At 39.7% G+C, this 120,067-nt stretch overlaps 13 protein-coding genes and 1 long non-coding RNA gene across 25 annotated transcripts; 6 read left to right on the forward strand and 8 right to left on the reverse strand.

The window, feature by feature from the left end:
• Positions 1-618: 618 nt before the first annotated feature.
• On the reverse strand, positions 619-21,663 carry LOC108888542 (calcium-independent phospholipase A2-gamma). 2 transcript variants are annotated; one of them, XM_051073235.1, is made up of 11 exons: positions 21,474-21,663; positions 21,064-21,167; positions 19,875-20,963; positions 18,502-18,651; positions 17,131-17,282; positions 16,698-16,792; positions 15,507-15,678; positions 14,792-14,849; positions 14,260-14,454; positions 4,635-4,830; positions 619-2,010 (listed from the first exon to the last, which is right to left on the reverse strand). In XM_051073235.1, exons 2-11 carry the CDS (start codon positions 21,097-21,099, stop codon positions 1,733-1,735), a joined length of 2,421 nt encoding a protein of 806 aa, XP_050929192.1. In that variant the 5' UTR covers positions 21,100-21,167; positions 21,474-21,663; the 3' UTR covers positions 619-1,732. The 2 variants fall into 2 exon arrangements, with proteins under 2 accessions (XP_050929192.1, XP_050929193.1); XM_051073236.1 differs by lacking the exon at positions 21,064-21,167 and having other exon boundaries at positions 19,875-20,994; positions 21,474-21,662.
• Positions 21,664-22,584: 921 nt separating this feature from the next.
• Positions 22,585-26,275, forward strand: dnajb9a (DnaJ heat shock protein family (Hsp40) member B9a). The gene is made up of 3 exons (XM_018684562.2): positions 22,585-22,786; positions 23,644-23,874; positions 24,092-26,275. The coding sequence occupies exons 2-3, from the start codon at positions 23,658-23,660 to the stop codon at positions 24,526-24,528; spliced, it is 654 nt and encodes a 217-aa protein (XP_018540078.1). The 5' UTR covers positions 22,585-22,786; positions 23,644-23,657; the 3' UTR covers positions 24,529-26,275.
• A 568-nt stretch (positions 26,276-26,843) lies between these two features.
• Positions 26,844-37,406, forward strand: dnm1l (dynamin 1-like). 4 transcript variants are annotated; one of them, XM_018684555.2, is made up of 20 exons: positions 26,844-27,087; positions 28,942-29,086; positions 29,922-29,951; positions 30,571-30,617; positions 31,101-31,172; positions 31,345-31,431; positions 31,876-32,038; positions 32,180-32,300; positions 32,439-32,570; positions 32,768-32,974; positions 33,093-33,213; positions 33,299-33,454; positions 33,570-33,659; positions 33,758-33,850; positions 34,027-34,080; positions 34,310-34,381; positions 35,230-35,406; positions 35,908-36,017; positions 36,137-36,296; positions 37,051-37,406. In XM_018684555.2, exons 1-20 carry the CDS (start codon positions 26,986-26,988, stop codon positions 37,105-37,107), a joined length of 2,196 nt encoding a protein of 731 aa, XP_018540071.1. In that variant the 5' UTR covers positions 26,844-26,985; the 3' UTR covers positions 37,108-37,406. The 4 variants fall into 4 exon arrangements, with proteins under 4 accessions (XP_018540071.1, XP_018540073.1, XP_018540072.1 ...); XM_018684557.2 differs by lacking the exon at positions 34,310-34,381; XM_018684556.2 differs by lacking the exon at positions 29,922-29,951.
• A 429-nt stretch (positions 37,407-37,835) lies between these two features.
• tnnt2d (troponin T2d, cardiac) lies at positions 37,836-40,719 on the reverse strand. The gene is made up of 12 exons (XM_018684559.2): positions 40,665-40,719; positions 40,521-40,531; positions 40,416-40,433; positions 40,245-40,266; positions 40,102-40,159; positions 39,895-40,011; positions 39,731-39,808; positions 39,535-39,645; positions 39,214-39,326; positions 39,009-39,099; positions 38,687-38,724; positions 37,836-38,017 (listed from the first exon to the last, which is right to left on the reverse strand). Exons 1-12 carry the CDS (start codon positions 40,700-40,702, stop codon positions 37,972-37,974), a joined length of 741 nt encoding a protein of 246 aa, XP_018540075.2. The 5' UTR covers positions 40,703-40,719; the 3' UTR covers positions 37,836-37,971.
• A 1,237-nt stretch (positions 40,720-41,956) lies between these two features.
• On the reverse strand, positions 41,957-67,595 carry cald1b (caldesmon 1b). 5 transcript variants are annotated; one of them, XR_007813958.1, is made up of 18 exons: positions 57,749-57,909; positions 57,355-57,458; positions 53,859-53,984; positions 53,124-53,463; positions 53,008-53,049; positions 52,216-52,914; positions 51,791-51,826; positions 51,613-51,680; positions 50,906-51,152; positions 50,636-50,761; positions 49,787-49,830; positions 49,614-49,692; positions 48,860-48,991; positions 48,650-48,781; positions 47,058-47,129; positions 46,928-46,952; positions 45,969-46,005; positions 41,957-43,815 (listed from the first exon to the last, which is right to left on the reverse strand). XR_007813958.1 is itself a non-coding variant. In XM_051073238.1 (17 exons), the coding sequence occupies exons 2-17, from the start codon at positions 57,426-57,428 to the stop codon at positions 43,802-43,804; spliced, it is 2,271 nt and encodes a 756-aa protein (XP_050929195.1). In that variant the 5' UTR covers positions 57,429-57,458; positions 67,493-67,595; the 3' UTR covers positions 41,957-43,801. The 5 variants fall into 5 exon arrangements, 3 of the variants coding, with proteins under 3 accessions (XP_050929195.1, XP_050929196.1, XP_050929194.1); XR_007813957.1 differs by having other exon boundaries at positions 41,957-43,818; XM_051073238.1 differs by lacking the exons at positions 46,928-46,952; positions 57,749-57,909 and adding an exon at positions 67,493-67,595 and having other exon boundaries at positions 41,957-43,818.
• A 1,032-nt stretch (positions 67,596-68,627) lies between these two features.
• bpgm (2,3-bisphosphoglycerate mutase) lies at positions 68,628-71,964 on the reverse strand. 2 transcript variants are annotated; one of them, XM_018684617.2, is made up of 3 exons: positions 71,828-71,964; positions 70,707-71,329; positions 68,628-70,182 (listed from the first exon to the last, which is right to left on the reverse strand). In XM_018684617.2, the coding sequence occupies exons 2-3, from the start codon at positions 71,305-71,307 to the stop codon at positions 70,007-70,009; spliced, it is 777 nt and encodes a 258-aa protein (XP_018540133.1). In that variant the 5' UTR covers positions 71,308-71,329; positions 71,828-71,964; the 3' UTR covers positions 68,628-70,006. The 2 variants fall into 2 exon arrangements, with proteins under 2 accessions (XP_018540133.1, XP_018540134.1); XM_018684618.2 differs by lacking the exon at positions 71,828-71,964 and adding an exon at positions 71,424-71,501.
• A 56-nt stretch (positions 71,965-72,020) lies between these two features.
• Positions 72,021-86,955, forward strand: LOC108888537 (uncharacterized). Its single transcript, XR_001961840.2, has 4 exons — positions 72,021-72,094; positions 74,496-74,589; positions 84,669-84,840; positions 86,554-86,955. It is a non-coding gene; the product is annotated as an uncharacterized LOC108888537 (long non-coding RNA).
• LOC108888531 (troponin I, slow skeletal muscle) lies at positions 73,023-75,852 on the reverse strand. The gene is made up of 5 exons (XM_018684551.2): positions 75,744-75,852; positions 75,447-75,578; positions 74,776-74,865; positions 74,473-74,646; positions 73,023-73,777 (listed from the first exon to the last, which is right to left on the reverse strand). Exons 2-5 carry the CDS (start codon positions 75,555-75,557, stop codon positions 73,691-73,693), a joined length of 462 nt encoding a protein of 153 aa, XP_018540067.2. The 5' UTR covers positions 75,558-75,578; positions 75,744-75,852; the 3' UTR covers positions 73,023-73,690.
• Positions 77,425-80,412, reverse strand: LOC108888533 (troponin I, slow skeletal muscle). The gene is made up of 5 exons (XM_018684552.2): positions 80,313-80,412; positions 79,959-80,090; positions 79,761-79,850; positions 78,197-78,370; positions 77,425-78,097 (listed from the first exon to the last, which is right to left on the reverse strand). The coding sequence occupies exons 2-5, from the start codon at positions 80,061-80,063 to the stop codon at positions 78,008-78,010; spliced, it is 459 nt and encodes a 152-aa protein (XP_018540068.2). The 5' UTR covers positions 80,064-80,090; positions 80,313-80,412; the 3' UTR covers positions 77,425-78,007.
• tnni4b.2 (troponin I4b, tandem duplicate 2) lies at positions 84,174-86,654 on the reverse strand. Its single transcript, XM_051073240.1, has 7 exons — positions 86,537-86,654; positions 85,997-86,028; positions 85,748-85,789; positions 85,510-85,641; positions 84,986-85,075; positions 84,646-84,819; positions 84,174-84,465 (listed from the first exon to the last, which is right to left on the reverse strand). The coding sequence occupies exons 4-7, from the start codon at positions 85,612-85,614 to the stop codon at positions 84,379-84,381; spliced, it is 456 nt and encodes a 151-aa protein (XP_050929197.1). The 5' UTR covers positions 85,615-85,641; positions 85,748-85,789; positions 85,997-86,028; positions 86,537-86,654; the 3' UTR covers positions 84,174-84,378.
• Positions 86,883-88,326, reverse strand: LOC108888535 (troponin I, slow skeletal muscle). Its single transcript, XM_018684554.2, has 5 exons — positions 88,169-88,326; positions 87,929-88,060; positions 87,762-87,851; positions 87,499-87,666; positions 86,883-87,410 (listed from the first exon to the last, which is right to left on the reverse strand). The coding sequence occupies exons 2-5, from the start codon at positions 88,031-88,033 to the stop codon at positions 87,324-87,326; spliced, it is 450 nt and encodes a 149-aa protein (XP_018540070.2). The 5' UTR covers positions 88,034-88,060; positions 88,169-88,326; the 3' UTR covers positions 86,883-87,323.
• Positions 87,585-97,201, forward strand: LOC108888530 (interleukin-17 receptor A). 2 transcript variants are annotated; one of them, XM_018684549.2, is made up of 12 exons: positions 87,585-87,721; positions 91,839-91,902; positions 92,030-92,051; positions 92,868-93,005; positions 93,194-93,312; positions 93,401-93,524; positions 94,171-94,218; positions 94,313-94,470; positions 94,631-94,705; positions 94,809-94,878; positions 95,210-95,305; positions 95,391-97,201. In XM_018684549.2, the coding sequence occupies exons 4-12, from the start codon at positions 92,888-92,890 to the stop codon at positions 96,311-96,313; spliced, it is 1,731 nt and encodes a 576-aa protein (XP_018540065.1). In that variant the 5' UTR covers positions 87,585-87,721; positions 91,839-91,902; positions 92,030-92,051; positions 92,868-92,887; the 3' UTR covers positions 96,314-97,201. The 2 variants fall into 2 exon arrangements, with proteins under 2 accessions (XP_018540065.1, XP_018540063.1); XM_018684547.2 differs by lacking the exon at positions 87,585-87,721 and having other exon boundaries at positions 89,982-91,902.
• A 106-nt stretch (positions 97,202-97,307) lies between these two features.
• On the forward strand, positions 97,308-103,407 carry zgc:136858 (uncharacterized protein LOC678543 homolog). 2 transcript variants are annotated; one of them, XM_018684544.2, is made up of 19 exons: positions 97,308-97,518; positions 98,116-98,218; positions 98,329-98,443; positions 98,546-98,720; positions 99,067-99,178; positions 99,389-99,495; positions 99,687-99,813; positions 100,005-100,125; positions 100,311-100,396; positions 100,595-100,731; positions 100,814-100,873; positions 100,978-101,041; positions 101,136-101,230; positions 101,318-101,446; positions 101,844-101,958; positions 102,053-102,190; positions 102,373-102,539; positions 102,636-102,718; positions 102,890-103,407. In XM_018684544.2, exons 1-19 carry the CDS (start codon positions 97,420-97,422, stop codon positions 103,083-103,085), a joined length of 2,229 nt encoding a protein of 742 aa, XP_018540060.1. In that variant the 5' UTR covers positions 97,308-97,419; the 3' UTR covers positions 103,086-103,407. The 2 variants fall into 2 exon arrangements, with proteins under 2 accessions (XP_018540060.1, XP_018540061.1); XM_018684545.2 differs by having other exon boundaries at positions 100,050-100,125.
• A 698-nt stretch (positions 103,408-104,105) lies between these two features.
• Positions 104,106-114,110, forward strand: cnot4a (CCR4-NOT transcription complex, subunit 4a). Its single transcript, XM_018684543.2, has 13 exons — positions 104,106-104,353; positions 106,256-106,478; positions 106,793-106,990; positions 107,332-107,418; positions 107,608-107,709; positions 107,955-108,080; positions 108,166-108,290; positions 108,399-108,602; positions 108,719-108,773; positions 108,885-109,140; positions 110,103-110,600; positions 110,853-111,077; positions 112,133-114,110. The coding sequence occupies exons 2-13, from the start codon at positions 106,305-106,307 to the stop codon at positions 112,459-112,461; spliced, it is 2,379 nt and encodes a 792-aa protein (XP_018540059.1). The 5' UTR covers positions 104,106-104,353; positions 106,256-106,304; the 3' UTR covers positions 112,462-114,110.
• The last annotated feature ends 5,957 nt before the right edge of the window (positions 114,111-120,067 follow it).

Consider the following 120,067-nt stretch of genomic DNA (forward strand, 5'->3'; position numbering starts at 1 on the left):
ATAAAACATATATATGAGTGGCCTACATCCTGTATTACTTTCTCCTCACACCACTGTTGATGCCATTTGTTGTGTCCTCTGCCTTCTGCAGCCCTCTCTGTGTTTTCATGCGTGTAAGCAGTTGGTGGAGAGCTGTGTCAGTGCAAGGTGTTTATGCTGGAGGGGAATGCGATCCATCACTGGCTGGGGCTGTTACCCAGGTGTCTGAGTACAGCCTTGCACAGTCATCTCATCTCACCTTCCTCTCTTTTATGACAGACAGCTCAGGGATGGGCCTTCAAATCACCTTCCGCGGAAAAACACACCCTTACCTTTACACGCTCAGGGGAAAAAGACAACCACATATATTTGAGTTAGAGGGAAGAGAGACACTGGCAGATTCAGATATGCCTGCAGTTGTAATTTTATAGATCAGTATTTGTTGCTAATCAAGTCAAGCACCTTGGAAATTGAGGTGAGGGTGTGTATCAGATCTCTGTTGGAATGATTAAGCAGTTGTGAGTACAAGTTACCAATTTAATATCCGCACGTTGCCTCTTCCTGAGACGATCCACAGCAGCTTTCCGCAGATCACAATCGGCTAATCTTCATATAATTAGGAGGCAAGATGCAGCGAGGTTGAGTGATGGGTTTTAATTACATACACTCTCAAACAGTCTTTACACAGGTCCAACAGGAGAACAGTGGAATTACATCAATCTGGCTAATATCTGTGTCCACTTTACTTCAGGTCCTCTGGGGACTGGTTATACAGTACTTGACCAGGTTGGGCATGGAAATGAGCATCTGCAGTGCATTTTATTTAAAGCACAAGACACAGCAACACAGGATCATTTTCAACCATGACAAATCAATAAGCAGCAATCTCTTTAAAGTCAGTCTTTCGGCTAAAACCTGCATGATTGCAACAAACATTAGCGCAGCACAGCAGAGTGGGGACTGAAACACAGCACTTCAAGGTAGAAAGGGGAAAAGAGGCTTTAGAGAAGAGGCATCAAAGGGAAAGAGGGCACACTGAAGACAGAGCAAAAAACATGTGCATAGCCTGTGGGGAATCCATAGAACCAAACAATCAAGCACACAATGATAAAAGTGTTTGAAACAACTGAACTAAAATACTTTGAGGATAAAATAATACATAAAAGCACATCCTTATGACAGTGAGGCCCCATATTTATTACAAATTATATATCTGCTATTCATATTTATTCATTATCATGAATCATTATATGTGTATTAGAATTAAATATTGCAGGAAATCTTTGCATCTTACACTTTTTTGTAGTTTTTTTTTTTCTAGATAGTGACTTGTTTTTGTGTGTAACATCTAAATATAACATGCATTTACATACAACATATGATACAGCAGAGCTTGAAGTGGGCCTTCGTGTACCGATGTTGTTGATATCAATAGCTGATGAGTCGCTGCTTTGTTAAATGTGCAATTTTTAGTCATTACAGCTGAGAAATGTCTGATTGACCTCGGTTAGACTGTTTACAAAAATAGGATATTTTTTTCTCCTTGCTCTACAGTGTTATATGTTGGCAGCTTAGCTTAACAAATACTTACATTTTTTCAATACCACATATTTTCCATTTACATATTTTTTCTGTGAAAGTACAGGCCAAGAAGTCAACAACTATGACACTAATCATGGTAACATGACATATTCTAGGCAATTTAGAATAAGGGAAGAGTTTCCATGTGAGGTAAAGGTGGCTTGTGTTGGACCTACAGCTTAGAGGAGTAAAAAGAAAGACCATTATACATGTCGGCCTTGAGCCTGGCCCACTCTGCCATCCTCTGGACGGAGCTTTTCTCTCGGATGAGGATGCGAGTGACCTTTTTCAGCTTCTCCTCGTTCCTTTCCAGGTAGCGGATGCCCTCAGCCTGCAGCAGGTTGAGCTTCTCTTGTCGGTTTTCATCCATGGAGATGTCTTCGCTCATGTAGGGGTTGAAGCGGAAATATGTGCCAGGAGGGAGGAAGGCGTCGAGCATGGCGTGAACCTCTGAAGGAAGCAGGAAGAGGTGAGAGTGAGGGAGAGAGGCCACAAAGGAAACAAAATCATAAACACACAATTAACTTCCTTGAATGTACAAACATTCTGATATTGTGCTAAGGGTGAAGAGGGTATGTGAAGTCAAAGCTTGTCTGTCAACACTGTGACAGCATTACATGTGTTCCAGAGTAAGCGCTTAGGGCTTAAAGTATGAGGTTATACCAAGTGAAAATGTCTGGCTTGTCTGTCATGGCTGTTTTCATTCGCTTCGCCTGAGAGGTTTAAAATCAACAACCTACAAATGCAAACAAACAGGCAGCTGGTAACAATAACGAGGAAACTATGCCCGAAGGATCCAAAAAGGTGGCTGTGATTTTTTTCTGTATGTGTTCCCACAGTAGTTCAGCAGTGTAGTAGCAGTAGTGGAGTCCAAACATGGATTCTTTTACAACTACCTGCCTTTGGGGCTGTGAAAAAACTCTACAAGGAGTAATTTATTTCAATGTTTTTCTATCCAAATATAATTAATTCTGTTTCCAACATTAACTACAGTCAACCACAGACAGTTTGTTCCTTAATACCCAGCACTGTGCTGCTAAAGACATACCAGCTGAACAAGTTGGGTGATAAGTTTGGGTGTTTGTTATTGGGAAGCTGGAGACAGCAGCAATCAGTTTTTCCTCCATTTTGTTTAATGTTAAAAAAGTTTGAAGTTCCTTCACATAGTGGAGTGGAATAATTCTGTGCTTCTGATTCCACTGGAATCAAGAATACTGTGGACTGACTCTCGCCTGACTGTCACTTGCACTCCCTCAGAGGATTTGGCATAGAGTTGAGCCTTTCTCAACTTTCCACTGTAGCTGGGTGCTTTTTGAGTCTGTTGAGGCTCAGCGGGGTGCAAACAGCTGCAAAGCCGGGTCTCATGCACAATGAATTGCAGCAGTTGCTTGTCCAAGATGTCTGATCTATATGTGATATGTATGTCACAAGAAAATTGCAACAGTTCTTTGCCTGTAGGTGGGGACATAAACACATCTACATTTGCAAGTGTACACTGCTGCTGCTGTTACTTTCCTTTTCTATAGGTGGTGGTCTGACAACCACTGAACTGGTCTGACAAACCCAAACAGCTCCACCCTATGGAGAATCTAATTTCTGGTCTGCTAAACATGACTGAGTGAGTTACAAACTAGTTCCATAAGAAGCTTTGTTTACATCTAAAACACCGATTAGATCTTCCTTATCTGTGCACAACAAACAAGGTCTACTGATACACCTAAGACAAAGTAGGGGGCTGGGATAGCAGGGGAGCTTTTGAAAAAGAGAAAATCTGTGATAAACACTCTTGCTAATCTGCTGTTTCTAAATAACAAAGCCAGTTGGAAAGCTGGGGAAAGCTTAATCCCAAATACAGAAACAGCAAGTGCAGAGAAGCATCTAGGTCACACGCTGCACCACAGCAGCAGCAACAGGGAGGGGACAGAGCCAAATTTAGGCACAGCAGAGTTGCCCATGTCCAGAGGTGATAAGGAGACGGACGAGGTTGCCACTACAGAGAGCCACAATGGGACGTATCCAGAACAAAGTCAAGCTGCAGTGCAGTATTTTCTGCACCGATGGCGTCAAAACCCAGTTCATTCCGTTAGAAGTGATGCAGAAACGGGCAGCGTAATTTATCCAAGTCTTTGCATGTTCTAATTATAATCATAGTGTGCAATGATTTAATCCTCAGGAGCAGACAAAATAAAATAAACATTACCTACAACACCAATGGGTCACAATAGGTTCCATAACATCTATTTACAGCCATTTCATCCATCAGCTCCCTGTTGCCAAATTTCATCTTTTGACCAGGTTTCCTCTTTGTTGATGCAGCTTGTCTGTGTTTGGCATGTGATGTCATGATTTTTGGGACTGTTTCCCTTGACATAATAAATAATGTTTTTTGACCAATTTCAACAAAAAATAATAAGATGTTTTTGACACTGTGCCGGTGGCCTTGTGATGCTTTGAAGGCTGACCTGCCAACCTTACATAACCCATTTCTGCACACCTGCTTCTAATTATGATTAAAAGGGCACACCATTTATTAAGCATTGCATTTCTACTATAACGTTACAAGACACCAATCATAAAAAGATCAAAGGTCAAAACTGAAATAGCAGAGGTTGAGATTTTCTGACTGTTAGTCACTAGTATGAGTCAAGCTCTAAACAATGATGAATCCTACATGTCCTATAATGCAGAAAACTGCATTTTTGTCCCTGCCTGGTAAACACCCACACCATTCAAACCTCACGAGTTCAGTTTGTAACAAAGGCATTCTACTATAAATTTGTAGTTTTCGAGCTCAGGCCAAGGTAACCTTGATGAAATGTTCAAGGTTATTTTCTTGAATGTTAGAAAGCTCTCCTCAGAGCCACAGAAGATATTATACAACTGTTTTCACTGGCTGGTTAATATTACTTGTGACAAGTATACTGATACTCATACATTATGTGTTTTCAGAGAGGCAGACAATTAAGAGTCAACCAAGATAGAATTAGGTCAAATTCATGATGGATGTTTACAGCCTGACAAATGTGTGAAACTCTAATTACATAACACACCTTTAAGATTTTGCTGTCACTTACCCTCAGTATCGGTGGCGCTGCTGATGACATTGGTGAGTTTGGTTTTGAGACTTGTGTAGGTGGTGCTGTTCTTTCCAGGGTTTTCAAAGCGGCCTGTACCGAGCGAGACCACACACTCCAAGGGCGTGTTAGGCCACAAACACTTACACTCGTGGACAGCCAGCGCTGTGGGGTTGTTAATCAGCAGACCTCCATCCTGTGCACACAACAGAAGAAATGCCATGTTAGAGACCTCATTTCCATGCTTTGAATGGTGTTTTAAGCCAAGACCACAGTTTTGGCAAAACCAATTAATTGGCATTTGAGACCTAAAAACCTTCATGATTTAACAGTCAATAATGAAATTTGAAAAACATCTGATGAAACAAAAAGAACAGATCAATGTACAGTTCCACAGCTGCTTGTAAGTCCACAAAGCACAGAGCTAAATTGTTTTTTTTCCTTCCCTCACAGTTTCAGTCAGACTGGCTTTGATATCGAACAACCGCCAAGGAGTGCTTTTGCTTTGGATCTATAGTCTACCCAAGGCAATGGGGGAGCAAATGGAGAGGCTGTGGGGATTGTTGAATAGGCATGAGGCTGAGGGGCCGCAGGGCTGCAGGCTGGCAGCAGGATCAAACACACAGGGGCCAGTCCTCATTAAAGAGGCCAGGCTGGGGGGTGGGAGCTGCAGGGCCCCAAGGGTCTAGGGACACTCTCGGGGGGAAGAGTGCTTGCTTATGTGACTGAATGTATGTGCACGTTTGATCGAAAGCTCATGCCTACTTAGAGTCAATGCATATAATAATGTGGGTATGTGTTTCTGGCAGCGTATGTCACATGGATTCATACACACAGAGGCTTGAAAAGGAGAGGGGAGGGAACATCCCATCTCATCAGTGCACTCCAGCAGTGTTGCAGCCTAACAACAATTCTGCTCAAATCTGTGAGAGCACACAGTGTGAAGAAGAATATGAGGGCTGCCTACAAAGCCATAGGTCTGCTAATCATCTGGGGAGATGGACTGTAAAATTGTATCATCAATTCATAGACCAGGAAAATAAAATTGCAAAGGGAATTTGCTATTGTAGTTAGGCTGGGGGCACTGCATCAAGTAACAGGTCCAATGATAGCAGGTGTTTTGTGAATGACTTGCCACTTTTAAAATGGTAGTTCTCTAGGAAAACTGTGGGTGACATTGTGGAAATTCAGCAAAGCAGGCCGCTAACGAGACATAATTCAGCAGTGGATGATAAAACTGACTTTGGCACAGCAATGCTTTGAGCAAAATGCTAGCAATAAGCAAGCTAACATGCTCATAATATGCTCAGAATAATATGCTTATGTTTAGCAGGTATGTTTACTTCTTATGCATCTTATATCGACACAAAGTTTAGTTGGAGCTGATGGAAATGTCATTAGCTTTTCAAATTTTCAAAACATTTAATAAACAAATGATTTCGAGAAAATCATTGACAGATTGATCAATAATGTAAATAAGTGTTGGACGCAGATTCTGGAACTAGGCAACTAGATAAAAAGTTAAAAGATCACAAAAGTCATTACAATTCATCCTGAGGGGGAAATGGTTGTCTCTGTTACTGAATGAGAAAAAACTGTGACCTACTGTTGGTGCTAGAGAAGAAGTAAGAGGGTCACAAAAGTCATTAGAATTCCCTCTCTGGGGACAATGAATGTCTGTATAAATTTTCACAGCAATCAATTCAATAGTCGCTGAGATATTTCAGTCTGGACCAAAGTGATGAATTGACTGACAGCCTGACAATGTCTGCTGGAATGGCTAAAAGTGAAGAAAAGAATGTGAAAAATTACAAATGTGAATGTCTCCAGTCCCTCTGAACCAAACTGTCTGATGGAGGAACTTTCTTTGATTTGTAGGAAGCAATCTGTTATGCTAATGTAATGTATGAATCATTTAAAATCGTACATTTAGTTATTAAAGAGAATCTCATGTGAGAGCCAGAGCCTCAGAGAGCACCCATCTCAGTAGCTGAGATGGAAGTCACACAAAGATTTCACTCTGCCACAAAGCATGGAAGAACTGCTGAGGTAGCCGTTTGTCCAAAGCACGTCATTATGCACCAGTAGGGTGTCTGGCAGACCAAGAAATGAATCACAGAAAAGGGAGAACATTTCTGGATTGGAATTGCTCATAATGGAGACTTAGAGGGGACTTGCACTGCAGAGAGCACCAGACGAACCCAGCTGGAAACAAAACAACTAAGCCGTTTTCTTATCGCTCACACCACTGTGAGTGGCTCTATTTTCTGAACTCAGTGGAAATTATGGCAACAGTCAGGGTCCAGTTATGGGTTCTTTGTGCCGATAGCTGGGGGCAAGTTTCACATGCACAGTGGCTGGCCTCGCACTCAGAGCCAAAGCATGTAACATTAGACGCCAACAGCACAATGCTCCTGTGAGCTGGGAGTTGAATGCTATAACTTGTCTCCATTTCAGTGCACCTGCTTGAGCAATTCAGAGCTGGTGAACATAGTCGTGGAGGCCTGGGAGGAAAGTCTGGTTTTTGGCAGTGAGGAAGGTTTGTGACCCCACTGGAAGACTGGTAGGATTTCTTTGTGTCTGGGGCTCAGAACTTTATGAAGAATCTATTTAGAAGATCATTTGCATCATCAAGCCTCCTTGACAGAGATGGTACCAAACTGAAAATACAGTGAGAAGTGAGAACAGTTTGGCAGAGGTTGAAGCTGCACTGGTAAAGCCTAGGCTCTTTAAAGCAACTTTTCAGTGAGATATCCATTCTTGGTCCACTGCCACGTTCTCACACAAGGGTTTCTTGAGGCCGGGGCATATTTGGATAAGGAGTTAAGTTAGAAACAATGATCTACTTAGGACAAACTGCAAATGAGCTTTGCATACAAAATGGCCAAACTCAAGCTGTCTGTCACACACTCAGTATGACGCAAGGCAAAGGTCACTTCCATTTATAAGGATTTAGAGCTGTAATGCTGGCTGTATTTACCATGACTCAATCTCACTCACAGTGAAAAGAAGTGCCGTCTGTCAACATATAAATGTCCTCAGAGGGTGCACCCCTGTCAGCCATAACCAGCTGACAGAAGTTTAACCCCAGAGTCTGAGAAGAAACAGAATTTTGAAATGCCAAGTTCAAATTCTGGCCTCCTGAAAGGCTTAATGATTTCCTCTGACAGCATTTCTTGATTCTGATGGAACCCATTTGTTGATAACCCAGAGGATCAGAGCACGTCTGGCCTCACCTTTGCCCTTCAGGGTCTAATGGCTGATTCACATACCAGCTCATCATTTTCCTATACACAAACAAAGCAAGTTCTTTGCTAATTAGGTCTCCTGCACCTACATGTTTGACTTGATGGCCAATTAGACTTAAATATGACTTTAAAATAAAACAAGTTATTACAGTGTATTCTGAAGTAAACCTAATCAGATGATATGAGCCGTGATAAATAAACAAAATTAAGACATGCACGACCTTTATAGGTCCCTTGCATTCCTGTTTGAAATGTCTCCACTGTCATTAACTTTTGGGAGCTTATCTTCATTGTGCCAGTTAAAGCTGTCTTAGAGGGGGAGTGCTGATTTGAATAGGAAAGAGGTGCTATCGTCAGGATCAGTAAAAGTCATTTCACGCCCCACTGTGTGTCAGCTCCCATTAGCTGGGACAGCAAACTTCATCCTCTTCATTCAGCCTGTGTGCCTCTGTGTTTCTCTCCCCCTCTAACCCACTGGGTGAACCTCAGTGCTGCCTTGTGAGAGGGTCATTATGAAAGGCCACAACACAGAGAACAGAGCGCTTGCTTAAATCTAAATGAGGTGAGTCTTCGACATACATCTGGTGTAGCTCTCAAATCACAGCCCCAGTGAGCAGCTGTAGTCATTACAGTTTCTTCTTTGGCATCTTTGACAAGGCTGGACTGAGGGGCACTGAGCTCTGTCATGATTTATTATGAGGCTCTGCCGATGAGAGTCCCTTCTCTCAAATGATTAATTAGGGAAGCGTTACATAAATCATAGACATCTGATTATGCCTGTCACAATAGCCACTCTGTTTTCCAGACATGGTCATTCAATCGATAAAGTAGATAATTAGGCTGCTATAAAAACTTTTGTGTACTCTCAATACTTAAATACTTAAATAAATTTTCAAAATCAATTCATGCTGTTTGCACATAAAAGCAAGCTTCTCAAGCGTCTCTCTCTATGCAATCAGGTACATACATCTGCTCATTGAGTAAAATTAATTGCCTAAATAATAGCACCCAATCCACATAAAGGCCACAATTGTCATCAGCAAGGATAAGACTGACAACACTGTTAGTGTGGTGAGTGTCGGTCTTAAGTGGTGGCCAGGTCAAGTCAGAGGTCTTCATGCCATATTATGCGATTACGTCGACCAGTTCTCCTCTTTGCCTTTTTTTTCTTTATAGGCCCCAAAGGTCTCATTGAGGTTCAAGCCATCTTCCCAGGCTGTCAATAGATGAGGGACCCATCTGTGCAAGTGCCAACTTTGCCCCCAGGCAGGCAAACCAATTGAGATCTATTGCACACAGTTACCTTTTCCCACATATTTGGTGAATACACGACCACACATACCCTGTACCCTGTATTGAAACAATGAATCATCCCCTGCCGGCTGTAGCCAGTCAGGTTAAACTGTGACAATTCTTGCAGTGATATAAATGGATGCAGAATCCCCCTTGCTCATGTTTACTCAGTCTAGATTCTCCTGAGGCTTTCTGTACATATTTGACAACTCCATATTAGAAAACATAATTCTGTCCATCATAATAAGTTGTTCCAATGGACAATTTAAAGCTAATTTCCCTACTGTACTGTTCAGGAGAGGTGACTGGACACACACTTGCATACCAATACATTGTAGTGCAAGGTTTAAAGCAGAGACTCGTTCCAAGTAATCTCATCTGAAGCCACTGCAGTGAGATGCCTGCTAAGTGACGTGCACTGTGAGAGGGAAAAGAGGTTAGAGACAGAGAAAGATTCATGGAAGCTTTCATACAGCAGCCGGTCAACATAATCAGTGGACCGGCCTAATCCCCAAACAAGAGTGCCAGTGCAATCAAGTGTTTGTGCATTTGTGAAAACATATCTGTACAAAAGAACAAAGAACACAGTCAATTGAGGAAACAGAGGTAATGTGACAATGACAGGATCTGTGTGTGTGAGTTTATACGCAAGGGACAAAGATCCAGAGTCTGTCTGGGAAGAGGAAGCAGTCTACAGCAGGGCTCATAAGTCTAAGCTCCATCCTCCAACAGCTTCTGGGCCGAGCTCTCAGGGCTTAACACAGGAGGAGAGAGCTGGGATGAGGAAGTGGCTAAAAGCTCAGATTTATCTTCTCTGTCGCCTCCCTGAATCCACCACCTCTCACCTCTCTGCTGTGGTGCTGAGCATGTAATTGATGACCAATAACCTCACCTGCAGTGGCCTTTACAAGGGAAAAAGGAGAAGAAAAAAAGGAGATCCAAAAGGCTATGATTTCTTGAACTACACGTTTTTTGAATGGCATTTAAGTTTGTGAAACCCTTGGCCTCTTTCCTCACAGATTCAAACAGTCTTTTGAGTTTTCTTCAGCCAAATCTGCCACACTTAATGACTCCTTAGACTCATTTATGACTCACTCCCTGTCACTCATTAGTGACCAAAAAAGCAAGGGACTGCTGATGTGACCTACTCCCTTTCTGGCTGTGTGAAGTCTTTCTGCTGAGGGTGATGCCTTGTTGGGGCTCTCAAGAGCTCGCACTGGGGGTGGTGGCCCACTGATCCCATGCCTCCCATCAAATGCTGGCAGAGGTGGGCACAAAACATGCTCCCATTCCTCCCCATCGCCTCAGGAGACGCCATGGCAACTAGGCAGAAAAATTGGGCCCTCCTCGCCATTCCACGCATGCCCTGGCATCTATTGTGAAACGTCTGAAGTCTTCTACTTCTGTGTTCTTTAGAGCCGAGATAACTGAGAGGAGCTTTAATGTGGAACATGCGCCTCCTCCCTCCCTTCATCTCCTCTATTTTTTCGCTCTTTTCCCCTTGTTCCCCTCTCGCTACGGTATCCCCTCCATGGCTGTGGTGGCAAGTGTGAGGCTTTGATAATACCATGGCTGCTCTGCTTCAAAGGTCTTGCTCTAAGTTACAATTTCCCCAATGTACTCAGTCTGAATCTAAAGTTCTGGCTCCATCAGATTTTCTGTTCCAGCCTGAAGAATCACAGACACATCAGCGAACAATCACAACTTTCTTGAAACACTGCTTGAGAATTCGGGCATTCGTTCAGCACATGGCGTGGCAACTGTCTTGCGCTCACCGTACAAAAGGATGATTGTCTGGAGCTTGAATTAAGTGGAAAACTCTGTGGGCGTTTGTGGAAAAGAGCGAGATGACTGTCTCTCTAGGGAATCCTGACATCACACAGACAGCATGTTATGCTCATGACCGGTTTCAAATAGCCGGTGAATAAAGTCACCAGGCTGGGTGGCACTCAGAATCTGGCCAGAGGTTCACAAGGAAAGTGAAGTACTTAAAAGCTGCATGATGCTGTATATTAAAAGGAACTCTTTATAAATACTGTTCTTTGACTTTATCCTAGATGTCATTGTTCAATCACATTCAACAGTCAAACTCTTGACACATTATTACTATTAAAGACATAGTGGATGCTTCTGTAGCTTTGATTAAATTAAATGCTACAGTTTTGTCAATTCTTCAGTCGTCTTCGCCTTTCACATTTCTGTTGATGGTTTTGATTGAGTGTTGGGAAATGTTTTTCTCTAAAGATAAACATGAACTCCAAGATGTTTAATATTTTTGAGCTATTACCCAACAGAAGCAGGATTTGAATAAGTCATTAAGCCAATTCAAAGATGCCAATCCAAACATAAGTTGCCCTCTTCTGACTCTCAAATTCATGCATTGCATGCAATATAAAACAGCAAGTTTGTACCCTGATATTAGTGCTCTGATCTTCTAAAGTCACATACTAGTGGAATATTTTCAGACACGATGAATTCAAGAAAAAATGTCCCAAAAATAAGAAGGGTAGAGTGTAGAACAAATGAGCTAAGAAATGCGAGTCAAGGCTAAAACACAACCTTAAAATATTCTCTTAAGATTTATTACCCTGAAAAGAAGAGAGCAGAGTGAAAAAAAATACATCTTACTAAGTGAGGACTGAAGATCTCCTTTTCTATTCATTGGGCTTTTTATTTGAAAGTTTCTTTTTAAAGAAAAGAAATGAAAATAAAACACTTTACTGTAACTGATTTCACGTCAAATGTGTTAAATATATTAAACTACTGATGGCATCTCATCTTCTCACAGTATGAGTTTTCCTGCTGGCAGCTGACTAACAGCGGTTGGAATAGCAGTTCCATAATTAGATTGTCTGCCTTTTCTTCTAACGAGGCAGATGTAGCAGTCAAACAGTTGTGTGTGATGAGAGAAGCACTGGATCGGGATAATTTATGCATCCCAGAGTAGGGTGAGACCTGCTAGACGGCAAGCTGGGGAAATCTCCCACCACAGGTGGGTTTTCATCAACTAGTCTCTTTCATTCTCTCCTCCTGCACTTCTCTATTCACCTACACAACTAACACAGCTTGCAATTAAGAATGTGGGAGCTAGTTGACACAGGATATTGCCTTTGATGTAAACACATGCTCATTCACATGTGTGTCACACTAGGTCTATGTTGAGTTTGTCAGTCTGTACGTCACATCTGTGTTTTGAATGTCAATTCAAGGAGATATTGACATCTGGCATCGACAGGTCAAAGACAGGCTACACCAACAGAATACTCAAACAGGAGTGGAACATAATGACTTGTTGTGCAGGCATCTACAGTACGTTACCTTGTGTGTGTTAAATCATCTTTTTGAAAGCACATTGCAGCTGCTGTTTTGAGGTAAATAACATCCAGATGCTTGTTGTCGATATCCGTTACTCATGTGGTTTCTTATTTCTTCTTCTGTTTTCTGACTAAGTCCTTACTTAAAAGGTAAAGAGTAGACATACATATTGATCGGTAAAATGGGAGAGAGTGGACTGGTGGTTTGTTATGTTACTGATGACTAATGCATACCTGTTTAGTGGAGATGGATTTAAGTATGTCTCGCTGCGACTTTACCCCTTACTCTCCTGACAAAATGTAACTGACTGGAAATAAACACTGACAGGCAGGAAATGGAGATCTTCCCTCCCGCTTGCTGTGCAAAGGATTTTTCTCATTAGGCTTCTCAAAATCCTTCAGATTCTCCACCGTCAACACAGAGAGCATAGCATTTAAATCCAACAGACCAACAGTAAGCCCTGCATTACTCTAGCCGAGGACTGCAGTGAAATTGTCACAAGGCGTGTAAATATAATGTGTGAATGTGAAGCAGGGTGTGAAAGAGAGAATGAGTAAAAAATAAGCCTTCACAGGAACAATAAACAAATATCAGGGAGCCATTCCAGTGGCCAAGCAAAGGTTTTCAAACAGGGCAAATTGCACACACTGATGACTTGTTTGTGTATTTATCCATGTACTGTAGGAAAACAGTCTGAAGTATTAAACTGTTACTGAACATAAATAATTATAGGGTGAAAACTCGAACAGCTTTGTGAGAGAAAATGTGTTTTCTACAGAACTGAAGACAATCTCTGAATTAACTGCCTGAAACTAAAAAGACTATATTAATTGGACTCATGTTGAGCCATAGAACCCAGGGGAAGATACTTGTTGATAGGTGATATGATTCAAGAGTTATGGGTCAAAAAGTGATTTCACCTTTGGCCTGCAGTGTTGCTGAAATTGGTATTTTAGGGACTTGACTATTTACGAAAGTAATGTTTTTCGTGATGAGGTGAATCAGTGCAGAAATACAGCTCACATCCTGACTCTATGTCTTAGACATCAAATCCATATCTGTATCATGGTGTGGAGAGTCAGATGTCTGTTTAATCAACATTATAAAGACATCCCCCAGACACACCAGACACATCTTCTGCATATGAAATTCATTCAGTCAACTTAGCAAGAAAAGAAGACGCTAAATAATGTGTATTTAACAAAAAGTGAAATGGCCTCCAAAGGTATTGACAGAAATTCACCAAACTGCAATTACAACTATTCTTCTTCACCCAAGGAATTCAACAGAGTTGACGTTTTTGACTTATTGTGGCACTGAAGGGGTTTTTGTTTGTGTGTTTGCATTGTTTGGACACATTTCAAGGACTGACATTTACTAATGTGCCAGTTTTTGTAAAAACAGAATCCATCAGTTCTGGGGGCTGCTAGAGCTTCTAAGAGCCTCTAAAGCTACATTCGATTTGTTATATTCTGAGAGTCTGACATACGTTCTCTTTGTTTGTAAGAGTGGTACGAATTTAAGCTTAAGTAACAGCTTTGCTCATGACAACCATTCTCAATAAAAGCATCAGCTAAAAACTTAATATGTATAATGTAATAATAATGTAGAATGTAAATCCACTTCTGTAGGTTATATCACATTACCTTTTCTGTAACAAATACTGGCAGGACATATTTTAGATTTAAACTGTATGATTTAATCATCAAGCCTATCATGATCAGAGCAGCCCCTATCACTACCCTGTTACTGTTGTGAATGGGACTGACCTGGTGGAGATCATTCCCCAAGGTGAACTCCTGGAAATACCCAGGGGCTGCTGACGTGGCTCGGATGGCCTGCCAGAGTTGGTGCTGGCAGCCCCCCAGGTAGTGTGAGCGAACCCCAGGCAGCAGGTTGTAGTTTCTGAACACATAGGCCTTCAGAGGAGTGCCTCGGTTCACAATGGTGCTCACCGCTGCCACCTAGAGATAAAGGAAATGACATACACTGTGACTGTCTTTTTCAGTATGAGGCAGCATTTTACATCTAAACAGATGTAAAATACAGGCACATTATCTGAACTGACATGCTGACAGACCATTTTAATATCCAGAGGAGTCTGCTGACCTATACATTTCTTTAGACACACGGTCTTAGAATGTATTTTCCTCACTCGTCTTGCAGAAAAATGCAAGACTGAGCTAGAGAAAGTAGCTTTCTGTGCAATATCCCAGTAAACAAGGTGAGGCGAAGGCTCACTGGTCAGTGCCACAACAGAACAAGATGGAAGAATGAGTCACACCATCTTCTAAAGCTCACCTTGGGGCATTCAGGGTTTCTTGAAGTCTCCACCAGGAGGTGAGAACCCATTTTCTCTCTGAGGAAGGGAAAGATGATGTTATTTTCTGGCTTATTGAATTTTGGATGTTACTATGACTTGTTACAGAAATATTTCTGCAAGCTTCACAGAGTCCTATTGCATATCAGTTAATGGAACCTGAAATCATTTTTGTGATCAGTGTCATTTTTATTAACCATTCTACTGAACTGAAGGTTTTTAGGGACATTTACAACAATGTCTATATACTTTATATAACTGCTGTGCTGCCCATATTTAAGCACAAGGTGGTGGTTTTTATTCTTCTACACATTCTTCCAAATTTTCCAACCAGCCTGCATTATAATGATTAACAATCCATATCATGTGAAATTCTAAATTTGTTTGAGTGAGTTTATCCATCACAGTGAATATCATATCTGATCTTATGGTTATCCAATATGAATGGTACGTTATGGCTGCCTGGCAAGACAGTGCAGACAAAAATCTTCACTTTAAAATGCATTATCACAAAGGATGCTGCCTGGGAAGAAGGAGAATGGTATTCAAAAATAACAAGAGTTAGAACTCTAGAACTCTTTTACCGCGTCTTTTACCGCGTCTTTTACCGCATCGCTATCACAACATTTTAACATTACTCTAATTAATTTAGGCACAACCTCCTACTCTGTCATCAACAATAACAGTGGAACTGACTTGAGGATGTTCTCCCAGGCTTCACTATCATAGAAAGCGTGGCTCCAGCCCATCTTCACAGTGCCAACAATGACATTCTGCTTGAAAACATCTGAGCCCAGCTTCCGGTAAATGTCATCACACTCGTCCAGTGGCATTTGGAAGACACCTAACATGAACCCTATGATAGCACCTGAGGAAAACACACAAACATTCAAAGAGGGAAAGAGAAGTACTGGTAAACCAATCAAACAAAGGCATATTTTTGTAAACATGTAGTTGTAGTGTTTCAGTCGCTCCTTCAGAAAGTTAACAGGGTAATCTCGGTAACAAATGGGCAAACAGGTAATGTAAAGCTCATTGTTTCATTACTCTAAAGGTGCAGGGCTGATGTGAGGTTAACTGCCTAAAGGGTTATCAGTTAGGAGTAACATTACCCATGTATAAGCCATTCATAAGCAGTACATGGGATTAACATGACCATAACACTGTAAGCAAATACTTCTCAACTACGTCTCTCCATGATTAAGGATCCCTGGCAGGATTAACAAGACACGACAGTGTTCAGTGCTGTGAGGGCAGAGCTGGGGTGTACCTGAATAATGTGGGTGATCAAAGCAGCCAGATGTGGCCCAGATGGGTTTTAAATGCATGAACATCATTTGATCTAGCAAGGTGATTACATTATGCTTTGACAACATTCGCTAAATCTGAAAACGAAGTACCTCCAACTGTTGGAGATTAAGACTCAGAGAACTGATAGGAAATGAGGACAACAGAACTTCTGGTGGTGATTAAAGTTCAATGTGTTCTGCAAATAAAATGCAGTTTTTCAATGTGCTGTGAGAAGAAAACAGAACAGTGGCAGATGAACAGGACAGTGGTCCACAGCGCCCCCATGTGGTGAATTTGTATACAGGGAAAAAGCATGAATCTACTTACTGACAATTCCTGAAACCAAATATAGATACATTAGTATCAATATTGTAATTTCATTAATTTTCATAGCATCTTAACAATTTGAAACAGATTTACCCTGGACTAAATTGACTGTATAGCATCAAGGTTGACATTAGAGTGGGTAGGCTGGTGGAATTGGGATCAAAAAAAGTGCAGAGCAACAAATGGGTCAGTGTGTCATCAGTGCTGTCAGTCTACTCTGATAATCCACACAAACGCATACACATACAGAAGTAGGGCAGGAGGACGTACCTGTGCTGACACCACAGATATAATCAAACATTTTGTAAATGGGTTTGCCGGTCAATGCTTCCAGCTTGTGTAAAGTCTGAAGTGCAAGAAGTCCCCTGAAAGTACAAAGTCAGACATACACAGACAACCATTAACTAATAAGGTGACAACCACAGCCCACAAATTGGCCACAAAGAGTGACAGCTGATTGATTTTCAACTAGAATAACAAAGACAAATAGGACGTAAATCCTTATCTATTTGCAGTTACTGTTTCTCTAGCATGCATTTACTTCACTAATTGAAACTGCTGACAGAAGCAGTGAATTGCTTTTCAGAATACTGTGACATGGCCTTGCCTGCAGTATATGCTATTCAGTTCCACTTTGAAAAGACTTCAAATAAACGACTTATATCTTATGGTAAAGAAAAGAAAAAAAGAGCTGAACTTGTACCTCAAACCTCCTCCATCTATGGAAAGGATGCGTATGCCACGGCCTTTTACAGGTTTGTGGTAGCCCACCAGAGCAAGGGCTTCTCTAACTGCTGCCCTCAGCCCTGGGTCACTGGCCTGCTTCAGACGCAGGAGACAAGGGATAACCTTCTCCTAAGGAACACATAAACATACCATGGCAGTCAAGAGTGGAAATGAAAAACACTGTCAATCTACCATGGTGGGGTCAGACAAACTTACTGCACAATATGGGAATGTGGAGATGGGATAGGAAACAATGACTGTGTGGTCTCAGGTATAAGATTATAGGGCTAGTTTAGTTAATATTGTTGTTTCTCAAGTTGAAATTTATGCATTTTACATGCTGTTGTCTTGGCTCTTACCCCCTGTATTTGCCCTGATAGTCAGTAACAGAGCAACCATCCTATTCTGCCAGTTTTCATTTCAGCTAAACAAACAAGGACACAAACAGTCAATGCTCATTCTGAATGAGATGTCGATTCCACTGCCTCTCTAAATAATGACTTGTGACACAGCAAAATTTGCCAATGTCCAGCCAATTTTAATCATTATTTGAATTCAGTGAAGCAAACACAGCGTGACCAATGTGTCATGGGGAATGAATGCACTTTACCATCATCACATGTGGTGAATATTTATGTGACTGCAACATATAGGTGATTTCAGTCTGAACAGACCTTTTAAACCATTGTGTTGTAAATACAACACGATACTTAAAGGCGCTACTACCAACAGACTGAACAACGTGACAGGAATAAACGTGTGAGAAGTCTTTTCTCACATCATGACTGCATTAAGACTGAAATTCAGGTCAGTCACTCATCACAATGATGTCCTTTATTTCTCCTGCCATTTGCAAATCTATCAAAATTATCCTTATAATGACACTCTATGTTGAGTATAACACTGGCCTTGCTTTGAAATAGATTATTATTGAATGAGTTCCTGACACCAATAGAGATAATGTTGAGACATAAATAAATGCAACAGTATGCGGTCTGCATGTAGTTGCCTAGCTCTGACAATAAACAGAGAGAAGCCTGCAACCTGTTGCCACAGCTGACAAACTGACATTTTGCCTGGTATGGGAAAATTCCCACACACAAGCAGAAGGGCCATTATCTACATCATTCACATTCTACAGCTGTTCAACAATTCAGGCCAGATACATCATGATAATGTATGCATAAAAATTGTGCTGCAGTGAACACCGTCTTTACACCACGAGCTAGTGCCAAACAAAAGAGCTGATGCTTTTGACATGGTAAACAGCATGAGACATTTTGCTGTCATTTTGCTTTTTGCCCCCAACAGTCTGGGGGAAAAAAACAAACCTGTTCAGATTTCTCACCTTGACAGCAACACCACGGGTCTCTGGAAACTCCAGGAGATGGTAGCTGAGGTCCTCCACCCTGTTGATGTAGACCCTTACATCTGACGCCCTGTGTAGAGCCTGGACCAGTCCCCGAGTTCGATTATCCACACTCACCCTGGCAATGATCTAGGAGACGAGAAATATGCAACCAGTGAGATCTCATCATTAAACATTAGCTGGGATCTGAATGGAATTAAAATTTGACAGGTTCTGTGGCTAATTTTAAAAAAAAATCCTCATTTTGATTTACAATATGACACAGTAACTGATGTGTATGTGTTGGCATTATTACTTAATTTCTTTCTTTACAAATAAATGTCTACTACATAAATACTCAGAGTACTGTAATGTGCCTCACTAGCATTGACATGAAGTTGTTGCTTGCTTGTTTCATTTGGTTCGTGGGTCAGACGCCAAAAAGTTTTTAGCACCTCCACCATAAGGTGGAACAAGATTTTTGTACACCAGCACTTTCGTGGCAAATTTGTTGCTCCCATGTAAAAGTAAACTGGATTATAATAATTAATCACATTTGAATTAATAATATTAATCATGGCCTGCAAATTTAACCTATATATGTGCTTGCATAAGTAACATAATTAACATAATTTAATGTGGAGAGTGGCTAAATCAACAGATAAATGACTCAATGATTATTATTCCAAAATACCAACAACAAAAAAAAAATCAACAGACATACACCTTTTCAGCACCATTAAGTAGTTGTTATCTGAATAGCACAGATTTCTTGTCAGACCCTTACTAAATGTAAATGACCCACCTCTGCATCACATTATTCTACTGTATATCATCAGCTAAAGGACACAAGTCATGTAGTGTTTCAAAATACTTGATCCAGTCGGACCATAAACTGAATGTCAGGTGTGTTTATATCTCTACAACATAAACGCCGGGCTTGGCCTACAATGTACACAGCCTCTATGGTGCGCTATCTCCCTCCACAAGTGGGTTATTTTTGAAAACAGATTCCAGGAACTCAGGGAGCACATCAGTACACTACACTACCATTAGACATATAGTGTAGCAAGGGCTCCGGTCAATGTGTGGACAGCGGGCACTCTGCTGTAATACAACCAGCTACTCATAACTATCTGATGAGGGCATCATGTTTCCCTCAAACACAGACAGAGATAATACCTCACAGAGTCAATCTGTGTCAGCACTACAAAGAAAAAATGTTAACATAAAGCACTATGAAACTTAAAAACCATATGGCACAGCCATGTTATACTGAAGGACCTTGTTGCTAAAAATTATAAGCTTACTGTCACATTCATACTTCTACAGAAGGAAAGATTTCTGAATTAAATATTGCTGTGTAGACCTACCTTTTCCCTTTGGAGTAGAAGTTTCTTGGCTTTCTCCTCTGCAGCCTTCTGCTCCTTACTAATTGTGGCATCAACCTGTTTAACTGCTGCATCCTGAGGCTTCTTCTCCTCTACTGTAACTGTCTTGGACTCACCTGTTCTGAACCTGGGGACCAGGGGAGCAATATAGCTCCCAACAAAGGCTTGCACAGTGGGAGCTGAGTAGGACAGGTAGTGTCCAAAACCCTTCTTAGAGGAAGAAGGAGTAGCTGGTGAAGCAGGGTCTCTTTTATCAGATACTGGCATGAGCTCACTAGTTTGTTGACCCTGAGAGGAAGCAGAGGAATTGTCATCATTGTTCACTTTATTGTCCTGAGTCTTTGTACTGCTGCCAAAGTATGAGTTGATGTGATGGGCCAGGTAGTTGTAAGTCTCATCCAAGTTGACTGAAAAGGTGCTGGGATGGAAAAGTGCTGTGGTTTGTTTGGAAGTTGTGCTTTTATTCTCAGTGTCACTTGATGAAGGGTTAAGCTCCTCTTCCTTCCTGGGAAAACTGGCTTTGACAGCAGGAACAACACGACGAAGTCTTTTCTCCTTAAGTTCCCGCACAGTCAGAACTGTGGCAGCGACAGATGCTTGCGTGGAATTGTGAGAACAAGTGGAGGTAGTAGCACTTGTATCAAATGCAGTAGCAGAAGCAGGAACGGTGGGACTGGCAGAAGATGAGTTAGGTTTGGGTGTAGTGGATGTTGAAGGAGAAGCACCATTAGCCTGAGCAGGAGTAGCTGTAAAAGCACTCTCCTCAGCTTTTGGTGTTGATTCAACACTGACCTCAGCCTTATTCAAAGCCTTAGGTTTGAGTTTGGCAATCTTGGAGAGAAGTTCTGTATGTGTCCCACTCACAGCTTTAGAAACTGTGTCCAGTGTGTTCCTGACTCGTGACATGTGTTGGCTCAGACCAGTGGACCAACGTGAGGTTGAAGTATTCAAATACAGGGTGCTGGTGTGGAGTCCAAGCCTTTGTCTAGCTACCTGGTTAGCTTTAAAGAGCCATCCTTTACGGCCCCTGTTCCTCGGGTGGAAGATGTTCCTCCAGCTGAGACAGCCAACCTTGTAAGAAACAAGATATTGTACATGAACCCTACAGTGAGAGGTACCAGACAAGGGAAGTGATGTTAATGACTTAAGAGTGAAGAAATGCTCTGCTTACTTTCACCCAGGTATTTGGTGCCCATCTATGACTCATTCTTTCAGGTCATAAGAGTTTATGCCATCCAAAGAAATATTTGGTCTATGCTCTCCCTTTTTATTAACCTGGTAATGAACAACAAAAAAGTGACATGAGAGAAGGAAAACATAAAGCAAATGATGGATATGACATGTGAGATAAAACCGCTACCACTGCTCCTAAAGCTGTCTTCCAGGTATCGTTCAGTTCTTCACACGTAAAACCTCTTTGGTAACTGATCCAAACCGAGAAGAAAACCAGATAGCTAGCTTCTACTCAAAATAACACACTTCAACATCAGCAACTAGCTACTAGCTCCGTTAACACGGAGTACCGCAGCTAGCTAGCTCACTAGCATTCATACAAGCCACACGAAACATAATAAACCATACCACTCTCTTTATGTCGTCGTTTCATGAAATCCAGAAATCCTTTAACTCTCTCGTTAAGTCGTCATTCTTCGTTAAAGTTAACAAGGACGTGTAAAAGTATAGAAACACACTGGGTCACTCGACCTGACACTTAATTTCCAGAATGACGTGACGGCATCAGTCAAAAGAAAAACAATGGTCACGTGACTCACCATGTGCTCTGCAATTGGCTGGCTAACACTTGGCCCCTTACATAGACTCTCTTGATTGGTTCGGGAAATTCTCCCCACTGGTAACGGTAGCTGAGGGTCAGCTTTTATTAGTGGTCAGCGTATGCCGACGTACATCCGTGCAGGCGGTGTCAGCATCCAATATTGATCCACCCTCCTCCCTATGACGCGGGACTCAGAAAGAAACAAATGGAGCACCGTGTAGGCTCTTGGAAATGTAATGACATACTCTTTACTCAAAAACAACTCTATACTCAACTCTCATAAACTCTATAATTCCACAATATGTGTAGAATAATATTCAAAATAAAACTTGATGTTTACGAAAAAACAATTGCATAGTTATAGAACTTTTTAAAAAATGTAGTAGAAATGTGTGTAGGAGAACTCTGTCTTTTCATCTTCCCACTCCAATTAAACAGCTCAGATTTATCTTGTGACCCTTTGGAAAGACATGACCTCTAGATTGAGAACTACCAAACAAGTTAAAACTATAGGTTAAAATGTTCAGTTTATGTTGACATTGTTTTGGAGAGATGTTGATTCATCTTCATTTTAGAGGCTGCAGTTTGTGATGCTGTTGAATTGTGTTGTATAATACGGAAAGGTGTTTGTATCATTTTGTCCACCCCATTTATATCAATGAGGGTAGACTAAATGACGGTACAATGCAATACAGTCCAACAGCGAACTACATCCTCCAAAATGATGATACAGTCGAATCAACACCTCCCTTAAACAATTTAACTTCAAACAGAATATTATAACCCTCATGAAGGTAGGATTCTTTGCAGGACCGTAAACCAGGTGTACCTTATACACTGCCGAGTGTATAAGTGTATAAGATACCAGGGTTATTATCGGTCAGTTGAGGATGGAATATTGCCTGTACTGACCGACAGAGGGCAGAAGCGCATCAACGTACAATGTCTACTTACACTGATACGGCGAAAGAATCGAAGAGGAGATGGAGACGATGTTGCTGCTAACAACTGCCCTTTGATAACACTCACAACTTACCACTGTCTTGTTTAACATTGGTTAAACAGTTCACAGGCAGTGTGAGTGCAACATATCCAGCTCTCCTGTCAAACTTATAAAAAGGTAGGTGATGGGAACCTAAAAGAAATGAGAATAACGTATCGGGAAGTAGGTTGTGTTAGCCACCGTCAGCTAACGTTAGTAAGAGTGATGTCTGTGATGACAGAGCGTTAGCATCGACCTGCATGAGATCTGGGGAGTAGACCACGCTTAATACTAGATAGATACAAATCACTGTACCCACGCTTGTCAAATCAACCCAGATTTACCTAGATTATTCCAGAGACGTTTAAAACACAGTCTGAAGGGGAAGAGGTCTCTAACTGCTTTTGTATGCTTTACGAAGACCACATCAGACCAGTTAAAGCTTAGAAAAACACTACACGTGGACTTGTCAAATCTGGACTAGATTAACCAGGCGAAACTAAAGACTGTTTACAACACAGTTTACGATTCGTGAAAACACAAGAAAGTCAGTTTTAAAGCAGTACAGTTGCCACTTTTGTCTGTTTTCATAATCGTGGCTATTTGTTAATTATGTCCAGGTTTGATAAATACAAATGTAACTTTAGTTTAAACTAGATGTAGTCTGTTGTCTGAATGGAGAAACAGCAGTGAAATTACTATTTTTGCTTTCACAAATAAGATCTTGAACTGGATTTCATGCAGCATTGAGGCTTTAACTAGATTGTCTAACACCTTTCACAACTATAAGTGGTGCAAAAAGTTGAGAATTGGTCGTCCAGAATTGTAACATAAGTTTCCCTTAACTTCCCACATCTGTCAAATCATATGCTAAATACAGAATTGTACTAACTAAAAGGCATCGTTGTTCTCCAGATGTTTTAGCACCAGTGAACACACGCTAGGTTTGTTGCATTTACAAACCAAACAAACAAATTTTCTCTCTTTAATCCTAGGGACATCAGAGGCCATGGCCACAGCACAGTCTGCTGTAACATTTGCAGTGTGCATCCTCATGATAACAGAGCTGATACTTGCCAAGAAGGACTACTATGATATTCTGGGAGTGCCTAAAGATGCCTCTGAGCGACAGATAAAAAAGGCTTTCCACAAGCTTGCAATGAAATATCACCCTGATAAGAACAAGAGTCCAGACGCTGAAGCGAGATTCAGGGAAATTGCTGAGGGTAGGTCTGATTTTTTTCCTTTTTTTTCTGTAAAGATTCATTGTTACCTGACACACCGCTAATATTAAACTATTGTTTAGCCTGTTTCAGTGTCATTTCTCGAACTCAGTATGTGGCCAAAGTTAGATTTCATTATAGCCAAACCTTTCTAAAATGCTAATGAGATACAACACTACACATCTGCAGCCTCGATCAAATCTCTCTTTGTCATATGCAGCTTATGAAACTTTATCGGATGAAACCAGAAGAAGAGAATATGACCAGTTTGGTGACACTGCTGCATACTTCACCAGGGAGACTCAAGGCAGACATAGACAGGGTGCCCACCAACCTTTCAGCTTCAATTTTGATGACATATTCAAGGACTTTGACATCTACAGCCAGAACAGGCACGCCCGTCACCGAAGACACTTCGATGAACAATCCAGGTCCCACAAGGAGTCCCACAGCAGACACAAGAGACACTTTCAAGGAGGTCTTGGAGCAGGTATCTTTGACGACATGTTTGAAGACATAGAGAGAATGTTTACTTTTGACAGACACACCAAACAGACTGACAACGGGTTTCATGGTGCATCAAAACAGCACTGTAGAACAGTGACACAGCGCCGAGGAAATATGGTAACCACATACACAGACTGCACTGCACCTTGAGATGCAATGTAAAATGACTTAGAATTGCCTTGAGGGGATACAATACTGTTGTATTGATTAGTTAACTGAAAACAACTTGGTTCAAATGCTGTGAAATTTGAACTGTGACATTGAGAACTGACATTCAGGCACAAAATGACAAGCACTGACTACACAGTTTACTTAGCTTAGGTCTAAATTCAAATAAGCTATGTTTTGTTCAACCTATTCCCTGTGTGTGCTCATGGGCTTCTAAATGATTGTAGTTGTTTTTTGCTCCTTGTTGAAGTAAGCTGATTGAGAGTATTTTGTCAGTATTTTTTCAAGCACCTTCTTTTGATAGTCAAATTTGAAAACATTGTTAACTTTTACCGCTTTGAGAAATAAAGTCCCGGCACACAAATGCATCTGTTGGTTCACCACTAGTTCACCTAAAACTCTGTTTCTGTACAGTTTTTAGTTTTTTTTTCTTTTGTATAGAATTTGCTATTGTAAGTCTCCAGTCACAGCTAAAGACAGAGACAATAGCATCCAGTGGAGTTTTGTTTGGTTGTCAAATGGGGAGCAATGTCAACAAAAGCCCAGGACCTGACATACATTGGAGTGTCCAGCGTGTATTTTTGGGTTTGTACTACATCTTGTTGGAAAATGTGTACTCTAAAAAGCCAGTCTTACTGTTGAACGCCATATATTTCAGTGTTTGTGGTTAAATCTAAAGCAGTAATTGTTAAAGAATGTAAACACCCCTAAATGATAAAATATAATTAGGGAAGAGGTACAAATGAATATGGAAATGCTTATGACTCAGATTTTATTGGACGTGACCTGGACAGACCTGCACTATATTCAACCAAGTGTGAAACTTATAATATTGTATTTTGCTGAGAGTTTTGTAATGTATTTTGAGGCCATACTTTGTTGCGTTGGATTGGATTACACTGACAAAGTATCGGCTTCATGTTACAATATAACAAAAAGAATAACAAACACTGCAAACTCTAAAATAATAAGAGTTAAATCAACACTTCTGAAAACTAAGCAAGTTGCACACTAATATTGCAGGGTTATTACTACTGTTTGATTGCATTATATTTTGCAGTTGTGTTATTGTGTTCAACCCTCATATTTTTCAAGGCCATTCTCTTTGATATGACAAGAGGGTTTTGTTGTTTTATTGAAGTATAGGTTATTAATGGATCTTCTGTTAAGCTCTGTTGTCTTACATTGTTTTTACAACTTGCACATCACAATGCTCATTGTCAGACCTTTTTCACTTCAGTGTCCTAAGGCCACCTTCAATACAATGAAAAGTCACAAGTTTAATTTCTACATTTATTCAAACCTGCTCTTTGCTTTTTAAATGTTGGATATGTGATAAGGCCTTACAGTTTCACTACATAAAACCACAATTCCTGAAATATAGGTGTTGAAAAAAGTTGACTGATGTGTAATTTAACTGGCAGTGGACCACTTGAACTGTAAGCTATAGTATGTACTACTAAGCATGCACATAACTAGTGGATGAAACACTGAGCACATAGTGTAGAAGATGAAACCTTTCCTAACATCTCATGTGTTACCTCATTCCTGTAAATTAGGTACAAAGACAGGCTCCTTTCCTCCTTGTTGTGCTGTGCAATATTTATTTTATATATTGGTATTGTTGTTGTAAAATATTCAATAGCACTTTCAATTTTGTCTACATTTCCAAATATGTGTTTTGTTTTTAAAGAATGTGTTTGAAAAAAATAAAACGTAGAGACCTTTATTGAGATTCCCTTTGCTTGTTTATTTTTATGTTCCAGAAGACTGAGAATGTTGTGTTCATTTTACACTTTGAATTGGCAAAAATGCTTAAAGTGTCAGTCAGATTTTTAGACAGTGAGACAGTCTTTGTCCCCAAAATCTAGCACATTCCATGATTAGAGAACATTTTGTAGTATTATAGTCTGTTGTTTTGCTTGAAGTGCGTATGTGGTGATGCTAAAGTTACTTGTCAGTCAAACTCAGCCGGGACACAGTAACCTAGTAGCAAGTCCCCCAAAATATTTTGTTAAACTTACAGTAAAGTCAATTTATTTTCCAAAAGCTAAGAGACGACTCACAAATTATGCGATTTCATCAGAAATGTATGCATTTCATTCTTGGGTTTGTGTCATATATAAATATTTTGGTACTCACCCTAGTTACTGTTGAAAAAATACTTAGCTTTCCTTTCATTGGTTCAACACGAGTATGATGTCATCTGTAGGAAATGTAGTTCTGAAAAAGTGAAATCCCGAACACTGAGCTATTGAGCGGGACGCTAGCGAACACAAACTCCCATGATGCAACTCTGAACAACTGTTTGCGCAGTTGTTCGGAGATCCAGAGAGACGCCAGTAGCTTTAGCTCAGGGACATTGAATGACTTTGTACCCGTTTGCAGCAGCGTAAAGAAAGTTGTCTTTTTGACAGGTCGGGATCAGTATCGGAGCCAATGGAGGCCCTCATACCTGTCATAAACAAACTTCAAGATGTATTTAACACGGTCGGCGCAGATATAATTCAACTGCCGCAGATAGTTGTTGTGGGAACTCAGGTGAGAGACGTCACTTTGCTTGAAGGCTAGCAACTTAGTTAGCCTGCGTCAACTTATTGTTTTGGCTACTTCTCCTGCCTTTATCGCGGTTTCTCTTTCAGTTTCGTGCAGGTGCAATAGACATTAATGTGAACAATGACTTTACATGAATTTCGCCTTTTACCCTCATCTAAGTTAACTAGTTAACTAGCAGCAAAGTTAGCATTAGCTACATGTGATCTCACATATAATTCACTCTTTGGACTGACAGTTGGGGGACAAGCAAGAATAGCTTTCAGATCACTATCTCAAAAATTATTATTTGATTTCCTTTAACTTCATTAGGTTTAGTTTGTTACACTTAAAGAAGGCTGCTGCAAAGATCTTCAAAATCGGGTAATCTGGTGATCGTTTCTTCGATCAGTTAATCGTTAGGCTATGAAACATAAATAGGTTGTCAAAACACTTTACCGACTTGAAGGTGATTTCTTCCAGTTTATTGGTCACATCTAATTAGAGCTGCTGCAGTTAGTAGATGAATCCATTAACTGATTGATTAGCAACTATTTTGCTAGTTGAACAACTGATATAGTTAGTTCTGATGCAAACATTTACAGCTGTTTGCTGTTTTTCCTTGTTATACATGTTAGTAAAGTAATTATCTCTGGATTTTGGACTGTTGGTCATAAAAAATATTGTTTTAATTAATCAGCAGTTTAAATGATAATAAAAAAAAATGTTAAATGCAGCATCTACATCTAACTAATACCATTGTAATGGAATAGAATTGAACAGCCCTGCATTAAATCCTTCTGTAGCATAGGCTAAAATATTCTGGTGGTGCCATTTTAGAGAGGTTTTAATATGTTAAGTGATATTTAGTCTAGCTTTGACCTCTCGGTATAACAGAACACAATTCAATAGCACCACAAAGTACTGATGACCATAAATCTGAATCAACATCTCTCTTCTCTAATACAGTTTCAGCCTGACCATCTAACTACCTTGTGTACACATTAGAGCCTAATTGGTTTAAAGTGGCAGGTTTTGTCTAACACGTTTACTTTCACTGGTTGCCTAATAGGATGTGACTGTCTCAGACCTTTTGGCAGTCGTGTGATGAGGGCATTACAGTGAGACAAAACAAGCCAAAGGATGTTTTAAATGCCTCATTTGTTATGTTTGTCCTCAGATCTGCAAAGACTTCCTCTCAGGACAGCTGAAACTGATACTAGGTGCCAAGTACTAACAATTGGTTATTCCTGTCGTGTCTGTAATTAGGTCCACCTATAGCAGTCAAAACAACAGCTACAGAGGAAGTAACAGATCACATTTTTAGCCCTCCTGAGGAAATCAGGCCCAGTTCATTAAAGAGGAATCTGTTAGCCAAGTAAGCTAGGTGAGGTATTTCAGTTCACCAGATCTCATTAGGGGTTACTCTGACACACATGTCACTGAACAAGAAATTCCCCAGCTATTGGCATCCAGTGTGGATGAATACTGTACACAAGTTGAAACAGCCACAAGGTTTGTGTTCGACCAGTAGCTCAGCACTGCCAGCATTGCCCCTGATAGTTCTTGGGCCTTTCTAAAGTACTACCGCCTTAGCAGGGAGCTAAATTTGGACTCTGGTTCCTCCAGTCAAATGCAGTTAACGTTCCTGAGCTCCTGGAAAAGTTTGTGCAGTGATAACAGGCAAGTAGCTTTGCAGTAGCACACCAAAAATTGTCAGTTGTAGTCAGTCTCAGTACAGTGTTTTTTGCCTGTATTTCCATGACAGGAGGACTAATTTCCCCGCTCAGTGAGTCACACACACACACACACTTCAACCTCTACTTTTGTTTTTTATGATGTTATTATTGTTATTGTCCACAGAGCAGTGGGAAGAGTTCTGTTTTAGAGAGCCTGGTTGGTCGGGACATCCTGCCACGTGGCACTGGCATCGTCACACGCCGACCTCTCATCCTGCAGCTAGTGCACATCGATCAAGAGGACCGCAGGAAAACCAGTGAAGAGAATGGTAACATCACTCTGACCTCTGCTTCTTCTATATCTTTGGTGATGTTTGTTATGCAGTATATTCTATATGCACTTTGCACAGGTGTTTTAATTTCTTCTCTCATCAGGAAATGTAGCAAGTGCGTGCATATGGATGTGGCAGTAAGGATGTTATTCAGAAAAGCAGCTGAAAAGAATCACGTAAATTCAGCAGAATTTGATCTCAGCAGTATGCTTCACCTTAACACTAAGCATACAAGGAAAAGTCATGTATTAGCATAAGTATACTTTAAATTACAAAAAATAAACGTATTCTTTTGATTATTGATGTATTAATGTGCAAGCGTCACTTAAATGTTGCAGTTGGTAAAGGTGGATGTAATTTTAACTCCTTTATATATACAACCAGATTTATTTGTTGATTATACACTGTATTAATAACCTAAGTCTGCCATGTAAATGTAGTGGAATGGAAGTATAAAGTAGGAAAAATGGAAACATTCAAGTGAAGTTCAAATATCTCAGAAATGTAATTAAGTACAGAGCTTGAGTAAATTTAATGTTAAAGTTTTCTCCACTATCTTCTGTAGTCATGAGATTTCTCTGCATTTTAAGTGTTATCGTAATAAACTATAGACTGTATTTCTTTTACTGAAGGAGCAGAACTGTTATCTTCCACTTTTGTGGAAATAAAAAAAAAGAACAGGGGAGTAAAATGTGCCAAGATCCTGCATTTATTTAAAGTTGTCCTCATGGAATGGCCTCAGAGTGACTCTGCATTGCTGCAGAGTGTCATGCAGGAGCTGCAGATAGCCGGGCTAACCCTTTTGTCTCCTGTCGTCTCTCTTTAACCACAGAATCCAAGAAAAATGGACGCCTTTACAGAGGTCTCCTTTTCCTTGTTCTATTTCTTATTGTGTTTATGTATTACATAACGCCTCCCCCCTCCTCTCTCTTTTGCCCATTCTGCCCCATCCAGTCCTGTTTTTGTGCAGCTCCTCCACAGCTGCCAAACCATGTGGCCTCACTCATGCCCTTCCCTCCATTTAGGCTGATCTCTGTCAGATAGACAAGTTAGACAAAGAAAGTTAGCACCTGTAATGTTCTCAAACACCAGCTTCCTCTAAGATGACTAACAGACTCCACCCTTGTGAAGTTGTTCCCTTGTTTTTGTTGCAATGTTGATTATTGCAGCTGAAATAATTATTACCTTGTTTTTGAAATCCTGTTGCAGTCTCTAGTTCTCTGCTTCCCACAATGCACATGCTTTTTTTGCTTTAGGCTTTTATTTGCTTCCATGACTGTTGTGTTCTGCTGTTTTTTTCATCAAAAACTCCTCAGCTGTGAATCTTTAACTGAAGAGTTTTTCCATCCCGTCCTTGCCAACAGAGAAATCCTCCCTTGAGACATTTAACAGATCAATAGTAAAAATAGTAACACTGATTTTAAGGCCACATCTGTCACACCAGTAACAAAACATCTGTCCTCAACTTTGTGCTCCTGCAGGCATCGATGGAGAGGAATGGGGAAAATTCCTACACACCAAAAACAAGGTAGGACCAGAAAACAATACTCTCAGTGGGCTCCCACCACTGTGGTACTCTAAATAGAAACATCTAAATATTTTATAACCCGACTGATCACAAAATACCCTCCTCTATTGATTCACTAGCATTTATAGATTAGCTGCAGTGATTGTTGTGGTATCTTTTCAACAGCAATATCTGCAATCTGTAATGAGAGCTGGCACACACACCCTCTCTGCTGCTAAAAATATTCATATGGCTGTAGGGTAAATGTCCGCCAAGGTTGAATTGTGTCTCTTGAGCTCCACATAGTCCATGTTCAAACAAAGAAACCCTTATAATGTGCTGATAGCCTCATGACACTAAACAGGACATTTCAGGAAGTGCTGCTTTGTAAATTATCCCCATTATGTCCTATTTTCTTTTTCACACGATATCGTTACTGTTGCACACACTAATGCCGCCAGCATGTTGGAGTTTTCACCTTACTGAGTTAAATTGTCCTTTCAGATCTACACAGACTTTGAGGAGATCAGGCACGAAATTGAAGCAGAAACAGAAAGAATTTCTGGCAATAACAAGGTATGCTTATTACACATACCAACAGAATGTTGGGGATGTCAAAAGTTGCCAAACAAGAAATGATATCCCTGGAGAAACTGGATGACCTAATATGTCGGCATTACCTGAGATTTTGTCTCTAGCAGTATTAGTCTGTAAAAGTAAAGAGGAGTTTTGTATTTTTTCCCCCCAGGGTATTAGTGATGAACCCATTCACCTGAAAATCTTCTCGCCTCATGTTGTGAATCTCACATTAGTGGACCTTCCTGGCATTACAAAGGTGAGATAGGTTTCCCTTTTGCTCCCCAGTGTTCAAACTTGTTGCATTTATGAACTCTTATGAATGTCTGAATTTAGTTCTCTCAATAAAAGACTTAGAATGTATCAAAATGTCCTTAATTTCACTAATGGGGTTGAATATTTTTTCCTGCCTGCTATAGTGATAGTGACACTAGTTATACAGTTTAGAACCAAGCTAATTATGTATTATTATTATTATTATTATGTATCATTACTGCTAGCCATTGAATCATGATGGGCGAGTGGCAGTTTAGATTGATTAAAAAATGAATTGGTTAATCCACCCATCAGTTTTCTGCCACTTACCTGGATTAATTCTGTTATGCTATTATTACTTTTTATGACTGTTGAAAAGAAATGAAAAGTCTCACATTTTATTTGGTGAACTCTATGGTTTAAAGTCAGTGTGTATTTTTTAAAACAGGTGCCTGTGGGAGACCAACCCAAAGACATTGAGATCCAGATCAGAGAACTGATCGTCAAGTACATCTCAAACCCTAACTCCATCATCCTGGCTGTGACTGCTGCCAACACAGACATGGCAACCTCAGAGGCTCTGAAAGTGGCCCGTGAGGTCGACCCTGATGGTAAAACGGGCTTATTGTTTCCTTCTTTCTTTGCTTTTAGCTTTGTTTTAATCTTTATTTTATTTCCTTTAGTCCTGTACTCTCTGCCTTCTTTATCGTGGCAGTGTTTTTATAGCCAGGTGTGTATGTCTGTGTGTTTAGGTAGAAGGACACTAGCGGTGGTGACCAAGCTGGATCTGATGGACGCTGGTACAGATGCGATGGACATATTGATGGGCAGAGTCATTCCTGTCAAGCTGGGCATTATTGGAGTAGTCAATAGGTAATAGTGCGTTAATATGTCACATTCACCTCTGATATCACCCTGAATTGATTTGTGTGGGTGTGATGCTCATTGTGGGGGTATTGTTGTGGTAACAATAGACAAAAAAAGCACCTGTAAATCTCACAATTTTTTTAGGAGTCAACTAGATATCAATCAGAAGAAGTCGGTGGCAGATGCTATTCGTGATGAATATGCCTTCCTACAAAAGAAATATCCCTCCCTCGCAAACAGAAATGGAACCAAATATCTGGCCAGAACATTGAACAGGTAGGAGTTTGGATTCATGTATTAATTTGATTTTGAATGAAATATTATTTGTCTTATCAACAAATTAATTTTCTGAGAGTATCGATCTCAATAATTCAAAACCTGACAGAATATGTGACTGTCACCTCTGAATCATCCACATTAACATCCTGCTGTAGTCTCTAGTCTCTTACCTATTTTAATGTTTTCTTTTTTAGGTTACTGATGCACCACATCAGAGACTGTCTTCCTGAGCTGAAGACGAGGATCAATGTGCTGGCAGCCCAGTACCAGTCTTTACTCAACAGTTACGGTGAACCTGTCGATGACAAGAGCGCCACGCTGCTGCAGCTCATTACCAAGTTTGCTGCAGAGTACTGCAACACCATAGAGGGCACGGCCAAGTACATTGAGACAGCTGAACTGTGAGTTACACAACTCTCTGCACTGCATGTGTTCTCCACTGAGGGGTGCTATCATCAGTACTCTCCTGGCTGAGCAAATTCTGCTTCTGTGTTACATGCAGTTTCCTCTTCTTTTTAGATGTGGTGGTGCAAGAATCTGTTATATATTTCACGAGACATTTGGTCGAACACTGGAGTCAGTAGACCCTCTGGGTGGTTTGACAACCATCGATGTGCTCACAGCAATCAGAAATGCAACGGTGGGTTTATGCTGCCTCTCCAACTCTATAGTCTGTGTTTAAACAGCACCTTCTTATAGACTTATAGCTTTATTGTGCTTGACAGGGCCCGAGGCCTGCTTTATTCGTGCCTGAGGTTTCCTTTGAGTTGCTGGTGAAACGGCAGGTGAAGCGTCTGGAGGAGCCCAGTCTTCGCTGTGTGGAGCTGGTTCACGAGGAGATGCAGAGGATCATCCAACACTGCAGCAACTACAGCACGCAGGTACCTCACATACACAATACATACCGTACACTGAAAACTAAAGCACAGTGTTATGCTGTAAATACACAAAACTGCAGTGTCTGATGAAAAGTGCGCTGATTGTTCATCTCTGCAGGAGCTACTGAGGTTTCCAAAGCTCCACGACGCCATAGTAGAAGTGGTCACCTCATTACTTAGAAAGAGACTCCCCGTCACCAATGAAATGGTCAGGACTTGCTCACCATAAACATGTGTCTGAGCATTTGTGAGGGAAGTTTATTCTCACCCTAGTCTGATTAATCGTTGTTGTGAATTTCTTTTCAGGTTCATAACCTTGTTGCCATTGAGCTGGCCTATATCAACACAAAGCACCCTGACTTTGCTGACGCCTGCGGCCTCATGAACAATAACATAGAAGTAAGAAATTAGCTTCTACTCTCACAGACACAGTGGCATTTCTGCTGATTTCATGTCGTACATTTATGTATTGTTTTCTATTTCTCAACTAGATTTTTAGGCTGATTATGAAACTAGCTGCATTTTCTCTTCTTAGATTTGACAGTGGTACATTTGTCAATCTTTTGTCTTTATAGGAGCAGAGACGCAACAGAATGAGAGACCTACCCTCTGCTGTCCCCAGAGACAAGGTACAGTGTGTCTCTGTGACAGTCATAGTTCTTCTGTAACAGGCTTTAACATATTTTCTACCACTGTCACATATATGCATTCAATCTGCTCTCAGAATTCCTCTGTGTTCCTCTCATCTAAGTCTAACACAGTTACTATCTTCACAGTATGTTAAGTTCCTGCACACCTCTATTTGTAGCCCCTGTCAGTTTCTCTGTCCACTCTTTTCTTCCTGATGTCTTTCTTTAGTCCCTTAAAGGCCCAGGTGGGCAATCTCTCTCCCCCACTGAGCCTCCTGCCCCCGAGGGCGAGGTCGCCAAGGTGTGTCCCGTTCACTCACTGCCTGCCCACATTTAACCTCTGCCCACCTCCAAGCCCTTAACTGTCACCCTTGTTTCAGACGTTTCATATTATATTTGAAAGTCCTGTATTCCTCTAAATTCAGCCAAACCCCTCCTGCAGGGATATCAGGTCTTAAGTGTCCAGAAAATGCAGTGGGATTTGAGGGGCAGTTTTTACCTCTACTGATATGACCTTTGATCTTCACACTTTTTTGTATATTTAACCCCTTTTCTCCTGCATGCTGGTTGCTCTTACATAAGAAACACAACAACTTCAGACTCACTTGGCATGTAGTGTTTTATTTATGAATTAAGAAAAACTTTACTTGGTTTGGTAGGGCTGGGTGATATGCTATTTGTAAATTTATAAGAAAACAATATGGAAATACAATGACGTCTGGTTAATCTGGTAAATTTAATAACAACACCAGTCACATTCAGGACTCTTTCAGTTTGGTGGAGCAATATATCTTCTGTTTGAGAAATCTCTGCTGTCTCATGATGACTATTGTTGTATCATCCAGTCTTAAACCTGGGTTGTGTAATTTGAGCACACTGCCTGACAGTGTTTCCACCTGCTTGTTCAGTTTTACCTGAAGAATAAACAGAGTCTGGACAAACTTCTTTGGAGTGAGATCAAAGAAGGCCTATGGCATGTTACTAAGTAAACTTGTTTTGAAAATTAACATACATTTTCTCATGTCTATGCACAGTTTTGTTGATTTAACTTCTTTTCCTGACTTCCTATGCACATGATGTATTTCCAGCCCTTTTAAGTCCTTGAGTGGGATACCTCACCCATCCTCACCCCCGTCTCCCTCCCTGCAGGCAGCAGCCAGCGGCTCTCAGAGCGGCTCTGTCAGCGAGCCACCAGACGGCGGGACGGGGAACTGGAGGGGCATGTTGAAGAGGGGAGAGGAGGGTGCAGCTAGTGAGAGAGCCATGCCCCAAAATCCACTCCCTGTGAGCCCACAGAAGGGCCACGCTGTCAACCTGCTAGATGTGGTGGGTAACAGAGTGATGATGACAGATAGCTTCAGAAAAAATGAGATAATTTCACTTACAAATGGAAGCATGTGCACTTTTTATATTGTAGTTATGAAGACATAATCTAACTTGTTTGGTATACACTGTTTTATTCATATAAAACGTAAAAAGTAATATAGTCCTATCACATATTGAAAGAAAATGAGATGTGGTGAAAGGCTTTAGAAAATCTTATTTAACAAGTTATTGTTTTTGACTCCCTGAAAATTACAGGCCATAGGTAGTTAGAGACAGTGAGATCAGAGAGATTGTTCTTTATTTGAGCTTTGTGGACAACCAGACAAATGTTTAAATAAACTGTTATGCCTGTCTGATGAAAGACAGGTATAATAGAGAGCTGATATTTATTAGTGAAGTGCAGGTTTATCCCTGAAATTGTGTAGGACAGTTATTGTTTGCTCAGTATTCAAGTACGTTCAACTCAGTGCCATTGATCGTGTCTTGTTTTTCATTTCCCAGCCTGTTCCAGTGTCCAGGAAGTTGTCGGCTCGGGAGCAAAGGGACTGTGAGGTTATTGAGAGACTCATCAAGTCGTACTTTCTTATTGTACGGAAAAACATCCAGGACAGGTACATGTTTAAATGTCCTTTCTCCACCCACCCTTGTACTGTTTTAGAAATTTTGGCATGATTGGTCTGCTTTCATGTGCTGCACTGTCTCTTCCTCTGCTGCTGTTGTTTGGCCTCAGTGTACCTAAGGCAGTGATGCACTTCCTGGTAAACCATGTGAAGGACTGCCTGCAGAGTGAGCTGGTGGGCAAGTTATACAAGACGGCCCTGCTGGACGACTTGCTGACAGAGTCCGAGGACATGGCTCAGAGACGCAACGAGGCCGCTGACATGCTCAAGGTAACAGATTTGTCAAGTGTCACTGAGGAGAGCAAAACAAGATCCAGTATCAGTCACACACTCGCTTCTCAGTAAAACATTTACTGTTATTTTAAAACATGAAAAAAATAGTTGAATTCATCAGGCAGATTTAAAAAAAAGACATTTACTTGTTAAAAATAAATCGAAAGTTTAAATTAAAGTTACAAGAAGCAGAGATATAGAGGGATATTATGATTTAAGGGTTAGATTCACAATTGTTCAACTCTTATCTTAAAACAATAGTCAGGTGCCCCTTTTAAAGTGGTCTGACCATTACACGATCCCTTCCCTTCCTCCAGTAATGGGGAACAAAATGCTCTCTTCTTGCTCTGCACACAAATATATTCAAAAGTTTTTCTGAGGCTAATATGAGGCTCCAGCTGCCTGAGATAGACCAATCAAGTTCATGTTTTTCAAAGTAACAGTCTTTGTAGTATGAAATTCCCTCTTTGTGTTTCCCTGTTGAGCTACAATGAAGGGATTGTAACAAAAAGAGGAGAAAAGGCTGTAACTTAAGAAGATATCCACTTGATTTTGACTAATTGGGACAGAGCCTCATGCTAGCTTCAGATAATCTTCTGAATATGTTTTCACTCTGCATGGAAATAGGACCAGCCAATGTGAACAGCCGTGATGATTACAGCATGCAGAAAGAAGTGTGCTCAGGGGTTTGAAAATAACAGAGCTGTTGAATTTACATACTTTCCCTTCTTTTTTTCATTCCTGTGTGAAGGCATTGCAGAAAGCCAGTCAGGTGATAGCAGAGATCAGAGAAACCCACCTGTGGTGAGGGTGGTCTCTCTTCAGCGGGCTCTCTTCATCCCACTTGGACCCTCGTGGACCATCCAACCCACCGGACCCTGACCCTCCCCCTGCTGAGTTTCCCAGCATTTCAGACTGCGGAGACAAAACAACCTGAAAATGCACTGGTGTGGATATATGTATATCTAAACATAGTTTTAATGTACAGTAAGGACTTGGATCAAATGAAGGGCAGTACATATCACCATCAACATCACACATGCTCCTGTCCTAGATTTGTTATATTTTTCTTATGTAATTAAAACAATAAATCTATAGATAATCTTATGCATCACCACTATGTGGAGCCTTGCTGAGGAATGTCTGCTCTTAATGTAGATTTGAATTAAAGCTAGAAATGACAAACACAAGCTACAACATGTAGAAGCTCTCTTTATCATGTCAGTTTTCTCAGTAGGTGTTGGCAGAGTAATGTGCCCACTGCTAATTTTTCCAAAGGAATGCACTTAGTTTAGATATTTTTATTGTGAAAATCCCCCACCATTTTTACACATTCTTCTGTTTCCTGTTAATACAGTATTATTTTTATGTCGACATTGTACATTGCTAAATTAGACCCATATTTGTCCCTGTGTTTACATCCTTATCCTGCCAGAGTACCTTCACTGAGATGTTACTGGCTGCTTGTGTTTTTGTATAAATGTGTTCTGTTCCTACACTGTATGCTGGACAAAACCACACAGAGAGGCAGCAGAGTGGATGTAATGGCTTATTTATTGTTTTGATATCATGATAGCTGACATGTAACCCCAACACAACAGAACAATGCATACACACACACAACAGACACATGGGCCAATCGCTGCTGTCTTGGTCTGCCTCGCCCTCGTCTTTACCTCAGCCGGCCACCCATCTTGCCCTTGCCACGACCCTTGGCACTGAGAGGAAAAGCAAGAAGCAGTGAGTTTAAGACAAGTGGCGGTCAGTTAATTGCAGCATTCAGCAATTAAACCAACAAATCAGGGAAGAAGGTGTATTTTGGTTGATAGAGCACTAAAAACAGTAACCCCAGCCAAACTGCATTAAATATGTTAAAACTTAAGATGATGCATAAATAAAATCTCTGATGTTTTAAGTGCAGATCATCTTCCTTGGACATTCTGATGGTACACAGAAGTTTGGGCACATTATGTCTCAGACTCACAGTTATGGTCAAAAAGAAATTCAAACAATATGGTACAGAATTTGTCTTTCTGCTGATATTACAAATAAAAGCATTCTCTCCTTTATATACTTGAGCGAGTCTCTCAGATAAGTCATCACTAATTCTGCAGTTTCTCTTGGCCTGTTTTTTTTTTTTGTCTGTTTATGATTTATGATAATCACACAGCAGATGTGCCAACAATAAGAGACTGCTGTAGATAATTTGCAAGAACATTTGCATGAAATGAATAAAATGGAGGCAATTAAGAAACAATTAGCCTCAGAGAGAGTTGTGGCAAATGAAGATTTGTCCTCTGTGATCTCTAATACATTTTGTGACTCTAACCAAGAGAAAATCTGAAAAGGAATGCAGTATAAATCCACCGACGGGTTTCTGTACTTACTTCTGGTGATCCTGGACTCGGGCAAGAAGTTGGTTAATCTGGAAAGACACATAATGTTAAGCATTAAAAAAACACAGATAGGATACCTGACATGTCCAGCAGAGGTTGCAAACACACTTCTGGAAACTGGCCGCACACTAAGGTAATTTCTAAAATAAATACCTGTGATTTCTGAAAGAACATTAAACATGGAATAGTTCATTTCAACAATGGTTGTCTCCAGGTGTCCAGTGCTGTACCCTCTTCTTGTTTTATCACTGGGGACATCATTATTGTAGAATGTATCTAAAAAGTGAAGTTCCTCCTGTGTTGAATGACTCACATCATACTTCTGTCTCTTGAGTTTCTCACTCAGATCAAACTTCTCAGCCTCCAGCCCCATCAGCCACTGCCACAGTTCGTTGGCCTTCTCCCTGAACACACACACACACACAAAAACAACACAAAAGTTACATTATGAGTGGGCTTGTATAAAGAGAAATGTTAATTCATCTCATCCAGTTTAATCTTATGTAGCTCTGTCTCACTTGAGCTTATCCTCGTTCAGATGATCAACATTGAGTGGCTTCCTGCGCTCGGCCAGGATCTTCTTCTTCTTCTCCCTCTCAGTCTGTTTCTTACCTCCTCTCCTGTTGTCACTCTGTTATAGTCAAATAAAAAAAACACACACGCTTAAGTCAATCTGAATGCAACAATAACATAGATACTGTTTTGAATTAAGATTTTTATCAATTAACTCAGGCAACAGTACTCAGCAGCTCTACTTGAGAAGGATTTGTGACTTCTCTCTCACCTTTGGGCTGTATAATTCACATTTAAATGCTATGAGACATCATAAGTTGAATGACCTTTTGTCCAGCACTGTACTGCTGGGTCATGTTTGACAGAGCCTTCTTCTTCTTGGCATCCTCATCCTGCTTCTTACGCTGCTCCTCCTGCTCCTTACGCTCCTTCTCCTCCTGTTTACCAGCACAGGTGAGACAATTAGAGCAGAAACTGATATCTTCATGTCATCTCGTGTTATAAACTGTAGTGGGATTCTACCGCAAGTCTGGCCTGCCTCTCCTTCTCTCTCTCTGCCCTGATCCTCTGCTGCTCTGCTCTCTCTGCACGACGCTTCTCCTGTAAAACAAACAAGACTGTCCACGGTCACAGTGATTTGGACCAAACAGAAACACCAGGAGTCTCCAGCGACTGACAGCACTCACGATTCTGTTCACGAGGGCGATGAGCTCCTCTTCCTCCTTCTTCCTCTGGATGAAGTGAGCCTCGATCAGAGACTGCAGCTCAGACAGATCTTTCTCCTGACGCTTCCTGTGGATGTCCTGCCGTCACAACAGGATCAGACATTGTTAGAAAATGTGTCTGTTGTTTGCTGAATTTGATGTTTCTGTCAAGAAGAAGGTTGAACTCACATCAAAGTCCACTTTCTCTCCATCAGGGATCTTTGGGGCGGTTATATTCGTCATGAACCTGCAGGTGTGAAGAGTTTATTGTTATATAATCTACATTAAATACTGCTTTAATTGCTTAACTAAAGGAGAGCTAAGATACTTACTTGGGCTTGGGCTTCGACTCATCTGGAACAAGGACAAGAAAATTGTGAATAAATTGACAAGTGAGTGGCATTTATACATTCAAGAAGTCATTAACCATCTTGTTAGAAAAAGAAAAAAGAGGGAAAAAAGAAGAGGAAAAAAGGAAAAGCATTAATGGGTAGTTTTCTCACCTGTTGCCTCCTCTTGTGCTGATGATCAGGAACATGAATGATTAGTAAAATGTTTGGAAAATTAAATGTGACATACAAAAATATGAACAGATGATGCTCTCTTACCTTCTTCCTCCCTTCAGCAGCAGCAGAACAGCAGCATTGACAAAAGAAAAAATAAATGGCACTCTTAATAAGACTGAATCAATTCTACAAAAATATCAAAATGAATGGACAAATGCTGCAAAAAGTGTAGAAATGATTACATACTGAACTTCCTCCTCCATGACTTCCTCTGTGTCAGACATCTTGTTATAGATGAACTCTGCAAAATGGATTCCTATTAGCCTATTTTTAGAGCGGCAAACAATTCTGATCATTTAACAACACAGCAGAGAGTGAGTTGTTCACACATTTTACAGTGAGTGTCAGTATTGATCCAAGTATCTCAGCTCGCTGCAGCTGTACTACAAGTATATAAGTCTCATTGTGCAAAATGACTGTTGTAAACTTAAAAAATATATTTTAATGTTGTAATTCCATTTGCTGCTGTTGTAGGTCTAATTACTTTTCTCATATGTTTTTGGTGTAAACTTCCTGCAACTGTAAGGTCATTAAAGTGAAATAAAAAGAAGTAAGTATTAATATTCCCTCTGAAATGTAGTGAAGTCGGAGAATAAAGTATCACAAAAAGGAAATACTCAAGTACTTAAACAGTACTTGACTAAATGTACTCACTTACTGAGGTCTCAAATTGATATTCTTAAAAACTTGTTTTGTGCAAGAGCAGGGTATATGCAGTGTTAAGAGTCTGAAAAGTGACTACAGATCATTTTAGTTAAGTAAAATGTAGTTAAGTGTTATAAAGTAGCACAAAATGGAGTTACCCCAGTAAAGAACAGCCTCAAATTTGTATTTAAATACGGTATTTGAGTAAATGAACTTAGTGACTGTGGTTGCAGTTCAGTCACATTTGGTTCAAACAGCAGGAAACTCTGTTGTTCTGACGTTTCTATTACACACTGAATGTGGCTATAAAATATCAAAACTCAATGCAGTGAGCACAAATATAAAATGAGAGTAACTCTTTTATTCAACAATTTAAGAACAAGGACATATTTTTTAAACAGCAATTCTTCTATTTTTAAAGCTGAACGAGGTTTTAATTTAAAGTTCTGACATGAGAGCGTCCTTACCTGTGACCTCCGACAGAAGGAGTTCAGAGACAGAGGCGACAGACTTCAGCTCCTTGAGCTTCACAACCGGGTTGAGCATCAAGGATACATAGTCCAACCCTTCTTACTCATGTGACTGTAACACCCTATGGCCGGTCAGTCTATTGTTAGACAGCTGGACATTACAGCTCTGTCACACACACACACACACACACACACACACACACACTCTGCAGGTACATTCATGCCCTGGTAAAATGTCATAAATCCATTCAAGCTTTCACCAGCCACTCAGGTTTCAACACTCCATAATTTCACCAGTGGTTAGGAAGGACATGAAGCAACATTTCCTCCAAACAGGTAAAAATAAAGCAACTGGAAACAAACTCTTTTTTTCTCTCTTTTTTTTTTATTGCTGAAGCAAGCATAAACAGTAATTTCAAACACTCAAACAGAGCAGTCCACTACAACAATACTGAAAGACTCACAATATATTTTGGCAGGATTCAACTCATCATGTGCACTGACTGATAAAAACAGGCTACAATTTAAAGTTAATTACAGGCATCATCAAAACAAGAGCCAACAGTCTTTACTGCTGCTGCAATGCAAACAAAACTGCAAAGATACTGTATAGTGGCATGTAAACTGATGATACATAAGCAATGAGTCAGACTGTTACCAGCTTGTTAAACACAACTGCATTTGGTCACTGAATAGCTGTTGCACTGGATAAGCGCTTGCACACACATTTACTTTACTCTCTCTTGTGCTTATATTACAAAACAATGTGATTTTTAAACTGTCAGAAGTCAAAAAATGTAACACACCCAGGTGTTGTTGACAGAAATGTTGATCGGTCATGGGCTGTACCATTGATATTATCTTCAGGTCTAAGGACTCTTGTGTAAGGAAACCAATGGCTTTATTAGTAGTTAACAAGTCATTTACTGATGTCTTGTAATAAACACCTTTGGCTGGTGTTTGGTTCTAATGCTGTTATGAAACTCATCTCATTTTAGCTTGTTAACATGCTAACATTAGCTAATTAGCAACAAAGTGCAGGTGAGGATGATGGGAATGTGATTAGTTTTAGGCATTTGCTCATAAATCAAAGTGTTGGACAATGCTGGACGGCACTAGATGAGAAGTTAGGGGATCACCAGAGTTACTTCAAATCATCCTGAGAAGGACTAGAGTGTCTGTAACAAATATCATGGCTATTCATCCAATAACTGTTGATGCATTTCACTCAGAACCCCAAATATCAACCTCATGGTGGCACCAGAGGAAAACTCAGGGGATCACCAAGGTGTGCAGGCTTCATCCTCTGGGAATCATGAATGTCTGAATAAAATGTAACATTCTCTTGAGCAGATGTTGAGATTCTTGTATTCCAAATGGTGACTGACCACCTGACTTTGCCATCCCTTGGCAACACCTATTGTTACAACTTATAAATCCTTAATAAGGGGTCTCTTATCAGCAAAAACACCAGCCAAAGAGATTCCTCACAACTTAATGACTTAGAACAGATCTATAGAGCAACAGTAAATAATTCATTATTTACTGTTTATAAACCTTATTTAAAGAGTCCTTCATGAGGAAGTGGTGCCAATTTAAGAAACAAATTAGATATGTACAGGCCTGGAGTCAAAACTGTGACTATCATCCCAAAAAGCAGTGCGTGTGTATGACAATAAAACACAAATGCTTATTATTGGGTATATATGACCATAACGTCACAAGAAGAGTAGACATGTCAGTGTGGCTTGAGAGCAATATAACATTTAAGCATCCTGACAGCCATCGGAAAGTTTGCTAAAGCTTTTATTTCAACTTTGTGAATGGAAGAAGAAATCGAGGACTAACCAGATGGATACTACATAATCTGCTATATTAACTATTAATCATTTAACATGTGGTACTTTACCCTGAAAACCCTTATAAGGTATGACATCTTTGAATTTCTTAATTAAAAAAAAGATCAAGTCAAGTCTGATGGATACACATCAATATCTTTTTACTATCAAATGAGCAGAAAAGTGCAAAAGTTACTCATAAAAATAAAGCTGGAAAACTTTGATTCTGGAATCCTTAAACGTCACTCATCTCGGTCCCTCGACTTTTCCTCTTTCTGGTGTGAATGTCTCGCAAAACACAGGTGTGTTGAAGGGAAATGAATGCACATACAGCAGCAGAGCCTTGTGTTTGGTCAGGTAATGTCAGTGGTTACGGTCTTACGCCTGCTAATAGAAAAAGAGAGACATTAAAGCTCTATTAGTCAATGCATTTGTCAGCGTTGCATTTAAAACTGCATAGTTTATGAAAATTTATTAGGTGTTAAATGAGATTAGTCTCAGGGCTGTTAATCAAAGCATTTACATCCATGCTTCTCTATGTGTATAATGTATGTTTGTATGTGTTTGTGTGTTTGTACAGTCCTCATGTTGCTGACACATATTCTGTAGTCAAAGCCAGGACACTTCTCTGTGTGATTGAAAGCTGTAACTTTGTCATTTGCCCTTTACTTCATTCCTCAGCGGTCTATTTCTGATGAAGAAGTGGGGTAGGATCGCTATTTAGGGTCGAAGCTGACACTCGACAAACGCTTTTCCACTCCTATTGTTCACACGCTGGTTCAAGCACTGGAGGGCTTGATGTCAGAAAAAATGTGACTTTTGATCACGAAGAAGCAAGACAACTTTACCAAGCCAACACCCATGAATGTTAAATGTCTTTTTTCATGATTAATGTACATTTAAACTATTCCTCCAGGCTGTGGGGATACATGGTAGGTCTTTATCATTAGCACTGAGTGAATAAGCCTGGTGATTCAGCCCGATTTGCTGCTTAAACTGTTAGTAATCCTCCCCAGCAGTCGGCTGTAATGTGAAAATCAAGCAGCTGCACTCTGGTATGCCTAACAGCTCGCTGACACTGGGCAGCCCAGGTGCCACCGGGTGAACAGTGCAAAGCAAAGACATGACAGCCACGCCAGGAGTCTGGGAGGTTCTTTATACTGGGAAACAAGGTCAGGGTGAGGGTTTTTCTTTAAATATAGACCACAGAGCTGAGCCTGTGCCCAAAAATCTCCAGCAGGAGATTTGATTTACATTGAACAGCTACTCTGGCACAAAGGTTGGTGGGTTGCAGTGGTTATGAGTCCACAGGGGGCTATAAATCAGTTACGGCATGTCCCCTATGCCCAGAAAAATGGTTTGAAGGACAGAGACGACACTACTAAACTCTGCTTCCCAGGACTGCTCTAATATGTAGTATGTAAATATTTACAGTCAGTAGCAGAGGAAGTTCATTTCATTAAGTAAAAGAAACAACTTCAAAAGTGGGAGGCCTACATTAAAAACTTTACTCAAGAAAAAGTAGCAATACCTCAATATATTAAAGGCCCTGCATTCAAAATTAATTTAAAGGACACATTTCTGGTTTCAGATGCTCATATATAATACTGTTGCACATAACAAGGACTGTAGATTTGTTTCCTATCACTTACATTGAAAGTGCATTAGGAATTAAACTGGCCATTATGGATAGGAGGAATGATTACAGCAGTTAGTTACCTTTTAAGTGAACGTCTGAACATGACAGTTGTGAACATATCCTGTAAGTCAGTGAATTATCAGTAAAATGTACTTAAAGGTATTATTAACATTCAGATAAACCCTTGTTATTAATGACACCAATAAGTGAACTGCAGTCAGCATCCTGTTGCTTGCATGCATGCTTGCACTCTGTAGGAAGTCATCGCCCAAAACTGTGACATGATGTAGATGAGACTGAACATGACTGACCAGCAGTGTGTTGATAGATGAGATAACTAAAGTTACTCTATTATTATAGATAGATATTTGACTCTCCTGCTCTGGTACATTGCTAAAATGAAGTGCAGAGATAGGTCTGGATGACAACTGTTTGACTAATTTGAAATAGGATTTATAAAGCACAATATCATTATCAGCTGTTAACCCTAGTTTTCCTGTGACGTCAGTCACATTCCCTTTTGGCTAGACTGCTTCACTATATAAAACTCCTTCTATTTTCTGTGCTTACGTAGAGTTAGGAGTCTGTGGTGTGCCGGGAGCCAGTCGTTAAGCTAACTAAGCTAACGTTATCTAGTGCTGCACACTGTTGGTATGGCAGAGAAGCAGAAGAGAGACACTGAGGCAAGGTGTTAGGGAGTGAACATAAACATAATATATACATAACTATAGCTAAATGAACTGGTGCGAAAAAGTGCATTTGTCTATGAATTGTAGAGAAGTATGATGTAACATAAAACTGAAATGTCCATGTAAAGTGCAAATACCTCGCAATTGTACTTCAGTACAGAGTAAATATACTTCCTTAATTTATATTTATAATTGCTTAACAAACTTACCATTTGTGACAAACTTGCTCTTTACCCCAACTGGCACCTGTAAAAAGAAGGGATGGAGGAATGAGGGAAGAAATAAAGAGGAGAAAAAAAACAACTTCAGAAATCACATATTTAGTATTGTCTAATGAAAAAAGCAAACTGTAATGAAACAATTTCCTGAACCTATTCTGAGATTAATCATGAGATTAGGTGTGTGGACTCCAGAAGAATAGCTTCTGCTATTAAATTTAAGTTAATGGGGATCCTAATGTATGAAATCATATGAAAAGCCTGGCTTCATTTGTGGATATGTGGGTGAAGAGAAGTGAGAATAGTGGAATGATTTGATGGATTGATTATATACTCCCGCATATATTAGATATGTTATTTAGAAACTCTCATGTGAAATCTTAAAAATGCATCAGCAGTCAAACACCACATGCGTTCAACAGTAATATCCTCACTGCAATGCAGCTACTATGTTGGCATGAAAAAAGCTGTGCACAGAGCAGCCAGAACATATAGATCATGTTCATGTTTGAAAGTAATCCATGTTCCAAATGAAAAAAATACTTCAGAGCCAAGGGATACTATTTATATATCCTCACAGCTGGTCTCGGAACCAATGGCAGCATGTAGATAATATAGTGTACAGTATGGTACAGTCTGTGTGTGAGAGGGAGACAGAAATCCAAACTTTTTCATCACAACAAATTCAGCATTTCCATTCAGTTCAGGCAGCTCAACCAGAGATGTGAAATTCAAAATACATCCTACTTTTAACACGAGTTGATGATTATTGTATAAAGATACATGAGTTAGAGACTGTATGAAAATGAATAGTGTGTATACAAGACTGACTGATTTGATTGAACAATGTTTTATAACCTTTTGAATTGACTGAACTGAAAAAACATGTAACAGTGTAAACATCACAAGAATCAGTCAGACCATGCCTGGTGGAACGTGCACAGAGTTACCTCTTTCACCCATCTATTAGGTAGACTGAATGAAACAAAGAAACAGGATCATGACACTGTGAAAACCCTTAAAAGCATTACAACTGCCTGTCCTTCATACACTGGAAGAGGTGTATGCACAATGTGTTACCTTGGCAGGTGTAGAGCCCTTCTTGGTTTCCCACATGCCACGCTTGTTACCAACATCGCCTGGTTTCACATCCTGTCACAAAAAAGAGCCACCACAAACCTTTTAGTTTTACACAGTGATGGAAGAAGTATCCAGATTACTGTTACAACATTTCACTATACTGTGAGGTACTGTAATCCATTGGTTTCCAATCTATGTTAACGGCCCCCTCAAAGGGTCTCAAGATAAATCTGAGAGGTCATGATCAATGGAATAGAAAGGAAGGAAAAACATTTGAATTCATTTTTTCATTTAAGTATTAGATAATTTGAACTCTATGCACTCAAGTTTAGAGGTAAATCTCTTTGTTAAAGTGTATCAAAACATACTTAAATACAGTATGAGTAAATCTATTTGCAATATCTTTTCTATACATATTATCATGCTCTGATTAGATTAATTGTGGTGAACTCTGATGCAGACCTTCACAGTTTGAAGAGTGGACAGCAGTTGAGAGAGGAAGCTGAGGAGCAGTGCATTAGCAAAGCGGAAAGTAAGGTGGAAGAGAATTACACAGGTTAACACAGTTGGCATAGAGAAGAGAACGGAGACATTCAGAGATACAGACGTGAACCAAACTTGTTGTGCAGCTTCATCCCATCAGGGGGAAGTGTTGCCGCAAGAGTGAAGGCAAGGTTACAACCGCTCCTCTGGCCAAGACGTTTGACACTAAAGATATCTCGCTCGTAAATTTCTTGTTTGAACAATGTCACACGTCATCCAGCAATGTTTCTGCATGTGGACATAGTGTAATGTCTCCAGAAGACCTGGGAGGATTAGCAGCTGGTGTCCTACTTCAAGAAAAGAACGCAGTGTCCAACTACAAGCGACCTCGTGTATTTAATGGTGCTATATCATAGTATATAAACTAAATTCATAAGTTGGTGTACTTGTTGTTTTGTCAGTGTTGTGCAATAGGATAATAATGTCTCTGTGTGTGACAAATGTGAAGGGACATGGCCTTTTGCCGTTGCCTGAAGGAGACTTTGATCATGAAGTCACAGTGAGACAAATATATACCGTTTTTTTAGCACTAGTTTTGTGGTTCACAGGCTGTATAGGCTGTAATATAATCTTAAAACACCTACAGAGGTCAATGTGATTGATGTATAGAGGGGCGTAGACACGGCTGTGCAAGAAGGCACGCTGGTATTCAGCTGTTTGACTTCGGTGCTTCGTGGTTGGACTGTTGTTGGCAACAATTCTGTGCTTCAATCCAATGTTTTCCCACTGGTTTATGCTAAAATACTGCATTCATAAGTTTCAGGTCATGTAAAGAAGAACACATAGAGGGTTTGGGGGCGGGTGTATGTTAGTAGATGCTGTTAAGTAAAGTATCCATGTGGTGTCACTAGACTCCATAACAGCAACGCTGTCCACTCCTGGAGCTCAGATATAAAGGCTGGAGCCAACAAAAGGCTGGCATGTTGATGTGCAAATGAGCACATTAGCATGTATGGAATATCGAGGGATTACTCGGTTGGAGTAACACTGGTGTCTAATTTACAATAGGCTAATGTGTGTGATCAAGACAAGGATTTATCAAGCCTTACTGCTGGCTTTGCTGCTGGTGATGCTGCTGCTGCTGCTGGTGCAGGTGCCGGTGTCGTCTTCTCTGCCTCTGGAGGCTTTGCCATCCAACTGTTGACACGTCCAGCCACACCTCCTTTGATACCAGCCAGTTCCTGGGAAAAGAGAAATCTCAAATACTCAATCACAAATCAGAAAGCATGTCTGTCCCTGTCACTTTCTCAATCCCTCACCTTGTTGACAGGGGATGGACTTTCAGAGGAGCCGCCGACATTGCCTTTTTCCCACATGCTTTTGATGCTGCGGGTGCCTCCTGTAGGAATATCTGCCATTGGAGACTTGGGGGACTTGGCTTCTTTGTTTCCCTGTGGAGACAGAGGATGGATTTCATTATTTTTTTAAAGGGCAAAAACAGCTCTCCATTGATTGAGGATCAGTGATGGAAAAATTACACAATTCACGCAATTCCTGTACTTAAGGTACTTGTTCTAACCTTGAGTAATTCATGCTACTTTATACTTCTGCTAAACTTCTCAGATAGTTTCATTTAAGTAACCATTTTAGGCACAAAGAAGTGAAATTATCCAATATGACCCAAAAAACCAAAGAGTCAGGCCAAAGCCCAAAAGATAAATACAAATTCTTGTGCCATACCTTTGCTTTTTTCATTGTCTCATTGCCCCTCAGCTTGACTGCTCAGTTTGGAAACACTGGACTAAAGCAGCTATGTGCAAGTAGTAAAAACTAGTTCTAGTTCTAATAATGTTATATGTAGAAATATATCTGTTACAGGGGCCATCTTTTGCATGATTAACATTTTATCTTTCATATTTTAATGACATATTGCTGATAATATTTCAGTTTTTCTGTACTTTTTTAAATCTGTGAATGCATCCTTTTACTTGTAATGGCATATTTTTACATTGTAGTATTGGTACATGTCTTCCACTGCTGCTGAGGACAGTGAACAACATTGTCGAGTCTCACCTGGATGGCAGACGCGTACTGTTCCAGTCTGTTGCCTATCTTGGAAACAATTGGAGTGTGTGACACTCTGGCTGCAGTGCTGCAGGGGTGAACAACATGTTGGACATTAATATGGCTCACCAACCCCTTAATGTATACTGTATTATACAGCAAAAAAAGCATTTATGTCTCACTTTTTCTGGGCTGATTTGTTCAGGAATTCTGCCTTCTCCCCGATCTGCACAGTACAAAAAACATGTTTAAAGTTATAAACCAGCCTGTCACTGACATGCACACATAATGCTTGGCCAAGCTGTCCTGGCTTCTTTCTTTGTCTCCAAGATGACCTCACTAAGATTCAGACCGGCCTGTCCCTGGGAAGGTCTCTCTGTACTTGAACGTTGTGTTGGTTGGTGCCTGAGTGATTGAGCTGGAGAGTTTGGCTGTAACAGAGCCAGGGTACACACACACACACACAGCCTGGTCTGAGCTCGGGACTGAGAAATGCTGTTTAAAGTGAACTGTGATTTCCATGTAAGCACAAGGGCATACACACACACACACAATTCTCAACATTCCTCCAAAAATACTCCCGCAAGAAAATTACCCAGTCATGGTCTTGTTCATCTACTGCCATATTTGAATACAGCTCCGACGCCAGAGCACATCTTTTTTTAATTCTTGTCAACTATCAATATACGGCTATCAAAGGAATATCATAAGAATTAAAAACAGAAAAGGGAACAGCAAAACCATCGATCACATTAGGCAACAATACATGTTCGATCATAGAGGGAAAAGGGGAATAACTGTGTGAATTATCCATAGACACCAGTCTCTGGGTAGATGTGTTGATTTTTTTTCAGTGTTGTGAGCATCACAGACAAAAATCTGTTTTGTATTGATATGGAATCAATGGTGGATAAGTGAGAAAATATGTTTTGTTACTTTACTATTAAATCATAGTGAAATTACGTTCTTTCCTTTGCTTGAATCCTTGTAGAACATCTGCAAGATGTCTGAACCTCTGCTCTCAGACTCACCTTGGAGGAGCCTTTGGGACTGATAGCAAAGGCAGGTTTTGTGGTGTCTTCCTCCTTCTGTTTCTTCTTCTCTGCAGCCTCCGCCCTCCTCTTCTCTATCTCCTCCCTCATCCTCTTCCTCTCCTCCTGTTGCCACAATTTTTGTCACAGGTTAACCTCATGATAAACAGCCCGCAACCGAATCAAATCAAAGTCAAATTTTGCTCTACACCTCCATGTCTTACGAGAGAATAAGTATATCAAATTCCTGAATGTAAAGTCCATCTTCACCTGTTCTTTGGCTTTCTTTTCCTCCAGCTCCTGTTTCTTCTGCTTCTCCTCCTCCTCCAGGATCTTCCTCCTCTCCTCTCTCTTCCTCTTCAGCTCCTCCAGCTCGGCCTCTGCATCCTGCTGCTTCTGCTTCATCTTCTCAAACTCCTCACTCTCTGCGTCGTTCCGTCGGCGCTTCAGCTCCTGCAGCTTGCGTTCAGCCTCCTGTCGCTCCAGGTCGTCTGCCTTAGTGGAGGGAGCGTTGTCCCTGTTTACACAGACACAGACAGTTGTTTTATGACCTGCACACATGTATATAAACCCACAAGTTTTGAAATGAAAAGATCCAGAGTGATTTTCTAGATTTTATCCAATTCTGTAGATACTGTAAATATAAATACATTTAAATTTGCAACATCCATGGACGGATTATACCACATTGACCTACCAGGCACAGGCCAAGGGGCCTCTGGTCCAGAGGCTCTGTTTGAAGTGAAGTGATATTTCTTGTTTAAGCTAAGTTATAAGACTCAAATGACCACAGAGACACATGGAGGACCTTTTCTGTCTGTGCCCATTTTCTCATAATTCGTCCATGGTAATATCCACCTCTTATCAAACACCTTTATGAAATGGCATGTTTAAGCATGTCCAGAAATGACAAATAAAGTCATATATGAAAGTCATTTACTGTGTCCTACTGAAATAAAGAGTCTGGCAAGATTTACCTTGATGTCTTCTCTGTTTTCTTCAGCTTATTCTCAATGAAAGCTCCATTCTGTTTGGCTGGTTCATTCTTGCAAAAAGAGAGAACAGACGTCAAAACACTGTTCTCACTTACTGTATATCTTAAGTATTAGAGAGGAATTCATTAGGTGTGTTGAATCATAGTCAATTTTCTTTTACCTTTTCCTTGAAACCAAATTTCCTTGGCTTCTCCTCCTTTACACAGAAGACAAAAAAGGAACAGGATTATTAAGACAATGAAATCAGCAGGATCAGTTTAAACACAATGTCAAAAAACCACACAAAGGCCTGACAGTGAATGCAACGCAGATGTAAACTGAAGACACATCACACTATGACATCCTCGATGCCACCACCTCTTTTATCCTTGTGGCAAACAAAACACAACACAAAATGATCATACAGCAAATGTCTGCAGAGTAAGAACGAAGCCTGGATGAATCAAACGTGGTCCCCCGCTGTCACTTAATCCTAATGATTAAGGACTTGTCTTACATTAAAATCTGTTGGGGACATTATCACAAAGGCCTCATTTGACTTTTCCAAGTTTTTGCTTTTGGTGAAAAGACAAATCACATACATACCTCCTCTTTCTTCTTCTTTTCTTCCACCTCTCTCTTTTTACGTTTATCCTCTTCTTCTTTTTTCTTCCTCTCCTCAGCCTCCTTTTTCCGCTTCTCCTCCTCTTCTTTCTTCTTCTCCTCCATCTCCTTTTTCCGTCTCTCCTCCTCCTCTTTCTTCTTCTTCTCCTCCAGCTCTTTCTTCTTCTTCTTTTCCTCCTCCTCCTTTTTCTTCTTCTCCTCCATTTCCTTCTTTCGTTTGTCCTCTTCCTCTTTCTTCTTCTTCTCTTCCATCTCCTTCTTCTGTTTCTCCTCCTCCTCCCTCTTCAGCCGCTCCTCCATCTCCTTCTTCTGTTTTTCCTCTTCCTCTTTTTTCAGTTTTTCCTCCATCTCTTTTTTCCGTTTTTCTTCTTCCTCCTCCTTTCTCAGCCTCTCCTCCATTTCCCTTTGTTGTTGTTCCTCCTCTCCCCTCTTCTTCCTCTCCTCCTCCTCCTTCTGCTCCCTCTCTTCTTCCTCTCTCTTTAGCTTTTCCTCCATTTCCCTTTTTTGCCTCTCCTCCTCTTCTATCCTCTGCTTTTCTTCCAACTCTTTTTGCTGTCTCTCCTCTTCTTCTTTCTTCTTCCTTTCCTCTTCCTCGTTGTCGACATCAGGAGCAGCTTCCTCATGAGCGTCTTTCTTTCCTGCATCAACCTCTACTTCTGTTGCTGCAGCCTCAGTCTCCTCCTACGAGACATGATATATTTATCTATTTTCTATCATTTTCTGCATGTATTTAACAAAATAAAGTTAAGAGGAAGCTAAAATAAGAGACCATACCTCATCTTTTGTGGCTTGTGTTGTTGAGTCCTCGACAGGTGCCTGTCAAGCAGGAAAAAAAAAGAATATAAAATCTTTTACGATCTGCTTCAGAAAAAGCTAAAACTCATCTTTACCTTCTCTTCTTCCTTCTTATCTTCTTCCTCTTTCCTCCAGGAGTTTGTGTCAGTCTCTGCCACCACCTCCTGAGCTGGTTTCTCCTCCTCCTTCTTGTCCTCCTCTTCCTCCGTGTGTTGCTGTCTGCCGCTGCTGACAGAGGACTGCTCCTCCAGCATGCTGTCTGTGCCGTTGGTGGTGCCAACAGTGGGGTCAAACTCCTTCTGTCTCTCCATGGCCTCCTTCATTCGCTTCTGCCTGCGCTCCTCCCTCTTGGCAAGGCGCTCCAGCAAAGCCTGGTCATCATCTGCACCTCCGGTGCTGGTGCTGGTGGTGGTGGAGGAGGACTCGGTCTCTGCGCTGTAAAAACATGAAATCAACCTGGTTCATGAAGCAGTGGTGCCAGAAATTTAAGTCAAATCACGGCTTAATCTCTAAATCCCCATTACAATCAAATTTCTCGTACGATCAAGTGTGATGAGCCCACATCTAAGTATTTGATTGGATCGTTCCGCTGTGGCTAACCGGGGGAAGTATCAGTCATAGAACCACACAATCAATGGAGGCACTGCCAAATGTTGAGGCTGGAAGTGATTATCAGTATAACAGTATATCAGTATCAGTATATGAAACTGAAGTTTGGGGAAAATGGCATTAACAACCTTATTCTTGTTGTAGTCTTCTGATTCTTTCCTCTGTTTTGCCTCTCCAGAGTATCACAGTATGTGTTTCTAGTCCCGTCATCCACACTGTACCTGTTAGTGTCGATCACGTCAGTGGTACCAGACTCCTCTAAGTCCCTCATCTTCTTTCTCTCCTCCCTTGCACGTCTCCTTCGCTCCCGTGCTTCCTCATCATCATCGTCATTGGTGTAACCCACCCTGAAAAATCATACACACAGATAAACAGTACATCTTAATGTGTCAGTTAAAGGATAAAAGTGTTCTATTTTTCTGGGGTTTTTTTGTTTGTTTGTTTGTTTTGTTTTTTTTGCTGTTGTCTAAATGTCACTGATACATTTCCAGATGAGCAACCCAAAGGATGTGAAAAGAAAAGAAATGGAGGGAAATATTATGATGGCTTCTTGGCAAAAAGAAGAAGAGAGTGAGATGCAGGAAAAGAGATTGAAAACTCCTGAAAACAAACTTTGATGTGTAAAATCGGTGGAGTTCCCCTTTGATGTGGACATAAGTTAAACCAGAGGGCTTTTCCTTTCTCCAGTTGTTTCATTTGAAGTCTTTTAAGAGGCCTGAAGAGCTTAAATTATCCAGTGTTTAACAAGAAAAGTTGAAACTACACACATTGTCAAAGTTTTCAAAGTTTTCTTGGGACCATTTGAGGCATCCTGACCCTCAGTCATATGTTATAAGTCATACCATCTCAAGCTGACCTCAGAAGACATAATCGAAACTGGTTGCCACAACAGAGGGAGAAAAGACTAAGAAATAATAAGAAACATACACTTTACATGTGTCTGAGATCCAAATGTCAAATTGGAGAAACTGATTTCTCCAGAAGAATGACCTCCTTGGAACTTAATATTGCAAAAAAACATATTGAATCAGAGACCAAGACCATGGTGGCAAAAAAGGGAGAGAATACAATCCACTGAATTGGAGATGAGGGATGGTGCCAAAATCGTTGCCCTCCTGTCATTCCCCTCCATCCACCACATTTCTCTTCTGCCTTTGACCTTCATCCAACTGTGAGTACATTCATGGTGAGACTCTCGAGCATGCCAGGCTGTATCTTTCCGAGCATTACCAGATTTTATGAGGCAGGGAGAAAGCTTGAAATGGCCCATTGATAGCGCACGGGTATTATTTCCCTCTGCTCATCTTGAACCCGCAGCACAATGATTTACAGATGTTGTGAGAGAGGTGGATGGGAACCACAAGAATCCTTTCTGTCTTTAGAACCGAAACAAAGACCCGAATGAAGCGGAAATCCAACAAATCCCCAGGCAAAGGTTCCTCCAAATGGCATGGGTCGCCCTGAGAAATCATCGAGGAAGTAATTCAATTAGATATTACACCACCTCAAAGCTAGGGGCCTGCTGTGAGCATGTTACTGTTACATTTCCAGATGAGCAACCCGAGGGATGTGAAACAAATGGAATGGAGGGAAATATGATGTGGGCTTCATGGGCAACAGGAGAACAGAGTGAGGTGAAGGAAAAGAGACCGAAAACTCCACTCAACCTGTCAGAGTCTGACGCATTTACAGAAGGCTGTGCTGTGCCGAAATTAAAAAAATTAAAAATGGCAGTCAAAACATTCCAGCGTCTGCAGCATTTCCTCAGGCTGCAGAGAAGAGCTGAGAAGCTGGGGGGGGGGTGACAGGCAGAAAAGGCAAGGCAAGCACGGTTGGCAGAGCTGGCTGCAAGACTGTGAGAAAATTCCTCTTCTTTCACTCAGGCTATGATAAGACATCTGATAAGACTACCTCCAGCACTGACAAAAATGATGTGTGATATGTGGTTCCAGCCAAATGTCACGATCATAAATGGATAAAACTGGTCATATTCCACACATATCAAATCCCAAGCAACGCTTTAGCTCGTCTTTCAGTACTTTCTGACTTCCAGAAACCTGTCTGTGTCTGTAAACCTCAAGCCCTAACCCCTAGAAATTATGTTCAAACACAACTAAACAGCAAACATGTTTCATAGGAAAAGTTTGTGGTCTGGTTTAATGTAGAAAACGTTCACAGTCACTTCAGACACACCATGTTTACATTTAACCAAAACCACTCTTTCACTAACCTTAACCAAAGTGCCCTTGTTACTTAAACCTAACCACAGACAAGACTGTGGAAGTGAACCTCAGTTTCTGGTGTGACAGGCGTGTGTTTTATAAAAATTGTGCATTTGTTGGGGACTATTTTCCACTATGGATCAATACACATTTGATGTTCTAGTGAGTAATTCTGGCAGCAGAATGGCGTTTACAATCAGCCCAATACTAACTACACATTCACTGTAATGAAGGAACACTGTGACTCATTAATGTGGTTTAAATAGTTTTAGACAACAATGAGGCTCTATGGCATGGAAGAATAAAATGTTTTGGACTTACAATACTTGTTACTATGATAAATTCATTGTTGGTTTTGGTCTTTTCATTGTCTTTGTAGACAATAGGAAAACATTCAGACACCAGACATATCCTTTTAATGCTGCATAACTGTATAATGTGGTTAAATGTGTGGATAAGAGCCAATAGTACTGTAACAAATGCCCATGTGGTGATATTTGCACATTAAAAATACACAATAGAGTTAATGAATAGTACAGATTGGTACAGAAATGACTCATTCAAACAGTATCATCATGTTTTAACTGTGTATTTTAGGTTTCAATCATTTCTCTTTTCTGAAGTTGCATTGATTGCTGACACGCTGGGACCTGACACCAACAGACCCAGTGAATGTTTCTCTTTGATCAAAGAAACTTGTCTGCAGGCTCTACTAATCAAAATTCATCACAGTGTTTTATTCTCATTTTGAGTGGCTCACTAATTAGGCAGCAGCTGACAGCCACAGGTGTCAACAATTGTGCTAATTAACTCAGTCTGCTTCCACTTTACCTGCACTCATGACATCACATCAGGTGCCGAGGGTTTCACAGCAGATCATGGTTCATATTGTCTTCCAGTGGCTGTTAAGCTACTTGTACTTGTTTTGACACTAATTATGATGCAACTATCAGACAACTGAGCTGATTTTTCGCCACTCCCTTTCACTTGATATCACTGTAGGTTATCCAGGGATTTAAACATGCAGCTTTACATACATTTTACTACTAGATTTGATGACAGCAATGACTTTATAACAGTGCTGTAATATTTTTCTGAGATGGGAGGGAGACGACAGAGTGTGAGAGACAAGTCCAAACAGCAGCACGGCACACTGACTCCCTAATGAGCAAAAAAGGTAGTCAAGATCATCATTAAGGCGTCATCACCTGAACACCATCCAAGTCCTGTCTGCTCTACTCTGCTGCTCCATGTGGAGTCACACACTCTCACAACTCCCTCATGCAACAGTGCATACACACAGTAGGCTCTGATCACAGAGCATCTGCCTATAAGACTTTACATGGATAAACAGAAGACCAAGAAAAAAAGATTTTGAACATCTCTCTTTATAGTGTTTTAGAATGTATGTGGGGTTTTTTGGGGAATGAATTTCCCTCATGATTGAGTGTGCATTTCCACGATGGAGTGCTTATCTGTATGTTTACTGACTTACTTTTCAGCCTCAAGGCGCATCTGCTCTCTCCTCTGCCTCCTCAGCTCCATGCGGCGGTCAAAGTCATCGTCCATGATGCCCAAAAGATTCTCCTCACGTTCTCACTGAAAGACACAAGCGTGATATCACATCATGTTTCCAAAAATCACCAATCAGTCATCAGTCTATTTATCCTGCATCATTGGAGAATCTTATTTTTCTCTTCTTTGTTTTTTTTTCTTATTTCATCATCCTGGTAGTTCCACACCTTTGGGGTGTTTAATACTTAACAACAAACCCACACGTAACATAAATTCAGTAAGTCACAGTTACATAAAAGTTGTTCAAATTGAAACAGCTTCATGGCATGTGTAAAAAGTAATAAATAACTACAGTGCCTGCTGGTTTACAATACCTTAACAGTAGCTGAAGTTTAGTCCATGAACAGCAGTGTCTTCCCTCTCTTCATATATCAACTTCTGCAGTCTGGTTTATATCTCAGCCCTTCTGCAGCACAAAGAATTCCTGCTTGTTCTTTCAGCAGCTTTAACTACCAGAAAAGGCAAAGCCTGCCTCTCTGCTCCCCTCGTTCTCTCAGCCTCCCTCCTCCTCCTCAACCTGACTCCTGCTCTCTCCCTCTGCCTCCCATTCCCCTCCCTGATCTCTGACTTCAGACTCTCTCAGATTATTTCCCTTGGTTTGTCTTATCCTTCCTTTCTTTACTCTGTCTGTGATGTGCTGCAGCTATTGTCAAATGTATCTGTTTTTCTTCTTTTTTTCAGGTTTCCTTTCTTCAAAATTAATCCACACCTTAGGCCACTTTGTTTACAGAGTTGATGCAGTTGTGTAGCTGTGCAAAGTATGGTATGGTAAAATATTACCATGAACATGTATCAGTTTATTTATAAATATTGTTTATTTTCAGAAAAACAAAACTGATCATTACTCATTTTCTCTTGCATCTTGGTTTTAGAGAATAATTACTTTCCTGGAAATGTATCTCTCTGCTTCTGTCTAATAGTTTCACCATTTTGGGAAGCCTCATTTGTTTTCTGCTCACCCGTTAGATAAGAATATCTATACTGTTGAAATATTTGTCTGTTACGAAGCTAGAGTGGACAGCTTGTTAGCTCAACTTAGCTTCTCCTCTGCTCAGACTGCTCAGTATTTTTACTTATTTTATTATAGTTTGAATAAAGAATTAACTAATCACCTAAATATATTTCCTGAATACACTGGGCAGCCCTAATCTACAAGACAGCTTTATTTGAATTGTAGAGGGTGGACAGACATGATATCCATAAAAAGCTCCCTTTATTCATCATAATAATCAGTGAACCCTTAAGTCCTTCTACTTTTGTTTGGTGTAGGTCGTCTGAAGCTCCATGGCCCCAGACGACATTTAAAATTCATTACAGATTCTGAGTTATAGATAAAATGATAATTCTAGTTTAAGGCTGCCAAAGTATATAATCTACAATCCAGTGTGTATCCACAGCAATCAATCCACTACCCAAAGCCTCTAATAAAGTAATAATAAATCTGCATCTTGGCCTGTTCTGGTAGGGGGTAATTCCCAAAGTTGAGCCACTTATGTAATACAATAAGACCATATCATCTTGTGCCAAGTCACTAACTGCAAAACTTCCTCTGGCTGATGTAGAGCTAGAAAACAGATGCATAACCATAAGTGTTTGTAGAGATCATCTCTGAATAAGTTGAGTGTGGAGATTTTTCTGTGGCAAAAGAACAAGCAAGTTCATTCATCTATAGTCCTCAAAACATTTTCAATAACCATGTGTTAACACCTTTAACCTCGAGCACTTGCCGATAAAAACTCTTTATCAATTGCACTTTTTTTATCTGACATGGAACATTTTCCAGCTGCACAATGAGCAGCTGCCATCAATCACCTTTTGAACAGATTATTTAAGTCTGTCAGAAAGTCTGGCAGTAGCTCCAGCCAACAGATACAGCAGCCTACATTGTACTGTGAAAGTACAGGAGAACTCCGAGGTGTGATTTCAGAAAGATTAACAGCCCTGTTCCACTCAGTGAAGGAAGGAAAATGAAACCAACAAAAACTTCCAAACATTTTAGCACACTGTGAAGCTTCGCAATCTACTGTTGAGATATGAACTTAGGGAATTAATGTTGCAGAATAGAATCTGGTTTGCAAATCTCTTTAGTCTGAAATATTACATTTTGCTTTTCTCTTAAAATCTTGTTGATGTGAGGCTCATTTAATTCTCATCATTAAAGAAAGTGTGTTTTCTGGACTTGCTACGGATCTCCTAGACATCCATGAACTGCACCATAGGCTGAGCTAGCTATTCAAGATACCTTAAAACTACACAAAAAAAACATAAAAAGGCATCCAGGTGAGACTGCCCCTCTCTGGCTGAACAGGAGAAATAGTACAAATCCCCCAAAACCAAACTATTGTTGTTTAATAGCCGTCTTGCAGCATTTAAAGAAGCAGAAAAACATGTAACCAATGATTAAATATCTAGATTGAGACTGTTTTGACAGACTGCGCTCATTTCTGTTGGTGGCCTGTTTATAAACTGAAAATGAAAATAAAGACTGTGACCAAGAAAAAAACTCCTCCATCCAACTTAGTCCAAGACAGAAAAATCTACCACAGTCTCCTGAAATACAGACATACACATGCACACACACACACATACAAAAACACACTCAATCATTACATTGACATTTGAGAACATGCTGAAAGAAAACGATAGGGAGAAAATTTCTGGCCTGCCTCATGAGCTAACCATCCGTCTTCCTCTATAACAACATAACAAAGAGTGCTGGGAATCCAGATGATTTGAGCTCACAGAGTAAGTTGACATCACACTTTATTCTGTTTATCTCATGCACAAATGTAGCTATGTGCGGTGTCATAAAAAGAGCCACCTCCGTATCATCCCCTTATTTTCTATCTATATATATCTTCAGATCTGAAGAGGAGCCCACCAACAGTGAGCAGCAGATCATAATGGGACACAAGCATTAGCAACAGTTTAGTTTTCACAATGGCCTATACCATATACAGTCACAAAGGCTTACAAACAGAATGGGTCTAAAGAGGCCTTTTACTAAAACATCCATTATATCTCTAACAAGACATTTGAGAGCTTTCCTGGAAAAGGATGACTTTACCTCTCTGGAAAACAGGAAAGTCATTTATTGTAGCTCATATATCTTATATAACTTCTGCGCAAAACATGTTTGGAGGTGGTTGTTACTAATCTATAAACCATAATGATCTGGACTACAGGAATAAAAGGGATTATGATTTCTTTTGGATCTGGAAAATAGAATAAAACCTTAAGAAAAGGGATGATTTGAAGGTAAGTTTTTCAGTTTTCTCTGCCACAGAGTGTGGTTTTTTGCCCAGAGTAGGTGGTGGTGATGGTCGCTTGCCAAGAGCTTCAGCCATCATTGCATTTACAAGAGGTTAGAAAACCCTTCAAACTGAAAAGAAAGCAAAGCTTGGTCTGTTAGAGAGTGATAAGAGGACAGTCCCAATGGGATGAACTACTAACTACATTGAAGGTGAAGTCATTGACACAGCTTTGAAAAGATTAAAGAATAGGTGCAAGCTGTTATATCACAATGCATGGAAATACCTACAGGACTACTAGCACATGCAGTTGTCTGGTCTGCAACACTGAACCAGCATGACTACAACTGATTACCACCATTTTAACATTGCCCAAATTTTATTTAAATGCTTTATAGTGACATAACTCCTTTCACAATCACACATGAGACAAAACGATACCATCACTCCCTCACAGCTGTTCATATATAGGACCAGTTAAAGTCTGGGGATGACAAAAGCTGGTCTGTGTTTTTGAGGAAGGGGCTGGAGCCTTATGGACTCTATGGTGCAGCAGACAGAGACTGACTGACCTGCAGGCTAACATCTCACAGACATGTCAGAGTCGTGATCCAGCCCTGTTTGGATTGGCCCGGGTCCAGCAAGGCCAGCAAAAGTTCTGCATTTCTACAGTTTAAAAAAATCACCACTCTGGCAGCCAGAGGTGATTACCTTCCTATCCCCTACTTGGTGCACAAATGTGGATGCACACACATACTTATACACACTAAGTACAGATACTCACTTGAGAGTTCCCCATAACAGCTGTCCCATCAGTCACCCGACAGGTGATTTGTATGGATTATAAGTATACTGCTTGCATGAATTATTCCTGCTCTAACACTGAAATAATCCAAATGCAAAAACATACCTCCCCTTGGATCCACGCATTGATCATATTGGCATTTTAATTTACACAGACATATCTGCCTGCACCTACCCTTGACATGGAAACAGTCCCTCAAATCTCCTTGCACATAAACTGCGAGAGATTCTTGTAATCTCCTTGTTTATACGTGAACAGCATGTTGTAGTCTTCCCCTCTTAACAATCTGTCTAGTGTAACTTGAAAATCCACAAATAATTCCCACATGACAGTTTATAATTCATACATCTGTAAGTGATTTATCTCCTCTGCTCCCACTCTGATCGGCTCAGACGCTGGTGGTGCAGACCTCTTTTTCTCTACCTCACCATGGTCAGTCTGCTCTCATGCAACTGGCCTACTGCTGACACTCACCAGACACACCCTATGAATATTCATTTAACCGTTTGCAACAAATCAACTGTCACATGAGGAAAACAATCGTGACAAGGAGACAATTCTGGCTTTCTGTTGGCACCATCTAATTACCTAGCAGAAATGTGAAATGTAGACAGAAAAAAATAGTTGTGTATGTAGTCTGTCAAAGGTTTAAATACGACATCTGCACTTAAGCATTTCACAGCTAGCTGTCTAAAGCAAGCACAAGTACACTATGACTAAATATGGTTTTTATATGGAGCAACATTTTTGGAAAAGTGCTTACTCACTTTCTTGCTGAGTTTTAGATGAGAACTCACTGTCAATTCTGTACATTTCCCATGGAGCTAGAGCCAGAAGGCAATTAGCCTAACTTAGCATAAAGCTGGCTAAGCTAAGCTAATCACCGTCTGACCCCTGCGTTAACTGTTGTTGTGTCTCTTATCACAGCTGGTCCGTGTTACTTTCTTCATAGTTAAAATCTACGGACAAGGAACTAAGATGTGGGACGTTAAACCTTAAGTAGCCGGGCAGTATTTAAGAGCGATCAGGACACGCAAAATCGACCGTTGCATACTTAAAAAACTGCACGTTGCATATGTGACCCTTTCTTGTAGTTTTCTGTATGCTAATTCTGATGTGCGGTCCCCGGTGTATGATTGGCTCCTGCTGGGAAGGCGGGGATTCCTTCACCTCAACTCCTGTTTCCTGCTTCCTGATTGGTGGCTCCCAGCTCACGCAATTAGTGAACTGAAACCTGTTTAAGTTCGGCCAACCCATCATTTATGGGATCTGCAACTTAGCGTGGTGGACATGGCTGTTGTATGTGTATTGTAGATGTTAATCGTTAACAGAAACTAGCATTAGTGAGGCACCTATAAAGAGACTGGGAAAGGCATTGGATTTTAAAAACTGATAACGACTTACATGCAGTAGAAATTTTCTTTCTTAGGTAATTTTGTTTGAAAAAAAAAAAAGCTTTTTGCTTTCACAAGTGAATTCAGGTAGTGAGATTTTTATTTTCTTCAGCATCCACCCTTTGCACAACTGGCTTTTATTTACCTTCCTTTTCCTTCCATGAGCAAGGGAGGCATAACACAGTCAATATAAGCCGCAGCTAGTAAGGAAAACTCTTAAACCTGGCATCCTACCCAGTCTGTGTGCGCTACAAACCCTTTAAATTTAAGAAACCTGCAATCCCTTTACATGAAGATCCATAATAGAGTACCGGCCTTAGCTTCAAAGTACTTTAGGAGAAAAAATGGTTTCCAGAGGTTTGAGCAGACTTAAAGGAGTCTACTAAAATGAAGGCATAAAGACTTCTGGCATATTTATGGAGAAACCATAGAATATATGATGTGTTAATAGAATGATGTGATCTCTTTATATACAGTTCACTCTTAGTGGTGACTAATATTGGCAGCATTATGAATCATACTTGTAATACTAATTGAATTTACCTGGGTGACCTGTTAAGCGTAATTAATGGACACAGCTCTGAAAAACAAAAAAGAAACAAAAAACAACCCAAAAAAAAACACTGTTTGCTCTTGGAAGTTTCCAATGTCAGTGTTGCCCATCAAAAGTATTTAAATCACAGTAAGCCCACATTTGAGCCCTTTGTTTCTAAAGCCAACTAGGATTTATCCTGAGAATTCCTCAAGTGGTCCACTGGAGGTTATAATAAGTCTTACAAGGCATTAGTGCTTGGTATGCAATACAAAAGTTAAAAGACTCTCACTAAAAGCCCCATAATTACACCAATTGTATGGATGGTCCTCGTTTGTGTACGCACCATGTGTTATTTGTATATTGTCTGGCTTTGTAATTATTGGCTTCATGATGGCGTCTTTATAGAGAGTCTGCCAATGTATTAATCAGACATCAAAAGAAAGCAGAGGAAAGCATTTTGCTGTGTGAAAGACTGTTTCTAATGGATGATTTACATTTGGTTTGGCTAGTTACAGAGGACCTCACATCTTCATGCGGGAAATGTTCAGGAAAGACATTCAGACAGCTGAATATTAATATCTGTACAGCTCTCTCTCTCTCTTGTAATCGATTCAGTACAACTTGTGTGTGTAACAAAAAGGAAGTTAGACTACAAAGAAACCTTTTTTGCATGGCTGTAATGTTATTCATTACAACAGGCATTTGTTCAACAGCAGTTATTTTCAGTTTGATATTTTATGTCATTTATGTTGCTAGTAGCAACCACTACTGGTTACAACAGTGATTTTGTCGGGTCTGTGAATAACCTCCCCAGATGCCCTTCTTGGACCATTATCTATTCTTTTTTATTACAGCTGTTTTGTCACTGTTGATATCAGTTTACTACTAACCAAGCTATCCAGTATAGCAAACAAATTTCTAATACAGGACAAGTTAATTTGCTGTTCAGTTAGTTAGCTCTCATACTCTTTTTACTTTAACTTTGACCCTATGACCCTGTATTCCCATCTACTTATTGGGGGTTTATGTGCCAGAACATTTCTTGGATGGGACACTGCAGTTTTTGTATTATTTTTGGGTTAAACCATTAATTTCTGTAACAATTTGTGACCTTTAAAGACCTATTTTTGTTATGCTTTAGACAAAACCTGGTTGGCTGTTATCCTTGTTTCTAACCTTTGTGCTCAGCTAAATTAGTCAGCTTGTGGCAGTAGCATCATTTTTTGTGTGCAAATATGTTAATGGTATCACTCATCATCTCTTGCCATTGCTCATTAGAATTTTCACCAATAACAGCATCAGCTAAATATACAAAATAACCAAAAAGGTTCTTGTTAAAAGATAAGGAAAGTGCTTTAACACACTTATAGATAAACAGTTGCCAGAGAGGCGTTTGCAATCAATCAAGAGGCCACAGCTGCTTACTCCACATGACCAAACATGGTCACATATGAAAAAGTCCCTGACCAGGATACAAATTCCTCTCAGTTTACAAGCCACAACATACTGTAGTATTGACCTTTTCTGCAGCTTAAGTTTGTGTACAGTTGGGTTGAAAAGGAGGATGTGTTGGTCTGTGGCTGATAGCCATCAAGTGGTAAAGTGAAGATCTGGGAGTATTTCATCATCTCTATACAGAGAAACAGGCTCGGCAGGACACTCACTTATCAGCTTTGTTTTAATAGGCGAAAGGGACACAAGGAATCCATCATCAGCTGACAGATGAATGGAAATAGTTGTTTGCTTGCTGTATTTTGTTCATGATTAAAAAAACTGGTCTGAGTGATCAATGAAAATATCTCTGATGATGCAATATGACGCAATAAGTAATCCAAATATTCAAAGCTGAGTTAGAGTTTCCTCCTCGACCGGGGGCTCAATGGAAATAGATGCAGCTATGTGCACTCCCTGTTCCGCATCCCATCAGCTGAGATGGTGTACTTGGCCTCCTTTTAAGGAAGTACACAGGCAGTGTTAGTTGTAGTGTCCCAGCTTGGCAAGGTGAAAGACCATGGACAGAGAGCATGGTTTACTCTAGGAAATACCTGCTGCTATACAAAGTGGCAATCCAAGAATAACTTCTTTCCACTGTGATCGCCATGAATCAACTTTCCATAATGTTGCTTGGAGGCAGAAAATATGACTGGAAGGCTGATCATCATCATTGTCAAAACAGTGGTATAGGAAAAGGTGGAAATTCAAAACAAGAAATTCTGCAACCAAATCATTCTGGTACAATATAAAGGAAGTAGAAAGTAAGTAGATTTGATGGCAGACTGATTACTGATGAATGACTTCATTAATGTCAGAGCCACTAATGCTCACCTGTACCCCTCCTGTAATTTGCTCATGTGGAAAACCATTTCCTCTTCTGTTTAAAGCATCCCATCTGTACAAGTACAGAGCAGACAGCCTTCGTCTTTGTCAAATCACGCCACTTTTTCATGACAAAGACTCATTTGTGCTCAGACTAAAACATCGGGAGCCAAATCCTCTCCTGTATCAGTTTCTCATTTGGCAAATTTGATTCCCAACCTCTTTTTAGTGATCACTTCTTAACTCAAACTGTTTAAAAAACCATCTGTGCTCATGTTCACAAAACAGCTCATATCCTGCTCTCTCTTGTCACAGGTACCATGCAGACATTTTGGTTTTTGTTTTTTTTGTTTTTTGTTTGGATCAAGATAATTTGATGCAGCGTTCACAGATAAACAAATAAAAATCCGTCTTTGAGCTCTTCTTCTTTGTGTTGTTCGTCTCATGTGTTCACATGTATGCATTCACACTCAAGGTTTATGGAAGGCATGAAGTCAAATCTACTATAAATAACTTTTACACTTCATGCAAAGAGTGCACAAGCATTTTACTGTGTACACACACACCACACACACACACACACACACACACACACACACACACACAGCTGTTTTCACTCTTGTGATGCAAAATTATCCCTTGTTCAGTGATCAAGGAAGGAGAGGATGCTCTGGAAACCCAAACACATTTCCAGTCCCCAAGGAGATGAGCCCGTGGTCATAAACTCGCACACTCCAACCCCATTCAGTCGTAGCCTTTATCTTCAATACCATCTAAGGAATAGGAGGCTGACTTGGCATGTCCACCACAGCAAACAGCTTTTCCACAGCCAGTCTGCTCAGTGTAAAGTCGAATGATAGCATTCACTCCTGTGTCGGACAGAGCGGATGCAAGTATTAAGCCTCAAAAGAAAGGGGGAAAATAGAGGAATTTGGGAGTTTGAAACCACTGATTTGCAGAACCACCGAAATGCATGTTTCAGCTTGCTATTATTATGTGATTAGAGAACCGCAATTTCACCACCATTTCTCTGTCATCCTCTGTTAGAGCTATGCAGGTCCTATCTTCCTAATATCATTTCATGAATACAACTTGGATACAGTTCCTTCCAATTCAGATTCCTCTGCAGAGAGAAACATGTGAAATTTTTATTGCATTAAATCATTCAGTAACATATTATGTCCTGTAGAATATTTGTATTAAAAAGTATATCCAAAGTCAAATTAACCAGCCAATTTCATGCAGCAGAATTTGGGGTAAAATATACAGTTAAGAAATGATTTCTTATAAGCTGTCATTATTTATATCTTTTAGTCCAAGAATAAACAAATGTTTTCTGTCATATTTCATGCAGTCTAATCAATTTGTTACTCTACCAGATGTCAGTCCCACAATGAATGTCTTGAAGTTATATTTGTGATAGATATAGTATAGGTCCAGACTAAGTCAGATGTGAGGAGTGAGATATCTATACAACATGTAACCAAGTTCTTGCAACAAGTATGTTATAGTCGTTTGAATCCTAATCTAAACCAGCTGGTTACGTTTAAGTTTTGTAAACGAGCCACACACCTACCCTGTCATTACATCATATGATGTATTGAGACCAGCTACAGCTGTACCAGTCACAGTGCCTCTCAAATTCTGCTCAACTCTGATTACAAATCTCAAATTCATCCACTTAAGTAATTCAAAAGATTAACACTCTTGTTCATCTGTATTAACTAAGTGATGAGATAGCATCAAAAAAGACTTACCAGGCCTGCAGACCAAAGTGGCTGTTCCTGCTGGAAATCAGCAGAGGGAGAGCGACCTGAGGTTTATAAGCAGAGCATGAACAGCCCCGCCTGCACAAGCTGCAACTCAGTGATGTTCACACAGGGCTAGTGTGTGTGTGTGTTTAACTTTAGGGGAATGTATTTCAATTCTAAAGTCACTGATTCACTTAGTTCATATACAGTTAATGATCAAGATTAATGATCTCTTGGTAGTATCAATCTAATATAAGTTCTATTAAGATATGGTCTTTAAAAGTGATCATTTCTTTTCTACATGATTTTGAACCACTGAATTTCTGTGTACACCGATCAGCCACCTTAACACTGTTGCCAAGGTGTTGACTCAGCCTCCAAACTCCTCAGATTGCAATATGATCCAGAATCTGTGGGATGGGTTGGAACAGGTCAAATCTATGGAGGTCCCACCCCACAACCCACAGGACCCGCAGGATCCACTGCCGATGTCTCTGTGCCAGACACCACAGGACAGCCTCAGAGGTCCTGTGTCTGTGCCCCAATGGGTCATAGCTGTTTTGGCAGTTTTAATATTGTGGCTGATGGGTGTGTAATGGATAATACTTTGCTGAATGAATGATAAAATCTGCAGTCACAGAATATATAAACACTTACTTCTTACACTTACTCCCTTGTGTGTGTTTTTGTGTGAATACATATCTGCTAGGAAATATACAATACAAAATATATCTTACAGGCGTGCATGTGAACAGTATGGCACATACAGCATAATGTCTGCCACCACATAGAGGGAGCAAGAATCATACTGATTACCGTGTCCATTTAAGAACATTTCCATCCAATTAGAGGGTTTCTCCCTGGTACAGCCCCACTGGTTTGGCAAAATTACAGAAATGGTTGAGAAATGAGGAGCCACTCCTGTGGATCCCTCTGTGGTAGCCAAACAGACTGACTTGTTTATTGTCTCCATTGGGCTCAAGGCAACCAGAACCCAAATTGCTAGCATATTTGTACTTCCAAAACAGCATTGTTGTTTGTTTTCTAATTTGTTCCTATTGCTCCATCACTAAATTTACAGCGAACTGTATATCATTGCGGCATCTGAGAGGTTGTAGTGTTGACAGAGAAATGAAAAATATTGTTTTAGGAAAATTTTATTCCCTTTATTTCATCATGCTAACTCTGCCATAGCAAGGTGTAGACAGCAGGAAAGACATTATATCATCATACATGAAAATATATGTATCAACAAATACATGTTAACTCATCGCTTTTCTCATGTTGACCTAACAGACCAGTGTACAAAAAAACAGTGGCAGAAAAACACAACAAACTGAGACAACAGGAGACACAAATGATAAACAGCACTGCAGTACATCTACAAACAAGAGACACAATACAACATACAATAAAGTATGACGAGATAGTGCTGCTATACAAAGTAATGTGCAGACATGGTTTGTAACATTTTCACTCATGTCATTAAAAGAACATAAGCAACATTAAAAAACTGTAAATATATTATAATAATTTAGAATTGCAAATCAAAATAGTGCTTGTTTCTTTAGAAACTCTAATTATATTTATCCAAAAATAATGGTATTTACCATTCATTGTTTTTGCATTTATGTAACAAAGGGATACATTTGAAAATCCTCTCAAGTCCCTAAAAAGTGCAAACCAGTTATGATACTAACAGCCATGGTCAATAGCCACTGTGTTTTAAACTCAATCTATTCTGTGTCTGATTTAATGTAATGTATAAACCTAATAGAAAAACAACTTCAGCTACTTCCAGGTATGAGTAACTCACATAGGACAGTGTTCTGCTTATTTACAGCATTTCTGTGGCTCACAATTACCCCATTCTTGGAATGAACAGCCTGGCTATCAATTTCTATGAGGTAAGGTTTGTTAACTGAGTGCTTTTATTCTTAAATAAAATCACCAGAAGATCGGTTTTAGCTTTTAAAAAAAAAGAATTTGAGCACTAGGTTAATACTGAAGGCACATGTTCAAATGCATAGGAATATTCCTAAAGCTTATCAACATGATAGAAAGCAAATAATTGACTATGACATGTTTCAAGATTTTTCAGCTTCACCACATTACTATCAATCTGCAGGGTAGAGTCAATAGGTAAATAAATAAATAGCCATGTTAGGGTCACCGTAGAGGCGTAAGTAGAGACAATTAGCTTAAAAATAAGATGTTAAACAAACACTTCCTCAGTGTTCACACATAATACACAGCACTTAAACCATTTACAGTACAGTACATCTCAGAACTTTTTCCTGCCCCAGTGGAACAAGTCTGACCTGTGACACCTATATGTGTTCAGGTCAGGCCGCTATTACACATACAGTAACCTCAGTGTAAGACTTTCATGTATTCTTTCAATTTCACTAACAACAATTTGTTGATGTTATTGTCTAATGTTATATAATGAGTTTTTTTAAAGTCTTTTTAACAGACAAGAACAGAGCTATGTTAAGTCTTACAACAAGTCTAGCACATTCAAGTTGATGGTTTGGCTTTTCCCTGGTCCTCCACCTTTTTAATGGCTGCCTGAATTTTTGCCTGGTCTCCCAAGAGCTGTCGTGGTTTCACAGGCCTGAGGTTTTCATCCAGCTCCAGCAGCACAGGTATTCCTGTAGGTAAAGTCACGCTGGCTATGTCCTCATCTGAAATACCTGGTGGAATAAGAACAATGATATCAAAATAATGCAAGAAAACTAAGTTCACTGACAGTTTGATTTCTTTCATTTTGCATTAGCGCAGCATGGTGATGTTATAGGGAGGAAAGCTCCAGCGGGTTAGTCTATTGCCAAATCTATAACAATAGCACTGCCCCCGTCTGTATAGATCCTGTGTTGTACGCTATTATGTAACAGTGAATATGTGTTAAGTTACTGAGTGGCCTGTGACACATGGAGCCCCTGCAGCTTACGAGTGTGATGAAAGGTCAACGGGGATTTCATGGCCACAGCCAAATGTAACATAAACTCACTGGCCTTTTTGTGCAAGTTCAACCTTCCATTTCTGGAACTGAAAATATGTCCTTCCCCAATTCCCTGACTCTTGCAACTAGAAAGAGCAGTTTGTAAAGCTTCAAACAGGAGTGCAGGAGCTGTTGCTGAATTCAAATGAATATATTCAGCCCACAAAAACAAAAGATGAGAGAACACTGTTTCTAATACGCAGTCCAGTAGCATACCTTCCAGGTGTTTCAGCAGAGCCCTGCAGCTGTTTCCATGAGCAGAAATGAGCACAGTCCTGCCTTTCCTTATCTCTGGCACCACAGTGCTGTCCCAGTATGGCAGCAGCCTGTCCAACACCTCCTTCAGGCTCTCAGCTCGGGGAAGGTTTTCCTGGGGCACGTCACATGTGGTGTACCTGCGGTCATTGTAGATTTCCAGGAAGTAAGGATGGGATTCATCAATCTGAGGTGGAGTGATGTCGTAGCTCCTTCTCCACAACTTCACTTTTTCCTCTCCATGTTGTAAAGCCATCTCTGCCCGGTTCAAGCCAATCAGGGAACCATAGTGGCGCTCATTAAGTCTCCAGGACTTGACGACAGGGACCCACTCCTGGCCCATAGCCTCCAGCACCAGCCAGGCTGTCTGGATGGAGCGGCTAAGTATGGAAGTGAACACCAAGTCGAACTTGTAACCCTGTTCCTTCAAGAGCCTGCCACAGTCCTGGGCCTCCTTCACCCCATCTTCACTCAGCTTCTGGTCAACCCAGCTGCAGAAGCGGTTCTCTTTGTTCCAGGCCCCCTCTCCATGCCTCAGCAGAAAGAGTTTGTACTTGGACATCCGAAGCACCAGCAGCAGAAACCTGCACACATTCAGTGTAAATGAGCATACACGTTATGCAGTCAGTGGTTGTAAAAGTAAAATTATAACACAAATTTAAACAGATCACAGCTTACAGTCTACGGCCTCACTGAGTCATAGGTTTGTGTATCTGATCTGAGTTCGGGAGAAGGAACTTGGAACCAGCAAAAGGTCAGAGGTTGCCATATAAAGGTGACAGGGTAAAGGCAGATAGCTACAGCAGTTAGCCTTATTAACTATCCTTATTCCTAGGCTAGACCCAAAACAACAACAGATAACGATACCTGACTACTATGTGCAAATATTTTATTGGATGCAAGCTTTTTAGCTAGCCCGAAAGGATGAATGGGTGTGTTGCTATGTAAGTGTCCTTTAGTACTGCATGTGCTATGGCCGCTTATCCTGAGGTAAAGACAGGAACAGTACATAAAAACAAAATAACAGGCATGTGGTAACTTCATCCAAAAACGACCAGAATATTTTGAAAATGTCACCTTACCCTGTGTGGGTATTAAATCCGGCCTAAATGTAGCTGGTGCCTGGTACAGTCGTTGGTGTTGACAGTCGCTCGCAGGCCATGTACAGCAGTGCTCCCGTGAACGTTGACGATTGACATTCCGACTGTCCAATCATAATGGGGGATCTTACATATGGGCGGTACCTTTTGCGAACGTTATGCCCATATTAGGACCAATAGTAACGGCCGTGGAGCGAGGAGGAGGGAGAAGAAGGGGTGGTAACCGTTGTCAGCTATGGAGGCAGAGAGGTACACACAACAGACTAATCGCTGATGTTTTGTAGTATTAGCTTGATAGTTTTCAGTGTTGAGAGCATTTATGGTGGTTGTAAGAAGAGGACAGCAGTTTAAGACAACTTTGCTTACAGGCAAGGCGTGAAAGCTACGGTTTATGTAACTTCTGTACTCGTGTAAAACGATGCAGGTGTGTGGGAAAACCGAACAGTATGGTAGTGTAAAGATGACGAAAATCAAAACTATTGTTTTAAGTTATAAAGTTTCAAGCCTTTAACCTCGTGTTTTTGGGTAAACTACTGTTTTAAAATGCTGGTAATCCAATGTTAGTTGTATGGGTTAGCTTAGAACTGTGCAGATCTGTATGAAGAAGCCAACATATTTAATTTGATAAATTTGCCAGTTAAAAGGACGTATAATTCCATTGAGATTAGAGCTGCAATTGGCAATCAATTAATCCATTAGTGTAACAACGGGAAATAACTGACCACTATTTTGATAATCCGTTTTTTGAGTCATCTTTTAAAGACTATATGTCAAAATCATCTGGTCTCAGCTTCTACAATGTGAATATTTTCACTTTTTCAGTCTTCTGTGACAGTAAACTACATATGTTTGGGTTTTGGACTGTTTGTCAGACAAAACTACCTTAGAAAATGTCACCTTTGACTTTGGGAGATTGGGATGGACATTTTATTGACCTATCAACCATAATTGGAAAAATAATGTATCTGCTAGTCACAGCTGGACTTGAAATGTGATGTAAGCCTAAACCTGACCAAAAATAAATATTCGATATCCAGACAAGCAAGTAGGCAAATTTATAACCATATAGTGTATCATCAGACAATAATGTGATGAATCCAAGTACATAGAAATACTTAAACAGTGCTGCAAGCAACAGCTTTCAAGTTTAAAGCACAGAAGACCATTCCTCTCTGAGCAATGTCAGTTACATTTTATTATTTGCTGGACAAGTCACAACACTGCTTCCTCTCATCATAATATGATAATTGTAATGTCACATTCATTTTCAGAGATGCGCACCCTGATGCGACTCCATGAACAGTAGACTGCCAAAATTATCTGTCCCTGGAATGTGTATTCATTCTCTTTCTCAGTCCAACCATCAAATTGTCCTTGTGGAAAACTAACGCAAATGTTCTTCATCTTTTATGATGCTTGAGGATGCTTTTGTAGGCAACAAAGCATAAAGATTCATATTTGTCTGCACATACACCCATCTGCATTTCCTCTGATTATTGCCTATTTTTTTACAGATATGGACAGCCAATAGTGGTGCAGTGTTCATGAATTCATATGCTATAAACTACAAAAGCAGTACAAATCCATTAAATCAAATACATTAAATACATATGTTTTTCATAATAGTTTGTATCACGTCATTATGTAAAAAACAGTATGTATTCCTCAAGAAGATGTTCACTATTGCCATTTTCACAAACCGCTGAAACATGAATTTGCCAGAGCCTTCTTGTTAAACTGGTCTTCATTTTCACTGTCATTATAAATTGAACAATAGTCACATGATTCACTGGTTCCACCTGTTGTTGTGCATTAAACATCTTCACAAAGATATTCACTTCAAATCTACTGCCCAGCGTCAAACAGCTTCTTTCTGCCCTCCATGCCAGACATGGCATCCACGTTCTTACGCCAGTCGGTCACCTCCTCTTTCTGTGGGGTGAAAGTATAAAAAAGTTTTCAAAGTCACCATAAGTAGGCATACAATGCTGGGGAAGATAAGGATACATGTTAAAATTAAAAGAAAATTGAAATTTTTGTTAGTGAAAATCGCCTCAGACATTGTATAACTGTTTTCTTACTTCCTTTGTGTTTTTAGAATAACTGAAATCCTTCTCAAGTTCAAGTGTACTTTCTGGTTCCTTTAAAAGGATTTCAGTAGCTCAGGTTTCACATCAGGTTTCCATTTGAGGCATCTACTGAATCTACCCAACAACGTTTGTTATATATACATTCAAGAAATGTATATCTTTCGCTATAGTAGTTGTGTTAATACTATAGATACAGGCTGCAACTGGGTCCTCAGTGTCATCTATTTGATTTTATCCAGAGTGATGAAGATGTAGTCTTTCAAAGCTGTATTGATACTCCCAAAAAAGCAGCATTAATACTAAGTGGATGATGTGAATAGACTGTGAGGTGACACCACATTATATTTTGCAATAAACTGAGGTTACAGCCAATGTTCCCTCTAAGCTGCGCACACAGCAAAACTATGTAGCGCATAAAATTACTGTGTGCGACAGTGTGCACGTTTGACGTTGCTCACAGTGGTCCAAGGAATTCTCAGGGAGTTTGTGTTTTTTAAAATTAGGGAGAACATTGGTTACAGCCACCTAACCCCTTACCTTCTCCTCCTCCTTCTTTACAGTCTTGAGGTTGGCCTTGAAGTCCACAGACTCTTTGACCTTCGAGCCCAGCAGAGCTCCCAGCATGGCGTCAGCAGACACCCTCACCCTCCTCAGGTTTGGTCTCTTCATCTTGCCCTTCAGTTCAAAGATCTTCTGAGACAGGTCCTGTATCTTTTTCCCCACACAAATGACAAGCCTACACTCAACATAACCTTAAAATTTTCACATATAGAGTATGCATTATTTAAACTTATGTGAAAAGGGATATAGCTAAAACGGTTATTCACAAAGATGACTTACTTCCCTTTCATTTTTTGACACTTTAGCAGCAATGTCATACCGCTCTTCATCAACCACATCGATTTTCTGGTGTAGTTCTTTGCAAAGATTCTGTGGACAGAAACCTTTAGTGCATTAGATTTGTTTTGTTTGAAGGTAATTTGTCTGGATAACTTCATGGAAATACTGACACAGCAAGGAACAATGCACAGCAACGGTACAACATGTGTATGGGCATATGTTTATGAAATATACCATAAATAGGAATCTCTGTAAATACATGCAGCATTTTTTTGTATAATTACAGATTAACCCATGGCCTTGCTGCATAGTTTCTTTGGAAATATTTTCTAATAGTCCCAATTAAAACTGTTGACTTTGAGGTCTATGGATTAGTCTGACTAATTTTTCCTGGCAAGAGATATTGCTGTTGAGGTTTTCAAATTGTATTTTTCAGTGCTATGAACTCCATAAACAAAATTTGATTCACCTCAGTTGTATTTGGGTGGCGACAGATGTCTCAGTAGAGACATCTCAAAACCTTTAATTGCTCGCAGCTAGATACCATTCAGGGTAGGTGGGAAAACTGATTAGGGTGAAGTGATCCAAAGTGTTTAGGCAGTTATATGATTTAAAGTTGGCTTTCTTCAAGAGTCACAACCAAAAGAAATGTTCTTAAATGATAAATGTACCTGTAGATCCTGCAGAGACAGGCCTGACAGTTGGAGGCCTGGGACTCTCTCAGCGAGGATTCTCTCTCGTTCATCTTTTCTGACTTGTTTTTCATTCTCCAGCATAGTCATGGCCTTCTTTAGCAGTTTGGTCTGGTGCACAGCACATGCACATACACATACACATACACATACAGAAATTACACCCCAGTCAAACCTGACAATGTATGGATTATAGTACATAAACAATGTAAATTCTTAGACAAGATTTTTACAGCATTACTTTCTAGGATTAGCACACAGAAACACCTGAATTACCTTTAAGAACAGTCTGCGAGATGCAGAGATTTTTGGCTTTTGTTTCTGGAAAAGAAGGCAGTGTTCATTTCATTCAGATTTTTGGCAAAGAATTTCAAATACAGTAGAGGACACAAGACATTTCCGAGTGTTAATAAGACTTTTGCTGTATGTATATTTTAAGTGTTAAATTAACTGACAGAGGCAGGCAAGTATAAACACTAGCAAACGAACTCCATGACAGATATTTCTTTTAGTTCGAGTACTACTAACTCATTAGTTTGTGAAAGTTTCTCATTATAATGACTCATGGGATCTTTTTTTGTTTTTTATCACATTTGCTGAAATTAGCTTCTATAGTTTAATACAACAGCAGAAGTAGAAACAGCAGAAGTGATGATGATGCATGTTATCCATGTTCTGATTCTACATACATGAAAGCTGATAACTAATTTGGATTTGAAATTTAATTTGGATTTATTTCATGGGATACATAATTTCATTTGGTCAGTCAGTTGCATGAGTAGTCAACACATATTTCCAGATTTAAATGACCAAATACCTAGCTTTTAAAATGGTAGAAAATTCAATAAATCAATCAAACAGATAACTCACCGGTGGCCTGTCCATTTAGGATTGAGGTGTCCATAATTCACAGAGACAGAGAAAAAGTAGATTTTGTTTTATAGTTTTGTCATTTCACAAACCACATGTGTGTTACGGTGTGATGAAAGTTCATGAGACATTGGTACTTACGCTTCAGACATGGTTGCAGTTCTGTGTGTCTCTTCTTGTTAAATCTATCAGTGGAAAAATATAGGAAGAAGACATTTTAACAGAAGAATACACACATATCCATTTACTTTGCATTTACTTTGGCTGTAGATCCATAGCAGGGTATGACATTGTGTAAAGGTCAAACTTATGACTAAAGAAATACTCTCTAAAACAAAGCCAAAAATATTTCAAATTGCCTGACAAGTAAAAAATCAAATATTATACACAAAGACGAAATGGAGCAGGATTCTGTTTAGTACATTTTCTATCACTTTTAATTTAGCAAGAAAAAAAATCTTTTCAGATAATTACACTAAAATGACACAAGCAAAGGGAATATGTTGCAGTAAAAAGTAAAACACATAAATCAAATTCACACTTTATTTTTAATTTCTATCAGAAGATGGCAGCTGATCTCCAACCTTTGCAAGGGAAAAAAAAGCCTCCCCTCCCTCAATAACTTATAAGATATCTTAAAGAAAAACAAGCTATCTTTCATGTATTAATGAAAAGCCTACATTTAGTTTTTTAAAATCATTTAATGCTCTGTAATATTTTGAAATAAGAATCCTTACCTTATACAGCAGGTGACAGATACTTACAGGCTTCTTTTTCTGAGATGAGAAGGACAGAAAGATGGTAGATATATAGATTCCAGTGCTCATGTGAGTGGCTCACTAAAATAGACCCTCTGTCCTCACCATTCTTGCTGCGTCTCCCACAGCCCATATGTACGAGGTGTGAAAGTTCTTGTTGGGACCCTCCACCTGTGATGTTTTCTTAGTGCCTCCGTCTCCTCACCAAGGAGGAGAGGGTTAAGACTGAAGGAGCTTTAGTCCAGTATTATGTATATGAAATAAAATTTCAAAAAAGTTGATACAGTATATAACCCAAAGTAGATTACACAGTGGAGAAAAACAACGGCAAGATTGTTCAGACTTTATTGAGAGAACATTTCTTCAAACTCCCACAGCAGTGACTTAATAACAAAGAGTGCAATTATACTATTTAATTTTAATAAGTAGCAGTATATGTTTAATTGCCAAAGGTAATTGGATGTGTGACAAACTTTGATGGCAGTTTATCACAACAGACAACGCACTATTAGCTGTTAATAGTGAGGGACAAACAATATTTCTGCACAGTCAACTACAATATAATGTGTCTGAGGGGACTGCGATGGTTTGAAAGACTTATACTGCCATCTCAAGGTTGCAGTGGAGAAATACTGCAAACAATCACTACGTCATTAGTACACAACAGTTAATACTGAAGTCATCAGAATACAACACTGTGTCTGTAATACCATATATAATTAATTTTTTCCTGTTCTATAAAACAACTTAATGCCTACAATCCCTTTTAAAATATTCAAAGTCTGTTGCTCTTCTAAAACAATCCTGGTTTATCCTACCTGCAATTCATGAATCAAAATCAGATCAGACTGTAGGTTATGTTAAGAATTGATCATAAAAAGAAAGATGCTTCAAACAAAAATAATTGTGTCTTTAGTTTCCAGAGGCGTCAAACAGCTTCTTCCTGCCCTCCATACCAGACATGGCTTCCACGTTCTTACGCCAGTCAGTCACCTCCTCCTTCTGTAGGAAACACAGCATCATGAACCAACAGCCAAGATAAAATAGATGATTTGACCAATAATAACCATTATACCTAGAGACTTTAAAAGCCAGGCTTACCTTTTCCTCTTCCTTCTTGACTGTTTTGAGGTTGGCCTTGAAGTCGAAGGACTCTTTGTGTTTGGAGCCCAGCAGGACGCTCAGCATGGCCTCAGCTGAGATCTTCACTCTCCTCAGGGTCGGTTTCTTGAACTTACTTTGAATCTCAGTGATCTTCAGGTTCATGTTTTCAATCTGAGCAGGGGGGATTGTGGAATACAGAGGATTGTGCTCTTGTTGTTCTACCACTCTGAATCAAGTAGACTGTATCACACTCACTGCCATTTATTTATTCAAATGAACACAGTGTTGAAGGAAGCACCTGAGATTCTTACATTTTTCCTCACTAATTCACTTATTCATTTCCATATATGGATTTGGAAACATATGGGTTTTTTTTTTAAATTAACTCAAGATCCTTTTTTTTTCTTAGCGTTTTCTGGATTCTTCTTCAGTAAATGGAGTTTACCCAGATGAAACAAGATATGGTTAAAAGCTCTGGGCGAAGCTGTAAGTGGACACCTAGTTGAGATTTTTTTCCTGTCAAACTAATCCTAAACTAAATTGTTTAGATGTTGTTGTGGATAACTATATAGAGTATACTGAGTTCTGAAGTTTTAGGAGGGAGCAACCATACACATTTGCTCAACTAATCAAATTCCTTTAAAGTTAGCAGTTCTTTAAGGCTGACTCAAACACTACAAAATGAGAGAAACTCTGGACACTACTACTTTACAAAACAAATATCTATCTATCTATCTATCTATCTATCTATCTATCTACATATATATATATATATATATATATATATATATATAAGATTTGAACAATCATTGGAGAGAAATAAAATGTTGGGGGAAAAGAGTTTTGATTGCTACTTTTACAAATATTTATTTCTCTGTGGTTAGGAAGTAATATGTGAACTCAGTGATTGCTCAACAGCATATTTGATATATAGCCAACCCTGCCTCAATGTATTATTGGTCTTACCCTAATACAGAATATAACTGCCTGGGGTTTTGTGTTTCATTATATCAGTGTGATAATTCATTGTCTCTCTAAACAAATTAACAGTCTATGATTTACTGCCCTGTTATATCTTAAGCCAGTCAAATAATGTGACTCTGGACTCATTTATAAAATGCTGTTGGATTACAATGGAGCAGGTTTTGTGCTCGCAGCCAAATCACACATTTCCAGTGTCCTCCCAGTCTCACTGTTGATGTTGTGAAATTCAGCTGTGAGCTGTGTTCAAGTCAGTCAAGTCAAATTTATTATATAGCGCAATTCACAACAGAAGTTATCTCGAGACGCTGTTGAGTTCTAAAAATATCTGGGGGCACTGTTTGGTGCCACAAAAAAAGCTAGAGAATGTTTGATGAAGAACAAGAAGAAGAAGAAGAGGTTTTGTGTATAAGACTCTGCTCTATCCTGTTATTGTCACTGCTGCCACTTGGAGGCAGTGTTTGCTCATTTTTAGCTCTTTTCGGTGGTACCCTTGTCTTCACGGTAAAGACACTGGATGCACTTTAAAACATTTCCACATTCATCTTTTTAACTTGCCATTCATTCTTGATCAGCTCACCTCCTTGTCATTTTTGGAAACCTTGAGGCCAATATCATAGCGCTCCTCATCAACAACATCAATCTTGTGGTGCAAATCTCTGCATAGATCCTGTAAGAAAAAAAAGAAGACATGTCTAGTGGTGTGAGAATATGACATGAACTCAGATATACTCAATTACTGTGGTAAATGAGAGAAAACTCTTTTATAATGAAATACCAGGAGCTCTTGCAAAGACAGACCAGACAGATTTACTGGAGGAACTCTTTCTGCCAGAGCAGCCTCTCTCTCCTTCTTCTTCTGCTCTGCCTCCTCCTGCAGCATCTGAGCAGCAACTGCCAACAGCCTAATCTTGAAAGAAAAATCAAGAACTGTTTGTATAAAGCAATTAACACACTTCATAACCACTCAGTCTCATACTGCAAGACTCTGTACACACCACTTTATGCTGTATGCTGACTAATGACTTTGTTGCACAACTTAAGTTTAGAGTATACATAGTTACGCACTCTGACATCTAATTTGTCATAATAAATATGTTTAAAGAAACATCTCAAATAGAATAAAGCTTACCTTCAACCCCAGCTTTCGAGAGGAAGATATCTTTGATTTTTTCTATAATTTATATAAAGAACAATTAATATCTTCCATCTATACTGTATATTAGATATATTAGATTTTAAAAAAGGGGTGTAATTATAGATACTCACAGGTCTGTTGGAGCATTGACAAGAGGGAGAAATACATATAAGCATAGTTACATAATGAATCAACACATAGTCAAGTCACACTCAACACATAATTTTACAGTAAAACACTGGAAACCAAGCCAAAAGTGATAATACTCACCCATCAGCCATGATTGTCTTAAATTCCCAAGCTGAAACAGGGAAAATAAGTGCAGTTGCATAATTTACGTTGTCAGCTTTTTCTGAACCAAGAGAGAAAATCAAATGCTCTTTGCATTTTATTGCAAATTGAGTAAATTCCCTTCACGTTTTACACCTGTTCAACTGAGCTGTACACTGAAGATTGATGAGCTTTCTGACTTTCCTGGTCAAAGTATTTCACCCACTCCAAACATTCATTGACCCCCCCCCACCCCCACCCCCACTGTCTCACTTGTGCAACACAGAGGAGCTATGCTATTTTTTTTTTTAGATGTGCTAAACAAGTATTTTTGTGGTAATTCACATTTAGTTTACTTCATTATGATCATCATTTTCACATTACATGTAACCTAAAAAAGATGTCAACAGAGAACAACAGAGAAAAATTGTATGGCTCATTCTTGTAGAATTCACATGAAAATTTCAAAGACAAATAATTAATTACAATAACAAATTACATTTTGTTGTGTTTTTTTACACACATTACAAGCATGCATTATCTCAAGATAAATCTAAATACTAACTAGAATGATATGCAGTAGAGCAGATACTTCTGCCAAGGCCAATTCATGCTGCACATGTCATATTATGTCCTACACTGAAGAAAAGGTTGAAAAGTGCCCTGTCTTGCAATTCCTGAATCTGCCCCTTTAACTAAATCTGCACTGAAATTTAATGGGTTCTTCCTTGGCTCACGGCCCATCCCTCCACCAAGTTTGGTGCAAATCAGTTCAGTATTCTTGGTCTAATTCTACTGACAAATAAACAAACAAACCAACAGACACAGGTGAATACATAAAACTTCTCGGCACAGGTAAAAATACAAAAAATACTAAAAGCCAAATTAACAGAAAACACTTATATAAACACTTATATATATATATATATATATATATAAGTTTCAAAGTGCTGAGTCAGTGCATGTGTGCAACATAACTGACGAGAGTCTCTGCATAGGTGACAAAAAAGGTGAATGGCCAGATAATCCACAGGCATGTAAGATGACAATGTTCAACATGCTGTTAATGTTAATCACAAGATGCTACAATAAGTCAGAGATTTCACAGATTCTATGATAATAGTTTGTAGTTTTTACCATGCAAGAAAATACTTCTTATTCACAGACTTTAGCTTAAAACATCTTAATGCCCACTAAGTTAAATCTGCACTAATCAAAAAGTATCAGCAACAGCAACAGACAGTCTTACCTCAAAACTGAAGGAAAGTGTGTGTGTAAGGGGGGCAGCATCAACTTTCTGAGGAGACGATGGAGAAAAATCAATCAGATTTATAGTGTCTGTGCCAAATGTGAATGGCTCACTAAAATAGACTCCTGCCTATGCTACTGCTTCTGTCTGTCCACCAACAGTGACATTTACTGTTGCACATAGCATCACAGCAATATTCAGACCGGAAAGATGGCAATAAAACTTCATTTATGGGCTTAAACCTTTGGGTATCTTGTATGGGTTCAACAACACCTGTTGGTGGAAGTAACAGTGAGCATTTAAAGAGGTGACCACACTCATGCTGGGTCAGTGTTGCACATTCACATTTGACCATTTGGAGTTCAGGCCAAGTTTCACGGTGTCAAACAGAAGAAAGATATCAAACTGGAGTATCTGTATCCCCTTGTTCTGCACCTTTATTTATAGAACAAACAGCATAGCCCAAGTGTGAATCTGGACCATCTCAAGATGTCCATCTATAGACAGCTAGAAAGGTGCTGCCAACTCACACTGAAGAGGTTTTTAATACCCATTCTATATCTGTGCTTCTCATGGCCACAACTAACTGTGTGTAAAATGTTTGCAATTGTAAAAATGCTTTCCATTAAATTTAAAAATGACAGTGATATAGTAATTGTTGCACCACAGACATCAGATCTTCGCAAAACACTTAAAAGTAGTAAAATGATCAGTGCATAACCTCAGTCCACCTCACTTTGATGACAGACTGCTGTAGTTTGATAACACATTAAAGGACCTCCTTGGAGGTAGGAGCTAAGCCAAAGGTTAGTCTGGTTTTATTTAGGAGAGTAGAGGAACAAGGACAGGTGCTGGTCAGGGCTTGATGATTTGTAAACTGAGCCAGCCAATCTGCGTCATTGTTGTCAGTCAAATGTTCAGCCACTCAAAGGGTTGTGACTCATGCCCTCATGAAGAGTCGGTAGACAGCGAACAATTAAACAAGAATAGTGAGAAACACATCTTAATCAAATACTATGAGATGACTCTTGATTTTGCTTTTAATCTCTAATATAGATAAAGCTCCAAGAACACTATTTCCTATAATGCCACCAGTAGGATCTTTTCATTAAACCCTCCCTGCCTGGTAGACCAGCCTAGAACCCATAAAAATTTTGTCTACATTGAACAATTTCTCACTTCACGGTTTACATTCACTTCCAATGCAGGGAGTAATCATAGACAGTATGGGGGTAATATGCCCTATATGTAACAAGGTGGAAACTAAGGGTGTGTAAGTCAGGGCTGTAAGTGGACATGAAGAGACATGCAGTTAACACAGACAGACAGTCTTTTTTTTATTACCACATCTACAAGCTTTCCATAGTGTTTTAATTGGGTAACCTCAGCCATAATTTATTCACAATGACAGTTAAACATTAACTATGCCATAGATGCCATACACAGAAAGTAGAGTGAGCATTTTAAAAATGGTGGCACTGAACAATGCCACATCTGCAGGCTTTCTGTCAAAAATTTGTCATCAAGCCCAAGTCAAGCATACACCCGATACACTTGATATTCATCTGATGCCTAGTTAACTGATTTATATGTTAAATCAGTGGACTTCCCCTTTAACATGCTTTGTCCATCATCACCCTGATGTGTAATTTGCCACATAAGATTTACTGTTAATAGTTAGTAATACAGAAAAGTCTTTGCGCTAGTTTAGTTATTTGCAAATACATTTGTGCCAGGACTGAAGGAGCAGCAGTAGAACCTTGGTTCATCCAAGGTTAGAAATTTGATGCCTCACTAGACCCATGGCTTCTAGTAAATGGCATCCTTTTCTGACATACTGGATGGAGTTTATTATTATAGTTAATTCCGTCAATCACCTATTTGGTCTAAAATGTATCAAATATGCCCAATGTGACCTCTTCAAATTTGTTTGCTTGTTTTCTCTGACTCACAGTTCCAAACCCCAAAATATTAAGTAGCTAATTTTAATTTACGAAATTTAGCAACAACTGTCAAAATTGTTGTTGTCAAATTTCTTTTCTGTCTCTAATTATGTCTTAATTGTTATGTTCAGTAGTAGTAGTGTTGATAGGCCTCGTTTTACTGAGGAGTTTATTGCAGCCCTGAACCTGCGACCTCTCTTATTTTTGGACGTTCACAGTTCTTAACGTGAATGCTATGTCTGCTTTGATTTACAAAGATGATATAACAACTTTGTTTTCAGCTGCTGCTGTTGACGACTGCCAAGTCCGGGAACTGTTATTACTGTCTGGTTTATTGTGTGATCCCAGTCTTGGGTGATGATAAGGTGGATATTTAAAAAGAAAAAAGCAGCATTAGTTTTCTGTGTTAGTCAGAAGTGTTTATTATTATGACATAAAACAATCAAAGTGCTTATACCATAAAAACACAACAGAGTGCCACTCATCTATATGCAAAATATAAACAATTCCCTTCCTTTTAATCAGCATATTTTTGCATATTGCAAAGGTCAAGTCTGTAAAACATTGTTTTGTGTTTAAAATGATGATAAATACACATCTACTGTCCAGCATCAAACAGCTTCTTCCTGCCCTCCATACCAGACATGGCCTCCACGTTCTTACGCCAGTCAGTCACCTCCTCTTTCTGTTCATAAGAAGAAAATAACTCTTAGTGATACAGTATTTTCATGAGCATTTCATGTGCAATACCACAGCATTGTGCAAACCTAATTTGAGCCTGGAACCAAGGAAACAACCCTGCCTGATACAATCTTGAAAACTAATTGAAATCAAATCAATCCACTGTCATAGTTGCCACGCTTACCTTCTCCTCCTCTTTCTTCACAGTCTTGAGGTTGGCCTTGAAGTCCACAGACTCTTTAACCTTAGAGCCCAGCAGAGCTCCCAGCATGGCATCAGCTGAGATCTTCACCCTCTTGAGAGCAGGTCGCTTCATCTTACCCTTCAGCTCAAAGATTTTCAGAGACAGATTTTCAATCTGCAGGACATAATTATAAATGTAAGTGAAAAGTATGCAGCTGAACGCACAGAACGAACTCCACACTCACAATGAAAATCAATTCAAAAATGTATTAAAAACACACTGAGTAAGGCTATTAACCCGTCTATAAAACAAATACAAATGAATGGGAATGAATATGTACCTCCTTGTTATTTTTGGCCACTTTGGCTTCAATGTCATACCGCTCTTCATCTACCACATCAATCTTATGGTGCAGTTCCCTACACAGAGTCTGTAGACCAAAAGAGAATCATATCAGATTTATTGAACAAAGTCATGAGAACCCTGCAGCCCTCTGGCTTACTGTACATCTCAAACTCAAAGGTTGTATAAGGTTTTTTCTGTGTGGTGATGCAACATTTATGAAACATCACACCAGTGTTTTCTATTACTACTGTGTTAATTTTTACACTCATTATTAGTAGATACTTGCTATGTCTTTGATATGCAAATGAATTATTTGTTAAACTAGTACCAGTTATTAATGACTTGAAGGTTGCTCTAAGGCTGCCTAAAATATAAAATGTAGACGTCAAGGCACCTGTCCTCTAATGCACCTTCTGCATCTGAACATACTGTATGCATCAGAGAAAGGTTAACGTGTGGAGCATTTGAACCATGTTGTTTCATTGTAGTATGACGACCAATGTAGTGACCTGAACATACCTGAAGGTCCTGCATGGACAAACCAGACAGCTGAAGTGGAGGGACTCTCTCACTCAAAGTAGTTTCTCTCTCCAGCTTCTTATCCTCCTTCTCTTTCTCCAACATCACAGAGGCAGTTTTCAGAAGTTTGGTCTGAATTAGTAGGAACACAAGTGAGAATTCATGTCTTTCTTACACAATTTAATGAACGGTGACGGTCACATGGATTATGTTGTAATAAAAGCAAATTAGACGATACCTTGAGAGCCAGTCTGCGAGATGCAGAGATCTTTGATTTTTTCTGCAGAAAAGGCACCAGACAAAAACTTTATGAAGCAACATTTTCTAAAGAAAGATTCTCCAGATATATAGTAATAAGAATAACTTACTGGTCTGCAGTGGATATTGAGAAATGGAAAAAAAGGAAATATTTGTAGAAGAGTTAGTAATGGCATGATAAAGCTTTAAACTTTGCAAGTGCTGATTTTCATAACAGAAAATATATAACTTACGCCTCAGACATGATTAGATGCCTTTTGTCTGTGAATAAATGAAAGATTTCACACTAAGGTCAGAAAAATGCATTCTTCAGATATAGTAATAGTTGCAGTAATGGCAATACAATCATAGTATTTTTCAAACACAAGTACAAGACATATTGTAGCTTGTATAAATGAACCAATATAAAATTATTTTGTGATTCTTTCACCAATATTTTTGTTTCTACTACTGCACAAACTTCTTGACTAAGCCAAGTTAGAGTCATCCAGACCTTCACATACTAGAATACCAACATTAAGCCTTTAAATTAGCAACACACTGCATCCACAGTCACTGCCAATTTTTTGAATGATATTTTGTTCTTAATCCCTGTAGGTCTTGATCCATTTTCAGATCAGTAACAGTAAATTTGCATGTTTTTGTTTTTCCATTAACTCTGCATGTCATGTCCTAATAAGGCTCCTGTTATTCATTAAATGATTCCAGATTAATGCAACAGCTGAAACTGCCTAATTGCCTTATATAACCTTAAGAATCATCAACATACCTGTTTTATCTCTGCAGAAAACCTGTGGAGGTGAGCAGTCTCTGTCTTTCAATGACAAGAAGAAAACTCAAGTCAACTTTAATGACTCCTATTGCCTTCTGTGAGTGGCCAACTAAAATAGCCTCCTCTGTCCTGTCAGCTAGTATACTGTATATCACTCACTTCTACATGGCATCCCCCAGCACCAGGTTTACCACTACAGCTCAACCCAAAGATTACAGAATGCCTTGATTCTAGTTATTAACATCTGTTTTGTCTGTGAATTTATTACCTTTATTGCTATTAAAACATGTAAAGCAGGAATGAAAATTAAATCTGAGCAAACCAAAGAAACCATACAAGCAAGTGATGTTGGTTGTTTAATTAGCATCACATGTATTACAGATAGTGGGACAGTGCCATCTTCTGTTTAATGTAAATAGTGCACTTTACAAGACCAACTTCTCACTTATACAACTTATCAGCCTTTTCTTTACTACATTTTCAGTATGCAAAGGGTACTATATACTATACAATTTATATAATTACATTAATTGCATACAGTGTTAATCTCTACATACAAGTTTACATTAAATCAAAATCAAAGCTATTTTAATACAGTGTAGTCTAAATAGTGCATTTATTAAGTGTTTTACAACTGAAATCATTCTTTACAAAAACAGTTTTGTTTCATCGTGGCTGGAAACCTTCTTGTATTTGGACAGTGATTCTGAAATAAAGATGATCAAAGGGATTTAATTAAAAAAAAAAAAAAAGATGTGTTGCTAACAAAACCCTGTTTAATATTTTATTGTCCAGCATCAAACAGCTTCTTCCTGCCCTCCATTCCAGACATGGCCTCCACGTTCTTACGCCAGTCAGTCACTTCTTCCCTCTGTAAAATAACAATCCAGTAGATAGTAAATTATTGTTTACATAGTTCATAATGCACTTCAGACGATCGTATCTGCCAACAATTTTACCTTTTCTTCTTCTTTCTTCACTGTCTTAAGGTTGGCCTTGAAATCAGCCTTCATGAGTTTGGAGGTGTCGGTGTGTGACATCATGTCGTCTGCCGTTTTCTTCACCCTCTTCAAGTTTGGTCGCTTTACACCTTTCAGCTCAATGATCTTGTGATTCAGTGCCTCGATCTGTGCAGCAAACATCACAGTTACACATGAACCAATAATCATCCAGCTACAACAGGTCAGTGAATGTATCAAATTTTATTTGTGACTTACTGTACCTCTTTCTCATTTTTGGCTACCTTGACCTCCATATCATAACGTGCTTCATCTACAACATCAATCTTACGATGTAGTTCTCTACAAAGATCCTGCAAAAAAAAGCAAGAACTGTCAGAAATATGTAAAATGATAATAATCAAATCAGCATAACTGGTTAAATCAGTACCTGCAGTTCCTGGACTGACAGACCTGACAGCTTCAGTGGAGGGAAGGACTCGTTCACAACTCTTTCTTTCTCTTGTTTCTTTGCTTCACTTTCAGCCACCAGCATAGAAGCTGCCTTCTTCAGCAGTTTTGACTGTAGCATAGCAAGGCTTTAATTAGTGAAACCTTGATAAAACAGTTTTCAATCATGTAGCATTCTGTTAAATACTGCTCACATATAGCCTGTATCTACAAGATGTACCTTCAAAAGCAGCCGACGTGTTGCTGAATACTTTGGCTTTCTCTGTCACAAGATAAGTACACTTTATGCATCAAGCACAGCTATCAATGTAGGTTTTAAATGTTGTTTTAAGCATGAAAAGCATGAAAGTACACTGATGATTATTTAATAAGTGTGAAAGAAACAATTTGACTCACCGGTCTTCATCATCATGTGACATGAAAAGCAGACAAAAAATATTTTGTTTTATTATTATTAAGGAATCTGCAGGAATCAGGGGAAAAGCTTCCAAATCAGGTCATAATGCACAGATACAAATGAGGGAAGCCATCAAATGAAGTTAGATTTGACAGTTTCCTCCTTTTTTCAGAGTATTTTCTATTATTTAAAATACAAATATTGTACAGAACTGTGGTTATTTTAAGAAGCTAATACTCACCCCTCAGACATGGTTGCAGCTTATTGGTACCTTTGGAGCAGAAACAACACATAGTGTATCACACGGTTTTATACAATCTACATTTTATATAAATTATTTTCTATTATTTATCAGTATTCATCACAGTTTCACTTGTATTTTCTACATTTAATATGTGAATCAAACTAGTTAAGTGTTTAATAGATTTATTTAAACTAAATTTCCTCAGGGGGCTTTCACATTTCTGTATACTTCCAAGACCAGATAATCCTTCCTATTGTTATAAAGGCTCACTCAGAGTCTGTTGCACAGCTATATTGGGACACATTTCCCCTGTGCTTTGGCATGTCCTAGCAGCTGCTATGGTTTTGATGATGCCACAGAGATGCAGAAAGGTTTGGCAGCCAAGAGAGGAAAAACACCAAACCTGTGGGGACTGCAAGAGTAATGTAAAAAAAAAGAAAAAAAAAACAGGGAAATCTTGACCCTCCAGGTTTCATATTATTGCTGACTTTCTATTTAACAAGGTTGTTAATCATATTCATCTGGCATCCACTCATTAAGTTCCAGTTTAGATGGCTAAAATGAAAATGACTCATTTATTATATCTGTCATTATACATCCTCCCCTGACTCTTTCTTTGACCTTCTCTTTGTAGCATTGGCTTTACAAGATCATTTCATAATTTTAATGAGTTTAACTGTGGCATTTCACAGTAATGAACAGATGGAGGTGTCAGAGCAGACCAAATACATGTATGCTTCTGACACAACACAGTAATATATCCAATTTAAATTAAGCCAGCCTGACAGGGTGCGAAAGTCAAGGTAAACAAGCAAAGCAGCAGACGATTTTAGGAAGCCTGCAGCCTTGCCCTCCATCCAGGAGGTTGGCAGTTTATACGAGCAAGCCATCATCACTTATCACACCAACTTTTCAAACCACAACCATGGGTCAAGCGTGCTGTTACCAGCCACCAATACTTTGGCGGGCAGCTTAAGCCTCAGGTTACATTTCCTCCCTTACGGGATCAAGCGATCATCAAGAAGCTTGAGGTGTTGTAGAAGTCAAAGCTGGAGAGCCACGTTCGAAAAGTTCCTTTAAGACCTTGTCAAAAGTAGCGACATAGCAGGGATTCCCTCACATAAATACCAGTCACAGTATCTGTGTCAGGTGCACGCTGATATGCAGTCTTCACTACTCCCTACAATAAAGCTGGACTGCATTTGACCCAGACAAACATATGGCTGTAGAGACTGGTACTCAGATACCTGCGCTGCTGTCACAGCAGGAGAAAAGGTCTCTTAATCTTGCAATGTCAGTATAAAGAGCCCTCTTTAATGTCTATAATTAAATCTGATTGACTTTTACTCTCTTGTGATACATAGCAGGTTGATTATTGTATCAAACTTACCTTGAATATGAGAGGAAATCGGAGAGGGCAGCAACAGTGGTGAGTCAGGAAAACAAAAAGCACTTTATGGTTCATTAGTGAAAGATTTATGCAATCAAAGTCTCATGTGAATGGCTCGCTAAAATAGACCCCCTGTCCACCTGACAATTGCCACATCACAATGCACAATCCCTTTTTGATTTGCCCTCAACCCGTGACCCACTTACTTCATGAATCACATGAAGTGGCACTACACAAGGGCACAACTCACACGTCCCTCACAGATATCAGGTCCCCTGAGTATGTTTGCTTTTTTGTGTCATGGGGTCTAACTGGCAGAAGCTAACATCAAAGTCAATTTTAAAAAAGATTGCAGTTTATTAAGATAAATTTGAAGTTTAAAGTCCTTTAAAAAAATAGTAATTTTATCGTCTATGTCTGGGAGTCTACAGCCACAACTTATCAAGCGAGACTGTACTTTGGTTGTTGAAATATTTTAGCCACAAAAAAGAGGATGCAGCATAAATATTAGAAAAATCATTATAGAACAGACAGATACATGCACACGCAGCCAGTAGCTGGACTCTTCATAGGAGGAGTCACAATTAATGACAAATATAAAGAAAAATGTGACAAATATTCTTATATCTGATTATTGTAGCCACATCATACTGTATTATAATGTTTCATTAACGATTCATGAGTTGTTTATATACTTTCAAATGCTAAATTAGGTATTGAATTAAGTTTTGACCATACAGTCTATGGTATTGAAATAAATCTAGTTGGCAAAATTCTGAGCACAGCTCTTCACCAACTGATGAAAGTTGTTCTGAGTATTGCCGTGACACCACTCTTACACAGAGGAGAGATCAAATACAACCTCTACATTCTATTCTGGTCAGATTTTAGTGGCACATGACTGTCCTTCCCTCCGTCTGTCTGCCTGTCTGTCTTTGTGTTATGTAAACTGATACAGCTGAGCTCAATGTCCAGTAGGAGACACAGTAACACTGAGACAAAGCGACAGGAATTAACACACAGCCACAGCTGCATTTTTGTCCTATAGAATATAATCCCTGGTAACAAAACAATGAATAGCTGAAGGTTTAGCTGTCAAAATCCCAGGCTGTCTATTGATCCCTGAACTCAGATGTTGTTTTATCTGTATATATAGGTGATGTTGCTTGAGGTCAGTCTGGATGTTGGTTTAGGAGGTGTCCTCCCAGCCTACAGAGGTTTGAGATGTTGATTTTACAATTGCAACATCTCTGTTTCAAATCTGTCTGAGGGCCTACATGTCTCTCCTTATTTCCTGTCAAATTTCTTCAGTTTGTCTAATAGAGTCAAAAATATCCAAATGCCAAAAATAATTATAAATAATGATAATAATGATAAAAAATTAAATGAATAGTGATTAAACAGAATATTTATTACTTGCAAATGTGGTCACTGCTGCCACCTAGTGACTCTTTGATGTTCTGACCTATTGGTTTGTAGTTGGCATCAATCTACGCTTTGCATACACACTGCAACATGAATAAAATTACTTTTATTTGTCACAGACTTTTAAGGTAAATTCTACGTTAAGAAAGAAATATTTGCAGCCCTGCAGTGCTCTCAGTGACAATCCACATTTGATAAGGACATCCTTCCTGTGTGTTCAGATGTCAGCTCCTGATAATGATACTAATCACACAGATCACACTGAGCCTTCTCAGTGTTTGTTCAAACTCTTGAACCATTTTTCAAATACAGTTGATTATTATTACTTTGTGTCATTTACTCTGTTCTTTTTTTTAAGCTTCTACCCCTGTATTGTGGCGCTACACCAACAACACGAGAATGACCCATGTTCCTTTTCTCTGTTTATGTTTGAGTGCTGGACTCACACTGTCCTCTTCTCTTTGGATTCTGAACAAACGTCTGGACTGCAGTCAGCCGGTGAGGATTCAATCTGTTGTTCAAAATAAGTATATACAAGCAATCTTACAAACAGCTAATTGAAATGGATTTTTAGTCTAAGCTTCATGAAGTAACAGTGTTTTGACTTATGTTGTATTTTATCCAGGGTCTTGACCACTGCAAGATCAGTGAGTATCTTATTCACCAAATCATTATAATGAAGTTCAAACACTTTCTGTACATATGGAGAAGAGTTCAACCAAGTAGCAGAATGCAAATAGTCTGTTTTTGCATTTGACTGTTTTTTCCCCAACATTTCAGAAATTCTGTGTTATTCTTAGTAAGATGGAATAATGTCAACAGTGAAATATAATTTTAATCTGACATTTATATGATTCATCTGCCCACACATGAGTAGTGAGTACCAGAAGTACCAGAAGTAGCAATACCACAGAGGTGGTGATAAAAGTAAAAGTGAAAGTCTTGCATTCAAAATCTTACTGGAGTAAAAGTATAAAGCATTAGTATTTATTTGAAGAACCGAAAGTATTCGTTATACAGTTCATTAAAAATAATATATATTGTTATATTGTAATTATTTAATGCTAAATGTGTACATCACCGGCTGATAAGGGTGGGACTAATTTTAAATACTTGATATACTGCTTAGTACAGTAATTTGTGAATTTTCCCCCAGGAATCAATCAGATCTTATCAATCTATGATAACACATCATAATTTATTTGATTATATTTTGTATTGTTAATTGGAATATGTAAGTTAATTAATAATCAAAGTTATCAGATAAATGCAGTGGAATAAAAAGCACAATATGAAGTATATAAGTATGAAGTAGCATTGGGAATATTCAAGCACATGAACATGAAAACTTAGTAAATGTATTGAATATTTGTGTGCTGCTTTCCACCATTGCACATAAGTCCACATGAGTGAGATGGATTTGAAACATAGTAACATATACAGTAACATTTCCTAAATGCTAGATAACTGTTCAGACAAACCCATGGCTATACAACGTGCTCCCAGTGACCCAGACTGGGGTCCTGTGCATGTGGGTGTCGGGATGGACAAACATGAGGCTGTCCCTGTTATGAATGTGACATGGAACCTAAAGTCAGATGGTAAGTAAAGCTAAAATCTGCAATTCTGTGACCAAAAAAGTCATATAATGCATTTTAAAAACTGTAACTCATTTTTAAAATGCATCAAATGAAAGGTGTAAAGCAGCCAACCTTTCATCATAAGTGAAGAGAAAATAAGACATGAGAGGTATTGGTCACAGAGAATAAACACTCTCCTCTATTCACAGCAGGTGTGTTTAGTCTTCGTGGATCAGAAATAAATATTCTGGATCAAAGTACAAATCAAACTATGTGTGTGCAGTTTTCTTACAAGATCTACAAACAGCTGAATCCAAACAGTAACAGGGTAAGACAGAAACATATTTAACTTTTGCTATACAGCAGCAGTACCTGCCAGTATACACATTGACACCAACATTTTTTTTCTCTGTTAGTGGACATTTTCCTTGGATGGAGTTGTGGTAGAGCCTGAGCATACGTATGTGGTGTCACTTGTTAATTTGCCAGAACCTAAAACCAGAGAAAACAAGATCAGAGCGAAAATTGTTACTGTCCCAGGTGAGTTTCCACTGCATCTACATCACTAAAATGTGCATGAGAAAGCAAGTAGAAATTAGTTATTTTCAAAATGTATGATCAGAATATGTTGACAATAGTATGGTAATGCAGTTAGATTTTGTCTGATATGACTTATGGTGTAATATAGGTAGTTTATTGTATGGCATAATAAGCTGTAGCTTCTGCCTACAGCTCTTTGGTCTGAGGAAAATGTTCTGTGTTGTGTAATTTTATATGTTAGTTCAATTAATTAATAATTAATGTATCCATTAATTATTTTGGAAATGACTTAACTTTTAGTTGATTCACCAGTTATAAAAAGTTTTTTAAAATTCATGTGATGAATGTGTATGAAGAAATTGATTTGTTGTTGCAGCTCTAGTTTTCAGTTTCACTTTAACATGTTCAGTTTTTGTTGTTTAAGCACAGGGAAACATACTGAATCTGTGTTCTTACTGTATCTGATATGACTAAATTGTGTGCTTATAGTAGAGGTTTTTTAGGTATCATTACCTCAGTTTAATGAGTACTTTGATACTCTTTGTAAATCCAATACTAAACAATCTTTAAAACATTCTACTCAGGTTGTTAATTGTCTTTATTAGACTTTATTTTTATTTATTATTAGTCTTATTGTCTTTAACAGGATGTAACAACAGCATAATCCAAACAGCCCGAATATGTCTTGAAAATGGTAAATTTTACACTCTTTACACAAATTTTAATGGGGTACCCAAATGAATCCTGGACCAGCTAGACATTGTACTCTACCTGTTTTATTATTGCAGGAAGTCTGTGGAGGCCTCACGTGATCGCTGATATGTCTGTTGATAAGGGACATAAAAAGTTGATCATTGTTGTGGGTTTTGAGGCAGCACAGTATTCAGAGAGGTACCAAGTCTCCATCCAGAGCCAGGCTCTCCATGATTCAAAAAATGTTTCAAAGGTAAATATACTGAATATGTCACTTATTTTACCAGTGATGACAAGAATAGTTGTGTTGGGAGATTTGGTGTGTACAACCATCATATGATTTATTGCTTGTTTATCACATTTCATCAAACATTAAGCAAAAAATGCACTTTGTCATTCCATCAAACAAACAGGAAAACAGAACATTGCTGAATGTGACGTTTGAGTTTGGTTTGTCGCAACTCTCACAATGTAAAATGTTGTTAACGGTGAGTTGAGTTTAATTTAATATCCCATCCCTGCCAGTCAACGATGTGATCTCACCTGTAGAGATGTAACATGAGACACTGATCTTACTCTGTTGTTTCAAAGATTCAGCCATTTTTTACACGATGTAGAAATGACTGTTGGCGCCCCATGAAAGTAATTGATTACTGCCCTTGTAAGTACAGTTTTTAACATGTATTCTATACTGTATGGTAGCTTCTCAGTGACTATATGGCACAGAATATAAATCAGTGGTTCCCAGCACTGTTCACTTGTGACCCCTTATTGCAAAATACCAAAAATTGATGCAAATTTATTCAGCAGAAAATAACTTTTTTCTTCTTTCCTGTCCTATTAATTGTCTCACAAGCCCCTGACATTTATTTTGTGACCTAGTCGAGGGGCCCCAATCCACAGGTTGGGAATCACTGGCCTAATGAGATTTTAATTCACTGTTTGTATTTGTAGAGATATTAAGTTAATCATATGTGTGTTTGTTTTTTTAGATTATCCACCACGGACGTTAATTATAAAGGCAGTTGTGGGGCTGCTTGTCATTGATGTTTGTCTTTTTTATTTACTGTGGAGAGCATTTCATAAAGGTTTGCCTTCTTATAAATGAACTGTATTAAATAGAAAACACAACGTGAATAGAGAAATAATCAGTTGACTCCCTTTCTCTCTCAGATTCTGTGAGCACACCCTCATCTATTGCCAAAGACCAACCAGAGGGTTTTCAAGTGCAAGAGAGGAAACGAGTCCTCATCATCTACTCCCTCGACCACCCGTTATACAAAAACATTGTTCTCAAGCTTTGTGGCTTCCTGGCGACCAAGTGTGGTACTGAAGTGGTCCTGGATCTGCTGGACTCTGCCAGACTGGGAGTGTTGGGAGGCATTCAGTGGCTGGACTTGCACAGAGAGCAAATAGAAAGCTCTTCAAATAAGATACTAATCCTGTGCTCACCAGGAGTACAAGCTAAATGGAGAGCCATGTGCGGCGACAGACCGGTTTTTCTTAGAGAAGATGTCCGCTCACCTGTAGGCGACATGCTCACTCCAGCTCTCAGCCTCATGGTACCCCATTTTATCCGATCTCCGTCTTTTGAAAAATACATAGTGGCTTATTTTGATGATGTTTGTTCAGAAGAGGATGTTCCTTCACCTTTCAACATTACAGTTCGATACAAGCTGATGAAACAGTTTGAGGAGCTCTTTTTCAGAATCCTGGACGCAGAAAAACATGAACCAGGCAGAGTGAATCACATCGAGGGGCTTTCAGAGGATGAGTATCATCAGTGCCCCTCAGGTAGAGCCCTGCAGGATGCTATTGATGCTTTCCATGCATACCAGCTGGAGCATCCACAGTGGTTTGAAAATGAGCTACTGGAGAGCTCAGAGTTGGAAGTTGAGGAGACCTTAGCTGAAATCTGTGACAATGTGACCTCACAAAACCTCATCATACATTACGTAAATGAATCCACCCAAGTCAAGACACAAGCAAGTGATTTCACTGCGGACAAAACAGGATCCTACACGGCTGAACAGCTCCAAATGTGCCCCTCAGTTGAATCCAGCCATCTTATTGTTGAGGACGTGCAGACACTTTGATTAGATTGCCCTATGGCTTGAGATGCTCATGAAGAAGATACATCACCAGTTACAGTTACCAGTTACGAGGACTGTCCATCAGTCATGCAGTTTGATGACTATGTCCTAATCTGATTCAGAGGCCAAACTCCTTGACATCATCATAAGAGCAACTGAAATCTACTCAAACAAATTCTTAGTTGATCTCTCAGTGGATACTAGTAGATAATAAACCAGGCATAAAATAAAAACAAGGACTTGTAGGAACTTGTCTGAACATTTATCACTTCTTTGCAACTTTTATAAAGAATGTCTATGTGGATCTTTTGTGCACAAACATAATGTTAACAGTATAGTGCACCATATTGTATATTTGCTTGTCTTCATATCTCTTCTGCAGTATTTTCACAAGTTGCATTAATGTTGAATATCACTCGCTTTCACCAGGAGACAATAGCAAACTAGTTTAGACCACAAAGATCTGTGGTTGATGCTTGTGGGCTGTGTAAACAGCGTTCAGGTCAAAGTTCAGACTTCTGGGCAAAGTTTCTAGCATTTTTGTTGCAGTGGAGAAGGTAAGCACTAAACTCTGTTTGTGGAGACAATGTTTTTTTTATAATGACCCAATTGAATGTAATGTGTAGTGAACCTTTTAATTTGTGAAAGCATGGATGTTTCTGATGAAGAAGTTAATGTTTCCACCACAGATATGTGGTGTGCTTCCTACAGCACAGAGCCTGTTTATCCAGAAATAAGTTAATGTTGATGACCTCACTGTAGATTGCAGTTTTTCAGATGGTTTTAAATGTAATATGGGTGTGTATTTACTGATGTGTCTCTAATCCTTTCAGTGTCACTGATGAGAGATTAAAAACTTAAACTGTTAAACTAACAATATTGGCACAAAAATAGTTGTACACTGTTAACTATTTTTTATGTTACTATAATGTGTTACTGACAGTGTAACACATCACAGCTAATAATCTTCAGATGCAGTGAAGTAGAAGAAAAAGATAACAAGCAGACCCTGGCTCTGGAATTCGGGTGTCAGTTTTTGAGAGTGGCCCCAAAGGGGGGAGGGTGGTGGGAGTTTGTCCCAACTAACTGGGGCAAAGAAAATCCTCACAATGGCTGAATTGGACTTGTGCCTTGCAGTGACAGAAGACACACTGCAGGGTATTATAGAGCTCGAGGAGACTCTTCGATATTCCCTTCAAGAAACTGAGGTAACATTAATTGTTTTGATTTCGACAAGAACATCCTGTGCGATCTAAATACTTTTTTCTTAAACTTTTGTCCACACAGAATTTAAGTGAGGCACTCGTTTCCCACCAAATAAAAAAGTCTGTAGGAAGTAAACTTAGGAACAAAATAAGTCTTGTAGCCCTTTTGGAGCATTAATTTTTGCATCTTATGTTTAAGAACCATGAAGATTGAGCTTTGATTGAGTCACTGCGATGAAGTGACAATCATTGTCTGCACTGTGTTTTTCAGGGTTTTCACTCTTAGTTTTAAACCTTAATCAAACGATTATTAAGAAATTATTTAATTTAATTACTCTAGACACTCACTCTGTGAATGTCATCTGAACATATCAGGCAATTAAAAATTCACCTCCCAAGTTCTAGCTTTTAACTACCAGTACCTACCAGTGCCTGTCTGAGCAGAAGGAATACTGGAAGGGAGACCATAATCACTACTGAATCAATCACAGTATCAGACTGCAACAGTGAAAGACAATTGGTCTATTCAAGTTGACTGAACAATGAGGATCAGCTGACACTGCTTTGTTCACACTAATATTTAAAACTTCATGTTCTCAGGGTTTCCCTCAAAATCTGAACAGAATGAGGATGTTGACGAGATCCTCTGCACTCATCCTGAGAAGAGGAATTACAACTTATCAGAGCACATGGTGCAAAAATGGTAAATGCATCTCCTCAAGGTCTCCTCCAAGGTTTACACACACCTGAAAGCATAATAATAATTATATCAATGAGGATAAGTTGTGAATTCACTGTGACCTCCTCTCTCAGACAGCCTTTTCAGAGTTCATCCATCGGTATCACAGGCCTTGGCAGAAAACAAACCAGTGGTTGCCCTTGAGAGCACTATTATCACACATGGCATGCCCTATCCACACAACCTGAGGTACCCTGAATGACCTTCAAGTGTCAACAAACTCTGATACCTTCAGCTAATATGTATTTGTTTTAATCATTGACAATTAGGGTCATTAATGTATTCATCCAGCACAGCAAAGGAGGTGGAGGCTATTGTACGAGCCGAAGGAGCCACTCCAGCCACAGTTGGAGTGATTGAGGGCAAAGTCCATGTTGGTCTGTCGCCAGAGGAGCTTGACCACCTCGCTCAGTGCAAGAGTTCCCTGAAGGTGTCCCGCCGTGATCTGCCATATGTCATCAGCAAAGTGAGACTGCAGTTGTTTCCTTCCAGACTCCTTTCAGATTGCTCTTATTCTGTTTTCATCACTGACAAATGCATTTAACAGCATGTTTATGTGGCTGTTCATGTAATGGAGAAGTATAAAAAAGAACAGGAGATAAAGCACAAGTACCTAAAATCTGTACTTAAGTATAGTACTTTTGTAAATGTACATAGTTACATTCCACCCCTGAAAATTCAAATCAGTCTCTGTCTAAAATACATGTGGGCTGACCTGGTGATAGGGCCTCATCCACTTTGATTGCATGTGTTTATCATTTGTTGTGGTGTTGTCGTGCATTCAGTCCTGTATGTGTATGTTATTTTCTCAGGGACTCTCTGGAGGAACGACAGTGTCAGCCACTATGATAGCAGCGCATAGAGCCGGCATCCCTGTGTTTGTCACAGGTGGCATTGGAGGAGTTCACAGAGACGGAGAGAACAGTAAGCCGACTAATTGCCATGTTGGAAAATAGCCATCTGACTTTTGGATGTACTGATATCTTCTAACCATAAGGATAACCTGTGTACCAGCTATGCTATGTCCATCTGGATTTGATGACAAAGTTTGTTTTTTCTTGGTATTTGAAGAAGAATAAGATGTAAACATATGATAGTTACAGAAAGGCTTACCACTAATAATTATTCCTGCAGGTCTGGACATCAGCGCAGATCTGACAGAGCTTGGCAGGACTCCCATTGCCGTGGTCTCTGCTGGGATCAAGTCTATTCTGGACATTGGTCGCACCCTTGAATTCCTTGTAAGAATATTGAGATAATTTTTCAGAAAATCACACACTTTGGCAAATCAAATCTGTGTTTCTCATTTGAATGTGTACTTTTGACAGCTGAATATGCATTAGCAACATTTTTGTATCATATTGGCTGAGATGTGTGACTTGAAATAAGATTCCCATACTGGTTATTTCCTCTGCTGTGTATCTTTAATCAGGAGACACATGGCGTCTGTGTAGCCACTTATGGGAAGTCAAAGAATTTCCCAGCCTTCTTCTCTCCACAAAGCGGATTCACTTCCCCGTGCCAAGTCAGCAAACCAGCAGAGGCTGCAAAACTCATTGGTACATCAACATTTTATATCCTGAAGATCGTTAATTTCATTGGGCCTTAATAGATTTCATGCCCATCATCATGTAATTTTGCCAGGCTCAGATTGTAACCAATAATATGTTAGGCACAGAATATGTTTAAGTCTGTATCCCTGTGTTATTTTGTTGTTTTCAGTCTATATGTCAGTTTTTATGTCTTTCAGCGAGTGCTCTGTCTCTGGGTCTTCAAAGTGGTGTCCTGTTAGCAGTGCCCATCCCAGAGGAGCATGCACCTGCAGGCCAGCAGATAGAGGAAGCCATACAGGCTGCAGTGACAGAGGCCAGGTACAGATAGCCTGTTTTTATCTTTGTTTGTGTTCCTCTCTCAGCAGCTATTTATGTCATTGGTTTAGTCACTGGGTCAGTGACATCGGTGGGAAATTTGTCTGGATTTCTTTGTGGTCATGACAAAGTGAATCGATTCAAGCTGGAGAAATGATCAATTTCTGTTGTCTTTTTGATTCACTCAGTGCTAAAGGTATCACAGGAAGAGAAGTGACGCCGTTCATTCTTCAGAAGGTCAATGAACTGACTAAAGGAAAGTCCCTTCAGGCCAGTATCCTTCAGAAAATCTGAATCATTGTGAACTCAACAGAGAACATGATCATATCAAGTTCTTTGAAAAGAAAAGGCACAAACAAGATGAATGTGTTTTTCTCTCAGACTGACGATGTTAAACTGCGGTGGCCTTTAATGTTTACTGTTGATAACCTTTGACCTATAATACACTGTCCTTAACCTGTTATGTTTCAAGACATTGCTCTCATTCATAACAACGCGAGAGTTGGAAGTCAGATAGCCTGCGCACTGTCAAAACAAATGAATGAGACAAAGTTAAGAAGCAAAACTCATCATTCTGGGAAACACTCATCACAATCAGAATCAGATATTGTGAGTACAAACTCATCTTCCAGAAATTTTGTGTAGTCAAATCTTAGCACAATACATTATCCACAGTGCTGTTGTTTTACAGGTTGTCATAGGAGGAATAAATGTGGATTTTATTGCTAAAGGAAAAACAAAAACACTTCATGTAAGTTTAATTTACAACACATATTTAACCCCACTACTCCAGATCATGTAAGATCATATTATGTAGGTTATAAAAGATGTCTGAGAACACTTGCTCTCTTTCAGTTTGGACAGACTAACCCAGGAAGTGTCTGTCAGTCTTTTGGTGGTGTAGGACGGAACATCGCTGGTGAGGTTTCCTATCTGATTATTTCCATGCACGTCTTTGTCAGCAGTTTACATCTGATTGTCTCACACTTGTTTCTTTGATGTTTTCCCTAAAGACTGTCTGAGTCGATTAGGCCACAATCCTCTGTTCATCTCAGCTACTGGAGCTGATTCACACAGTGATGCAGTGTTAAACTACTGTAGACACATGGTATGTCACCATCAACAGCTGATTGTCACTTAGCACGATTAAAGATGTGTAACTGTTAAGTTCTTGTCTTTGTCTTATTTCTATAAGAACACTAGTGGTGTAGCCAGGCTGGAAGAGCAAAGCACAGCTACTTACTGTGCTGTGATCACTGAGAGTGGAGAACTGAGTCTTGGTCTGGGAGACATGGACATTCATCAGCAAATCACAGAGCAGTATGTAAGTATGTAAGCTGTATGCTGGTCCAGCATTGGTGTTCCAATACCATAATCACAATCAAAAGTAAGAATCCTTAAACCCACATTTTGATTAAAATACACTCATTAGTTACCTCTATATAGAATCATTTGTGTTGTCGATGGACATGTACAAAGTATGTACAGGTAATCAAGCACACACATGAAGGAACTCCAATTAAAATCTATTTTCTCCACATTCACTAACTACACCGCCCGACCCCACCCCCCCCAAAAAAAGCACCTGTGTAATCGCATATAACTCATATTTTTCTCCCAAAGGTAGGAAACTGAATAGCTTTGGGTTTTGACCCAAAAAGAAAAATAATAAATAGTTGCTAATTACTACTTCTTTATTCTACCTTTAACCTTTTTTATAGGTGTCACAGTTTGAGAAGCAGCTTTCATCAGCCACTCTTGTGTGTCTTGATGGAAATATCCCTGTCTCCACCATCAACTATGTTTGCTCTGTTGCCAAAAAGCACAACGTCAGTGGTAAGCATAGAGAGATGGTCACTAAATGATAGTAAAAGATTGTGAACAGAAACATTTATCATTTTTGATGTAATACCATCAATGTGTGTTACAGTTTGGTATGAGCCAACGGATTCAGAAAAGGCTTGTAAGCCTTTCCTGTCAGATGCCTGGAAGTCTCTGTCCTATTCGTCCCCAAACCTGGCAGAGTTGTGCACCATGAACAAAACACTGGGTATCCCAACACCTGAAGGTAAACAGAAGTCCACTGAAAGACTGAAAACAGTATTTAGTGGCTCAACTGTGGACTCATTTCCCCTGTTTACTCTGATGTCACACATTTCCACCCAGAGTTGTTACAGTTGGGTTTCTTGTGAAAAATGCAAATAGTGTGATAGTAGCTGCGGATGTGGTTTTTGTCATGTGGGTTGGCAGTGCTGCCGAGCTCTCTCGAGGAGTTGCTGAGCATTGCTGTGGCTCTCTCGCGCCCCCTTCTGGAGCAGCTTCACTGTCTGGTGGTGACTCTGGGGGCCAATGGTGTGTTGGTGTGTGGAGAGCATAATGCAGGCTCGGTCAACCTGCAGCCAAGAAATCAGAAAAGGGTAAGGACTGTCTATGTTTTAACTGACAGTGAAGATGATGATGGTTACCAGGACAGTAAAAGTAAAAGATAATTGTTGCCGCACTTGTGTTTGCAGAGAAGACAGCTTTTTGCTGTACACTACCCAGCTCTGACTGTGACTGCAGAAGAGACAATGAATGTATCAGGAGCAGGAGACAGGTGCTAAAAATTTACCTGTCCTACTTTCTCTTCCCTTCTTTTTTCCATCTTTTTGTTCTGCTGCTACATTTTCAGCCACCTTTCATTTCCTGTGACCTGTATCCTCTCTCTCTCACAAAATCATGCCTCGACTATTCAAACAAAAGACACTCATCCCCACTCTGTCTGCAGTCTTGCAGGTGCTTTGATGGCGGGGATTCTCCAGCGGCAAGACACAGACACCTGTGTTCGGATGGGGCTCCTGGCTGCATGGCTGTCCCTGGCATCACCCCACCCCATCGCCCCCTCGCTCACCTTAGACTCTGTGGATCCCAACAAAGTTCAGAATCAGAACTGGCCCAAACCAAGCTACAGGTGGATAGATTAAAGATATTTTCAGTTTTGGAACAATGTAAGAGAAATTTAGTTTATTGTACTTTAAAAGAATAGATGTTTTAGTATTTTATAATTTTCAGCTTTAAGATTTGTGATTGGATTCATGTGAAACCAGAGTATAACACTGTGACTGAGTAAATGAATGTAAAAAAGATGACGCATTGTATAAACACCAATAAATACAAATTTTATTTGATATTTCATTGCTCTAATTGATATCTTTCAAAAACACAGAAAATAACAATTTTTTCCTAAACTTTACTTGAGCTCATGATTGACATCCTTGTAAATACATTATATATTATACAAAATAACATACTCTGGTGTTTTGATTTCTTTCAGACAAGTACATATTTAACAGCTGTGATGGAGGAAGTACTCAGAATCTCTGTAAATATCTTTTAAAAGATATTAAAAAGTCTTTTTAATTTACAAAAATTTTTAGATATTTTTTCCAGCCTGCTGTTGCTAGTATTGCTACTTATAAATGTTTTTATGTGACTCTAGCCAAACTGGCTGCAAAAGCACCCTTGCTCCAAACTTCTGATATTATATGAAATTCATGCGTGGATCTTAAATAAGTATGTTACATTCATTTTCGCTGCTTTCCCAGGTCCAGCTCATGTTTAATCTGTAATATTATCAGGAATTGGTGGGAGGAAGTGACAAAAATATGAAATATATATCAATAACTGAATGACCTTGGAAATTCCTGGCCATGTCATTCATACTCATGGTCAGTGACCATGAAATAGGTATTAAACTACATTCTGTGTGGTATTAAAAGGGTCTGGAAAAGTTATCAAAACCCCAAAAGTCACATAAAATATGAATATTCAAGTAAAGAACCTCACATGATAAATTCACGTTTATTATACATGTTTATCTAAAATGTCAAATGCCATAGGTTTGTAGAAAATGTTTCCATAGGCCTGGCTGAAAGCTACCGAATACTCAGTCTCCCACAATGCACTTGTGCATCTGCGCAGACTCAGTCGCACAGAATACTTGCCCCATTCCCTCCTCCCTACTTTAATGCTAGCTAAGATGGTGGTTTGAGCGTAAATTGTCTCCACAATACCAAGAAAAGAAAGGGGCAAAACATCTTTATAGCCTTTTAATCACAACAGAACAACACACCTACGGTTATCTTAAGTGACCGTTTATAGATATTTTGACATTTCAGATACATTGGCTCGCAGTCTCCGCCCAATCTGGTGTGACTCCCTCGGAGTGGAATCTAAGCTAAATACGGACAGGGTAAGTGACGCTAATGTTAGCCAGGCGGCTAGATGAACTAGCTAGCTTCCATCCTCCCTTAGTAAGTAAAGGACAGCTGTGTCTGTCACGACTTCACAGACTGACACAAGAGTATCCACAAGCTTATCAGAGAACTGTCCAGGTTGTCTTAATGTTGTGAGAGCAGTGTCAGTTGTTTATAGTGCCGACAACCTGCTTCCAGTTCAGCGTTAGCTTGTGTAGGCCGCACCGTACGTTTTCATGATAATGTAGCATGCTAGCGGTTAGCACGAAACAAGCTGTCAGTTAATATGTAGGAGAAAGCGTAACGTTATGTCATACGTTATTTAAAACATTTAACATCAACATCCAGTCAGTATTCATATCTGTATGTGTTTGTTTTTGTGTTTAAACTTCCATTTGGCCCCTGGATACTCGCTATTGGTCAGACCGGCTTCTTTTACCCAATTTGTGGCTAATGTTAGCATAGCCTAACGTTAGTCAAATAACATCTGTCATAATGTACGATCCAGAAGACATAGCGGCTAAAGTTACCATCCTGGCTAACTAGGTTTTCTGGCTTCACACACGACTTTACCGATCAGCTGGTATCTGCGAGCGAAGCTGTGACGCTCTTTTAAATGTGAGTTTATAAACGAAGGTATTTGGAAATGTTGCCATTTCCCAGTTTTCGTCTAGTTCGGCTCTACATTGTGTTTTTATCAGTCTGGGTTTGGTGGCAGCAGTGTTGTCACGTCGAAACCGGGCTGGTGTTTAGCCGCTAACAACAGGCGGTCCGTTCGTAAATAAACGCAGTTTCGGTGAATTTCCCCTTTAACGTCCATTATGACGCTGTGTCGTGTAAGTTACTGTGAAAGACAACATCCGCATTAGCTATCATTACTGCTGGTTTTAGCTGGTGTTACAGCATGGACACTAATTACTGCAATAAATCCTACCTCCATCAAGGTTATAATGCTCAATATTTGTTGAAACTGTCTTTAAGAGACATTGATTCAATTTCATGGTCATTTTAACCCATCACAGACCTCAGATGGTTCTTGTTGTCCAACATTCAAAAACTCAAAGATATTCATTTTGCTATCAGAGAGGACTGAGATAGCTAACACATTCAAGATTGCTGGAACAAATACATTTTTACACTTTTGTTTAAGGATGATTTAAATTATGGGTTCATTGTCAAAACACTTGCAGATAGAGCTGGAAAGCTGACTAGTTTGTAAGTCGATCAACAGAAAACTAATCTGATAATAGCTGTTTTTCTAACAAAAATAGAAGCATATACCAAATATTCACAGGCTGCAGCCTCACAAATGAGAAGGATTTGCTGCTTTTCCTTGTCATAGCATATCACTGTAAATAGAATATCTTTTTTTGTTTGTTTTTTACTTGTGGTTAAACAACATAAGACTTCTGAAGATGCCACCTTAGGCTTCACTATTTTTGTCATTTTAGAGGCTAAATGATTGATCAGTTAACCGTGAGAATAATCAGATTAATTCTCTGACTATGAACTACCTGTTTCAGCTCCAGAATTTACCAAGGGCTTGTTCTGCTGTTAAACATAGCACTGACAGTGTAAAGGGAGTAGGCAGAACATAAGAAATGCCATGCAGTTCAACACCACCAGAAACTACTGAACTCTGTATTTTTCTTGAAAATAAGGTTTATGTCATTAAACTGCAAGAGTATTAGCTGGGTGTACCTAATAAACTGGCAGCTTGAGTATAGTGTGTGGGTAAAACCTTGTCTGAAAGATGTTAATATAAATATGTTTAGGTGTGTGCTCAGTCAAGTATTGTGAACTTGGACGTCATAAACTTAGGACTAAGTTCAGTTAGTGGAAAGAATTTGTTTAGTTGACAGTATTTTCGGTCTTGACTCTTTTCTTTGTTTTCTCAGCCCTGTGCTCTGTGACCAGCTACAACACTCACCCTTGCTGCGCCATAGGATGTCCCACAGCCCTGAAATGAAGGACGACCCCATGGAGTGCCCTCTGTGCATGGAGCCGCTGGAGATTGACGATGTCAACTTCTTCCCTTGCACCTGTGGCTACCAGATCTGCCGCTTCTGTTGGCATCGCATCCGCACAGACGAGAACGGCCTCTGCCCCGCCTGCAGAAAGGTGAGGAAATGAGATGAATGTGATAGCAGAGAAACTCATCATCATGACTGGAAACTGATTTGTCCATCCTGACAATAGAGCAGGGATGCGTTAAGCAAAGCAGATGTGATAATGTTGAGTGCTGTTACAGGAGGGAAAAGAACTATTCAACCCCCTTCGTGTAGTAGTTGGTCAGTTTAAGCATCAGCTCACCACCAGTTTAAATTTATAGCTTCAGCAGTTTGGCTAGTACCCTTCACAAAGCCACATCATCTAGATTAATTGGGTATTTTTCAAACAATGGACAAAAAATTCTTTGTTTTTCCTCCGTGTAGCCGTACCCAGAGGACCCGGCTGTGTACAAGCCTCTGTCACAGGAGGAGATCCAAAGGATAAAGAATGAAAAGAAGCAAAAACAGAACGAGAAGAAGCAGAAGGTGACAGAAAACCGCAAGCACCTGGCCAGCGTCAGAGTGGTCCAGAGAAACCTGGTGTTTGTGGTGGGGCTCTCGCAGCGACTTGCAGACCCGGAGGTGAGTACAGAGTTACTGATAACAAACCCAGTGACTTATGTTACCTGTGACACTGGAGTAATGAAAATGTTGAGTTAGATGTGAATAATGCAGTGGCTGTGATAAACTGAAGACAATAGCTGCTAGATTTGTCTTTAACTTTGTTTAACATCCACAGATAGGGAGTGGTTTTAATGTATATATAAAGGTCTCTCAGTGCAGTCCCCCACTGATGCCTCAAGTCTAGACCTTGTGTTGAATATTGAGCTCACAGTGCACCAAACCTCTGTAACTGTTTTGTTTGTTTGTTTGTTTGTTTGTTTGTTTGTTTGTTTGTTTGTTTTGTTGCATTGTGCCCACAGGTCCTAAAACGACCAGAATATTTTGGGAGGTTTGGGAAAATCCATAAAGTGGTCATCAACAATAGCACATCTTACGCAGGTTCACAGGTGAGAGGTCGAGTTTAACATTAACAGAAGCTAATGTATTATAATAATGTATGTAATAGTATTATTTTCTAAACAAAGAAACTATTTGTCTTCTGAACAGAAGTGTGAAACGTTGTGTTAACAGTGTTACAGATAGCTATAGTTCATCTGTTTGACTTCTATGTTTACTTTAATGTTCTGGTTCATCAGGGGCCGAGTGCCAGCGCTTATGTCACTTACATACGCTCTGAAGATGCTCTAAGAGCAATACAGTGTGTGAACAATGTGGTTGTTGATGGCAGAACACTCAAGGTGAGAAATTAACCACACCGCTCAGTTTTCATCACTTTCACTGCTGTTCTTGTGCTTTATTTGCATACAAGCCATGTGATCGCTTTCTGTATTCTCTTCCTATTTGCAAGACATAAACATCTTCATATCAAATAACTTGCAGTGTAAAATGATAGGATTAAATTGAAAGGAAAGTCCTTTACTTTGAATTTTATGTACACAGTTCTTTTTTTTTTAATTCTTGTATCTCTGTCTCTTTGCCACAGGCTTCTTTAGGCACAACAAAGTACTGCAGTTACTTCCTTAAAAGTATGCAGTGTCCCAAACCTGATTGTATGTATCTACATGAGCTGGGGGATGAAGCAGCTAGCTTTACTAAAGAGGAGATGCAGGTAAAGTAAATCTTTGCTCTGTGTTGTGTGGGTTGTTAATGTTTGAAAAGGTGCAGTTGGCTCATGACATGTTGTTTGTTTTTAGGCGGGAAAACATCAAGAGTATGAGCAGAAACTCCTCCAAGACCTCTATAAAATTAACCCTAGCTTTCTACAACCTCCAGCATGTGGTACAGAGAAGTCAAAGAGTAAATCCAGCTCCACACAGAGGTTGTTATCTTTTTTAAAATGTATTTCTTCTATGTTCTGTCTCTTATTTCTTCCATATTACATCTTGATTATTATGCTAAGTTTGATTCTTCTCTTGTTTTGTAACAGAACCAACAATAGCAATGGTAAAGATGGGTGGCCGACGCTGTCGGGGCATAACAAACTGGCCAACGGGCTTTCAGAGGACCGCAAGTCCCCTCCGCTGCTAGACTATCTAGACCAAGAAGTTACTTCAGATGGGCTAGAAACAGAGCTGGGTCCTGGTCAGCGCACTGCCCTGTCCCCCTTCTCTTCTAACTGTGACAGTAACAGGTAACACATACTATTCCCTGGCGACAGAGCTGTATACTTAACAAAAAAAGCATTATTTATTTTGCTTTAAGCATTGTTTGTTAATATGTGTCTAAATTTGTCTTGTCTATCTGCAGTCCCAGTGACAAACCTCCAGAATCAATCGGTTTGGTGAATGGAGAGACTTCACAGGTAAAACGACCTGACTCTTATTATCTCAGTTTCATTTAAATCATGGTGATTCAGATTTGAGATGGACAACCTCACAAGCATTTGTTCTTGTCTTTTTTTTTTTTTTTCTAGATACCCACCAGTGACTCCCCTTCCCCTCCGCCAGGTTTAACTAAGCCCAGTCTGGTGGTGCCCATCAGTGTGTCAGACCTCACAGCCCGCTCGCCTTTTGAGGGTGCGGCAGCTGAGTCCCAGTCCCTCTTTTCAGACAACAGTAACTTCAGACATCCTAACCCTCTCCCTGCTGGCCTGCCCCCCTTCCCCAGCTCCCCTCGCGGCAGCTCTGACTGGCCCATGACCCCTGAACCACAGAGCCTCTTCACATCAGGTACAATGGAGATTAAAACTGAAGCATTTCTTATATCTGGAAAGCTTTTAAAACTGCAGTCACAGTTTCTTTTGTCTAGTTTTCAAATTATGGTTTGACCTACTCTGACTATTGTATACCATAATATTGACTGTAATGGTGATGTCTTATTATTTTTAGCTTTTTCTGCCATTGCATTGTTATTTGCTCTAGATGATAAAACTAGCAGAATGGTTGAGAGGGCTGCTCCCTCTTAATAGATTAGTCAACTGTTTGTCAGGGACATAGTCAACATTAAGTCTATGAATATTTTTTTATGGCCAGTTAGCTATAATTCATTAGTCATTACTGAATGACACAACTCTGGCTTTGTTGTAATGCTTACAAATATCTGTTAGTCTTTAATAACATTTTAAAAAGTCCTCTGCATGACGACATTCATCTTAGAGAGAAAAACAATCATGGCCTGTTACTAGACACTGTCATTTTAGAGCACAAGCCTGAAAATAATGTACCCAAAATAAAAAAGTTACTGTTCTCCAACCCTTTTGATTATAGTCATAACCCTGTTCCCCTTTTGAAAGGTAACTTTTTTACAACCAACAAATCAGAAAAGAGTGTATGAGATATTGGAACATAGGTCCAGGGGCACAGAGAAGAAATGTATGTTTTTTTTGCCTTACCTATTCTTCAGACACAAAAAAGGGAATATAAGGTCTGTAGTCAGGCCTCTTGCATGGATCCTAAAATGATTTGCACAGATACAGACTTGGAGCATCCAAACCATGTATAATTAGTCATGGTTGAGTGAATACTGAGTCTGGTACAGACCAGAACACACCTAAAGTAGAGCTACCAAGACCAAAGCGTCCCAGGGTTTAAAAGGTTATAAGATGTCACAGATATATACTCTGACTGCACCAGCCATTTTTTTATCATATTAGGGACAGCTCCAGTAACTTGTCTGTCTTCTTTCCCCACAGACACAATACCAGTGTCTTCCTCCACAGACTGGCAGGCGGCCTTTGGCTTTGGCTCGTCCAGCAAACAGCAGGACGACGACCTGGGCTTTGATCCTTTCGACGTTACCCGCAAGGCTTTGGCCGACCTGATAGAGAAGGAGCTGTCGGTGCAGGATCAGAGTCCCTCGTCCCCCGGGCCCCTCCCACAGGGGAACAATCATGGTCCTAGCCTGCCACCCCTCAACCCAAGTGCCGCCTCTCACCACTTCCCCAGCGGCCCGCCACGCCTCCCCCAGCTCCACCACAGAGCCATCTACAGCTCCTTCAGTTTCCCCGGCAGTCAGAATAGCCAGGCCAGTCAGCAGCAGCCAGCCGCCAGACACCCCTGGATGGGCATCCCCACACGAAATAACCTCACACACTTGAACCACTCAGCCAGTGCTGCCTCACACAGTAATTTCCTGGACCTGAATCTGCCCCCTCAGCACAACACAGGGCTGGGAGGGATCCCCATCTCAGGTACCAGACACCTGGGTCACTGTGGCACCTCTCTGTGTCCTGTAGATGCAGTTCATGTTAAAACAGAGATCAGATGTGTTATTGATGTCACATTATATGTACACAGCATTGTGATACTTGTTTTGATTAACTTTTATTGACCTTAACAGTGGAAACAAAAACACTAGTAGATGCAGTTCTGTAGTCAGCCACTAGTCTGTGATCAAACCACCCGTGGAACTGACACATCTGTTCTCCTCTCCTCTTCTGCAGAAAACAGTGGCTCTATAGACGGTTTAAATGTGAAAGAGTGGCAGGATGGCCTGAGAGCTCTCCTGCCCAACATCAATATCAACTTCGGGGGTCTCCCAAACTCCTCCTCCTCTTCATCCTCCTCATCCTCCAACAGTGTTAATCACATCGGTGGGCCAGCAGGCATTTCACACAGCCTGAGCTGGGACGGCACAGCCAGTTGGATGGACCCTGCTATCATCACAGGTAGAAACTGTAACTAATCTCAATGAGTTGATCAACAAAAAATTAATCGGTAACCATTTTGAAATTCAATGAATTGTTTTAGTCGCCCCACACATTTTTTGGTTCTTGCTTCAGCTTAATATCATTGTAAATTAAATTTAGGGCTGCAACTATTTTCTTTTTCAATTAATCTGCTGCTTTAATATTTTATTAATTTCTTGGTGTAAAATGTGAAAAAAAAATTGCCCATCATTGGTTTTTAAAGCCCCTCAGATAGCTGTCCAGTCAGTACCAAACCAAGAAAAACAGCAAGTTCTCACATTGTAGAAGCTCTTTGTTTGACATTTGTGAAACAGAAGAATTAGGTGAATTGAATTTTGTGTTTTTGATTAGTTAAAAAATTGTCACTGTCTTCTGGGAAATTGTATCAGGCATTTTTATTATTTTTTTGACCTTGATCTTTATTGAATAATACATCAGAAAAAGTAACTAGCAGAAGAATCACTACTTAAAGTTAACAGTTAAAGGACAGTTCACGGTGTCTTGTGGACATTGACGCACCTCTATTCATACTGCAGTCAGAGGTTTGCATTGGCAGACATGTACCACATATGTGTGCTAGGAAACATGATGGTGGCGTCCTTGGCTAAACATGAAAAAGTAAAAAAAAATTCAAATAGTGTGTGACTGTTTAACAAGAACGGGACCGTTAATGGGAAATAAACAGTATGTATATACAGTACACGCAACGAGCATCCAGCACATTAATTTTCACAATGTGGATATTGAAATCATGAATTGGCCTTTAGTTACAGCGTCACTAACATGACAGAAAAGCCAGGTCAAATGGAAGCTGATGAATGGAGTGTTCATTAGAATTCTTAACAATGACATTTAAATAAAACAACTTAAAGTACAAAGAGGCCAGTTTGCCAAAATGTAAACATTAGCTTCACAGTATTTATATATACTGCAGAGTAATGAGAGTTTGTATGGTGAGAAGTCCCCCTGCTGTATTTTTGTCATCACTCATCTTTCCTGTGACCTCTCCCTCCCCCTTCCTCCTCCCCCCTCAGGCATCCCAGCCTCGGCAGGCAGCAGTTTAGACTGTCTCCAGGACGACAACCCACCACACTGGCTCAAGTCCCTGCAGGCACTCACAGAGATGGACGGCCCGGCCGGTTCAGCGGGGCCTACTCCCCAGCCCCTCCACAGCGGCCTCCTCGACGCCCACCTCCCCCTCCACCACAGAGCCGCCGGCGGCTGGGCTCCCTACCTGCCCCCTCCCACAGCCAACCCCGCCAGCCAGTTCCACTCCCCTCCCCCAGGCTTCCAGACCGCCTTCAGACCCCCGGGACAGCCCGCCACAGAGCTGCTACAGAGTGCCGCTGTGGACCGCCACTGAACACAGACTACAGCAGACACCCATCCATTCCCCCACTACTACTTTATACCCACTCATCCTGTACCCTGCTCCCCCTCCTCCCCCCTCCCCCAATGCAATACACACCAATCTGCAGAGTATGAAAAATTATTAACAAAGTAACAAACATGCTTTCTTCTTTTTCTCTTCCTCCTTCCTTTTTGTCTACTCCGAAGGCCTATTTGTTTTTGTTTTTGTTTGTGGCACACGAGTTATCCAGTACCCTTTGTCTGCTACCATCACCACTCCTTAGACCTAGTTCTGGGCGTAACATGGAGATTCATTGTGTAGCTTACTGTTTACGGAGAGCACAAGAAACAGTATAGCGTTGAGTGCCCAGTGGTGACAAGAGAGTTCACAAACTGGCGAAGAAAACAAATTAGCTGAAGTGAGGTCTTTTTTAAAAGTAACTAATGATTAAGCATGAACAACATTTGTGTTTTTTGAAAGTTGAAGTCGCGATTAGTTTTTGAGGAATGAAGCAAGCTGTGAATCTGCTCTTTGAAGCTTTGCCCCAAAGACCCTCATCCTCCCCACTTTAACAGGAGACTGTGAAACAGTTAACCCTTACAGCTGAGTCGTGAATAAGATGAGGTGAGAGAGAGAGAGAAAAGGGGTTGGCACTTAGCTTTTTTGAGAGTGGTTTTTAAAAAAATGTTTAAAAAAAAAAGAAGCTGAGATTTGGTGAGTAGAGAGTGAATGCAGATGACACAGGGGAGTTGAGGGCACAGGCTATGCATGGGCTCCCTGTTAGGTAGGGACACAAATGGCCTGCCTGAGAGGCCACTTGGCCCATATTCCCTTTAGTGGAGGGCTCCCACTGGCCCCATCCCGCTGGAGGGAAAATTTTGCTGAACCTCTGTATCAGAGGATAGAGCACTGCCTAACCACGGGGAGCCAGAGCTTTGGGAGATCGTGGCACACATCCTGAGCACTAGGGTTAGTCTCTTACTCACAGTGCCACTGTGTGGTACCTACAGTAGCTAGCCCTAACATGGACAGCCACCAAGTAAAACAGGACAATGACTAGATGGATGAGGAAATGTCAAAAATACTAATGAGGGTAGCAAAAGGGTTGATAGGTCCCTTTGTTCGACCCACGAGGGCTTAAATGAGGCCTTAAAATGGACAGATGAGAGAAAGGAGCTTGAGTGATTGGAAGGGGAGTCTAGCGTCAAGGATTGCTGAAAAATATGCAATATTGTATTTGACTTCAGCAAATGTATGTGAGCATGTGTCACAAAGGAAGGTGCTGCAAGACAATACCAAGTACTGTAGTAGTGATTTAAGGAGCTCTCAGCCTTTAGGATTTGAGATTGACCTCTCCGACCACCGCCTTTTTTCTTTTTGAAGTCTTAATTCTGATCTGTGTTCGCTCTGTCTCTCTCTTTCTCTCTCTCTTACCACCCTCCACCCCCCCTCCCCTCCCCTCCCCTCCCCTCCTGCTGTTCTCTATTTAACAGTATTCACGAAATGAACAAACTCATCCAGGAGAAACCAACACAGAGTCATTCAATGGGTTTTAACATAATGTTGCGAGGAAAAAAAAACAAATTGAGGCGCTTAAAAGGAAGTGAACTGTCCTCTGCAGGTCTGGAAAAATGAACCTTAAATAAAACTGAAAACTCAGAGCTGGTGTTTGTCTGCTGTTGTGTTCTCACCACCCCGACTCAAACGTGCACTTATGAATATTTAAACTTTAAAGTACTCACCACCATACTGCATATCACAACAACCTTAGAAAGGTCACTATAAATCATTCTGGTTTCTTATTCCAAAATCTTCCACTAGGGGGATCATTTTCTGTCAGTGATGAAGCTCTGCAGTCAAACTTCAGCTGAGCACACACACAAGGTTACACAGAATGACACTCATATACTACAGTTTTTCAGCCGCACCATGGTTTTTAGCATATCTTAAGTATTTATTTGACAAACTCAGTTAATAAATGCAAATCTGATGCAAATCAGAAGGCGTTCTCACATTTTTCAGTGCCATAGTGGCATGTGTGCACATCACAGCTCTGCACCCTCACCGGCCAATGCAGCAGTAGATACCTGCAGCAGAGACTCTGTTTTCTTGTCCCTTAGGACTTGACATATACAGGGAGGAGCATAGTCGATATTCATACAGGGGGATCACTATTTCTGCAGTTAAATATCTGAAGCAGTTGCTTGTTTATATATCTATCCCCAAAGACTCCTTATTCCAGGCTGATGACAGTTTGACATGTCTGGCCAATCCATAGTTAGTCCTGGTTAGGACTACAACTAAAGATAATTTTCATTAAAGATTAAAACTGAGACAATTGCACCACCACTACCACCACCTTTGTGGGCTTTGTGGGATTCAAACATGAAGTATAATGTTTTGTTTTTTTCCCCTTATTTCAGTTTTTATGAACGAATGAAAAAAAAAGTGGAGTACCAAACAGAGAGAAATAAATAAGCTGAAAAACAAGTAAGCGTAAACAGTCCATGACAATTATTTAAATGTTAATGTAGATAAAAACAGAGCTCAGTTAAAAGTAGTAATGTTCGAAAAATAACTGATAAGAGAAACAAAGTTGTTACAGACGGGTAACGTTTTAACAGGCTTTTTGTTTTTGGAAAACATAAAGTGACATAAAGTTCAGATTTCTTGAAGAAAACAGAAAATATTAGTCTGCGGCCAGAAATGAATACATTTATGAGAAATAATTATGGTTTTCTGTGGAGATTATAAAATCAAAATAATATGTTATGGTAATACAAACAAAAATCACATAAATTAACGATAATAAAATCCAATTTATACCAAAAATAAATGTGTACGTGTTTCAGACGGAGCTTTACAACACGAACACAGGCAGTGAAGTGTTGCCATGGAGCCGGTTAGCCTAGTCCAGTTAGCTTTGGGCTGCAAGTTGAGCCCTGTTTACTTTAACTTATATTTGTTGAAATTTTGGCGAACTGGCAAGATTAATAAAGTGTCGAATTACCTACTAGCAGTTCCTGTTGGAAGTATACACACAGATACAGATAACTACCAGTGGATTCATTTGATACTGGAGAAAACTTTTGCCTCTTAGTCAAGTTCTGCAGTTTTAAGGAGCGTCTTTTTTGGTTTCTAAGTGGATTTAGGACGTGGTGATATCCGTGGAAAGCGTAAGTCACACTGAAATTAAACACGTGTTTCATATCTCTGTGTGCAGATTTGACTAAGTTTTGACTCCGAGAAAGAGTACACATTTTGACATGAATTAGAGCTCAAACCGCTCTGTTAAATTTTTAGATAATGCTCCTACGCTATATATATATATATATATATATATATATATATACACACACACACACACTTTACTTCACATGTATCATACCCTTTTCTTTTTCAACCTTAGCCACTATCTATCACTATCATTTTGTCATTTTGTCAATTTTACAAAAATATAAAGCACCCAGGAACCCAAAATACAAGAAAAAATTACATCTATAAAAACATGCAAATATTTATCACTCAAAATATTATTACAGAACAGCTCAGGTTGTAAAACATGTTAAGTATTCATATGCACAAACACAGCAGACAAATGTAAGAATTAAAACTGTGATACTGTTTCTGTTGGGCCTCTTTCAGTGAAAGTCTATGTATGCCTCACTGTATCACTGTCTTGATTATTTGTCTCAAAAACATTTTCATCTTCTACACATATGAATGAGGTAGTGTGTGAAAGCTCCATGTCAAGTTTTTCAGCCCAGACTCCAGAACGTTAAATGACTGAATGCTTATCCAAATAGTTGACCATCATTTTTCGGTTGATCGACTAATGGATTGTTTGTCATTTCAGTTCTAGCCCTGGAGTAACTGGACAAGTGGTTGAAACAGACACCCTATGCTTGTGCTCCAGGGGGGCTGTTGAAGTTGCCCCCTCTGGTTTCAGGCTCCAGGTGCTGAGGAGGCACCAGCACTAGAGGAAGGTGAGTGTGTGGGTAATGCAGTCGGGCAGCAGATTCAGGGGCTGTGACAATGAGTCAGCAGCAACACAGATGGGGAGGGTGGGGGGGGGCTCTGCTGAGAGTGTTCCTGGACCAACACACACTCACACAGACACTGCACTGAAACATAATGGAGGTATCTTTGTGATGATGCATGCCTGACACATACAAGAATAGCATCTGTGTGTTTTCTACATCTACAGAAAATAACTCCAGTGTGAGTTTGGCTTCTCTCTGCTCCAGTGGAAAACGACTGGCACAGAATTTTCTCTAAAAGCACATTGGATTTAATCATTAAGTGCTTTGTGACAGACAGTGTTGCCAATGATTAGTTCATTGATCTGCCTGCTTTGCTGAAACAGCATATTGATGCTCATTATCATAAAGGGGTATAGAGGAGGACTGGGGAGTGAGGATGAATGATGAAGCAAAAGAGGTTAGAGGTAATTCATAGGGAGGAATCACCTGGGTGTAATAGTTAATAAATTGTTCTTACATAATTCCAACGTATCAGAAATTGGATTTCTACAGCATTTGGGATGATTCTGTCTCTTCACATTCCTGTCTCTAAATGTCCGACTGAAGTACGCTGAGTCTTTGCAAATAAATGTGTACAAACAGCATTTAACTACCGTCAGGTGTTACATCAGGGCAGGAAGAAAAAGCCCTGCTGTTTCACTCCTCCACAGAGCTCTCCTCTGCAGGGATTCAGTCTGTTAAACTGCTGAAATCTCGCTTTCCTTGAGGACTGCAGCTATACAGTAAGAGGGCATGTGGAGAGGGCACAGTAGCTGCAGTGGCTGCCGCTACAGCAAGCTGTGTGTACTGAAAGGCAAGGATGGATTATGAGGCAATATACTTAGACACATAACCATAAAAGCATAGAGCAACATAAGAGCATAGAGCAGGATAAGAGCTCCCCAGGCTGCATCTGTGTCATCTGTGGCCGTTTTCTGTCTCTTTAAGTGACATTTTGCAGGTGGACCAGGACTCTCAGGTGGTCCTGTTGCACTTGAACTTCAGTATTTATTTCATACTGGAGATTAGGAGCAGCCTGCCTTAAGCCCTCTGCAGCAGCAGAGTCTCACTGACACTTCTCTGCACAGATATTCTACTTAATACAGCAGAATACTGTATATAATATTATGAGAAAACATCAAAGTAAGTCAGAGATGCATGTTCCAAAACTTTCTGGGCTTGGGGTCAGAAATCAAGCCTTATTAATACTTTCTGCAGAACCCTCTCCCCTTCACTGAAGCACTAAACACAAAGCACAGCTGAGGTTGATAGAAATATCATTAGTTTTACAGGCATTTGTCATCAAACAAGATGGACAAATGAAAATGCTGACTGATGATGTCAATGAAAAGTTCAGGTAATAGAGGGTACCATTGATCTTGTAGGGAACATGGTGGTGTGTACCAAATTTCATAGCAATCAGTCTACTGGTTATTGAGAAATTTTTCTCAAAACCACAAATGTTAACCATATTGTGGCAGCCTCAGGGCCCCCTGACTCCATGGGGCCCTGAGGCTGCGCGCAATAGTCCTGTTCAGTAATCCATCTATGCTGAGAGGATTGTCATAATCTATACAGCTATTTTTCTTCATTTTACGCAAACTGACAGAAGTTTTTAGGCATATCAGAAAGCCCTGTGGTTTAAGAGGACAGTCTGAACATACATTTTGAGGTTATGTGGTATACATATGACAACGTTATGATGTTCGATGATATATATTTAATTTCCTGGCCCTTGTCTGGCTGCCTGCATGGGAAACCTGCAGGGACTGCTCTCAGCAGAAAGCACTCTCTCCATTTGTCAGCCTTTGACAGGCTCTCTCACCAGTGCAGCTGCATGCACTGCAAAAAATGACAATTTTGACAAGTTATTTAGTCTCATATTGAGCTATTAAAAGTAGAACTGAGACGATTTGTCAGTTAATCGTTTAGATGGACGGAGAAAAAAAATAGCAACTAGTTTGGTTATTGTAACTTTTTGTAGCCAAAACCCAAATCACTCTCTGGTACCAGCTTCTACAGTGTGATAATTTGCAACTTTTCTCCATTTTACATTGTTGTAAACTGAATATCTAAACAAACGAAGACATGTTAAGACATCACCTTGAGCTCCAAGAAACTGTGATGGGCATTTTCATGTTTTTACTATTTTATAGACATAACTATTATAAAGAAATTAATCAATAAGGAAAATAATTGCTTATGCAGGTACATATTCTTTTTCTTGCTCTCTAAAAAGTAATATTTAGAGGAGACTCAGCAAAAGATTGAATGAGACGTTGAGGTGGATATTTTTTGCAGTGTGCACAACTCTCAACTGACCCACACAAGCCTTTACTGTAAATTCCACCGGCAGTCCAGTTAATGTGTCCTGGCCAGGAAAACTGACATGCTCCTCCATCATTGTACAATATGTAATGGCTCTGCTGTATGGGGTCTGTATGTAGTGCAACATGGATGGTGGTTTCTGTCCAACAATATCTCTGTGTCCTTTCCTGCAACCTCAGGGAAAAGACAAATCCTATGTGTGTTTTATTTTCCTCATGACAACTGTTCATGAGTCATCATTATTCAACCTGAACATCAAAGTGCCACAATAAAGTATATAAGGTTAGGGTCTGTTTTCAAAAGCTCCCTTAGTCAGACATTTTCCAACAGAAGTTTAAGTTATATCCAATTAGCAGATTAGTGTGTTGGAGGAAAAACCTTAGATTGTGGCCAAATCAACCTCCTGCGGGGCAAAAAATTGTTGTTAGGCCCCTACTGACCCTCCACTGTATATGGCATTCATCACTAATCAGAACTCTAATGCTGAAATGGTTAACTGATCAGGTGATTAGTTGATAGACAGAAGCAAAAATGTCTAAAATTCACTGGTACCTGCCTTTCAAAGGTGATTATTTGATAGTTTCTCGTAATTTTCTGTGATAGTAAAACTCAAAATTGCAGAGTTTTTGACTGTTGGTCAGGCAAAAGAAAGTAAATTTGAATGTGTTAACTTGGGCTTCAGGGATTTATGACTCTTTTCTGACTTAAATAATTGTTATACCTATTGATAATGACAGTAATTGTTGTTTGCAGCCCTGTAGTTCCTCTATGATGATTTTGTGTTTTAATTAGGCTATTTGACACAGAAAAAGGAAATTAATAAAACACAACTTAAAATAAAACATTTAAAGCCTTCAAATAGATTTTGAATCAGGGTCCCTTTGCAAGTACTAAATTGTTAATTAATGTTAATTAGCTCTTTGGAGAGTGCCAAGCTAGCAGTATCCCCCGTTTCCAGTCTTTATGTTAAACTAAGCTAACCTGCTGTTGGCTTGACAAGAGTACTCCTTTAAACGATCACTGCTTTTTCCCACCAGTGACCTGGAAGGTGTCAATTATCCATCCATCCATCCATTAGCTATACCGCTTACCCTTTGAGGGTCAAGGGGAAGTGTCAACTACTAAACGCCCTTTCCAGCATTACAGTGACCTTTGGTGGCAGGTCAGATTCCAGTCAGCACAGACAAACGATGCTCAAGTTGTGTGTATCTCAGCACGGCGCTCGTGCTTCATGGTGATATCCTTCTGTGGTTTTGTATTTGCCAGCC

The sequence above is a fragment of the Lates calcarifer genome, linkage group LG10 (assembly GCF_001640805.2).
Source record: "Lates calcarifer isolate ASB-BC8 linkage group LG10, TLL_Latcal_v3, whole genome shotgun sequence".
Lineage (NCBI taxonomy): Eukaryota > Metazoa > Chordata > Actinopteri > Centropomidae > Lates > Lates calcarifer.

Coding starts and splice junctions, on each gene's coding strand:
- LOC108888542 (XM_051073235.1), bottom strand. CDS start 21,099: ATGAGTCATAGATGGGCACCAAATACCTGGGTGAAA. Junction 16,793..17,130: donor ATAGATGGAGGAGGTTTGAG/GTACAAGTTCAG, acceptor TTGTACTTTCAG/GGGACTTCTTGCACTTCAGA. Junction 15,679..16,697: donor TATCTGTGGTGTCAGCACAG/GTACGTCCTCCT, acceptor TGTTTTCCTCAG/GTGCTATCATAGGGTTCATG.
- dnajb9a (XM_018684562.2), top strand. CDS start 23,658: ATGGCCACAGCACAGTCTGCTGTAACATTTGCAGTGTGCATCCTCATG. Junction 23,875..24,091: donor ATTCAGGGAAATTGCTGAGG/GTAGGTCTGATT, acceptor TGTCATATGCAG/CTTATGAAACTTTATCGGAT.
- dnm1l (XM_018684555.2), top strand. CDS start 26,986: ATGGAGGCCCTCATACCTGTCATAAACAAACTTCAAGATGTATTTAAC. Junction 27,088..28,941: donor TAGTTGTTGTGGGAACTCAG/GTGAGAGACGTC, acceptor TATTGTCCACAG/AGCAGTGGGAAGAGTTCTGT. Junction 33,455..33,569: donor GCAGCAACTACAGCACGCAG/GTACCTCACATA, acceptor TCATCTCTGCAG/GAGCTACTGAGGTTTCCAAA.
- tnnt2d (XM_018684559.2), bottom strand. CDS start 40,702: ATGTCTGACACAGAGGAAGTCATGGAGGAGGAAGTTCA. Junction 39,809..39,894: donor TCGCCCTCGTGAACAGAATC/GTGAGTGCTGTC, acceptor TTTGTTTTACAG/GAGAAGCGTCGTGCAGAGAG. Junction 39,327..39,534: donor AGTACAGTGCTGGACAAAAG/GTCATTCAACTT, acceptor TGACTATAACAG/AGTGACAACAGGAGAGGAGG.
- cald1b (XM_051073238.1), bottom strand. CDS start 57,428: ATGGACGATGACTTTGACCGCCGCATGGAGCTGAGGAGGCAGAGGAGA. Junction 52,915..53,007: donor CACAAGCCACAAAAGATGAG/GTATGGTCTCTT, acceptor CATGTCTCGTAG/GAGGAGACTGAGGCTGCAGC. Junction 47,130..48,649: donor CACCAGCAGCAAAGCCAGCA/GTAAGGCTTGAT, acceptor TTTTTGTGACAG/GATGTGAAACCAGGCGATGT.
- bpgm (XM_018684617.2), bottom strand. CDS start 71,307: ATGTCCAAGTACAAACTCTTTCTGCTGAGGCATGGAGAGGGGGCCTGG. Junction 70,183..70,706: donor TCTGCTGAAACACCTGGAAG/GTATGCTACTGG, acceptor TTATTCCACCAG/GTATTTCAGATGAGGACATA.
- LOC108888531 (XM_018684551.2), bottom strand. CDS start 75,557: ATGACTATGCTGGAGAATGAAAAACAAGTCAGAAAAGATGAACGAGAG. Junction 74,866..75,446: donor TGTCTCTGCAGGATCTACAG/GTACATTTATCA, acceptor TTCTGTCCACAG/AATCTTTGCAAAGAACTACA. Junction 74,647..74,775: donor TGTCAAAAAATGAAAGGGAA/GTAAGTCATCTT, acceptor GTGGGGAAAAAG/ATACAGGACCTGTCTCAGAA.
- LOC108888533 (XM_018684552.2), bottom strand. CDS start 80,063: ATGCTGCAGGAGGAGGCAGAGCAGAAGAAGAAGGAGAGAGAGGCTGCT. Junction 78,371..79,760: donor TTTCCAAAAATGACAAGGAG/GTGAGCTGATCA, acceptor CCCCCTGCTCAG/ATTGAAAACATGAACCTGAA. Junction 78,098..78,196: donor TCAAGAAGGAAGAGGAAAAG/GTAAGCCTGGCT, acceptor TGTTTCCTACAG/AAGGAGGAGGTGACTGACTG.
- tnni4b.2 (XM_051073240.1), bottom strand. CDS start 85,614: ATGTTGGAGAAAGAGAAGGAGGATAAGAAGCTGGAGAGAGAAACTACT. Junction 85,076..85,509: donor TGTCCATGCAGGACCTTCAG/GTATGTTCAGGT, acceptor TTTGGTCTACAG/ACTCTGTGTAGGGAACTGCA. Junction 84,466..84,645: donor TGAAGAAAGAGGAGGAGAAG/GTAAGCGTGGCA, acceptor TCTTATGAACAG/AAAGAGGAGGTGACTGACTG.
- LOC108888535 (XM_018684554.2), bottom strand. CDS start 88,033: ATGCTGGTGGCTGAAAGTGAAGCAAAGAAACAAGAGAAAGAAAGAGTT. Junction 87,852..87,928: donor TGTCAGTCCAGGAACTGCAG/GTACTGATTTAA, acceptor TTTTTTTTGCAG/GATCTTTGTAGAGAACTACA. Junction 87,667..87,761: donor TAGCCAAAAATGAGAAAGAG/GTACAGTAAGTC, acceptor TTTGCTGCACAG/ATCGAGGCACTGAATCACAA.
- LOC108888530 (XM_018684547.2), top strand. CDS start 91,804: ATGACCCATGTTCCTTTTCTCTGTTTATGTTTGAGTGCTGGACTCACA. Junction 91,903..92,029: donor GTCTGGACTGCAGTCAGCCG/GTGAGGATTCAA, acceptor TATTTTATCCAG/GGTCTTGACCACTGCAAGAT. Junction 94,471..94,630: donor ATTCAAAAAATGTTTCAAAG/GTAAATATACTG, acceptor TCAAACAAACAG/GAAAACAGAACATTGCTGAA.
- zgc:136858 (XM_018684544.2), top strand. CDS start 97,420: ATGGCTGAATTGGACTTGTGCCTTGCAGTGACAGAAGACACACTGCAG. Junction 98,444..98,545: donor CCCTATCCACACAACCTGAG/GTACCCTGAATG, acceptor GTATTCATCCAG/CACAGCAAAGGAGGTGGAGG. Junction 101,959..102,052: donor CAAAAAGCACAACGTCAGTG/GTAAGCATAGAG, acceptor TGTGTGTTACAG/TTTGGTATGAGCCAACGGAT.
- cnot4a (XM_018684543.2), top strand. CDS start 106,305: ATGTCCCACAGCCCTGAAATGAAGGACGACCCCATGGAGTGCCCTCTG. Junction 107,710..107,954: donor TTGATGGCAGAACACTCAAG/GTGAGAAATTAA, acceptor TCTTTGCCACAG/GCTTCTTTAGGCACAACAAA. Junction 111,078..112,132: donor GGACCCTGCTATCATCACAG/GTAGAAACTGTA, acceptor CTCCCCCCTCAG/GCATCCCAGCCTCGGCAGGC.